Source organism: Cannabis sativa, chromosome 4, assembly GCF_029168945.1.
Source record: "Cannabis sativa cultivar Pink pepper isolate KNU-18-1 chromosome 4, ASM2916894v1, whole genome shotgun sequence".
Lineage (NCBI taxonomy): Eukaryota > Viridiplantae > Streptophyta > Magnoliopsida > Rosales > Cannabaceae > Cannabis > Cannabis sativa.
This window is the reverse complement of record NC_083604.1, coordinates 2,960,622-3,091,004: the sequence shown is the minus strand read 5'-3', so window position 1 is coordinate 3,091,004 and position 130,383 is coordinate 2,960,622. Positions and strand designations below refer to the sequence as shown.

The following is a 130,383-nucleotide window of genomic DNA, read 5'->3' as shown; positions in this document are numbered from 1 at the left end:
CTTAAAAGCATTTTGAAAAATATGGACATTTAATGAAAAAACTTAAAATCTGGAAAAATAAATAAAAAACTTAAAAAATGGAAAAAATAGAATACTTATAAAAGAATATTTCCATTTATAAAATTCACACCCAAAATATCCAAATTCACTAATTCCCTATATCATGCGATTCTTTCATTCCTCTTGCGATTCTCCTCCGATGCTTCCCTTCTTCTCTGATTTATCTCTGAAATTCTTGGTTCTCTTGTCTCTGTGCAGCTCATATGGTTGATCTCAAGTTTCTTAATGTATGAAGGTCAATGGAATTCTCATGTTCAGCATAGCAGCATTTGGATTCGTGGTTAATTTTGTTATGGTCATTTAAATTCTCCGATTTCTCTCTGATTTCTTTCCTTCTCCTCTGGTGTGATTATCATTCTTCATCTTATTGTTCATGCTCCTACTACCGATGAAGAAAATCAATAAAATCTGAAGTCAAAATAGACAAAGGTAACAAACTATTGAATTTGATTACATTCTTGACGTAGTTAACATATTATTTAGGAAAAGTGATAAGGAATTTTAATTTTAGGTTTTTATTTTAGTTCTCATAGTAATGTGTTGTGGTGTGATTGTAATTTTTAATAAAAAAAACTTTCATATTTTGAAAAAGTTCACCTTGTAGTTCAAACTTAGGGTTTTATATTGTCTTTGAATGTAACTTGGAACTTTACATTTGAATATGATTGTGTTTGTCGTGTTGTGGCTGCAATTTATAGCAAAAAAATACCATGTCTTGAAAAAAGTCACATGCTAGTTCAATCTTAGGGTTTTATATTGTCTCTGAATGTAACCTGGAACTTTAAATTTGAATATGGTTATGTTTGTTGTGTTGTGGCTGCAATTTATAGCAGAAAAATACCATGTCTTGTAAAAAGTCACCTGCTAGTTCAATCTTAGGGTTTTATATTGCCTCTGAATGTAACCTGGAACTTTAAATTTGAATATGGTTATGTTTGTTGTGTTGTGGCTGCAATTTATAGCAGAAAAATACCATGTCTTGAAAAAAGTCACCTGCTAGTTCAATCTTAGAGTTTTATATTGCCTCTGAATGTAACCTGGAACTTTAAATTTGAATATGGTTGTGTTTGTTGTGTTGTGGCTGCAATTTATAGCAGAAAAATACCATGTCTTGAAAAAAGTCACCTGCTAGTTCAATCTTAGAGTTTTATATTGCCTCTGAATGTAACCTGGAACTTTAAATTTGAATATGGTTGTCTTTGTTGTGTTGTGGCTGCAATTTATAGCAAAAAAATACCATGTCTTGAAAAAAGTCACCTGCTAGTTCAATCTTAGGGTTTTATTGCCTCTGAATGTAACCTGGAACTTTAAATTTGAATATGGTTATGTTTGTTGTGTTGTGGCTGCAATTTATAGCAAAAAAAATACCATGTCTTGAAAAAAGTCACTTGCTAGTTCAATCTTAGGGTTTTATATTGCCTCTGAATGTAACCTGGAACTTTAAATTTGAAAATGGTTATGTTTGTTGTGTTGTGGCTGCAATTTATAGCAAAAAAATACCATGTCTTGAAAAAGTCACCTGCTAGTCCAATCTTAGGATTTTATATTGTCTCTGAATGTAACCTGAAACTTTAAATTTGAATATGGTTGTGTTTGTTGTGTTGTGGCTGCAATTTATAGCAAACAAATACCATGTCTTGAAAAAAGTCACCTGCTAGTTCAATCTTAGGGTTTTATTGCCTCTGAATGTAACCTGAAACTTTAAATTTGAATATGGTTGTGTTTGTTGTGTTGTGACTGCAATTTATAGCAAAAAAATACCATGTCTTGAAAAAAGTCACCTGCTAGTTCAATCTTAGGGTTTTATTGCCTCTGAATGTAACCTGGAACTTTAAATTTGAATATGGTTGTGTTTGTTGTATTGTGGCTGCAATTTATGGCAAAAAAAATACCATGTATTGAAAAAAATCACTTGCTAGTTCAATCTTAGAATTTTATATTGCCTCTAAATGTAACCTGGAACTTTAAATTTGAATATGATTGTGTTTGTTGTGTTGTGGCTGCAATTTATAGCAAAAAAAAATAACAAGTTTGGAAAAAGGTCACCTGCTAGTTCAATTGTAAGGTTTTCTATTACTTCTGAAAGTAACTTGGTACCTTATTTTTGAATATGGCTTAGTTTGTTGTGTTGTGACTGCAATTTATAACAAAATAATACCATGTCTTGAAAAAGTCACCTGATTGTTCAATCGTAGGGTTTTCTATTGCTTCTGAAAGTAACCTGGTACCTTACTTTTGAATATATTTGAGTTTGTTGTGATGTGACTGCAATTTTTAACCAAAAAAAAAAACCATGTCTTGAAAAAAGTCACCTGCTAGTTCAATTTTAGGATTTTATATTGCTTTCGAAAGTAACTTGGTACCTTATTTTTGAATATGGCTAAGTGTGTTGTGTTGGGACTATAATTTTTTTTTTAGAAAGAAACATGTTATTTTAAATTTCTTATAAAGTAACTTGTTAAATGAATTTTATTTTTTCGTTTTGCTTCAGGAAGTGACCTGACACCTGTAATTTTCTTGGAGAATGAATTTTGTTAAAGCATTAATTCATTATGGAGAAGAGTGGAATGAAAGTAACTGCTACTCAAATTACAAAGTGATTGGTGTACGTATTCCAAATAATTGTTCATTATTTGATCTTGGGAATTCATTTGATCAAAAATAAAATAAACACTAATTGGGACAATGTTGAGATCTCATACCAAGTAGCGAAAAGTGAGCCACCAATCAAGTAACCATAATTTTAAAAGACTTGCTAATTATACTAATGAAATTGCTGACTTCTTCATTGAAGAAACTACAAGAAACAAAAGAAAAAGGAAGGAAGATAAAATAATCATTGAAACTCATAAGTTGTAAATATTAGTAGAAAGATAATTTTTCAAAGATAAAAAATGTTCAAATCTGGACTTTACTACTTTACGCAAATAATCTGCTACCTTGCAAATTGAATTTTTTTAATGTATTGAGTTACGACAAAATTTTATGAAGAAAGTAACATGTTCATTTACAAAATAAATCATGACATCTATATTAGTAATATACCTAGGTTAGTAACGTGTGAATTTAAAAAGTAACTTAGTTGTTGAATTTTAGATTTTATTTTTGCTTTAGGAAGTAACTTGGTACTTTTATTTTAATTTTGGTATAATTTGTTTTTTGCACAAATTAATGTGTTAATTTGAAAAAAAAAAAAGTAACATAGTTGTTTAATTTTAGACTTTATTTTTGCTTCAAATTGTAACCTGGCACTTTTACCTATGCTTTTTGTATAATTTGTTAATTTTGATTCCATTTTTGCATAAAGTAATTACATGTCCCAGCTCATGTATTATGTGTTAGATGCAATCAAAGATCATGGCAATACATTCTTTTTCAAAAAATAAAAATAAATTACATGTTAGTTTGTAAGTAACTGAGACATGTATCACTAAATATAGTTGAGTGTGTTGAATTGTGATTTTATTTTTTAATAAATAACTTTGTTATTTTGAAAAAGTAACCTAGTAGTTGAATTTTTAGCTTTAATTTTTTTAAAAAAGTAACATTGTATCTGTAGTATGTGTTGTGCTATGGTTGTACAAAGTAACGTGTTAATTTGAAAAAATAACCTGATTGTTAAATTTTAGATATTATTTTTTGCTTCAGAAAGTAACTTGGTACTTTTAGTTTTAATTTTATTAGTAATAATTAATTCAAATGAAGATCCTTCGTTTATAAGTATTTAGAATAAATTTTTAATTTTTTTTTTTTTATAAGATTAGTATCAAAAAGTTAATGTAGAATAAAACAATTTAACTAATAAATCAAATATTTATTTATCTCAATCTAAAAAAAACTAACATGAAACACAAATATATATATATATATTAAATTACAAATTTAATATTAATAACTAAAATAAATAATAAATTTTCCTAAAAAATAATACAAATATCTATAAAAATAAATTAACAAATAAAATATGGCTTTATTTCATAAAAACTTAAACATATGGAAATATAATTCCACACAACTAACTTAAATTAGAAAAAAGCCATAGATTAAGTAAAATCATAATTTCTCCATATTTATCAAACTTTAAGAAAAAAGTCCATATTCTACATAATTTCCTCTAAATAAAAATATATATATATTTATTAATTAAAATAAGATTGTTGTAGTAGTAGAGTAGTGGGTCTGTTGTTGTATTTATTTTCTTAATTTTTAATACTTTGTTTTTCAGTACTTGTTTCTATATACCATTATAATACTTTCCTATACTAAAAGAAAACAATTTTAAATAAATTATGAATAATAATGTAAGAGAATTATTGGTTTACTATATGTTGTGGGAGGAAATTAGATGAAACTAAAAATTGTAAGTATTCGAGCAAAGCTTAAATACTTACAAATAGATATGTGAATATTAAAACTAAAATAACTAGTAGTCATGTGTAAATAATGGATATGTAAAAAAAATAAGAAAGTTATAGTGGACTAGTGAGAGTTTAATTTGCTTAATCTACTTTTAAAATTCGAATAGGATCACTCATTTATATCGGTGAGACAAAGTTTTTATTACATTAATTACATTTAATCCAAATGCAAATATTTAAAAAATAAATAATAAAATAATTTTGACCGTTCTTATTTAATATTCAAACATGTGTGACTATTGAACTCATACATTGACCGTTCATATTTAGAGTAACACGAACTTAGGGGTTCTATGATGTTACTCTCATATGAGGGGTTTGTAAACCTCTCGGGATTCTTTACGAAACAGAATGCAGCGACTTTCCCCAATCACGTATTAGTCATTCAGACTAGACGCTTGTAAATATGTGGTCTTCTCATTGGGCGCAGGGAAAATATTTTGTGGTCGCATATAATTAGTATATGTGCAACTTATGTTAACTTCTCTTTGTCTTGCTTTTACCATATTATGCTATGCACAATGTGCGGTTAGATATTGTCCCAGATGTACCTTTTCATGAATTTCAATTATACGAGAATAGCTCTACTGGAGCTGTTATAGACATGTCATTCTTTTTTAATTGAAAAACCAAATCCGCATATCAATTATATATGAGATTGTGTTAAGTAAAAAATTCATCTTATAACACTAACAAAAAATCGTACTAAGAAAATTGTTATTACTAGAATTATACTTTCAAATTATAATTTAATATTAAATACTTTTTCTTTTTACAATTTCATATTCATTCATACTTTTAGCTTTGATATAAAAAATAATATTTTCTTTTAGAATTATACTCATTTTTTAAAAAAAAAAAAATCCTTAAAAATAATCGTTTTAGACATCTTTTTATAATTTTTTTTTGTTTTTTTTTTTCTGAAAAGATAGTTTTGATAACTTGTATTTAAATACTATATTTTAGTCACAAGTAATTTTTTATTATGACTAAAAGTCACATTTAGCCACACAAAAATTATGTTGTGACTAAAAAATTGTTACTAAATATAGCTACTTTTTTTGTATTCACCTACTTGTTCTGAACATGTAGCTCAAAAATATAATTTAAAAAAGGTGCTTCTAGAAAAAACTTATTTTGTTATTCAAAAAAAAAAAACTTATTCTAACCTTTTTCTTAAGGACTTTTTGTTACCAATTTTATGGTGATTTTGGATGAGATTAAACAAAGGACAATTTGTATGAAACTATTAATGTAACATATTCTAATTTATTTAAAAGTTATTATAAAAATCTAAAACTTGATAGTGACAATCAACAAAAAGAAGGAAAATAAAAATTCCAAAATCTTTGATTTGATTATCACTTCTCAGCAGAATGATCCATCTTCATAAATAAGTGAATGTACTTTAAAATTTATTATTTTTTTTTTCAAACTCTCTTTAATTATCATGGTTATTCATAACATATAATTCAAACATGAATGTTAGACAACTATTTAAATATATCATAAACTAAGGAAAAAATATGTCAAAAATTAAATTAACTTTTAAGATCATCATTAGTTTTTAAAGTTTTTACAAAAATATTCAATTTTAAGTAAAAGTTTACAATTTTACTGTAACACATAATTTTTTTACAAAAATAATGTTATTTTATAAAATAACAGTAAAACTACAAAACAGAACAACTAAAACAACAGTGGAACAACTAAAAAATAACCGTAGAACAACAGTAAAACATTAACACAATACACAGTATAAAACTTACACATTATTTTTGAAAAAAATACAGTATTTTTGAAGAAAAAAATTTGCCCCACGATAAAAAGAATAATAAAACAAAATATTTCAGTATATGATGTAAAAATTCCTTAATTTTTTAATATTTGATGATTTGTTATAGGAGCCATCTTCCAATCGGGAGCCATGTGAGTTGCAATACCCTTAATTTTGCTGGCAGTCCAAAGCTAACACAACTCAAAACCTCCCATGCGCCTTACAAAGATGCACAACATAAAGCAACGTTCATGTTGTGTTTTTTTAGTTTGGTTCTTTAAATATTTTAAAGCTTGTGAGTACTCTAACAATAACCTATGTACATATCAAAGGGAGTGAGAGAATCCATTTTCCCAAACAAACACTAATTTGACTTGGAGAACACATAGAGACATAAAATAAAATTGTACTACGTATAGAGAAGAAAATAAGTGTGGGAAATGTACCAATTCATTTCACCAGTCCATTAACCAATCCTATTTGATGAGAAGATCACGGGTGTGGAGTAATACTTTCTTTTATATATGTAAATATAATGGGTAAATACTATTTTAGGCTTTCCGTTTTACAAAAGTTATTAATTGAATTTTCTATTTTATTAAATGATAAAATTGATTTTGTATATTTAAAAATTGTACAAATAGGACTTTAAACTGATTTTTTATTAGAATAAAATTTAATAATAATCCGGTCTAGAGATGTTATGATAAAACTAGTTATATTTTCTGTATATGTTAGAAACTTTTTTAAAGTTTGTTGTATTAAAAAATAAAATTATTGAAAAATTGAGCTCAGGATACTAATTTTACCATTTAGAAAATATAGGGTCTATTTTATCATTTAACAAAACAGAGAGTCCAATTAGTAACTTTTGCAAAATACAGAGTCTAAAATAGTATTTATCCATATATAAATTATAATTATAAATTTTAACTAATTATGTCAAGATCCCTTTATCAAATAATAATAGAAATTTAGTTGCATGAACTAATTAGGATCTGTCAAGTAGCTAATGATGTGACACTTAGCGACGTACTTATAAAAGTTTCAAAATACAATTTAAGTATTATTATCATCAAAAACAAAATTTAAGTATTTTTTTCTACTAAAATTAAACTTAAATATTTATATCACAAATTATTCTATTTTAATAAGTGTAATTTTATTTATTTTTTTATTGAAGCATTTATACAAGACTCCCTATACACATATACTCTCTTGCTCTCTAGCCATTTGAGCTAGCATCAATTGTGTAAAGTTATATAATTGATTTGTACACATTAATCTTAAAAGAAAAAGAAAATATAAAAGAAATAGAGGACAAGATAAGAAACTGATAAAGAAAAAGCTGCAATGCAGCTTTGGTCAAGAATCAACATGGAATGTCGTATATCAAAGATATTTGTTATTTTGTATAATTGTATGGTTCTTTTTTTTCCGAAATTTGTATAAGAAGTTAAATTGCATATTAGCAATTTAGCATAGAATATTTCCACTAAAAATTCCATATAGAAACAATAGGTGGCTCAAGCAAATTTATGAGCTATGTTATTAGCAAAATAATAAATGAATACTAAATAGGTTAATTAGTAATTTTTTTCCTGAACTTTGACATGTATCAAATCGTGTTCCCTGAACTTTTTTGCCTGTTAAAAATTCCCTCGAACTATTGAGATTGTTAAATTTAAGGACTTTTGTCTAATTTCATTCAATTTTACTGTTTCAGTGATTGTTTATGTACTAAACTATGCTCCCTAAACTTTGATATCTACCAAATCATGCCCCTCAAACTTTGATATGTATTAAATCATGTCCTTTTGTAACATCCCCGCTTTAAGCCTCCATTGGGCCCTTACACCCACGAAATAATGGCTCTTATACACGAGTACGTCACTCTGGCTGCTTCATGGACTGATGACTGGCCCTACAGACCAACACGAGTGTTTCCAGCGTGCTTTGTCCTCACTCGCACGCTTCCTGAGAAAACTTCCCAGGAGGTCACCCATCCTGAAATTGCTCCCAAGTCAAGCACGCTTAACTGTGGAGTTCTTTCGTGATGGGCTACCGAAAAACAAGATGCACCTTGTTGACATAGGTAGTACCAATCAATCCATTTAAGCTCTCTTCAACTGTGTAGTCCCATACCTACACGCCTCGTAATCATCCCGCCGACCTTCCCCGGGCGGTGTGGGATTGCACAGCTTACCCGGTGTTTCCCCTTACGGATCACGGGACTACTGACTGTCACAATCACCCCCCCTTACGGGGTCCGACGTCCTCGTCGACCACACTTCCGGCTGGGTCAAGGCTCTGATACCATTTGTAACGTCCCCGCTTCAAGCCTCCATTGAGCCCTTACACCCACGGACTAATGGCTCTTATACACGAGTACGCCACGCTGGCTGCTTCCTGGAGTGATGACTGACCCTACAGACCAACACAAGTGTTTACAGCGTGCTTTGTCATTTGTAACGTCCCCGCTTCAAGCCTCCATTGGGCCCTTACACCCACGGAATAATGGCTCTTATACACGAGTACGTCACTCTGGCTGCTTCATGGACTGATGACTGGCCCTACAGACCAACACGAGTGTTTCCAGCGTGCTTTGTCCTCACTCGCACGCTTCCTGAGAAAACTTCCCAGGAGGTCACCCATCCTGAAATTGCTCCCAAGTCAGGCACGCTTAACTGTGGAGTTCTTTCGTGATGGGCTACCGAAAAACAAGATGCACCTTGTTGACATAGGTAGTACCAATCAATCCATTTAAGCTCTCTTCAACTGTGTAGTCCCATACCTACACAGTCTCAGAATCATCCCAGTTGACCTTCCCCAGGCGGTGTGGGATTGCACAGCTTACCCGGTGTTTCCCCTTACGGATCACGGGACTACTGACTGTCACACCTTTGAACTTTCATCTATGTTGGAATTTTTTTTACTAAAATTAGACAAAAGTCCTTAAATTTAACAATCTCAATAGTTCAGAAAGAATTTTTAACGGCCAAAAAAATTCAGAGGACATGATTTGGTACATGTTAAAGTTCGAGGAAAAAAATTACTAATTAGCCTACTAAATAAGGCTCGCTAGTTAATTTATATAGTTAACAATATTTATACATATGGAAGATATTTATATAATTATATTAAATATATAATTATGATAATTATATTTACTTTAGTTGTTAGATCATTATTAAACTATTGTAATTATTTTAAAAATAATTAATAAATTACTTATAACTTGATACTAACTTTATTTTATTTATTTCTTTAAAATAAAAAATATACATAAATATTATTTTTTGAGAAAAAAATTATTAATTATTTTAATTAAAAAATTAATTTATTTTAAGTATATAATTAATTTAGAAAAGTCTAAAAATAAAAATATTATCTGTCACATATTATAGTAAGTCATATATATTGTCTTTTTTATATAAAAGACCATTATCTAACGGAAAGTGATTGTTTTTTCTTTTTTGTTTGGGTTGCCTTTAAATATTTCAAAATTTAAAAACCAATTTTGAAAAAAAGAAATTGTGTTTCACTAATTAATATGTAATAAACCATAAAAAAAAAACATAATATTATACAGTGACATAAAGATTGGCATATTTCTTTTTTGTTTGGTAGAAGAGTTTAACGGCACAGTGATAGTGACACACTATATATTATAGCCACCAGCACCAGCTAATATCAATCTATTACCACTGCAACCAAAGTAAAATGGTGACAGGGAAGTGATGAAGGGTTGGTTAGTGCTTCCAAATTCCAATGACAGTGGTGGGCGGAGAGTGGTGGAGCGCGTGATGGTCGCTGTTTGAAGAAAGAATTGGAAACATAATCAATTTAATAACGTAAATTTTGTGTTTCATTCATATCTTTTATTTAATTATATTATATATTTGGTATATGTGATAATATTTCTTTATTAGTCAAACCTTTCAATAAATTAATATATGTGATAATATTTCTCGTATTAATTTTATTTTATTTAAGCCAATTAATTATGTTATTATTAGTCATCTATTATTTTATAGTTTTAAAAATATAATTAATTATCTCTCTATTTTTCTCTCGCTCTTTGTCTCTCTAACTCCGGCCAGTCGACCCATTCTAAGGCATCGCATCGGGTATGGTTTTGAGATGATTTAATAGGAAGATGATGAGATGAACAGATTAAGTGGTGTTTGTTAGGAATGCTAAAATTGATCATGGTATTTAAATAAATTAATTGTATATATATGTAAGTATGGGTTTGATTTTTGATTGAAATTATTTATCTCATGTTCTTCTGACGACAATAAAATTAACTAATGACTTTTGTATACAAAAATTGTTTTGATTTCAATTATTAATGAAAACAAAATTAAGTGATCTGATTTGTTTAGCTAAGACCAGCCAAATACATAGTTTAAGAGTTCTGATCCTCCACCAATCTATCACGGTAAATATCTCTCTCTGTTTTTCTTTTTTCTTTTTCGTATACTGAATTCATTCCATTTTATATAGCCGTATTTCGATATTATGTGAATTGTGATAGTGTTTAGTTGGTGTATATACTGTTTGATATAATGTTTGTGTGATTTTGTGTAAGAATTTGTTATATTAAGGGCCAGTGATCACGATTCTGAAGCAACTTTTATGTAGTTTAATACCTCTTGATCATATTCATTGTTTAAGTTACCTTAAGAGTTTTCTATTTTAATTTTCTTTGTCTATCGTTTGTTGCTGTAAAGGAGTTCAATGTTTTTCTTTCTTTTTTGTTTCACAACTCTTTTTTATTCTTTCTTTTTCCAATGTTTTTCTTTTTTGTTATAGGTTTGTTTTATATTGATTTTGTTCTATTTTGCGCCATTATTTATGGCTTTGGCCCCTTACAAGGCTTTAACACCTATTATATGGTTGGCCCCTAATTATTTAGGGTAGTTTGTTTAAATTTTCACGTTTTTTTCGGTATCGAATGTATAAGAAAATTTTGACAGAATAATATTTTAAAGTTAATAAGTTATGCACTATACAGATTTATTAGTCGGAATAAAAGGATTGTTTTGGTTAAAGTATGATTTAAATAATATTTTAAACTGAAATAAGGTTTTTATTTTAAACGCTAATTCCTATTAGCTATGTTTTGGTTTAACTAATGGTCTAATGAGAATATATTGGTATATATTTGGGAAATCAAATTATTATGAAAATTTGGTTTGTTCTCAATATTATGGGAATGTACTAAAATTATTATATTATTTATACTTTTAAAGAATTTCTGGATGAGTGGTATTAGTTTTTATGGAAGAAATGGAAGTACAAATTTGATGGATGATGAGCTCCTCCATTGTTTAGGGCTTTGGTGCCTTTTAAGGTTTTCGCGCATGATTTATGGCTGGCTACTAATTATTTAGGGTAATTGCTTAAAATTACAAGATATCATGAATTGTAAAAATATTATAAAATTTAATAACTAACAATTATGGTATACAATTATGAGATTATTGCCTTATTAGTTTATTATAGATAACATAATATTAATTTTGGGTATATAAATTATAAATATGAGTTTATTATAGATAACATAATATTAATTTTGGTATATAAATTATAAATATGAGTTTATTATAGAAAACATAATATTAATTTTGGTATATAAATTATAAATGTGGAATTTTGTAATAAATTGGAGGTAGGGCATTAATTGTGAATTGAGAATACTTTGTTTTATTATTTTTATTTTTTTATTTTTGGGAAGATATTGAAATAAATGGGAAGTAAATGCTAATAAAGTATTGAGATTATTGCCTTATTAGTTGTATAAGAAGATACTAATATGAATAGTTTTTATAATAATTTGAATGGTATAATAATTCGGAGGTTATCTATTTAAACAATAAATAAGGAAGCATTATGTCATAATACCGAATTGGATTAATTAATATTAGTTTAATTTTATTAATTAAATATATGATTAAGTGGTATTAGGAAAATATTACTTTTGAATGTGAAAAGTACAATCTTAAGTTTTAAGGATATTATGTAACGTCCCCGCTTCAAGCCTCCATTGGGTCCTTACACCCACGGAATAATGGCTCTTATACACGAGTACGTCACTCTTGCTGCTTCATGGACTGATGACTGACCCTACAGACCAACACGAGTGTTTCCAGCGTGCTTTGTCCTCACTCACACGCATCCTGGGAAAACTTCCCAGGAGGTCACCCATCCTTGAAATTACTCCAGGCCAAGCACGCTTAACTGTGGAATTCTTTCGAGATGGGCTACCGAAAAACAAGATGCACCTTGTTGATATAGGTAGTACCAATCAATCCATTTAAGCCCTCTTCAACTGTGTAGTCCCATACCTACACAGTCTCAGAATCATCCCACTTGACCTTTCCCAGGCGGTGTGGGATTGCACAGCTTACCCGGTATTTCCCCTTACGGATCACGGGACTACTGACTGTCACATATTAATACAATTTTAGTTTAATTTAGGCTGAATAAATATTATAGATACCATGTTTTACGCTATAAATAAAATAATAAATAATTTGACTTAATAAGGATTTTGACATGTTTTAGTCTATAAATAAGTAATATTTTTAAGAGATAAAATGAAATAATTAGTATATAATATTTTGAATATTTAAGGAATAATGGATATTAAAATGAATTTTTATTTATGTTTGATTTTAAAAGGGTAAAAGTAAGGAATAGGGATCCTATGAAGGTTATGAAGTAGAATGCTATAATTTAGTTGTTACTAGCCAAAGGGTAATCCCTTTGGCTAGTTCTAGTATTTTATAGGGAGATCTAGTTGCTTAGTCTTGGTGGTTGGTTGATTCTCTTCAGTTTCAATAGTTTTCTAATTCAAGTTTTATATTGTTTTTTGATGTTTTTTTCAGGTGGAACTTCAGTATTTTATTGAGTTAGGAGCGTTGTTTGAAGATGTTATAGCTTTATTGTCTAAACTTCCGGGGGCAGTTTTGTCCCATGGGGCTCGCTCTAAGATTTTAGCAGCCCATGGTTGGCAAAGCATGCTTTGCGGTTAGACGATGAGCTATCCTGGTTCGAGGAGGTTCCAGCGCCAGTGGCGGACATGGGCGTCGTAAATTCATGAGTGATTTTAATCACTTTGTCAAAAAAAAAAAATATAAAGCTTTACTACATGTAAACCTAATATAATATATATACAATATCACTCTTTGCTTGGGACCATTCCAAACAAAGTCTTGTCCATGCTTATGCTTTCAACAATTCTTGTAAATTTTTCTTTTTAAAAAAAAGCAAATAATATATATATATATATATGCAGCTAAATTATGCATTAAGATTTAGGTTAATTAGGATTGGGAAATTTGATTTTCTATACTTAGAAAATAAAAAAATTTAATTCCTAAACCAATAATTTAAACCCTAAAAAAACTATACCTTTTTTTTCAAAACCTCAAAAATACCCCCAAACTCTCACAGCATCTCTCTTTCTCTCTCTATCTCGGCCGGTCCACGAATCCCACACCCCAGGTCCGATGGTCGGACCATGGGGTCCGACCAATCGGACCCATCGGACCTGGTTTTTTTTTTTTGTTTTTCATTCGATGATTTGAGAGAGACAAAAAGAAAAAGAAAAAAGGCATATGGTCCGATGGTCGAACCACATGGTCCGATTGGTCGGACCCCATCAGACCATGTGGTCCGACCATCGGACCATATGCCTTTTTTTCTTTTTTTTTTGTTTCAGTTCGGTCCGAGAGAGAGACGAAGAGAGTGAGAGGGGGCGGTTCGATTTGGCGTGGATCTCCAGTGGTGTTCGGCCGGTTTTTGTGGTTCACCGTGCGTGGTGGATCGGCGTGCGTGGTGATCGGCGTGCGTGGTGAACGCCATGCGTGGGTGGTGATCGGCGTTGATGACGGTGGGTGTGGGGTTTCAGGTTGGGTCGGAGGGGTTGGGGTCGGACTGGGGTTGCTCTTTCGGGTTGGGGTTGGGGTCGGACTGGGGTCGGGTGGTGATCGGCGTTGATGACGGTAGGTGTGAGATAGAGGGAGAGAGAGATGATGCAGAGAGAGAGAGAATATTGTGAGGGGGTATTTTTGGGGTTTTGAAAAAAAATGTATAGTTTTTTTAGGTTTTAAATTTTTGGTTTAGGGAATTTTTTTTTTTATTTTCTAAGTATAGAAAATCAAATTTCCCTTAGGATTTGTGGTCCATGAATTTTGACCTGTACTGAATAATACTCCGTGAACTCTTTTAGCTGTTAAAAATTTATATTGAACTATTGAGATTGTTGGATTTAAAGAATTTTGTCTAGTTTTATTCAAGTTTACTAATTCGATGATTGTCCATACTAAATTATGCTCTCTAGACTTTTATATCTACCAAATCATACCTCTCAAACTTTGATTAATGTTAAACTTTTATTATTGAAATTTGACAAAAGTCTTTAAATCTAACCATCTTTAACGGCCTTAAAAGTTCAAGGGATATGATTTAGTACATGTTAAAATTCAGGAGACAAAATTTCTAATTAGCCTAAAATTTACACACTAAAAATATATGCTAATGTGTCAATTTTCAACCAGTTATATTTATCTAAATTATAATTTTTTTTTCTTCACAAAGTTATCTACATTTCATGAGGGGTGAGATTCCAAATTTTTATGAATAATGATTTAGACACACTTAAATTACAGTGCAATTAATTTTAACTATAAAATTAAAAATGATGTTCTTTCGAAAAAAAATATTGTGTACTGTGTTAAATTTTTAGTGTGTACAATTTGAGTGTGCATCTAGTATTATTTTATTTTTATATATAAAGTGATATTTTTTTTGGGGGGTATATTTTTGTGTGTAAAAAATTGTATTATATTTTAAGTGCATGAATCATTACTCTATTTGAATATAATTTTATTTTGCTTAATGTGTTACTTCCAAGATTTGCAAAGTGTATGTATTTATATGCTTAATGTGAAGATAATGGTTTATTTATTTAAAAGTTATTTGTTTCTTCAAGTTTAAATATTGTTCAAGCTCTAGTTACTAATAAGTATCTTTATTTTGTTTTATTAATTTATTATTTATAAAGATTGTTAAGAAAGTGAATCTCATTAAAGTTAAAAAGTTTTTAGATTCAGAATCTTAATAATTTCAAATATCATTTTCAAAACAAAGCTAGATATTGGTTGTAGAGTTGTGTTGGACCTCATCAAATTCAATATCATTATCAAAACAAAATATATTTATTATTTTAGTTAAGAGTTTTTATTGACAATTTTGAATTGTGAAAGGCATAGTTGAACTTAGAGTTTAACACATTGATACACAATATATTTAAAATATTCAGACTATATAAGAATCATATTGTATTTAATAGTAAATAATATTATGATTAAATACGATATTGTATTGTATTAATTATTACGACTATAAATTTTAATACAATGTGAGTTGTATTACTTAATACATAATGGATTCGTTTGGAACGCCGTACTAGGTCGTATTGTATTGTATTATATTGAATTGGATTATATATCATATTTTTGTATAATACTATGTTAAACTTTAATTTATACTAAAATATTATATATTTAGGTGTCCATAAAAGTTAATATCACATATAGTTTTACATAAAAATATTGCATAAAATACAATTCAATATAATACAATACAATACAATACGACCTAATACGGCGTTCCAAACGAGCCCAATAAATAACACGTATTAGTTTATTGTATTATAATGTTTATAAAAGGTCTCGGGTCAACCCTGATGCCAGCCCCAGACTTCAGATTCACACCCATACATAGACCTGGATCGCGACGTAGACCTAGACTTGAACTCCGACCTTGACCTCGATCCTGAACTCGAATTTGGACCCAGACCACGGACCCCGACCCCGACCTCGGATCTGGACCCAAACTCCAAATCCCAACCCCGACCTCGGATCTGGACCCAAACTCGAATTTTGATCCAGACCTCGAACCCATACCCAAACTCGAACTCGGCTCCAAACTTGGACCCAACCGTCCGGGTTTGAGTTTGGGTATGGGGCATGTTTCGAGTCCAGTGTCTCCCCAGGTCTAACTTGGGGTATGGGTCTAGTTTAATTATACCTTACTAATGTTATTGTCTTTTATCTATTTCAAAATTCACAAATGTCCTCATTCCATTTGATCTTATGAAATTCTTTCAAATAATAAAATACTATATATATATATAAAATGAATAAATTACTCCCAAATTTTAACACTTTTTTGGGAAATGATAAGACTTTTTTTATAGTACACCTAGTGGGATATAATAATATGATTTTTGAAGCACTTTCACTAAATAAATACTTAGAAAAAAACAAACAAACATATAAATAAATAAATGGAGATAAAATGAGTTTTTCATGTGTATTTTTTTGTAATATTAGGGATTATGTATGTAGGCCTAAGCTGAGACAAGAAATGATGGTTTACCCATTGAGTTCATCCCAAATTTTGGGTGTTTTTCACTATTTATCACTACTGTACGGACACATCAATTTAAACATATGGGACTCCAAGTCCAAACCTTGATAGGGACAAAAATGGTGGGGTTTGTTAAAAGGATAATTTAGGGGTAGGAGGGGTCCCTTTTTAGTCAATTCAATTTATAATTTTTTTTGAAAAAAATATGGGGTTTTATACAGAGACATATTAGTTGTAGTTTATGTTCTATGCATATCATACCTTTAATTACATTTGGTAGGTGTGTATGTTTAGTGATAATAGTGACTATTTTGGTATAAAATGAAGTTTGAAAAACAACATTTTTTAGAGAATAAAGATTGGGCCATTTGTTAAGAGCCCACATGTCACTTTGGGCTTGGGCTTGTTAAAGAGTTGTGCTTCTAGGTCTATCTTTCCAACTCTTACCAGGATTGATTTTTTTATGATTAAAAATGCTGAAAGGAATTGCTCGAGCCCAGATGGAAAATTGCAAACTACTCAAGTTACTGTTTAAGTACTTCTTCTTGTATTATATTTTTTTTAATATAATTCGATCTTGTAATTTTGTAGCTCATAATATGGTTAAGTGGGTTTTTACCCACAATCGGTATGACCGTTTTGATGTTAGCGATATACCTTCAAACTCATAATGCTATTAGTGCAATTAAGTATCAAATTTTATATAATTTAATATAATTTATTTTAAGAAATATCGCTAATTAATCATAAAACACTATTTTTAAAAAATACTAACCACCACTAATACCCAATAACAATATCCTAACTTAGAATATTCAAGGAATTTTTTCAATTGTTTGAGGGTGTAGAAAGACTATTGCCAACTAGCTAATATTGATCCTATTGAAGTGGGTCTCATATGCCACAGAAGTATGTTCATTTTATATAATAAACATTTATATAGATCCGGATTGGATTTATTATATCATTTATTAGATTGGATTGAAATTGGTTGAGTTAATTGATTATAATAATTTTTAAATTGACAAGTTATCTACTCCAAAATAGTGGTACCTATTTTGAAAGAGGGTGGTAATAGTATAAGCTTTTTACAAGGGAAAAAAATTACATATTAATTAAAAAATGAGTCATTACAATAACTTAAAGTTGAAGAATTTAAAGTTAGGTTTTTCCAAGAGCAAAAATCTAGGCTTTTTTGGTTCATACCCAAAAGAAAGAAAGATGTGAGTGAAGGGGACATATAGAATTTTTCATATTGTGAATATTTTTAGTAATGCTTTTTCTCTAAGCAAATTATTTGGAATTTGCCTTTTTTTTTCTTCCTATGTTGAAACATGAAATATTGAACCTTGAGTCTTTACCTATATTAGTTCTTACCATAAATAGCTAATATACAAGGCTTTTTTGACAACTTTTTTTCTTCTTCTATTTGACTATATTTTCTCTTTACTATTTATATGTCCCTTTCTACTAATCATTATTCATCAACAAAGGCATTACCAAATTTTAACAAGGAAAAATAATCCAAATAATTTTATTTTCGGATTGAATTAAAAATAAAATCTATTTTTTTATTTTTCTAAAAAATTAAAACTTGAGGATAATATAATTTTATAAAGTTTAGAATAATTTCACATATATATAAAAATATATAATTTAAAAAATAATATCGTATAAAAAATTTCTGAAAAATATTTTCCTATAAACTATTTCTTATTATTAATACTTCCCTCTTAAATTTTTCTTTTGGTAAAATCCGAAACAAAACCCCAAACTATAGATATTTTCATTAATACTTAACAATAACAAAAAGTTTACAAAAGTATGTATTTACATTTTTTTTAATATTTATAAAAATTTATCTTTTTATTTTACAAAAATACAGACAATTATTTTTAAGAAAATTATCACATATACCAGTTTTTAATTTTTTTTTTCAAATTTACGATTTGAATTGCTCCGATTGTTTCTATGTAGGTTATTATGTGATTTTGATTGCAATTTAAGTTGTTCCGTTAGTTACTATAATGATTGTTATGTTAATTTTCGTAAAAATATAAAAAAAAAAATACTGTAAAAATAAAAAATAAAAAAACCCTTATTTTTATATGAAAATAAGGTTGTTTTATGAAAAAAAAAAAAACAAATAAAAATCATGTAAAAATACAAAATCCTAAAAAGAAAATTCGTAAAAACGAAAAGAAAAAAAAAAACAAATTAGATACTTTATGTAAAAATCTCTTATATATATACATATGTTCCCTCTTTATAATCATCTTCCACTAAAATCCAGTGATAGATGATCTCTAATACTATCATAAGTAGAATTATTATTATTGGTATCTTCATTCCCATTGTCTTGATCATGAGCAAGCAAATATTCAGTCTCATATTCCAAATTACCATTAATCAATTGACCACCCTCATTAACCCAAGGATGTTTTTCCATTTTTCTTAGTCCTTCCAATTTAACTGCAACTTCTTTCATTGAAGGCCTATCTTCACCATTAACACTCAAGCACCTCTTAGCAATCATAGCCACTTCCAAAACTTGCTCTTTATAATCAATTCCAATATTACCCTCAACCTCAATTATTTCAAACAATCTATCTTTTTTCAAAGAAAGCAAGAAATGCATGGCCAAACTCCTCTCCTCTTCAACCCTATCGAAAGAGATTGCTTTTTTCGCAGTTAATAACTCAACCAGAACAACTCCAAAACTATAAACATCACTCTTTTCAGTTAACTGGTTGGTGTGCAGGTACTCTGGATCTAAGTATCCTAGAGTACCCTGAACCATAGTAGCCAATTCCAATTGGTCTTGAGGAACCAACTTGGAGGCTCCAAAATCAGACACTTTCGCAGTGAAATTGTCTAGAAGTATGTTTGAAGGCTTCACATCTCTATGAATAATCGGTGTTGAGGCCGCCGAGTGAAGATAAGCTAAAGCTTCAGCTGTTTCGGCTACTATTCCCAGACGAGTTTCCCAACTCAACTTAGTGTATTTTTCTCTATTATGTATGTGTTCAGAGAGAGTCCCATTAGGAACAAATTCATAGACAAGTAAAGGAACTTGTGTCTCTAAACAACAACCCAACAATTTGACAACATTTTTGTGGTTGATTTGGGATAAAACAACAACTTCATTGATAAATTGTTCTGTTTGGTTTTGGTCAACAATCTTTGACTTTTTTATAGCTACTATTTTATTATCTGGTAAAAACCCTTTATAGACAGTACCAAAACCACCTCTACCAATGATTGTGCTATCATCATAATTATTTGTAGCTTTGATTAACTCTTCTTCTGTGAAGATTTTAGCTGAAGATGATGATGATGAGTTATTTTCTAGTGTAGAGAGTTTCTGCTTTAGAATTAAACCACCATTTTGTTTGAAAAACTTCTCTTTGAGTTGCATTAGCTTTCTTTGTTTTAAAACTAAGTAGAGCCAAGAAGTGCTTATAAACAAGGCAATAAATCCAATTGCTACACCTATATAGATCATAAAAGTAATAAAATCATTTAGTAATTGATCTAATAATTATATGTATGTTAATTTATTTAATTATGATTAATGACATACCAATGGAAATTTTAATGAGTGTGAATTGGCTTTGGCTTCTTTCCTTGCAAATATAGCTTCCTGGTATATTCACACAGTACTGAGTTTTGGTACAATTAATTGGTCCTGAACTCAGGCATTCATTTATTTCTGCAAAATCATTTCAAACAAAATTAATATAACATAATATTGTTGAAAAGAAGAAATATTTCAAAAAGTTTTAAGTAATTCAAAATAATTTCACCTAAATACCCCTTTAGTTTTTTTTTCCTCTCTTTTTTTTTTTTGAAATAAAAGGAGTTTCATTTAACAAAAAAAACAACAGTCAATACAATCAAACAAAGATTAGCCCAAACAACTAGAGATCACTATGCAAACTTAACTCATTCACACTTCTAAAACGATGCATAGAAATAAAGTAGTAGAATCTTTCTAAACTATGGCATTTATTTTTGGTTGACATTTTCTTAAAGATACATATATTTGTATATTGTAAAATTATTATTTAACTTTTTGGCCGGCTAAAAAAACAAAAAAAAAAATAAATACTAATGAGTTAAAATTATGTAATTTGTGAGATTTATATTACACTTAAAAGAACTTGTGTGTAGTTGTCTCATATTGCTAGTATATGAGTAATTTGTGAGATTTATTTTACCACTCAAATCAGATGTTGTACAATAGATAAATTTTGCAATGTTTAAATAACCGAACTAAAAACACACTACATTAAATGCTGTTTAAATTCAATTTTTATTTTAAAGTTTTTTTAAAATTTACTATACTATTCATTGGTGTAATCATATTTTAATCGTTGTTTTATGTTTGAATAATTCTTTTTATAAGAGGATATATGAATATATTAATATTATATATTAAAATAAATAAAATATATTAAAATTTGAAAAAAAAAAATAACATTTTTGTAATGTATAAAATTGAAGTATGATATATGATATAATGTAAAAATTTTATATAAATTACGGAAAGTGAAATTCGTTAATGTACTTTAAAAATAAAGTAGAGGAGTTAATGAGAGTGCTCTAATAACTATCAAACTATATTTTTTTAAGATTTTTAGATCTTTTAATTTCGTTATTCACAATTTAGCCAAGTGAATTTTTAATTTTACGACAATTTGAAAACAACATTAAAACCCTCTACTTCTTTTAGAGAATTTTCTAATGAGCATTGCTATTAGGCACCAGTGGTGCTTAGCACATTTGCGACATGTCGCGTTGCGATTGGCTAGCGATACTCCTTAAAAACTATTATATTAAATTATATGGAACCCGATACTTAGTTGTACTAATAGCGATATTGACAGAAGGTGCTAGGCACCACTGGTGCCCTTTAGCATTTCTCTTTTCTAATTGTTCCCGAACAACTAGAAAGAGATTATTTAATCAATTCAATTCAGATGTTACTTTTTTTTTAGTATATTTACTTTTTTTTTTTCAAGAAAAAGTGTATTACTTAAATTTCCTCTAATTATTTTCGTAATATATTCATATTAACGCTTCTTCCCCCACCCAAAAAAAAAAAATGCTTATTAAATCTATAAAAAAAAAAAAACAAAGGTTCAAAAATGGTGTGTACCTTTGCAACCAGTAGGAAGATAAGGATTACCCTGGTAACCCTCTTTACACATACACCTGTACTCACTCCCATCATCACCTTCACCAAACTCAACCACACTATTCTCTCCCTCACAACCACAAAACGAACCGTTTTGACACTTAACTCTCCAATCAGCCACAACCGGCAAAACCCTCTTCGAAAAATCCTCCAAAAACTCCCCAGAAAATTCAAACCCATTCCTCTCCACAACAAAAGCATAAGTACAAGGATTAAACCCCACAACCCTTCTGTGTTCATCAAAGCTACGAGGATTTATACTCAGATTTCTCAGTCTCCGCTTAGGCAAATCCATCTCACAACACCCGATTCCCGTACAACCCCCGTCTCGATACGCCACGTCACGCCGGTCGTTGCAGATCGACATACATCCCATCGAGTAATTCGTGGTTCGATTCTCGAATCCATTGAGAAAAGCGTAGGAATCGCAACCCAGGACTACGAACTTGTTCTTGGCGCTCGAAACGGTTAGGGTCGCCGCGTTGAGAGTGGGTCGGTTTTTTCGTACCCGATGACCCGACCCGTTGTAACAGTCTCGGGCTACGAACCAGTTCACGGTTATTTCGTGGAGGTGTACGGAGATGTTGGTTACGGTTAGGTTTTTGCCGAAGATGAGAGTAGAGGAATTGCAGTTGAGGAGGAAGTTTTTGTTGAGGGAACAGTTTTGTGTCAGACCAAATGGGTAGGGAATGTCCACGTGTCCGCATCTGGTTGGGCAACCGGGTAAAGTTATTTGATGATGATCATCTGCAGCCGTTGATTTGGTGATGATGAATATTGTTAATAAAGCTAGTGATTGTAATAAGGAGGAGTGCTTAGTAATAGTAGAATCCTCCATTGTTGTTATGTTGTTCTGTGTTTTGTTTATACAAATATTTATATTGATATGACTTGAATATATTATTATGACTAGAATATATTTACATTAGAGAATTGTCAATTATTATTATTGGTATAATTAAGTATCGAATTCTATATATCACTAATTAATTAGTGTTATCTATAAAAAGTATTAAGCACTATTAATATTTAATAATAATATTTTTTTGAGAAATTATTTTATATATTATTTTTTTAATTTTTTTTTTTAAATTTATAGTTTGGATTATTTTAGTAGTTTCATGTGAATTATTACGTAGATTTTAGTTGCCATTTAAATTATTTTGTTAATTACTATAGAATTTTTATGTAGATTTTCTGAGAAAATTATTTTAAAGTATAAAAAGTAAAAAATTCATAATCTTTTCTATTCATATGACTATATTAGGTAAGAATTGGGACATGGATAAATGGTCAGTAGTCAAAGTAATTAGGCGGCCGGTTTATGATATTTATTGTATTGATTGGGTCGGGTCATAAAGTATACTTTATTATTAATAAATTCATATATAGTTTCCAACAACATAAATAAAATTATATATAGTTAATTATGTACTAGAGTGTTTGATGTAGTCAATATTGTTTTCTTGTAGAAACTATTGATTTTTTCTTAATTAACAGGGAATATACTTATATATTTATGTCTTTTTTTTAAAGAGGGAATATACTTATATTTTAGGGACAAAAATAAAAAAATACAAAAAAGAAAAAAAAATTACAAAAATACTTTGGGCCGGCCCATTAAACATTTATACAGTCTATATACAAATATTTACAAAAATACCACATGCACTAAGCCTTCAAATTTGTACGGAAGCGAACCATGAAGATGAAAATACGCGCTCGTTTCAAAACCGCAAAACAACCAAAATGAAACCAAAACGAGAAAAATACAACTATTAATTCTGGCAAAATCAACTGGAAAAGAATACCTGCAATGATCTAAACTGAAAATGACGAAAAAAAATCGAAAAAGCGTGAAGAAACCGAAATGACACATTTATTTTCCGTTTTATTCGATCAAAACAACTCCCCCTAATATCGAAATCCGCATTCATGAAATGTAGATCCAGAATAAATGAATCCGGACCTCCCACCAAATTCAAAACAATGTATGATGTGAAAATTTTTAAAAAAACTCATGAATAATACATCTACGTTATATACAGTTACATTTTGATTTATTTTTTGTTTTGGTTGCCTTATAGTTGCATTATCGTTTTATGATAGTTTATATATTATGCAAGAATTTAATTTGATGGGGACTAAGAAATAGTAGTTATACATAGTAAGTTTTGTGCAAATAGTTGCATATTAATTTTATAGTGAAATAATATATGCAAGTAGCAAAACTATAATAAAACTACAAAACAACTGTATGCAAGTGTAAATAGTTGCCTTATAGTTGCATTATCGTTTTATGATAGTTTATATATTATGCAAGAATTTAATTTGATGGGGACTAAGAAATAGTAGTTATACATAGTAAGTTTTGTGCAAATAGTTGCATATTAATTTTATAGTGAAATAACATATGCAAGTAGCAAAACTATAATAAAACTACAAAACAACTGTATGCAAGTGCAAATAGTTGCCTTGTAGTTGCATTATCGTTTTATGATAGTTTATATATTATGCTAGAATTTAATTTGATGGGGACTAAGAAATAGTAGTTATACATAGTAAGTTTTGTGCAAATAGTTGCATATTAATTTTATAGTGAAATAACATATGCAAGTAGCAAAACTATAATAAAACTACAAAACAACTGTATACAAACTAAAATAAAATTAAAAAATGGACAGGAAACAACTAGATAAAAAACATATTAAAAAAATACATACAGAAGGTGTAAAATTTCAAATAATAAAACTAACAATATTTCAAAAATATATTGCAACTTCTAGAGAGATGTAAACTACGTAGTGGTCCAGCTCGGTAAAATTCAATAAACGTGTTCTGGATGTTTAGCTTTCTCTTTTTCAAAAGTGTATATTGTGTGGTACATAATAAAAAGCAGGAGTGTTGTCAGCCCAACAAATACAATACATGTTGTACTGCGCAGATTACAATCATTGGCCTGTTAGGGAGGAACATCCACCAACCCAGAACTTGAAGTAGATAAAGCCCAATTGGCTAAGTTGTGAGCAACATAATTTAACTGCCTAGAATAGATGAACATATATCCACCAACCCAGAACCAGTATCTCCCAATAATTGCATGGACTATTATATATTTATAAGTGTTTATATATTACATATATGATATTTTATAAATTACATATTAAAAATTAAAAATTAAAAATTAAAAACTGAAATAAAATTAAAAATAAACAGAAAAGAAGAAAAAAAGATAGTGAAATGATGGATTGATTGATAGAAGTCAATCCTAGACCTAAACAACAGTATATAAGAAACTAGCTTTACAATTAAAAATTAAAAATAAAAAGAAAAGAAGAATTATTATGGAAAAAAATTAAAAATTAAAAACTAAAAATAAAATTAAAAATTAAAAATTAAAAACTGAAATAAAATTAAAAATAAAAAGAAAAGAAGAAAAAAGAGAGTGAAATGATGGATTGATTGATAGAAAATGAAAAAAGAGAGGGAAGAGAGTAGGATTTGATTGATGATGGATAGAATGATGACTAAGTGGTATTTGTGTAATAAAACAAACTTTATAAGTAAAAAAGTAGATATAGGCGTGTAGGAGTATTTAGGTAATAAATTGTGCAAAAGTGATTTTTCATGTAAAAATTTATATATTTTATTGAGGATATTTATATAAAGTATTATTTTTTGTAATTTTTTTTTATAATTTTATGTTTAATTTTTTTTATATATATTTTTACAATATTTTATAAAAATAACATTTAAATAAAAAAAAATAAAAATTCAACAAAAAAACTAATAAAAATACATCAAAATATCATAGTTTCTATAAATAAAATCATAAAATTATAAAAATATTTAAAATTATGTAAAATTATATTTTTGTAATTTTTGTTGTTGTTTTTATTAAATAAAGAAAAAGATATTCCATTAATTCTTTGCGAACATTAGAGAGGATATGAATATTGTAAATCAAGTTCCTAACTATCTATTAATTGAACAAGTGAATATAAAAAATTTCACTATTTAGGCAGTGGTGGATTTTTTTTCAATCGGGGGCTATACATAGGGGTCTTAATACTACGAATGTGACTCTCATTCCTAAGGTGCCTAACTCGAAAAAAGTATCCCAGTTCAGACCTATTTCATTTTGCAAGGCGGTCTACAAGGTAATTTCAAAAATCATTGCTAATAGAATTAGACCAATTCTTCCTCGACTGATATGTCCTCCTCAGGCAGCTTTTGTCCCAGGACGGAATATTCAAGATAATAATATTTTAGTTTAAGAGATTATCCACTCGTATAAACTCAAAAAATGGAATGAAGAGTTGTTTGCTATCAAAATTGACTCGGTTAAAGCTTATGATAAATTAAGTTGGCAATTTATTGATCATGTGCTCCGGAGCTTTAAGGCCCTTTATAAGTTTTGTAATTGGGTCTGTCAATGTGTTTCAACAACTTCCTTTAATGTATGCCTCAATGGCTGCAAGGTTAGTAGCATCATCCCTGAGTACGGCATTAGGTAGGGGATCCTCTGTCTCCTTACCTCTTCATATGGGCTGTTGATATTCTCTCGTGCATCTTTGAAAATGCCCTGGATACTGGAGCTATTAGGGGAATCAAGTTCAGTAGGAATGGTCCTACACTCTCTCACCTTTTCTTTGCAGATGATCTGATCCTTGTGGGTAGAGCGAATTTAATTGAAGCTAGGGGCTTTTGGCAATGTCTTGAGAAGTTTTGCGACTGGTCTGGACAACGGATTAATAAACTAAAAATCTCAATTTTCTTCAGTAGTAACACTAGTGCGAGTATGAGAAGAGTCATCATGCAGGAACTTGGGTTCAATAATGCGATGGGTAACATTAACTACTTGAGACTCCCGTTATTTAGGTCTCGTCAGAAGGATGCTAATTTCAACTTTATTTTAGACAATCTTGTTTCAAAACTCCATGGGTGGAAACTGAAAACTCTGTCTAAAGCTGGACGTACTACTTTGATTAAATCGGTTGGGCTCGCCTTACCAATTTACACTATGCAAACAACGAAGCTTTTTAAGAAACTTGCTTCTAAGATTGATGGTATGGCCAAAGACTTTTAGTGGGGTTGTGAGCAAGGGAACCATGGTCTTTACTTAAAGGCTTGGGATCACCTATGTCTCCCCAAATCTCGGGGTGGCCTAGGCTTTCAAAAGTCTTTGGAAATGAATCAGGCATTACTGGCTAAGTGGGGTTGGTCCTTCTTATTGAGGAACAATCGTTGTGCTGTAAAGTGTTAAGTGCCAAATACCTGAAGGGTAGGCCGTTCTTGGAGGGTTCCTTTAAGAACTTGGATTCTTGGTTTTGGAAGAATGTTGTGAGAACTTAAGATATTCTAAAACAAAAGGTGATTGCAAGTTTATATCAGATGGCAAGGAAATAAATACCTGGGATGATCTGTAGGTTATTCATGACCAGAACTTCTATCCAAAGCCTATTAATCATCCCCCTGATGGTTCGAAGAAAGTTGTAAATTTACTCCTTAACAACGGGGAGTGGGACATCTCTAAACTACACACTCTCTTCGATTAAGAAACGATCTTTAATATCATCAAGGATGGTAAGCCTTGTGGTTAAGGAAGGGATAAATGGGTCTGGACTAAAGAATCGAGCGGTTTGTTTTCTACCAACTTTGCCTACCTTATTCAAGCCTTTGACCGCGCCCCTGTGTGTGATGTCGCCACAGAGTTGTGGAACAAGTTATGAAGGTCTAAAGTCTTGGAACGTTACAAGGTTCTTTGGTTGAATATTATTTCTAATGCTCTTCCTATCTCTGCCCTCCTCGTTAGGAGAATGCATATTGAGGTGGTTATTGTCCTCTTTGTGGGGAGGGTGAGAAAACAATAGAGCATCTTTTCCTCTACTACAACTTTTCACCTTTGGCGATCTTCTCCTTGGGGAGTGATGCCAGTTTTTGATTCTGGCGCTCGAGTTTGGGATTGGGTTAAATTTTTATGTAATCTAAAATCAAAAGGGGTTGATGTTGACAAATTATTTCTCTATGCCTCGGTTGTGGTAGATACGATTTGGAGGGCTCGCAACAACAAGGTTCACTATAATTTTTTAAGTAACATTAGACATTGCATTGACTCTATCTCTATCTATATGTGTTACACATACTATGTGTCCTGTTTATTTGCTTCATCAAAAACTGTTGAGTCTCCTGTTTGGTCCCCTCTGCTTGATGATTGGGTCAAGATCAATTGTAATGTGAGAGTTGGGTGTGAATCCATGTGCGTTGTGGCTTTGGCTAGGGACCACACTGAGTCAATTTTTTGGGTGGCTACAAACATGCTTAACTTCTATGATTCTCTTATTGGAGATGCTGCAGCCTGTCTATTAGCCATGGAGACGACCGTTTCGTTTCAACACCCTTTTGTGATAGTTGATAGTGACTCTGAAACAGTTATCAAGACTCTAAAGGAAACCTGTTCCAATTAGAGAATCGATAAGTACGTGCATCATTGTAAACATTTCTCTAATTTTATGTTAGACTGTAATTTTTTTCTATTCCTTAAGTTTATAATTTCGCGACCCATAATGTAGTTAAGTGGGCTTATGCTAACAATGTTACTGATATGATTGATCTTTCTTCTATACCAGACTTTATTCTTTGTAATAACCTAATTTTTGGTTCTTTTATCTATAAATGCTGATTTTCAAAAAAAAAAAAAAAAAAGAAAATTTGGAGAGGTAACTTAAAAAAACAAATTGATAAAACCAAATTTGCCGCCAAAAAAATTTGGACATGGCGATCGACTGTCTCATCCTTGGTAAGGAAAGTTCCACCGATAACTTCTGTATCATCTACAGTTATGGAGATTTTAGTTTGGTTACGAACTCATCATAATCCTTCAACACTCTGGTTTCAGGCGCAGGACAAGAGGTGGGGAAGAGCTGTGTTGTGGTCTCCATCAATGGAAAACGAATCATGTTCGATTGTGGTATGCACATGGGCTATCTCGATCATCGCCGATACCCCGATTTCTCTCGCATCCCAAACTATGATCAAGGGCGCTCCTCCGGCTCCGCCTTCGACCACGCCATTGATTGCATCATCATCACTCATTTGTAAGATAAAAAACTTAGCTTTCTTCTTTCCCCAATTTCCAATTCCAAGTTTAGCATAAACGTATTGGGATTATGATGATTTTTTGTTGTTTTTTGGGTTTTGGTAGTCATTTGGATCACGTTGGCGCTCTTCCTTACTTCACTGAAGTTTGTGGGTATCGTGGACCTATTTACATGACGGTAAGTGTTTGATGAAATGTTTCACTCATTTTTTTTTTGGGCTAATTTGGATTTTTGCCGCTAAACTTTGACATATACCAAATTATGTCTTTTGAATTTTTCATGTCGTTAAAAATTCTCCTGAACCGAACTATTGAGATTGTTGGAATTAATTACTTTTGTCTAATTTTACTAAACAAAAGTCTGACGTAGTAAAAATTTAGGAGGCACAATTCGGTACAATGTTAAAGTTGAGGGGCATGATTTAGTAGGTATTAAAGTTCGGGGGCATGATTTAGCATATGGACAATCGCCACATTAGCAAAATTGAATGAAATTATACAGAAGTCTTTAAATCTAACAATTTCAATAATTCGGGACAATTTTTAACAGCTTGAAAAGTTCGGGAGACAAAAATCCTAATTAGCCTTTTTTTTTCGCGTATTCGTTCTTATTGGTAATATTTGACTGGAATTAAGAACTATAGTTTTATTGATTCAGTATCCAACAAAGGCATTGTCTCCACTCATGTTGGAGGATTATCGAAAAGTAATGGTTGAGAGGAGAGGTGAGGAGGAACAATTTACCTCTGATCATATAGCGGAATGTATGAAGAAAGGTACAGAATGTTCCTTGTACTTTTATTTAGTTAAATTGTCATTTTTTTAGATCAACTCAGATAAAGGCTTTTTAAGATTATATATATTTAATAAATGTGATTATCCCATTGTGGTTTCTTTTTTCCTTGCTTTATTATCTTCCCACTCTGGATTACTAACTTTGGGGATGGAGATTCACATCTTTGCTTTGTTTGGTGAACAATTACAATCATCTGTGTTTGCTGTTTAATGTGCCAACAGGCTTTGTGATCTTAGTACTACTTGGTTATTTCTTGGCTGTTTTGAAAAATGTATGTTATTAGAGTCAAGTCTCATTGAGATAGGTTTGTGATTACTCATAATTCCATCGTCTCCTTCACTTCTTTATCATATTATTTCCTCCATTAGTGTTTTTGTATCTGCTTCTGTCTCTATCTGTTGGAATTACAAGAGTAGTTGCATAACTTGCATTTATCAGACACAAATTTGAAAGGTAAAAGTTACATAGTTAGAACATTTGTTTTAGCATGATAATTGTTTAGTTACTGAATATGTGTCTTGGAAAGACATTGGATGGTAATCTCTTATTTGGGACACGAAATGCTCTGCCATATGGAGCTTTTTTTATAATCTTCTCCCTTGTTTTGCTCCTTTGCAGTTATAGCTGTTGATCTAAAGCAGACAATTCAGGTTGATAAAGATCTTCAAATACGTGCATATTACGCAGGACATGTACGCTCTCTTAACTTATGACTGCTCACAAATATTCATTGTGATACTGGGACTTTCTCACTTTTAGTAAACCCTCAACTAGAAATTTCTCATAAATTATATAAATAACTTAATGAGTTTGGTGAAAATCCTGAAAGTTTTATCTAAAAAAACATGCTTCATGCCTGAAATTGGCACCATTGCATATTTGGAAAATTTCTGTATCAAGTACAGAGATATTAAAGTAGGAAGTTCATCTCTGGCCATTCATGATTTTACTTAGACCATTCTCTTACAGTTGGTGGGTCTATCCACATAACCATATTTCATGATAAGAGGAAATTTGATTTTGTATTATTAGTTTATAACAAACTCGTAATCAGCAGTTCTGTTTATGCTCTAAAAAACAGCTATTAATTTGTTATTGTAGGGAAATTTCATAACTGAAGTTCCTTGAGTCTTAATTGTTTAATATCTGAAGGTTCTTGGAGCTGCAATGTTCTATGCAAAGGTAGGAGATAGTGCTATACTGTACACAGGAGACTATAATATGACACCAGATAGACATCTTGGAGCTGCTCAAATTGATCGACTTCATTTGGACCTTGTTATATCAGAGTATGGAATGTATACATGTGATTTTGTACGCATGCTTACTGTTTTTCAGCTAGCCTTTTAGGAAACTGTATGGCCTAAGATTTATAAATGCATTTCTGTCTGTGCATGTATATCTTGTCTACCTTTCTGTTTTGATTGACTTGTATGTTACTTGAGCTTCTTGTATTTTGTTGTGGTGATGGCAATATAAGATTTATATGCTTTTGTTCTCAATTTATTTTCTTATTAGCTTAGAGAACCAACTTATAATAATGGCTATTAAGAATAAAAAATTTCAACCGTGCATATGCTTACTCTCTTGTGGCTTGGTGATGATTTATTATGGTTTTATCCTTTGTGTCTTATGGTTTTGGCATATATCAATTTATTAATTTTTATTAACTTAATTGTTTTGGCTCAATCACTTGGATCCTAAGTGTAGACATATAAAATAACACACCTTCTTACATTATTTAAGCTGATCAAATATCCTTTTGAAATTAGTTGGCTTGAGGCCACCTTCACTTTCACTTTTTGTTATATCCTTACTTTCATAAATTAATCTAGCACAAGGACTTATGTGCTTTTATCTCAAATGCTTTTATCATGGACATAAATTAATGTGTTTGGCAATTTGGGTTTCTCTTTCTTCTACTAAAGTATCCTTTTGCAGGTCTACATATGCAACAACTATACGTGACTCAAAATACAGTCGAGAGAGGGAATTTCTTAAAGCGGTATGTAAATAACAAACACTCCATTTGATATTCTCACATATTTGCTTAATTCACACATAAATGATTGTGACCATGACCGTTAAATTATGTTTTAACCATGCAACTTCTGTACTTCATAATATGTAAGCGTTAATGTATGATTTACATAACCTGCGAGTTCTATCTTCTGCAACTGGTGGCACCACTGGCAGGAAAATGTATATAGGTGTTTAGATATATCATTTTATTATTGAGGCAGTAGCTGGTTTGTTTTAGGAGTTTCATTGTCTTCTGTTGGAATTTATTCTGTTAAACTCACATTAGAATTCTAGATTGAAGGGCATAATTGAGTACCCATCACTGTCAACTGCTTTATGTTGCATGGTCTGTGCATGTATATTTCTAAGTCGGACTATATAATCCCTCTATTTCATTGGTTCATTTTTGTTTTAGTAGATTTTTCCTATGACCCAGTGGATGTTACTTTACAGTTTTGAAAATGTTTGCTTGATCTGCCTGTGTTTGCTATTGTTTAGGGGTTTGCTAAGTCATTATTGATTTTAATATTTTCTCGAAATAAAACTTGTCTAGTGTTTTAAGCTTTTCTTTATTTTTTGAAATGTTGCTGTATTAACTACTCAGTCAAATTTATTAGGTTCACGAGTGTATCTCTGGGGGAGGAAAAGTGCTTATACCCACATTTGCTCTAGGAAGAGCTCAGGTATCCTACGCGGAGATTGTCATTTTGTTACATAAAGACTTGTTTTTTTTCTTCTTTTGAATGAAAAGAGAAAATGAAAAACTTTGAGCCTTGATCAATTGCTCAACATTGTTGAGAAGTTGTAAGGAGCTATGCAGTTTGTAGTCTGCAGTCTGCAAATTTATTGATCTGACTTTGGGAGCTCAAGTTTTGTTTGAGGTTCTTGTTCAGATTTGTTTCTTCCTAGATACTGATAGTATCCTTGATATATTTCATTTCAAATCTCTTTAAGCATCTTAGTTTTCTAATTATCAAACAGACAAACAAAGTATTTTTAATATGCATATTTGTTGGGAGATGAAAGCAAAGTTTGGACTCATTGGATATTCTATTCAGTGCCTTATTTTCTTCTGAAATTCTAGCAGATATACTTTGTGTTACATATCAGTAGATCATAAATCTTCTGACTTACTAAAGATCAAACAGCAGTTCAGTTGGAACTAACCTCAGCCCACTTCAGTTCTCAGCTCCCTAATCTATTCTAATGATTCTCTACATATATTGCTAGCATTGGTTATCTCCTCAAGGGTCTAGTGACCATTTCGTAACTGTTGCATTTGCTTGTTTTCTGTAACCATTTTGCGAAATTACATCAATTTGTTCACCATTTTCTTCGTATAAGCTCTAGGCTGCTTTAGAAAGTCTTAAATTCACTTAACCAAGCAGTGCATGCATGGCAATTTGGAATCCATGTAGCATTTTCTTTATTCTGCATTACTTGTTATTTTATTAAAATTTGAATGTCGTATTTTCTGTTACTGGAAGATCTTTGTCATGTGTTTGACAGTGCTATCATCAAGCAGGAACTTTGTATCCTGTTAGAAGATTACTGGGAGCGAATGAATCTAAAGGTTCCTATTTACTTCTCGGCAGGTGTGTTCCAGTTCTTCTGTACTACTGTTAACTGTTCGATCAATATACGTAGCGTACTTAATGTGCTTTCAAACTGATATTTCTCCAGTCCCTGATACCTTTTACCAGGTTCTAAAAAACCATATTTGGTATATACCTTCTGACCTCGCCTTTGGGCTTTTTTGTCTTTCTTTTTTTTTTTTTTGATGCATGGTGCGATTTGAACTTTGAAGTATATTGTGGCACCCTGTCGATGATCATAACTCTTTGCAAATTCAATAACTTAAAAAGTACTTATATTCTTATGCACATATTGTGAATCGCACACACACAGCTCAATTATTGAGGCAAACTCCATGAAAATATGCATATTTTGCTCATCATATACACTTAAATGCACCATTTTCCAATGATAAAAGTATAATAAGGAGGCAAAAACTTTACAAACCAAATTGCAGAATGACCACTGCTGACACAGAAACTCATTTAATTTATGCTTTGCATTTTCCTAAGGAGTACTTGTATTATAAAATCATTTTATCTTGGAAATTTTTGGAATGACTGTTTCAAATGGTTTATCAATTCCTAATTTTTTCAATGTGTATTGGTGTTTCAAATTTCTGTGGAACTAGGATTTTTACATATGCCTTTTCAGGTTTAACTATTCAAGCCAATATGTACTATAAAATGCTTATCAGTTGGACCAGCCAGAGAATCAAGGAGACATATTCAACCCACAATGCATTTGATTTCAAACATGGTTTGTCATTCCTTTTCTCTTATACTTACTGGAAATACAGTATGCTTTTGGTGATATAAATGAGTTTAATTAGTACTTTTCAGATATGGTAATGAGAGCAAAGTGACATAAAAGAGTATTTTTGCCCAATGCCTAATCTTTTGAGAACCTCATTCATCACTGATTTGTCATTTGGTTTTGATGATGCAGTTAAAGATTTTGAACGGTCAATGATAGATGCGCCTGGACCCTGTGTTCTCTTTGCCACACCAGGAATGATAAGTGGTGGTTTTTCACTCGAGGTCTTTAAACATTGGGCTCCTTCAGAAAAGAATCTAATTACACTGCCTGGGTAGCTAACTTTTTTGTCTTCTTACAATAAACCTCAAATTGTTAACCAAAAGAGTTCCAATCTATGTTACTGTAATTTTCTGCTCATGTTTTACCATATCAACTATTTTTATTATGTTGTATGCATCTACAAACAAATAAACATACTTAAATTTCGTTGCATGTTATGATTTTCCTTGCATAACTAATCCTATTGATGTGTATCTTTGTAGGTATTGTGTTGCTGGAACCATAGGACATAAATTGATGTCAGGTAAACCTTCCAAAATTGATCTGGACAAGGACACTTCTGTCGATGTGCGATGCCAGGTTTATTCCCATCTCTTTTACCTGCTACATATATTTTACTACAAGTTGTGTTTGTTTTCACTGAATGAAAGTTATGATAGAAAAATGTGAACGATTGTAACATATTTTTATGTTTGGTGAATAGGGATGAAAGAAAAACTAATTTTATGAAAAATTTATATTTATTTTGAAGTATGGTATACAAGATTTATTTAGTAAAAGACATGACACGTATGAAGAAAATATGTTTTTGTTATATATATGAAAATGTAAATGCACCTAAAAGAAAGTGATCCTCCCTCCAAACATTTTCTGTGTCTCAGTTTCAGAAAACTTGGCAACTGTCCCTATTCAATGGTTTGTTTCACTCCCTTTGTAAGGAGCCAAAGAATCATTAGCTTTCTAATATCCAAAGATATTATTTAATTGTCTTTTGTTTAATACTGTCTCAATAATTTTTCTTCTTCTTCTTCTTTATGTTGCTAGATTCATCAATTGTCTTTCAGTCCTCACACAGATGCCAAAGGTATCATGGATCTTATCAAATTTCTCTCCCCTAAGCATGTAATACTTGTTCATGGTGAGAAGCCTAAGATGGCTACTTTAAAAGGAAGAATTCAATCTGAACTAGGCATTCATTGTTATGACCCTGCAAATAACGAGACAGTATCGATTCCATCAACGCAGTATGTGAAAGCAGTAGCCTCTGATGCATTTGCTCGGAGTTGCTTGAATCCAAATTTCAAGTTTTTGAAAAGCAGCTCAGGCAATGGTTTGCAAGTAACTGACGAAAGGGTATCCGACGGGATATTGGTTTTGGAGAAAAGCCAAAAACCGAAGGTCATGCAACAAGACGAGCTTTTGCTCATGTTGGGAGAAAATGAGCACAAAGTTGAACATTCTTGTTGTTTTCCTGTCCATATCGGCAACATAGAGAGCTCAGAGCGGTCTAGCACAGGCTTTTGGCTTCGTTTGTTTTCTGCAAGACTGTCTGATGAGATTTCTGCTGGGATTATTGTCCAAGATTTTGAAGAGCATATTCAAGTAGAGTCATTTCATCTGTCCATTTGTTTGAAAGATAGTTGCTCTCACAGGATAACAGATGATTCTCAAAATAAATCCGAATCGGTATTTTGTTGCTGTACTTGGTCAGTGGAAGATGAAAAGATTGCATGGAAGATCATTTCAACCATGAAAAATTTCAACTTGAATCCGGGGCAACAAGATGCATCTAATAATTGAGGAACTCTTTGTTCTGTCTTTATGAGCAAGCTTATGAACAAAGATAAATTATTTTAATCTAGCAACTGGCAACAATCAATAGTGATCAATTTAATCCCCATATCTTTTTGCATATATGGTGTAAGTTAAATTTGTATGATTTTTGATCATTAAATTATTAAGACCATTGATTTACAACTACATACAACTACAAAGGATAAAAAAAAAAGAAAATAGATTAAAAAAATTGATCAAATTTATAGTAGAAATTCTTGTGTGATTCGGGAGGCCTAGTGCATGGAGTGATTTACTCCAATCTCTTTTCACATCTTTTCGTTTACTATGTTCTAGCACACTAAATTAATCCTTGCTCTAACATACATCTTTAATTTCTAAATTAATCATATTCATAATTGTTTATATGAAGATTGTGTGTTGAATTTGACAATTATGCAAGCTACATTATTTACAGATTAGATTTGTTAGCTTTAGATTTGTTAGCTTTACATAAAATGGAGGATGGAGAATTATAGTAATTCTCTCGTCAATAATAATATCTGCATTCAAAATATTACACTAGTAATGTGGTATACTTTTAAAATAAGAAATGGTAAGAGACATTTTAAAATATTATATTATTATTAGTCTATTTCAATAATAAGTTTTACACTTTTTGTTTTAATAAATAATTTGTTTATATATGTGTCTAATATGAATACTCTCTTTAAGATAGTGGGTGACAATTTACAGTACACAAATGTGATACATTAAAAAATAGTTACATATAATGTTTCAATTTATATTTTAAGTGCACGTATTATTATTCTTTTCCTTATATTATTACAGTATTAATAATAATTTTAACACACTTAAATTAATGAATATAATAAAATGTAACTATACAAGTAATGTAGTTTACTCTTTCTCTTATATTATTGTGTAAATAGTGTACAAATTAATAGCATGTTTGGTAACAAAAAATAGTTTTTAAAATTTTTAAAACACAAATCACTTTTAATTATTGTATTCTAAAAATAACATTGAAAAAAAAAAAAATAGAAGACAACATTTTATTATTTTCAAAATTTTTGCTTTTCATAACTTTATTTTTTAAAAAATTATTTTAAAAAAATAAGACCAAATAAACCTATTTGTTTCAATGAAACAATTTTCTGTTATTAAAAATAAAAAACAATTTTTTGTTAATCATGATCAAATTTTGAAGAGCCTACTGTAACCAAATGAATCAAATTTCCTAAAGTTGATTGGAGAGGAGAGGAAGATGATACGATCGGTAATGGTGATAAACACCCAAGGCAAGCCTCGCCTTGCTAAATTCTACGATGTTCAGGTTCTCTCTCTCTCTTCTCTGATATTCCGTTACTACCATTTCATTTGGCTTCTCAGTAACCGCATTTCCTGTTTTCTGACTTCAGCCACCGGAGAAACAGCAGGACCTCATTCGCAACATCTATGCAGGTTATCACTCTTCATTATGATCTCTCTTCTAATTCATTTTCATTTTCATATTCTGTTTTGCTTCATTTTTCTTTCTCCATTGCTACAGTACTTTCCAGTAGGGCTGAGAATGTAAGCAATTTCATGGATGCCGAGCCCTTTTTCGGTCCTGTAAGTTACTCTGATCTTTGAATTTCTGATTGTTCTTTGAATTTGAGCATTTTATTCATGTTTTTGATTATGGTGCGATCTGTTATTTCAGGATACTCGTCTTGTGTACAAACACTTTGCAACTTTGTACTTTGTGTTTGTATTTGATAGTTCTGAAAATGAGCTTGCCATGCTTGATTTGATACAAGGTTTGTCCCTAAGCTTCAAACCTAAATTCTTATGTACTCTTAGCAATGAAAGAGATTGTGTATCTTCCGCCATTGATGCAGGCCAATCCCAACTAAAATTTAGTGGTTATGAAAGAATGATCAATACCCTAAAGTTTACAACTTTTAATCAAAATTTCTGTTATAATTAATTATCAAATAACACAATAAATGTCAACAATTTTTAGAATTTTATGTCAATTAAAATAAGGTATAAAATTCTAGCAGTTAGCACATAAATAAATTTCAAGGATCAAATTCGTTTGCAGAAAGTCACATGCTATGTAAATAAATTCTATTCTCTTCTTTTAATTTCTTGCTTTGATAATTACTTACCCTTACTTTCATAACTTTCAGTATTTGTGGAAACATTGGACAAATGCTTCAGAGATGTTTGTGAGCTTGACATAGTGTTCAACCACAGCAAGGTACTTGTAACTCTCCTATTTGTCTTCTGTATTTTTTAAGGAAAATAATTTAGTTTAATCATTGTCCTTCCTTTCTAAGTGAAACTAGTATTAGCTATGACTCATTTTGTGCCTGCCTAATACCCTATGAATTATACACTCACACTACCTTATGACTCTAACTTGCTAGATTTTCCAAATAAACACCAAGTTCCACATTGTGAACATTGTTTGTTAAATTACTGATTCATACAGATTGGATAGAAACAATTTTTGAATGAGGTATTCAATTTCAGGAATGAATCGAAAAAGAAATATTTATTGGTTATTATATGTGATGTGATCTTATTAGAGAAAGGGTTTAAATTCAATGTAGTACTTCTCTAAATGTCTGTATCAATTAATGCAGAGATCTCTTTTCAACTAAAGACTGAGATAAATTGTTGTTACTTTTTCAGATGCATACCATATTAGATGAGATTGTATTTGGAGGTCTAGTGTTGGAAACAAGCTCTACAGAAGTAATGAAGGTCGTTGAAGAGATATCCAAGTACTCTCGCTCTCTCTCACTTTGTCGATACTTTTGTTCTGATTTCTTTCTGGGGTGCTGCCAAGTTTGTGAACTTTATTACTGTTTTATCTCAATTGCTACATACATAATGGCAGGTTAGAAACAGCCTCGAATTCCATTTCTCTCGTCCCGAAATCTGTTTCTAGTTGGCGGAGTTAGCGTAAGCTTTTCGATGATATGCAGCAGATATTTTCCCGGTTTTCAGTCGCAGGTGCTCCCTTAACCAATCCAATCCTCAAAGTTTTAGACTTGGTGCAAATAGTTCATATATTTGTGTACATCTATAAGTTTGTGTTGTGACTTTAATAGCTCAATGTTGCCTTTTATGTGAATAGTTTATGAGCTCAGCTGATTTATTTGGAAATTTACTAGAGAAAGGAAGGTAATTAAAAGCTTTTAATCATGGCTATTACATTTTTCTCTCTAGGAATGAGATTATCTAAGTTACAAAATAAAACTCATAGTTTTTAGATTGGATAGAAACAATTTTTGAATGAGGTATTCTATTGCACCAAATATAGTAGACGACAGCCGCCATAAACCGAAGCAGTCACAAAATTGATCAGACCAGGCTTCAAAGTTTTCATTCTAGCTTTCCACTCCACAAGATTACAAGACCAATCAATTGACCCCATCCAACTAGTGACTTCAATGATCACTTTCTTTGAAAAGATACAGTCAAAAAACAAATGGGATTGGGATTCCGGGGCTGCTTCACACACACAGGAGATCTCTTATTAACAGATGATCATTCAAAGCCATCCACAAAATGTACCTGTGTTTCTATAACAAGCTTGGTTTGTGTAAGAAACAAGCTTTAAACTCCATATTCAATAAAGTAGTTAATAGACTCATCAATAATCTTCAAAGCAAACTGAGTGTTCAAATCATTAACAACCTTTAAGATTTGGGTCTTGTTATTCCACGTAGATATTTGCATTTGCAAGGCCATTTTCAGTTTGTTAAACTAGGCACGAGAAGCTTGTTTCAAAGTTCAAACCTATAGAGTTGTGACAAACATGATTAGGATGATTAGCATCACACAAATCCACTTGGCTGCTTCATCTACACAAGTTTTTTCAAATCACTATTTACTAAAACATTGCTTACATTTTTTTTTGAATGGAGAAAATTTTATTTAACAAGAACGTTCATTCATTACAATAGATAATAAATCAGAAGGAGCATTAAGCTCACTAAAGATACAACCTGACAAAAAATAAGACTTTCTCGCAACGCAGTGCGCGCTTTTATTTGCAAATCGCTTAACAAAAGAAATTAACACATTATTCAGAGAAGAGACCATCATACGACAATCTTGTACTATCATTCCAAATTGGGATGACATTTGAACCTCTCTATTAATAGCTTGCACCACTACCAATGAATCAGTTTCAATTTCAACATCAGAAAAACTATGAGTCTTAATCCAACTTAGAGCCTCTTTGACCCCAATAACTTCAATTTCTTTACTAGTTGACACAGCTTCAACTAGATGACCGTCTAATCCCTAATGACTATTCCCACAAGAATAGAACAAGAACTAAAATGTCTTAAGTATTTTCCAAAAGGGCGAGCACGTAATAATATTGCCAATGATCAATAAATTTATAATACGGACACTACGAATAATTTAATAATGTAAAAAATATATATGATCTTTTAAATAATTGAGAAATAAGAGTTTGGTAGTGCACTACTAACCTTCTAAGTTTTCTAACTATTTAAAACAAAGGAGATCAATAATTCAATAAAATTATATAATTAAATAATATATATTTATAGAGTTACAAAAGGATTCAACAATTACAAAAACACACTTTTATTTTAATTAAATTTTATACAAATATTAAGTCCATCAACTATAAATTACTAACACTATAAACTAAAAGGATAAAAAAAATATTAATCAATTTATATTTTAATAAAATAATTAAAAGCTTAAATAAAAATATAAGATATAGTAATGTATTTATAGCCATAATTATTATAAGTACCACACTATTATTACCTTAGAACGAAACATTTGGATAAGGATCGAGTAAAGAGAAAGAAAAAGGAAATAAAATAATATATTTTAACATCTAATGTTTAAGGTTTTTTCTTAAGAAAAAGCTGGCCTCATTAAATTCTCAAACTCAGTGAAAAAAAAAACAAAAAAAATAGTACTCATTAAAAGTGGCATCAACCAAAATTAAATTCTGAAAACATAATGCTGCCACCAACCAAACAATACTTGTTAAAGTACTTAACATTTTATATGTAAAAAAAAATCTTAATAATAGTGGGAAACATATATAGAAAAATCGAGATTTAGTTGACTCATTCAAATACCATAATCACTTTATATATTTCCCAATATATTTTCTAATATGCAGCTTATTTTTTGCCACGTGGTTTACTGTGAATGGTTAATAGTTTTTAAACATAAATTATTGTTTTGTTAGTAGAATTGAGATGGGCTCAGTATTTTATTTTTAAACATTTAAAGCTTTATTATCTAGCTTTCTTAAAGTATTTCTCTCTTATATTAACTATAATATTGAGGCTATAGATGAATTAAGAACATCTCTAATCGTAACATTGGTGTTATATATTTTTACATCATCGAAAGATATAATATTTTATTTTATGTTTTTTACACATTATTTGTAGCATTTATTTCTAAAAAACATTTAGCTATGTTTGGTAGGAGGGAGGGAGAGTAGGATGGATGGAGAGGTTAGAGAGAATGAGGAGTAAGAGGAATCGAGAGGATTGTTAATCTCTTTTGTATTAGATGTGAGGTGGGAAGGATGGAGAAAAAATTGATTAGTAAAATTACAAAATTATCCTTTTAAAAATAAAATTTTATTATTTTTTTAAGGGTAACTATTGTACTTTGCAAAATATATTTTGTCTTTCTATATAATCCTTCTAAATTTGGAGGAATTAAATTTTGAAAGTTTGGAGGGAGAATGTCTCCCTCTATCTCTCCTCTCCCTCATTCTCTCCCTCTTGCCAAACAAGTGATTTAATCTAACCTTCCATCACTCTCAATCCACCCATCTCCCCCTCCTACTAAACATAGTGTTAAATAATATAATACATTTTAAAAATACTATAATTATAATTATGATCTCACATATTATTATATATATATAAATCTTTTTCTTTATTAAATTATTATGGTCCACATTTAGTTTTTTATTTTTTTAAAAAATATAACATCAATGTCATTGTATGATATCATACAAATCTTAAGAATAACATTCTTTTATTTCAAATGGTATAACATCCTTATATTTTAACACCTAAATTTTTTTTCTCATCAAATATTTTTTAGATACTATCATTGGAGATACTCTAAGTATGCTTTTAAGATAAATAATGAGTTTTATTGGATGAAATAGACGCCTCATCTTTAAGTATTTTCTTTTCTCATCAAATAAAGTGGTCCCTAAAAAAAGTGTGAGTCCTGACATTAAATTGTACCAAACTACTTTAAAGTTAAAAAAAGTAATTTATGGTATAAATACTTAAGTTTAATTGACAGTTTCAAATAAATACTTAATTTAATTTTTAATGGTAATAATCTTTGACATATGGTAATTCCATTAATATTATTGGGTGATTCTAGAATGCACCCTCTCAAAAGGGATGTACTGATACACCCTTGACTTGTTTCGGGATCGAGAAATTTTTTTTAGTCTATTTTTTTTTTTCATATTCATGTACGTTATAACTATTTAAGATAATCTACAAAATTTTGAGAAATTCCGAATAATTTACAATATAGAAAATAATGTTCAAACAGTTTATTTTACACGCGTATAAAATAAAATAGTCACACGTGCAATACACTGTTTGAACATAGTTTTCGGTGGGTTAAACTTTTCTAAATTTCTTAAAATTTTGCAGGATGTCTTAAATAACTATAACATATATGACCATGAGAAAAAATTTGACTAAAAAGTTATTTCAGGTGCTAAAAGAGATAAGAGTGCATCACTATATCCATTTTAAAGGGGTACATTATAGAACTTCCCAATATTATTATACCATTAAACTTAAATATTTAGGGTGATTTTACAATGCACTCCGTAAAACGAATATATTGATGCACCCCTACTTGTTTCGACATCTAGAAAAAAAATTTAGTTTAATTTTTTTTTTTATATTCATGTACGTTATAGCTATTTAAGATATCCTACAAAATTTTGAGAAATTCGAAATAATTTACAATATGAAAAACAATGTTCAAACAGTCTATTTTACACGACTATAAAATAAAATAGTCACACGTGCAACACACTGCTTGAACACAATTTTCAGCATGTTAAACTTTTTCGAATTTCTTAAAATTTTGCAGGATGTTTTAAACAACTAGAATTTACATGACCATGAGAAAAAATTTGTCTAAAAAATTATTTCGAATACTAAAACAAAGAGAGATGTATCGGTGTATCATTTTTAAGGAAGTGCATTATAGAATTTCCCAAATATTTATTACCAAAAAACTATTCAATTAAAAATAAAATAAATGAAAAATAAACCGGTGAGTCAAAGAAGAGAAGAACATAACAGAAAATACTAAAAAGTCCATATCCATAACTGTCACTTAAAATATTATTATGTATGTGTATGTATATATGTATCTACCATTCTTTCTTTCTATCTAAATTCTCTCTTGTACCTCACGCAATCCCAATTTTCTCTCTAAAGAAAATCACTTTCTCGCCCCCCAAACACCCCCTTCCAAACCCCAAAACCCCCTCAATCCCTACTTGACTCAAAAAGCTAAAGTCTTTATCATTTTTTTAATATATTTGTATATTTAATCTGTCATTGATGTCGACGGAACCCTCGGGTGACTCCCACGCGCCTCTGCTCCAGCCTCGGCAGTCCGCCGATGATGCGAATTCCGAGCCCATAGCTTCGGCGGCTCGGCCCGCTACGTTAGCGATGCTTCTAGGAAGGGCTACGGGTCGGCGCGGCGCGTCCATGTTGGTGAGGGAAACGGCGGCTAGGGAGCTTGAGGAGCGCCGAGCCGATTGGGGGTACTCGAAGCCGGTGGTGGCTTTGGATGTGATGTGGAACACCGCGTTTGTGGTGGTTTCTGTTGTGATGCTGTTTGTTACTGCTCCTGAAAGCCCTAACACGCCGATCCGTCTATGGATTTGTGGGTATGCTCTACAGTGTGTTGTCCATGTCGTTTTGGTTGGTGTTGAGTATCATAGGAGAAATGTTAGGAGGCGTAGGAATCAGGAATCGCCGGAAATTGGGGATAATTCTGGAAATGATTCTGATGAGGAAGACGAGTATGGTCAGAGGATTTCTGGTCGTTCCAGGTGAGATTTCTTTACGTTTTTGATTGCGAATGTATGGTTTTATTTATATAATTAACTGTAAAATTTGTTTTAGGAATTGGAATTTAGCAAAGTCCTATGCTTTTTTTTGGGGGTTAGATAAAATGATCACTTGTTTCATTTGGGTTTATCTGCCTATACATTAGATGGGATTTCCAAGATCAAGGCACCCGTGTGCCTAATACTCTCTTTTGTGTTAATATGTGGAGAAATGTTATTATGGTTGTTACTGTCAGACTTTTTCTGACAAAAACTTTTTTCTGTTTGACTCACCTATGTTGGAAAATTGGGTAAGAGCAATGAAAAGAAAGAAATGAAAACACATTAGAGACTTTCCGAGGCAGACCTGTCATTGTCTCACTAACCACTTAATGACACCTATGCACTCAGTCCCAGCAGATAGGAAGACCTGTCTTTTTCCAGCTTCTTATGAAACCTAGCATCTGGAATATTTATCATTAACTTTCAATGATAAATATTATGGTCATTAATGAGCTTTTGATTTCGTTGCTTGAGTAGGAATGTCATCTGCGTTTCAGTTTTGCCTTTGAAACTAAGGAGAGTTAGTTTGCTAGAGTTCAGTTCAGGTTTTGTTTACCTTTGCTTTTGTGAGTTCTTCACCATTATTGCTGTTAATTTTCCTGTCTCTACTTACTCTTGATTTAGGTGGGTCAGTAATGATACAAAGCCAACTTGTAATTTTCTTTTGCTCACACATAAATATCCTCACGGAAATGGACCACTTTAGTTGATTATTCTGACCTGTAGAAGATTTAGTGATGTATTTATTTGATTATATTGCTGGGAATATGCTGAATTGAAAGACCTGGTAGCTTCAGAGTTGGTGACAATTGCTTTCATCTGAACTGTAACAGTGTGGAATTAATTGTACAGAAATCTAATAGCATAATAGAAGTGTTTGCATCATAGTAAATGATGCATAGTTTGGTGGTGTGGGTGGGGGAGGAAAGTCACTGATCATTAGCTCAATCTAAACTAAACTTGTCCCAAAACCAAGAATAATAATTAACAGTTTGGTTTGCGAAGGGAAAAAACTAATGAATGATGATACAACAGATTGGAGGATGAAAAAAATCCATTCTTTCTCTTTTAATTCAATTCATTATTATTTCACAATTGCTACACAAAAATGTTGAAATTTTTTTTCACTGTTTTATATTTTCTCCATCTGGCTACATTATAAGGCTAACACTTAATTGTTAAAATGATATGGCATTAATTGCTCAATTTATAATAAGAAGCTGAGGTTAGTGAATGGGATTCCTATTGAAATTTGATAAAATCAAAATGTTAAACCATAAAAAGCCATCATTTCAGCTTCTGTTTCTCTTATTTATACAATCCCTTTAGTTTATTGTATTTTCTGCCACTTTGAACTGGTCTTATACGGCTTACAGTTTGTTACTGTTTTCTATTATGCATGGTTTAGTTTCACAAAGCGTTGTGAATCGGGGAACACAGTAGTGTCATTTCTCTGGTGGCTACTTGGCTTTTATTGGGTAGTCTCTGGCGGTGATGTTCTCCTGCAAAATGCTCCTAGATTGTACTGGTATGGAAAAATCTAATCTTTTTCTTTTCTATAGTTTGTTATTTTGTTATTTACATGCTAAATGAAAATAGTACTCAACACCCTATAAATGTACAATGTATGTGCGTGCATAAGAATCACTTTTCCTTTTTCCACAAAAAAAGCACGGTTTATGACATAGTATTTGAGTTTCCAAATCTCCCTTCCAATACAAGTGTAATTTCATATCTACCCAAGTTTTAACATGAGCTTGCGCGCACTAGCTTTTTTTTTTTTTTTTTTTTTTTTTCTAATCTTTTCTTTGGATATAAGCTAATCTCACCCTTATATTTTAAAGACTAATAACTTTATTGAAACAGATGATATCTTTCCTTCTTTTCTTTGTCAACTAATACATTATCTGCTTAAGGCATTAGAAATATTCCCTGTACTTGTGGTGTGCATGTGTATGTTTTGTTTTGCATGTTTGCACAGTGCATTGAAATTTCTTCAGAAGAGAGCTGCAGGTTTCTGAAATTTCGAATTCTAAAATTGTGCAGGTTGACAGTGGTTTTTCTGGCATTTGATGTCTTCTTTGCCATCTTTTGTGTTGTTTTGGCATGTTTAATCGGCATTGCCCTTTGTTGCTGTTTGCCATGTATTATTGCAATTCTTTATGCCGTTGCTGGGCAGGTATATAGTAAACATGAAATCATTAGTCTACATATTAATATTTTCATATGTAAGATCCTTTCTCTGTAACTTTGGTTTTTGTTCGTTGTTACAAATTAGGAGGGTGCATCAGAAGCAGACCTTAGTATTCTTCCGAAATTCAAGTATCAAGTATCAACTACCGAGGAAAAGCCTTGTGCGGGAGCTGGAAAAATGGTTCCTGTAGGAACAAGCAGCGAATACTTGGCGACTGAACGTATTCTTTTACCTGAGGATGCTGTATGTGTTTTCATTAATACTGCGTACTTTGTTTCTTATTTCTCGTTGTCAATGCTGTTTTACATTTTTTCACCTGAACTTGAAAAATCTACCTACTTTTTATCATACCTTGGAAGAATATAGTAATGAAAGATTTCTATATTGCTTCCCGATTCAATTTAACATCCCACTTCCTAACATTGGCTTTTCCGAGATGGTTTGTTTTTAGTTCAATAATTTGTTTTCTGGTTATTGAACTTGAATGTCAATAGAAGAATAGATCTTATAAATTCCGCTGTTATTTATTTCTTTTCTTAAAATTGATTACATTTGGCATTATATTTTCAGGAGTGCTGTATATGTCTCGTCCCCTATGACGACGGAGAAGATCTCCACGCTCTCCCCTGCAACCATCATTTTCATTCCACGTGTATTGTGAAATGGTTGAAGATGAACGCGACGTGTCCACTCTGCAAATACAACATTCTCAAAGGAAGTGAACAGGTTTAGAGGAATTATATAAAATATAGTGATCTGCCTATATTTGATTTCAGTCTTCCCAAGTGTTTGTTATTATGTACATAAAATGTCAAGGCAGAAAGAAGAGCAACAGCATAGTGCTATTTTTATTGAGTCAACAGATTTCTATTTTAGATGATTTGGAGATCTGTTAGTGCTTGTTTCTGTATATGCTGTTTCATGATTGTGCAAAACTCACTCAGCAATCACTTTGCAGGGCTCCAAAATCATGCTTGTCTTTTTTGTTTTTGTGTAGACAGGAGGAAATGATTGTTTGCAATATTAGCATATTGAACTACTCACTCTCTGTTCTGTAAATGTAGGTATTGATGCCACTACTCTCTCTCTCTCTCTCTCTCTCTCTCTCTCTCTCTCTCTCTCATAAATAGTACACTTTACACTGTTCTTCAATTGGGTGCAAGTGCAACCCTACAAATCCCAACTCAAATTTGTTTCAGTTAACATGATTAAACAAGAATTAGTAAAGGTCTCTTTACCCATGTTACTCTTTAAGCAGGAATAAATAATATTTCTCTTTTAAAGTTTTTTTCTTTGGGAAAAAAAAACAAAGGTGGTCTTTTCTAAATGTTCTAAGTGTTTGGATTTGCAGATATTGGATAATTAAGTACCATTATTGTATTTCTCTCTCTTGATGTTTTTTTGTCTTTGTTTGACATTTTTGAAACATCAAGCAATAATTCCCATCCAAGAAATAATATGAAAGATTAAAGTGATTAAATTACAAATTGTATTTTATTATGTTTATAAATATCTTATATTTTTAATTTTGTATTATATATCAAATGTTCTTTTTTGACGGATTAGCTCTCTTATTTTGTTAAATTTTATTTACAATATAAATACTTAATATTTTCGAGTTCATATATACTATATTTTTTTTCCTTGATGGATTTAACACTTTGTATTTCTGTTACTATATTAGTCTATTAAAACTATTAATGTCAATATGTTAGTGATTTGCTTGTATATTCAATATAAATACTTATTAAATATTTAAAATTAAAAAAAGAAGTAAATAACATTTATTTCTTTAATAACACTAATAAAAAAACAAAATACAATTTACAGATATACCTCTCTTCTAAGTCTTCTTAAACTAGTTTAACTAATACAAACACTATCGAGGTAAAAAAACAACAAACTAATTTTCGGCGAGAGATATATCTATACAAATAGTAGGACATGGTTCATAGTTTTTTTCCCTTTTCCTTTTTTACTTGAAGAAACAAATTAGTACATTTGTAAGCTTTTTTTTTATTATTATTATTTTTTAAAAAAGAACAAATCAATATAAATAATTATTTGAGTTATCAATGTAAACAAAGGGAATGGGGGCCAAGCCTTAGTAGGTCAAGGTGGGGTTTGCCAGTCTCATGTCTATTTCAAGAAACGAAGAGCCAAATTAGAGGGAAAATATACATAGAGACATTTTAATCTTCATAGCAATAGCTACAAAACAATGAAGATATCAATTGTGATTTATGATTATTTTGATGAAGATAAGATAGGATTTGCCCAACTCATCTTAAATGTTTCATGCAATCACTATCTAAGATTTTATGCATGAGGAATTTAGCTAAAAATTCAAATGATTATAATCAAAATAAATTGTATAGGGAAAGCACTACAAAAAAAAAGTTAAAAATATCATTACAAACCAATTTTCTATTGGGTAAATTACCAACCTATGTTACATTAAACTTCAAAGAAATCAATAAGCAAAGCATCCCACAATTACATTAAACTTAAATACTTGTTCTCTACACTATATTCCAAATTCTAGTTCTTCTATTGTCAAATCATTCTTCTAAGTTCATGTTTATACACACCTACCCAAAGTGTTAAAAATGGAGCTAAGAAAATGTGTGAAAACCCTTTCAGATGCTAACTAACTGAAAGAACTCGCGCCAAATCGGTATGCAGTCCATGGCCACCCTAAACCAAAAAAAGAAGAAGAAGAAGAAGAATCAGTGTTAATAACAATACATACTTACTCAACCAACTTTATATCTTTTTGGTTTTGAGTTAAATGAAAGGTGGAATTGTTCTTTAGGTGTTTCTTAAAACATTCTTCACACCATTATCTGAAAACCAAGTTAGCTAACTTGTTGAATCGTTTACAAGATAATGGAACAAACTTAGAAGAAAGTAAATTATGTAAGATTATCCGCAAAGGTTTTTTCCACCTTTCATTCTTTATGTTCACCATTATTATAACAGTGAACATAATTCGAATAAAAACCACTTGGGTAGAATTCGCTTCCAAAAACTAGCTTGAGGGGAGGAGGCTATTATTAATCAACCAATCCCATAATTGATCAATGTTGGCTCTTAACAGTACATTTTCCTTTGGAGCCGACATCAATGATGGCCCATGATTTTTTTCACTCCCAAAAGCCGACATCCATGACAACTCACTCTACGATAGCTTACTCTACAGTAGCTTATTCTGGGCCTAATCCACAGGTCGCCCTTACGCGATTCGGTCTCACTTGAGAGTGCATGGCTCTGATACCATTCGATACAACCACTTGGGTAGAACTCACTCCCGAAAGCTAGTTTAAGAAAGGAGAGTGCCCAAATGGTTATATACCACTAACCAATCTCATCCTTAGTTAATGTCCATTTGAGAGTAATAATTTTGATACCATAAGATACAACCACTACCACTTAGGTAGAATTTACTCCCAAAAGCTAGCTTGAGGAAGATGGGTTACTAAGTAGTTATTTACTACTAACTAATCCTATACTTAGTCAATATGGGATACTAATAGCTCCCATAAAAAACACAACACACAAATCCATTTAACACATGGTTGGTGATTCTTAAACAAACTTATAAACCTTGACAGTCAAACATAAAACAAAAGATGGAACACGCACCTTGCAAACCACTATGTGCGCCACGGGAATCCCTTGATTCCCAAATCTTGCTAAAAGAGAAAGATCGCCGATAAGGTCCAAGACCTTATGGCGACAAGGTTCATCGTGGAAACGAAGTGGAGGGTTCAACCAACCTTTACTAGCACTGTAAAATGTAAGAAAGAAAAAATAAGTTTAACAGAAAATCAGTTGTTGACCAAACTAAGAATTAGGCCTGCATGGATGTCTAAGAACTTTCATTCCACCAAATTAAAAATTTAACATCAGTCAGTCCCAGCTCAATACAAAATAGATAATATCTGTTTTAGTTCAAACCAAGCTAAAGCCTAAGAGTTTCATCATCAAAATCATATTTAGTAAGGAAATAAGACTCTTTGGTTATGCTTTTGAAAAATGTTTTAAATCAAGAAATAGATATCTTCTTATTGCTTTCTAAGAGCTAATTAAGAAAACATTTATCCAAGAAGTAGAACTGAAGTAAGATAGCTAGTTTCTAGTCCAGCATTGACATTAAAATCTTAAAAAGAGAAAAAAACAATGAAGCTTCTGACCTACAAACAATTGCATTTTCTAGTCCACCACCTTTGATGAGTCCTAATTCGTACATTTTCTCCACCTGTAGCAAATTCCCATCATAATTTAGCATTAGCAGACACCACCAATCTTGAAAGGAAATCCCAATTTATTGTAAAATTTGTATAGGCAGGCATAGATATGTGGTCTTGCTAATAAGCAACATTAATAAGAGTGAGACTAGTTTTAATGAACAATGGACAAAACATGCAAAGTGCATAGATCATGATTTGATTTGATTTTATTATGTTAGACAAAGCATACTTGAGTTGGTTCCTAAACAAGTACCAAACTCATAAAACAAACAAATAGATAATCATAAGAAGAGTAATCTAATGATGGGAGATATGTTAGAAGTGACCTCTTCATAAATACAAAAAGTTCTTGATGAAGCTATTTGGTTGGAGTAATAAGAGTTATCGAAAGGAACCGACGACAAGCACTGGGATCCAATAGCAGGGGCCTGCAAGGTGTTGTTGAAGCTTCATTAAATGAAGCTAAGTAATTCTTTCAATTCAACTCAATTTTATCAAGTATTACTAAATTTTCAACCAATTCTCAAAATAATGCAATTCCAAATGAAGTGATTTCAGTCCAACTCAACTGAAAAGGTTTGGGAAATAAGATTCTGTTCAATATGTCAATTCAAATAACATTAGTTTAAGGAGATTTAGAAGCTAATAATCAAAGTTTTAAATCCAATAATCACATGTAATACCTGGGGAAAGTCAATCCCACAAGTGATGGAAACTTTTGGAGATGGAAATGCAGCCACAAAAGAACCTTTCTTCCGAATTCGAATCGGTTTATTTACATGTGCTGCCATCTTTTCATAACTATTCCCACACTCATCTGTTGCCATCTTCAAACCAACCTCTTCTATTGCTTCCACCCACTCACTTGCTGATCCATCAAAAATTGGAACCTGCAATACAATGACTCACTCACTTGTGGCTAATTTTACTGACCATAAATTGTCTTGCTTACCCAAAAACCTTATTCAAGCTCCTTGTTCATGAAGCTAGACATCTCTGGGTTTTACATTCAATAAAACAAAGCAAAAATCTGTGCTTTATCCAATGATTTAATGAAGGGGTGGCAAGAAAAATTATGCAAATATAAATTTGAAAAGTTCATGTGACAATGACACTAAAAACATTTTTTTAACACGAGAACTTCCCAGGTCACTTATCCTAGTATTACTCTCGCCCAAACACGTTTAACTCCAGAGTTCTGATGGAATCCGGTGCATTAGTGCTGGTATGATCGCACCCACAATGACACTAAAAACATTAATTTACCTTATAACACGCTAATACAATATGAACACGATACGAGATTTTGTAAGTTTGACACTGAATCAGAATTTTATGCAAACTGTGTTGGTGTTCATGTTTTATAAATTTTTCGTGTCAAGATTCATGTTTGTGTTGAAAAATTTTCAACTCGACACGCCAACACGAATTGCGAAAAAATAATTTGGTTAGGAAAAGCCAAAAATGTTTGATTACTGAGCTGTCTCTCTTTTTTTTTTTTTTTGTTAGACAAATTTTTGAAGGTTCGAACCTCAACGTGGTGATCATCTCCTACAGGTTCCGAATTCGCTATCTCAATTCGACAATTATCGACTCCCATGGCTTCCAAAGCCGAAAGCAAGTGTTCGATGGTTGAAATTCTATAACCATCTTTGCATAGCGTGGTGCACAGAGGCGATTCTGTGGCGTAATCGATCGTAGCAGGAATTACATTTGATCGGAAATCGAAATATCTCCCTTCTCCGGCGAACCCCGGCCATATTTTCACTGTCGAAACTTTACCGGAGTGTAGAGCTTTCCCCGTTCTTTCTATATAACCTGCCAGAGTTTGCTGAAATCTACCGGTCTGTACTCAAATCAATCACAAAATTAAACCACTTACATGTATACACACGCATATATATATATATATATAGAGAGTGAGAGAGAGAGAGAGAGAGAGTACCGATTTCCATGAAATGAATTTGGAGGACTTGAGAACATTGAAAGCACTGGAAAGAGTCATATCAATGAGAAATGGCGGCGGCTAGTTTTCACTCAGTCGGTGGTTTCTTACATAAACAGGTTAAGACCCAAAACGACGTCGTTTTAGCATTGTTTTACACTATCCAACAGTCCAAGACCGAACCTTTTTCGCTTCAATGTACAGTTTCCTTGTCCGTACTATCAAGTAATAACGAAGAAGAACCAACCTCGAATCTTCCTTTTTAGGGTTTATGCGAATTATTTATGCCTTGGTTACCACCTCAGTCCAGACCATTCTTCTCCGAACTCGTTGAGTTGATTCAAAAGCGAAACTTGCCTAAAGGTAAGGCCTTTCACGGTAGACTCATTAGAAACGGTCAAGCTTCTTCTTGCTTATATATAGCGAATTGTATCGTCAATCTTTATGCTAAATGCGGGGACTTGGTCAAAGCTAGAATCGTTTTCGATCGAATTCCATGCAGAGACGTAGTTTCATGGAATTGCCTCATCAATGGCTGTTCTCAACTGGGTTCTTCTTCTTCATTGGGTGTGGTGATGGAGCTTTTGAAGGGTATGATGGTGGAGAATGTATTGCCTAATGCACACACTTTCGCCGGAGTTTTCTCCGGCGGTTTGGATGTTACAGGTGGCCGGCAAGCTCAAGCGGTTGCGTTTAAGATTGGGTGTTTTGGGGATGTGTTTGTTGGTAGTTCGCTTTTGAATTTGTACTGCAAATCGAGTATTGTTTCGGATGCCCGAAAGGTGTTTGATGAAATGTCTGAGAGAAATTTAGTGTCTTTTGCTGCTATGATTTCTGGGTATGCTTCTCAAAGAATGGCGAAAGAGGCTTTGGAGCTTTTCGGGTTGGTGCGGATTGAGGAAGATGAGAGTGGGAATGAGTTTATTTTCACTAGTGTTCTTAGTGGTTTGACAGTTCCTGAACTATTGGATACTGGTAAGAAAATTCATTGTCTTGCTTTGAAATATGGGTTGTTGTGTTTTTCTGCTGTGGGAAATGCTATTGTTACAATGTATTCGAAATGTGGTAGTTCAGATAATGCACTTCAAATGTTTACACTTTTTGATGATAAGAACTCCATTACATGGTCAGCAATGGTGACTGGTCTTGCTCAAAGTGGTGACTTTGAAAAGGCTTTGAAGCTTTTTTCAAGTATGCATTTTGCTGGGATTAGTCCTAGTGAGTTTACCTTTGTTGGGGTGATTAATGCTTGTAGTGATCTTAGTGCAATTGAAGAAGGGAAACAAATCCATGGCTATTCACTTAAGCTGGGATTTGAGTCTCAAATGTATGTGATGACAGCTTTGGTAGATATGTATGCTAAATGTTCTAGCATTAGTGATGCTCGAAAGGGATTTGATTATTTACTAGAACCTGATATTGTTCTTTGGACTTCTATGATTGGAGGGTATGTTACTAATGGTGATAATGAAGCTGCTTTGAATTTGTATTGTAGAATGCAGATGGAGGGTATTATGCCTAATGAGCTAACTATGGCTAGTGTTTTGAAAGCTTGTTCAAGCTTAGCTGCTTTGGAACAAGGAAAGCAAATCCATGGCCGGACGATTAAGTACGGACTTGGTCTCGAAATACCAGTAGGAAGTGCTCTTTCTACCATGTATGCAAAGTGTGGTAGTTTGGAAGATGGTAACAAGGTGTTTAGGAGGATGGTTACAAAAGATATCATATCTTGGAATGCTATGATATCTGGGCTTTCTCACAATGGCCATGGTAATGAAGCTCTTCAACTCTTTGAAGAGATGTTATATGAAGGCACAAAACCAGACTATATCACATTTGTGAATGTGTTATCAGCTTGCAGCCACATGGGGTTGGTGGATAGGGGCTGGTCTTACTTCAACATGATGTTCGACAAGTTTGGCTTAGTACCGAAAGTTGAGCACTATGCTTGTATGGTTGACATCCTGAGCCGCGCTGGAAAACTTAAAGAAGCTAAAGAGTTTATAGAGTCAGCCACAATTGATCATGGCATGTGTTTATGGCGAATTTTGCTAAGCGCTTGTAGAAATTATCGAGATTTTGAGCTGGGAGCCTATGCTGGAGAGAAGCTAATGGAGTTAGGATCACAAGAATCATCAGCTTATGTTCTTTTGTCAAGTGTATATGCTTCTTTGGGTAGAAAAGAAGACGTTGAACGGGTTCGAAGATTGATGAAATTACGAGGTGTTAGTAAAGAGCCTGGTTGCAGCTGGATTGAGTTGAAGAGTAGAGTTCATGTGTTTGTTGTTGGTGATGAGTTGCATCCACAGATTGGAGATATACGTGCCGAGATACGAAGGCTATGGAAGCACATTATGGATGAAGAAGACTGTCTCCCTACATTTGAACTAGCTTCTGCATATTCTTTTGCTGTTTAAGTGATCAAAGCTCATTTTGTGGGAAGTATATACATTGATCTATTCTAACAATTTTGATTCAATGAAATATGAGAAAAGAAAACAAAAATAATGATTGAATGCAGATATAATCACCTGCAATTCTTGTTAAGTGAGATATCATGTTTTTTTTTATTACTAAGTGAGATATCATGTTGTTGATGATATGTCTAGCAAAATACACCTCCAAAGAACACAAGGACATGTGGTGTGTTAAGCTGAAGTTTAGTAAGTGCAAGCTTGGGTTTGAGTGTGAGTGGAGTGCCCATATCAATATTTTTTTTTATAACTACTAGTAGGATAAGTAGTGATGAAAATTTGACCTGTTGGGACGGGTAATAGGGCGGAGATTACTCGCCTTAATGGGTAATGGAGTGGGGTGCAATTTTATATACTTGACGTGAGTTTGAGATAGAGTTAGAGTGATACTGAGATAGAGTTAGAGTGATACTACCTACATAAAATTTGACTCAAATATATACCACTTCAAATCTGCAAGGCTCTAACACTTACATCAAACATAACTACATTAGATTATCTTTAACTATTAGTGTCATGATTTGAAATGTATTTTCATATATTTATAACATTAATAAAAAAGTACAAAAGCAAGAAGTCAAAGTGAATACAATATTAAGTTCACAATTACTATTTGGGAGTAATGAAAACAAATGAGTGGTAATAGAAATTTTTTTGATATGCATTATAAAAATTAATAAAATTATTATCATTTATTTACTTTTTAAAAAACTTAATTTTCCTATTATTTTATAACACTAGTATAAAGCTATTGTTAAAGGTGCTTCCTTTGGTCATTGTTTATGGTTGGGTTGAAACAAAAAAAGGCACTAGAATACTTAGCACTATTATGAAATATTATAAATAATCACTAACGGTTTATATACTCCACCTTATAGTGGTGTTGGACTCTGTTAATTACTAGTGTGCTTAATAAAAATATATCTATTCTATATAAAGTGTATCTATATAACTGAAATTCTTGGTTTATGAGAAATTCAGGGTGACTTTTTATTTTTATTTAATAAAATAATAAAATATTATTTATATATAATAAAATAATAATAAAACAAATCCAAATAATAACAAACAAATCTAAAACAACCTCCTTTTTTTGCGATTGAGGAAGGGGAAAAAATTCTTACAATTGAAAATTTCATCAATTATAAACGCGATTGAGGGAGGAAGATAAAAAATTTCTACGACCGAAATGTTGAGGGAGGAAGATAAAAAATTTCTACGACTGAAATGTTGAGAATTTCAGCAATTGAATGCGATTGAGGGAGGAAGATAAAATATTTCTACTATTTGGAGAAAAGGAGAGTACTTTTATAATACATAAATATTATGCGGTGGGTTTGACTTTGATTTTTGTTTCTTCTTTTGGCATATGTCATATGATATTTCTCTTCATAATTTTATTTTTGTGATTGATTTATTAATTTTTTTAATAGTTTTAAGTCTTCTGCAAAAGTTTTAGTCTTTTTCCATATTCAAATTGTGGTTTTGAAAGAAATTTAAGAATAGTCACGGAAATTCGAAGAAAAACATTTATTTCTTTCACTAATTTTTTTAGGTTGTGAAAAGTGTAAGCATGGCTTAAGAAACCCATTTGAGAATAGTAATATACTACTTTTAATAAGAGATATTTTTGGTGGGTTTCTCTTAAATTTTGATAGTCAATCTTTTCACCCAACATGTTATTGCTTAAATTCTACTGTATTTAAATTAAAGTTGGAAGAGAAACAAAAAAAAATACGATTTTTTCCATTTATTTTTAGTTGCGCACTATTTTCATAAATATATGTGTATATATATAATTATGTATGTACCTATATGTGTTTGTATGAATATCTATGGTGTTACTTGATAAACTATAAAACTATCAATTTGAATGTGCAGGCAGGCAAAAGATGTTGTAAAAGATCTCAAAAGAAGGTTACAACATAAGAACTCAAAAGTTCATACTCTCTTTGACGGTAAACCTAGCTTGAATTTCCAAATCCCTTCGTTTCATTATGTTATTGAATAATCTGTTGGTTTTTATGTGTATTCTACCAGAAACCAGAATCAAAAATCTTTTTCTTTTTCCGATATTTTCTAACCATGGTTTATTGGATTAATTTGGGTTCTTACGTCCACTTCCAAATTGCTGAGAGCAATATATTAGCACTAACAGTGCTCAATTTATGTTGTGGGATTCCCTTAATATCGAATTTTATTATGTGGCAATGGGTGATGAACTCTCTCACATAGTGTTGCTCTATCGCCATTAAGGTGAGTTATACAATGACCTTTATTTATTAAGACACTATTTTTATTTTTATTTAAGGAAATATTCAACTAGGTTTACATTGCATAATTATTTTTTTTAAAGGTGCCTTTATTTAAAGTGCAATACTATGAAATGGATCTTATGGAGACTTTTTGGTGTTCCTTTTGGCCTCTCTGAGTTTGGTTGCTCAAGAAAATTGGTAATTAATTGAAGTATATAGGCTCTCAAGTTACATTTATGGATATGCTTTGTTTATGTATGTAATGAAGTACTAGCAGCACTCTACTCTCACCCTATTTTATGTGCCCCTTGCTCGATGTATGAAATATTATTATTATTAGAATATTAACTCTTAAGTCTTTATTACTCGTGTCAAGTAATGAGAGGACTGTAAATTGTAAAAGATAGTCAGAAAGAGAGCATTATTCTCATTTCTCTATGATCATGTTGAATCCTTTTGCGAAAAATCATAATCTAATATATATTAAAGTACTAACCTTTTTTACCTCCATGCTAAGTTATGGGAGAGAAGGAGAGTACTTTTATAATACATAAATATATATATATGTGTGTATATAAGTACACATGCTTAATTATCATACTGGCTTTGTATAGTTCGTCAACGATTCTCCGTCATTAGATATTTCAGTTGGCCAAATTAAGGATAATACTGGCTTGTTAAATGATTTTGCTCCTAACCCTTTTTTGCTCTTGAAAACACAATTAAACATGATCGAATAAATGAACTGTTATCTCATTAATTTTCATTCATACTTGAATTCTTACTCATTCTTTTGAATCATTGAATTTTTTCTATGGAGAAGGTTGGGAAGTATACATAACCTTTTAACTTTGTAAGCCATGAAATATTGATCAAATGAATCATGATGTACATGTATATTTTTTTCTTCGAGGAAGTTGTCTTATATATGTTAGCATTTATTATTAGAATATTTTATTTATGGAAATTATTTTCTAATTAAGGAAATGATTTTCTATTTAAGGAAATAAATAAATAATTGATTTTCTGTTAAATGAATATTTTATATTCATTGAATCTGGACAAAATCAATTATGTAATATTCTATATATGGTCAGATTTCTATATTCATTACCTGATTTGATTTCCTGAATTAATTGTCAAAATATTCTCGACAATTAATGTATGCTAGACATCGATGGAGTATCTCACCTATAACATAGGTCTCTTGGCCCCCGAGCTCTCACTCATTCTGCTCATAACAAAGAAATCCATCTAAAGAGAGTCGAGAGAAGCGAGGAAGCCCGATTACCCACATCAACCAGCTTCTCGTTGCATCAAAGCTTACGTGGGCTCAAGCCCAAGAATCAATGGCTTCGAGGTATTTCGATCCTTAAATTATACATATATATGATTTATTAATTCCGCACTTTATTCATAATCATGTATGTTTTAGTCTATATAAATGTCTAACAAACTTGGTATCGTAGCGTTTTATCTCTCTCGTTTTGATCAGATTTCGAGTTTCATATATATATATACACACGTATATACACTCGATATTCATATATATTTATATATTTATGTATGATTATATATATTTCATATTGGATTGATAATTTTATGTGATATATATTATATATACATAAAGTTTTAAGTTTCGTTCTTCGTTAAGAAAAAAAAAAAATATATATATATATACATTTATATATATATATTTTGGGTGTATATTTTAAATCTTTATTGTAATATCACATTAATATAAAATTATAGAGTGATTTCGTGCATGAAAAAGATTTGAATAAACATCAAAATCTGGAAATTTTTTTTTGAAGAACACCTTTGACCCAACTCATCTTCATCGAATTAAAAATCGACTTTTACGTGTTTATGCATAAAATCCACATGATCTCTTTATTTTTTCATTTGGATCATTTCTGGATTAAAACACGTAATTTGGTCGCAAAATTTTCTTCACTGACGGTTTGTCGGTCCGTCATTTTGACCCACGTAAAAACGGTCAAAATGACCCTAAGGTCGTCAAGACGACCAAACGACGAAACAAGCCGAAACGACATGTCGCTTTTAAGTTTTTTTGGTCATTGCCGTTTACTAAAACGACATGTCGTTGTTCCCTTGTGAAAAACGACGTGTCGTTTTTTCAAGTATCGTCATTGCCGTTGCTGCTTAAACGACATGTCGTTTTTCGCCTTTCAAGCAGCCAGATTCATAAAATGACATGTCGTTTTCCTTCATGGAAAACGACGTGTCGCTTTTTCGTGTGAGCAACTTTTCATTTTAGTAAAAACGACGTGTCGTTTTTCATATAGCTGAAAACGACGTGTCGTTTTTCAGGGCAGATTTTTCAAAAAAAAAAAAAAAAAAAAAGGAAAATTAAGAAAAATTTAAGAAAATTCAAATTTTATTATTTTGATTTATTTTGGAATTTTATTTTATTTCCTTATTTTTATTGATTTAGTCAATTAAATTACATTTGTTTAAACTTTCCATTCTTATTTAACATATATCTTCATATATTATATGTTATTTAGTAATAAGTTATTATGGAAAGTTTTTAACTTGGTAAATTAATTACATGCTTTATTTTTACATGTAATTACAATAATTGTGATATTTTAAGAATGTCAATAATTAATTATTCTACAATTAAGTGCGCAATTATTATATTTATTTACCAATTAAGTAATTTATTGATTAAATTAATTGATAATCTGCCATTAAGTATATTTTGTAATGTTACATTTAATTCATTTCATATAATTAATTGTACTTAATTTGTATATTTACCTTATTTATACAAATTAATTATTAGTGCAAATATTTAAGATATTATATGGTCATAAATGCATAATTAATTATATATTATGGAATTAAGCATTTAATTTATTATCATACAATAATTGTATTAATTTGTATTTATTTGGCAAACTTTTTTTTAATACAATTAATTTTGATTTGTATGATTTAAATGCTATACATAAATTCCTTTTATAAGCAGTATATATTTAAACATTCAAACATTAAGATAGGTTGAATATTTTATATAAGACATTAAGTTTCATAAAACTTCATAAAATTATTCATAAAATATTCATAAAACTTCCTAAAATGAATAAAATATGAATAAAATGTAAGTAATTTTGTGGTTGACATAAGAAAACATGAATTTGGGACAAATGCTCATATCTAGAATCTGCTTTTAATGATCTTTCTGGACGACCTACACTAGTGAGCATTAATCTCAAATGATTGTCTACTATGTTAATAACGAAATTACTTTTTGTGCAGAGCCCAATACCTAATGTCATATGGAACCATATAATTTTATATAATTGTGAGTAGCCACAAGATCCTTATTTGTATAAAATTATACATTAATTAAAATTCACCTTAATGGACATAACTTGTAATTAATTATATAAAGATAATAATTTTATTCTACGTGGATTTTATTATATTTGTATAATTAATTAGGATAATATGTTAAATTAAATTTTCTTAATTTACTCTACAGGAGTTATGGGATTTAATTTTAATAAGGTTATCACAAATTTAATTAAAGATAGATAATAAACCTTCATTTTCCAAAACTAATTGTTTAATTAAATCTATCATAAAGTTCATCTAATTTTATTAAATTTAAAATTTAGCCCACAGTGCTATTTTGGATTTAGTAAAATTTTAATCTTCATTTATACTTTGGTGTCTAAGGAACTACATAATTTTAAATAATTAAAGGAGGAAACAAGATCCTTAATTATATAAAATTATATACATTAAGTGGATCAAGATCACATAATGGACATGAATTATGTGAACATAATAATCTTACCCTACGTGGCTTTTATTATATTTACATAATTAATATGTTAAATTAAATTCTCTTAATTTATCCCACAGAAATTATGTAGATTTAATTTAATAATTTTATCATAAAGTATAATATTTTGAAACATTTATAAATAATTAAGTGTTTCATACCTTTCATCGAGATAGAAATATTAAACTTTGTGTTTTTCATAAATCGTGTAAATCTATCATAATCTACATCTAAATCTAATCTTATTAAATTAAAAATTTAGCCCACAGTAATTTTTGTTTAATAAGATTTCATATGTAAGCATGTTTATTCATTGGTAAAAACATGATTCATTTAAACCTCAAAACTATCTATGTAATTTTATTACATCACTATTCATAAATTTCTTCCATACTTTCAAGAGAAATTTCCAAAAATTTATTCTGATAACTTAATCTAAAATGTACAGTTTTTACTGTATAATTAAGAAAAATAAATCACACTTTATTATCACCAATAAATTTTAATTTATTGTGTATGAATTCATTCTAATATAGTTAATGTGATTATTAACACATAAAGTGATTATTTTAGATTGTTATTCCACATTCATAATTTCTTGCAAGGTTTACAAATAAACTCTAAGAAAGTCAAGAATCGTGAGCAAATCTTATCCACAGACAAGATAAGTTGTCACATTTAAGTTTAAGAACAAGCAATATAAGTTAGGGCTTTGCTTTAAAATTGGCAAAGACTCTTTATGTTCCAAGATTCTATTGGAAACTTGATTTAGACATAATACTTAGCAGGTCTTTACTACAAATGATGTCACTCATAAAGATATGCAAGTTCAATCTCGACAATAAGAAATGTGTTATTAATAAGAATTCTTCTACATTATACACTAAAGATTATGGAACATATCTCCATAAATAGAATAAATGTTAGTAAATGGGGATATTCATTACACTTGATTTTACTAACTTTATTTAGAACTGTGTGAATTTCATTAAGAATATGTATTCCAATAAGTCAAAATTCCAGGCATACTAGAATTCTATCATATTAAAAATCATACAAGTCAATTAATTTTTAAGACATGGACTCAAATTTTGCATCTCCTTTTTAACGATTACTCACATAAATAATTTTTTCTACAAAAAAAGCATAGATTTATATGTTTCAAAGACATTTAAATCTTAAGTAGAGAAATGGTGCATTTGCATATTAAGATAGTGAGATCAAATATAAAATGGAGAATACTACATTAAAATTCGTGAGTATGGATAAACTCCCAGTCTATTTGTAAAGTTTCTTTAAAAGCATGGATTCATTGCCCGATACATATGCTGTACACCGAAATTATACAGGTACGTATTTAAGAAACTAAGTTTTTTTTGGACATGGGGTGGAGCCTACATAGCAACCTCCAATCTTTCTTAAATCTTTGTCTATTGATACTCAACAATGGGGTGTACATATCGAATCGTGTTCTAACCAAAGTTGTTTCTCAAATATATTTTTCAGTTGATAAGGTTGAAAACCGACTTGATGACATGTACACATTTTATAAATACCCATATATAGTTAGAGTACAATTGTCAAAGAAAAGATCTGGGCCCTAAACAATAAATGAACATATTTCATTTGAAAAGCTATAAGGTTTAAGGGTTACATATTTTATTATCCATCTCACAACACTAGAATTGTGGAATTAAGAATTGACTTGATCAAATGAGTGATCAATCTAGGAACCTAGTTTCCGAGAAAGATCATTCATATTTTCTCAAACTTCCACTCAAGTATTAGATTAATTATGATTTAGTACAACAACCCTTAAGGTTAATGGTTATTGATAATTCATAACTAATCATTAATAGTCTACAAGTCATTGATAAAATTTAATAAGTTATGTTATTTAGTAATTGCTTATAATTTCTAAATAACATGCATATTGAACCATTTGCTCTTTTAAGAGTTTGTTGGTCCATCCTTAAGATGACTTATTAGAACAATAAGATCAATGTTTTCTAAAGTTGATTACATTTTGTACAATAAGAGTTCAACTACAATGTTAAGTTGAGACACAAATTAAATTATAGGATGATAAAGAATTGAAGTTGTAGTACAATATGCCATGAATGAAGATATAAATATCTTAATTAGCAATAAAGTTTATCTTTAGTAAAGTTGCCAATGGGGTGGAGAACATTAATTAAGCATAAATTTTTTTCACCAATAATATTCATTAGGCAACATTGAGAAACATAAAGATATAAAAGAATATTCGTTGCTAAAAAATTCATTTTGAACTAAGAATCAATAACATAGGAGATTTACATTCTCGCTTGTTTTTATAAAAGATTCTATTACAGACCTTGGCATTTGTTGTTCGTTTTAATTCATTAATCAATTCCAAACAAGAACTGTATGAGAAGGTATATAGCCGCCATAAAGATTTTCCTCCAATAAGTGGTGAACATATGCAAGCTTAAAGTGTTCACTTATAGATTAAAACAAACATCTCACAAATTGGTATTATATCATCTTTTCCTTTATGTTTGAAAAGAGAATTATGGAAATAATTATATACCAAGGTTACAGCGGGAGTAATATTTGTTTTATACGTAGACAATATGTTACTTGCAAATGATGATAAAAGTTTTCTATATAAGTTGAAATAATTCATATCTCAAATTATTATTTTGAGATAAGAAATATAAATAATATATATAATTTTAATTAATTGTAGAGAGTAGCTACAACATCTTCGATTAAATAAAATTATGTATTATTCATCCGATATAACTTTTATCTTTAAGCAGATAAATTCACCTCGAACCAAAGATTCAAAAATGGTCTCGGAATGAGAATAAATTAAGAACATTCATTTGTTCTATTTTAGAAGCCTAATGTATGCCTAAGAGTCCGAATAAGACTTTGCATTACATTTGTTTCAGTGATCGTTAAGTAATCGTATCAACTAAAGTTAAGACCACTTTATTCTTCATACAAAGTGATGAGGTGTCTTTAAGATACTAAAAATTATAATCATACATATTTGTTAAGATGAATTGACCATCTGGAAATATAGTTAACCAATTAGATTCTAACATACTTCACTGGTTGTATTTATTCACGTAAGTCAATATTTTATTACAACCTTAAGATTACCAGTAAGTTATATTGTGGAGAATCTTGATTGTTATTTCCACTATAGAAGTCACATTCATTTATTTGTTTCGAGGATACATCTCGTATGATGTATTATAGAGTTTCATAGTAGGCCTCAGAGTCTGCATCATGCTTTCATTAGGCCATTAAGAAAATTTTGCGATAAATTCAGCCACAATATTTATGGCTAATAACTCTAAGAGTACCGGTCGAAGCTAGCATATCGACATTAAGTATTTAGCCATAAAAGGCGTGATAAGTGGTCATTAATCACGCAAACTGAATTGGGTGATCGCATAGATCCTTGACTAAAGGCATGTCGCAACACAAATTCAAGGATCATAAAGTAAATATGGGATTCAGTTAACCCATATGCAGTTTTTTTATTTGTACAACTAAAAATTATTTTATGAAACTCTAATTTCGATATTTTCTCATATTTATGTGCACCTTAATTTCATCCGAGAAAATTATCGTAAGAGGACTCCGAATAAACATAAGTTGTGGTTTATTCGCTTAAGTACATTGCCACATAAAGTACATTGTTATATAGTAAATGTATTGTAATACATGGAAGATAATACTCGATTCATAATGAGGACATGTCGCTATGATTCGTATGTTTATTATATAACGAGGAACGTCAGTTTGAATATTTTAGTTTAAATGCTGACCAAGTGGGAGAATATTAGAATATTTTATTTATGGAAATTATTTTCTAATTAAGGAAATGATTTTCTATTTAAGGAAATAAATAAATAATTGATTTTCTGTTAAATGAATATTTTATATTCATTGAATCTGGACAAAATCAATTATGTAATATTCTATATATGGTCAGATTTCTATATTCATTACCTGATTTGATTTCCTGAATTAATTGTCAAAATATTCCGACAATTAATGTGGCGCTGACACCGATGGAGTATCTCACCTATAAATATAGGGTCTCGGCTCCCGAGCCTCACTCATTCGTTCATAATAAAGAAAATCCATCTAAAGAGAGTCGAGAGCGAGGAAGCCCGATTACCCACATCAACCAGCTTCGCCCCTGCATCAAAGCTTATGGGCTCGAAGCTCAAGAATCAATGGCTGGAGGTATTTCGATCCTTAAATTATAGTGCATATATGATTTATTAATTCCGCACTTTATTCATAATCATGTATGTTTTAGTCTATATAAATGTCTAACATTTATTATATACTAATAAGTTTTGTGTGATTATGTGATTAGGTTTTTTTATGAGATATAAAGTAGTTTGGTTTTTGATTGTATGCGTTTAGAGCCCGAATTCGTTGATTCTGAAAATTCTAATCTCCATATCCTTTGTGTTTTATGTTGCAAGATTATGATAAATGTGTATATAGAATTCTAATAGATTGTATTTTAGGAACGATATGGTAAGTATTAAGGAGTTGTTAAATTTATGCAGCCCAATAATTAGGTTCGTTGTAGTACTGTTGTTTCTACTGTCCAACACATATGGTATTGGACACTTTATTCTGTTATTATTAGAACATATATATTACTCTCCCTTGATTATCAATTTACTATTTCATCACTGAAATGTTGTTCTTTTTTAATAGGAATATACTCTTTCTTTCAGAAATGGGCTATTTCTACTTTTAATTGTAAGTACAACACAATGCACAAACAATTAGTACATATGCAATGATTAATCGTATTCTAAATAATTTCTTCCTTGTTTAAAACCCAACTTATGGTATAATGTAAATTCATTCATGATGATCAATATGGTAATTTTACAAATTGCAGATAATATTAATAGTGGGAACTAAACTTCAAGTATTCATTACAAATATAAAATTAAGCACAACTAATGGATACTATGGTTCTCTGAGGATGACTACTATGAGCTTGAAGGCACACAATCTCCCAACAATGGACCAGCTGCACCAAAACACAAAGAAATAACTATGAAGTTGAGAAGGATATAAGTGAGGAAGTGGTTCAGGAGCCAATCTCCTCCTCACAACAAAATGTGGTCAAGATTTTTTTATCTCACTTATCATTTAGGAAGTGAAATAGATAACGCTACTATTTTACTCTTATAATAGTTTTTTTCCTTTCTTGTTTTCTTTTCTTTTGGTCATGTACATTTTGTTGAAGATGATAATATGTATAAGGTTGAAGTACTTGACAAAAATTTCTTAATACATATTGGTGAAAATATATCCAATACCAATATATGTATTGATAGATTATAGTTTTTTATATTCTTTAGGTATGATGTACTCATAAGCAGCTTAGTTTTATATTTTATAGTCAGTTTTGTTAATGGATGATTACTAATTTGGTTCAAATGCTAAAAAATAAGAAGACTCTCATGAATATGAATGATATATTATTATATTAATACAATATAAACAAAATGACTTTTTCTAATAGTTATAAACTGTCATTTAAAGTAACTTTTACCGTCGGTTACAATCCGATGGAAGTCTTTCCCAACAGTTATAAACAGTCACTTATAATGATTTTTTCCAATAGTTATAAACCGTTATTTAAAGTTCTGCATTTTTATGATACATAGCCAACGGTTTTAAGAATCGATGAGAAATAATATAAAAGACAGTTATAAACCAATGAGAAAAAACTAATCTCGTAGTAGTCTCTATTTATAGATCGAGTAATAATATGTGTTTTATAATAATAATTAATCACTCTATATTAAAAAAATTAATTAGACCATAATAATAAATTAAAATATATATGATTATTTCTTGTATCGTTCCTAATTAAATTATATAACACCTAACATAAAACTAAATATACGTGTCTTGCACGTAGCTTTCTCCTAGTATATATATATAAATTTTTTTAAAAGATTGAAAAATAATTACACAATTACGTTTAAAAGTGACTATGTAATTACATATGAGCGTAGTTGTACTTTATTTTAAAATACAATGTGTATTTGAATAATAATTAAGTAAATTCTTATTTTTATGTTTGTCCAATGAGTATACTAACATTAATTATGTAAAAATATTAATATTATGTAATTACATCTAGAGTCGTAAGAATTGAAAAATGTAATATATGTATAGCTAGAAGTAATTGAGGAGTTCCAATTATATTCACTAATTCTTAAGACCCCATCAAAATTAAGTGTAATAATTAAAAATTTATTTTAAATATTAACTATTAAAAATCATTTTTTGTTTTTAAATATTAAGTACCGAAATTTTTTATTTTAATTATCAATTACAATATATAATTATTATTTTTTTTAGAGTGCGTTTGAAAATAACTGTGTTATTATTAAGCAACTTACAATACATTGTATTTAAATGTTAAGTAATAATTGTATATCAATTCTAAATTTGATGTTTGGTAAATAAGTTAATAATTACATAATTTAATAAACTAAATACATTGCTTAATTATTTTTAAAAAATAATATATTATAATTACCTCTAATTAATAATTAAGGTGTAATTACTCAATTCCAATTACAGTAGAACCTCTATTCAAGAATACACTTGGGACCAAGAAAATAATATTCTAATTGAGAGGTTATAACTAAATAGAGTTACACTTGAAAAAAAAAATCAAAATATCAAAAAATATTAGTGTAACAAAAATACCAATAAACAATTCTTAATACTATATTATATTAAAATTATTTTCGAGTACATATAATATTTATACATGTACTATAATTTGAAATAAAATTATTAATTTTACATAAGTAAATTTATAAAATATATGTATATATTTATTTAAGATCTAATTATTCTTATATAGAGGTATATTTTATTAATACGGGACTTAAAAAATGTATAACTAATTACAATATAGAGGTTATTCTTATTTATAACTGGCCCAAATTGAGACTTCAATTTTTTATAACAAATTAGAGGTTATTCTTGAATAGAGTATTCTTGAATAGAGGTTCTAGTGTACTAATAATTTTGCCTAAAACCAATTGTTATTATCTTTATTGACATATTTTCTTGTTTGAATCAGGATTCGAAACCCACCACATAAGCTTAGTCCTTGTTGTAGGTAGTGTTATATGTGTGATGAAATTTTTTGAGGTAATTATCGATAACCCAATTAAAGTAGACTGAAATATAAACTCCTATAACTAACACGTGGTTCTCGAGATTATCAGAACAAAAAAAAAAAAAAAAAAAGTGGGAAAGGAATTTGCATCACCTAATTTTTTTTTTTCTTTTAATATATATATTTTGCCTAAAACATTAAAAATTCATATACAAGTTACCACACCTTAATTGGGGAGGAGAGGAGGGTTTCATTTTTAGGCATTTGGATTGTTATTGCTCTCCCAAATTCCCAATTACACTACACGACTCTATTCATTATCCCCACTCTCCTCGGCGCCGGCCTCGCCCTCTCTTCTCCGGCCTCAACTTACGGTGCTACCATTGTTGAGGTAACAAAATATCTCCACTATTCTGAAATCAAATACTCCTTTTTCATTACTAATTACCCAATCAAATTCTACTGCTTTTTATTATTTTGAAATTCCATTCAGATTTATCATTTTTTTTTAATTCTCAGAATTTGGAGTTTGTGAAAAGAGCTTGCTTTATCAGTGGTCAAATGAAATATTCTTTAACAGATTGATGAGATAGTCTTGTTTTTAATTACTGCAATTAGCCAATCAAATTGAACTGATTATTATTATTATTATTATCATTTTTCATTGCAACACCCCATCTCAGTATTTAGAGTCTTTAGAAGTAGGAGAAAGTAATAAGCTTGTGAAAATAACTGGCATTATCAATGGCCAAACCAAATATTCTTAATAAGACATTGATGAGATACACTTCCTTTTAATTACTCTATAATTAACCAATCAAATTGAACTGATTATTATTATCTTTTTTCATTACAACACCATTATTCTCAGAAGTTGTAGTTTTTACAAGTAGAGAGAAAGTAATAAGCTGGTGAAAAGAACTTGCATTATCAATGGCCAAACCAAATATTCTTAATAAGACATTGATGAGCTACTCTTCTTTTTAATTAGCCAATCAAATTGAACTGCTTATTATTATCTTTTTTCATTCCAGCACCATAATTCTGAGAAGTTGGGGCAGAGTCTGTTGTAGCCTGTCTCTTCCGGCCCGACTACCTCCACACTTTGCAAAATTCCACTCACAAGTTTTGACGGAAATTGAACCCCAACAAGTCATCTTGAAGCGGATTCGATCCATCCATATCAATCTCTTGTGGACATTTTCTGATAAGGATTATTAATACAGAGGTTTTACTTGTACATTGGGAATTTATGGTCTTTTTCTTCTCCAATTTACAATTTCACAAGTTGAATTCATACCATTTGTAGAGTTATAACTGTTCACCTATTGAACCTTGTGTAGCTATGTTTGTGTTCTTGTTCATATTCGCTCATTTTGTAATAAGCCTATAAATAAAATATTTCAGCAATCATGAATGGTGCTTGTAAAAAACTCTCAATGTTGATTCAGAGGCAATTCCAGTTGCGCAATGTATCTCATAGTCTTCATCTTCTTCATCATCATCAACCTCGCAATGGGCCAACTGAAAGTTTAAAGCAGAAAGTTGCAGAAAGGGAGAAGAAGAGGAAGAAGATCAAGAAGAATGATGCGTTTGTGGTGTTGGTTCCTGAGGGTCTGAAGTACCTTGACACGCCGACTCTGCCCATGACCTTAACTTTCATTGGGATCGCCATTGCTGCAAAGCTCCTTTATATGGTATTATTCCATTTCTCTAAAAATTAAATCTTTATAGTCTTTTGACTGTATACCTTTGTAATGTTTGATAAGTTGTTTCAACAAAGCTGTTACTTATGCTTTGTTTGGAATGATGGATGGAAAACGGCAAGGATGGATTGGTATAAGGTGTGGAAAAGGGAAAGTAGTGGATGGAATTGGTGTGTCCTTAGAAGTTGTTTGGTAAATTGAGAGGAAGGAAAGGTGTGGCAATCCCTCTAAATGAGAGAAGACTAAATTTGGTGGGCCCTTGTGGATTTGGAATCCACACCTCTATCCTTCCCTTAATTCTTTCCTTCTTACCAAACAAACATAGACTATGAGACTATGGATGGATAAGCCCAATCCATTATCTTCAATCCTTCCCTCCTTAAATACCTCCTACCAAACATACTGTTAGTGATAGACCTTGTTTGAGAATAGAAATTAAATGGTACTTTGAATTTTTTCCTCTCTAATATACAATGATCAATTAAGGATATTACTAATGGCTTTGGGATAGTCTTTTGTTACCAAAAATTTCTTAATGGATGAAGACAAATGAGTAAATTTTCCAAAAGGATTCAGATCATTGATGCAAATATTTTCTGTGCTACATTTGTTTCAGTTCTCCATGAGTGGCAATTTTTTGTTGATAAGATAGCTAGCCTCAAGTGGTGATCAATGAGTTTCGTATAAGAAGACTATACTTTATTCACATTAGTAATGATTTTGAGTTAGAATTCTTTTTAATCAAGCTATTGCTGAGAAATTTTAAGGAGTATTCACTGTTACACTAAATAATTCAGATCATTGATGTGAAAATTTCATGTGCTGCACTGTTTTGATCATTTATCTTTATCTTTTTAATTTTGTTTACATGGTATGCTTAGCAGCACGAAAAGTGGAAAAACGTGTGATTTTCTTGATGACTGGAAAATAGTACTTTGGCTATACAGGTTAAGATAAGTTGTATGACTACTAGGGAATAACTAGTAACAACCAAAATATGGCTCAAGTTTTGCATTATCTTGACATAGGTTTTCGGTTATGAATGATTAATGTGCTTGATTTTTGTTGGTAGTATGAATATAGTGATACAAAAGTACAAGAGAGGATTGAGAAGCAAATAGAGGATGCTCCTGAGGGTCAAGGCACAGTCAGGATGCTAACTCGTGAAGAGTGGGAAGCAATTCAGGAAGTGAGGCCCAGGACTCCATTTGAATCCAAACTTGCCCGTCCAAATGCACGAATAAGAACGGGTGAACCATTACGCAAGGTATGCAACATATATAGTATCTGGCAACCAACTCCAGCGCTTTTTTTTAAGATCGTTAGCTATTGTTGTCTAACACAACCTCAATATTTTCTTCTTAGTTAGCATAACAAGGCTAGAAAATGCTAGTGTCTGTTAAAAATTCGGTACTTATAGATGTTGCTTATTTTTCATTTGTCTCAGATGTTTAACCAATCTCCTGAGTTTGTACTTGCAGTTAACTTAATGTTGCTTACTTTCATATTAGCATGTTACTGGTCTTAAAACTAGTGCCCACTGTTTTCTAACCCCGCATTCAACTCATTGATTTCCGAAATTCTACTTTTTTTCTCTTTTTGACAATTCTATCATCTTTCATTTCTTTAGACCATGTTTACAGATTATTTACACTTTTTTTTATCATTTAATTATGGATTATCTAAGTGTGCCTTAGCAATTTTGTGTCTAATAAAGAAAAAATGGAATTATACACTGATGGGCAAATGCCATTATTCTTACACTTCATGTTTATATGTTTTACACAGGAAGATGTGAAAGACTGGACTATTGATGTGCTCACGGACGCTCTTACCCGAGTCGAAGAAAGTGTGAAAAACAACTGATAGGTACTTGTTCAACATGTTAAGTTACAGTTACAAGTTAAGAATTGAAATTATGATACTGTTGTTTAATACAACATAGGTATACATAACCATGGATGGATCATTTCATATGATTGCCTAGACCATTTGTGGAGTCTTTGCTGCATCATAACTAGTCAAAAAAGAAATTGGATAAGTTCAAAAAGAGAAATTCTGGTAGTTATTGGCTTTTTTTTTTCTTGGTCTCTGTGAATAGAGATGATTATAATGTAGTAGGATTTGCTAGCAATATGATACAACATTTGCCATAAATATAAATGCAAATTTATTGCCTATTATAAACAGAACCACTTCAAATCTGCAAGGCTCAAAATGTAATGTTTTCTCTACTTTTTACATTAATTGAAAAGATAAATTATTTACTTAAGCAATTGGACTGAGAGTATATAGTGGATACTTGCATCAAACATAATAATTACATTTAGATTATCTTTAACTATAGTGTTTATAAAAAGATAGCATATGCATGATTTGAAATGTATTTTCATATATATAACATGAATAAAAAGTAGAAAAGCAAGAAGTCAAAGTGAATGAATACAATATTAAGTTCACAATTACTACTTGGGAGTAATGAAAACAAATGAGTGGGAATGGAAAATTTTTAATATGCAATTATGAAAATTAATAAAATTATTATTATTATTTATTTACTTTTTTAAAAAACTTAATCTTGTATTAGAATTTAGAATGATCTTTCTTATTTATTTACTTAATCATTCTAATTCCATACTATATTTTTCTAGTGGTTTACTTGCTTGTTTGTTGAAGACTCATCAGGCCACACTCCATTACCAAAACATTTATGATTGTTTGTAGACTTCATTCCTTGAAAGTATTTTACTCAATAATTTGTATTTCTTTTACTTTTTCCAATTTAATTGGAAAAAACTAAATATTTTTTAGTGGAACCAATCAAATTACCTTATAATTGATATTTTTTTTACACATTATAATTGGTAGGCTCTAATCATTTACATTGTATGAATATTACATAAGAAAATGTAATTCAATAAATAAAATAAAGCATGCTTAAAAATGTCTTAGTGAGAAATTGTATTGAGGATTGAAAATTTGTACGATCCAAGTACTAGTATGATTTTGACAGAGTATATGGTATGCTTCAGTTCTATTTACAGTTCGTCGAGCAAATTAATACTCGCGTCAACTCTGAGATTGGGTGAATTTTATGTATATTTTTTTTTAAAAAAAAATTGTTTTGACATTTGGATTGGGTGGGCCTTAAATGCAGGCCTAGCCTAGAGTCGAGCCTGGTATAAAACTTACACCACTTGTAGAGGTTAATATAATAATTAACTACTTTTTATGTAAAAAAAATTCCATTTTACCGATTGAGTAATTTGGGTCACTCCCTTGAATGTCGTGCAGTGAAAAGTGAATCCTAGAGATGTAACAACTCTTTGGACAATTTAAGTTTTCTATTTTATTGGTCGATCAGATAAATGAACTAATATTATACTACTGATCGGTGATTTCATATGTATCTTTTTTAAGTCGCGAATAAAGGTTTCTTTCTTTCCTAATACTAACAAGGCTTTCGGGTCATGAGGTATATACGTGGTTAAAACTTCTAATCTTAAACATTTCATATTCTTACGAGACTGTGGATTTACTTTTAACATGTATCTTCAAGTCCTAAGATATAAAACCTTGTGACTCCAATCTAAGGTGTGCTACTTGTTAGCTCGAGATTTTTTTTAGAGGTAACTGATAGAATTTATTAATTTTAAATTGTTAAATATAATAGAAGTTTAGTAATTTGATAATTCACAATATTTAACATTTAATTATGTATAATTTTTATATCTAAATTTGATAATTATTAAACCAGAATCATTAAAAGGTTACACAAAAATATACTGAAATTTTGATTATTTTAACATTAATTAATAATTTAGGAATTATGATCAAAATGTATGTTATATTGGTAGATTTGCATGTCTTACATTTTTTTTTATAATTTTTTGTGTGAAAATATATATTTTGTTTTAAAAAATATTATTTTACGAGAAAATTAAAAAAAAAAAAAGTTAAAATGTATGGGAAAATCAATTAAGAGTAAACAAAGAGGAAGCAATTATCATAAACGATAATTATGTACGTTTTTTTTTATATATTTTTTAACTTTATTTCTAAATTTTCTCATGAAATAATTTTTTTAAGAAAAAATCACATTTCAACAAACTTATATATATATATATATATATATATATTTTTTTTTGACGTGGTGAACAGAGTCACACAAGATTAACAATGCAGCAAACTAGAGTTCGTGTTGGAACCTCCTCGAACCAGAATAGCTCATTTTCTAACCGAAAGACATATTTTACAAACCATAAAATTAAAAATTCCTTTTTTTTAATATTGCTCTACAATTTTTACTTATTATTATTATCCCCCAATCCCACTTTTGTATTCTACAATATATATCATTTTAATATAATTATACTATAAAAATTAACATTAATCCAATTTTAACTCTGTCCAAAAGATTTCAAAATATTGTCCAATTATTTTCAACGGTCCATTTCAAAAAAAAAAAAAATTATTTTCAACGGTACATTCCTAAAAATTAATAAATACAGATTTTTTATTGTCAGAAATAAATAAATAAATAAATAAATAAAGATTTTGATTTGGGATTTGGGGAATTGAATCTGTGACTCGGCCCGCCATTAACATCAACGCAAACCCTCTCCAAAACCCTATTTTTTCACTCTTCTTCTGTTTGGTCCCCGAGAAAGCGAGGGAAAATCACTCCACTCCAGATTCCCTTCACTCTCTTTTCTCTTTCGTTTCAAAAATCAAACCTTTATCACTTCCTTCCCGCTCCCTAAAACTTTAGGGTCCGGGACTAAATGTCGAGGGAGGATGAGCTCGTTTTGCGGGATGTAACCAGTGCCGGTATCGTCGTCGGCGATCGAATTGGCCGAGAAATTGCTTCTCATCTTGATCTTGAAGAAGCCCTAGAAGCTTCCCGTTACTCGAGCCATCCTTATTCAACTCATCCCAAAGAGGTAATAATAATAATATTTTCTTCTTTCTTCATACCATTTATTTATTTACTTCCAAAGGTTTGAACTTTATCTATTTTTTTTTTCTTTCTATTACGTTGTAATTATGTCTTGAACCATTTGCAGTGGCCTCCTTTAGTTGAGGTGGTAGATACTTGGGAGTTACCTCCGGTACTTGTTGAAAGGTATAATGCAGCCGGTGGGGAAGGAACTGCTTTATGTGGCATTTTCCCTGAAATTCGTAGGGCATGGGCATCTGTTGATAATTCACTTTTTCTATGGCGTTTTGACAAGTGGTGAGTATTTTGACTCTGCTGCTTTGTATAATACATATATATTTATATAGTTTGTAAAGTAGATGTAAGATGAATTTCAATGCTGACAAGCTGGTATAATGAGCTGTTACAAAATTGTTGTAAGAGGGTATGAACACAATAATCATCATCATGGTGCATTTTAATTAGTTCTAAAGCTATGAAGTTTCTATAGTAGATTATAATGGAACTAGGCTGCTAGTTTTCTCACCAGGGCTGACAATTGAGTTCAAGAAACTACTATTGGATGATTGGATCCTTTAGGCAAGTTTCTACCTTGCTCTTCCCTAAAAAAATCTAATAGAAACTTCATATGCTAAGATGTTTTTTTTTTTCAAAAGAGACAAGGTTACATATCCACGAGTGACCTCATCCCAAATGTATTGAGAGCCCACATTCTAAGATTAGTAATTTATGTTTTTGCAAGCTGTATCATGCTATAGGAAGTATAAAAACATCTTTTAGCTGATCATGTTTATAAGAGCCAATTTTGTTTGGACCGTTCCTTTTACAATCAGAGTAAATATGGTCAGATAGTCAATTATATATTGATTACGAAGGAGTAGTCAAGCAAGTCAATGATGCTATTCGTTTTTTTTTTTGTGGGTTCTATAACTATTTGCAAATTTTATGTTTGAAAGAAAAATATTTTATAATATGGTCACCATGTTGATTTCTATTATTTATCTGAAGAAAATTTATTATATTAGTTGTTGCTGTTATATTTATAGGAAATTAGGATTCGGGTTATTGTTATTATTATTCTTTCTATAGCCTATAGGTCCATGATTTGCCCCCATAAGATTTAAAATTTGATTCCTACTGGGATGTTCATGGAGACATGCCAAAATTTCATACCTTCAAAAAAATTGTAGGTTCAACGGGAGCATTTGGTAGCATGGACATGATTTCTGTAAAGTTCAGCTTGTGCCCTTGTTTCTATCCAAGTATACATTTTATGCATATTTATTGTCATGATTTCATGATCATGTTTGTGTCGCTTGATTTGTGCAAAACATTATATAATATATACGATGCTCGATGTAGGAGACAATGCAGCATACGAAGACTATGCAAATGATTATTCTGCTCTTTTGTAAATGAATACTATTATTTGTAATTAATGTATCCTCATTGATGGCAATATTTTTCTACCTTCTACATTAATTTAATGTTTGTTCTGTCTTTTTTTTTTTTTACATTAGGGATGGTCAGTGTCCAGAATACAGTGGGGAGGAGCAAGCTATTTGTGCTGTTGGTCTTGCAAAATCAAAACCTGGTGTCTTTATTGAAGCTATTCAATATTTGTTAGTTTTAGCAACACCCGTTGAGGTGATCATTCTTACTCGGTCTTCTTGTTTTCTTCCTGCAATGTATTATTTTCCTTTATTCGCTTATTTTTCTTATTAGTGTGTGCTTGTTAACAGCTAATTCTGGTAGGAGTATGCTGCTCTGGAGGAGGTGATTGTACAGATCCATATGCAGAGGTCTCACTACAGCCCTTGCCAGAATATACAGTTCCATCTGATGGAGTCACTATGACTTGTATCACATGTACTAAGGCAGGTCGTATTTTCCTGGCTGGCCGTGATGGCCACATCTATGAACTGCATTATTCAACTGGTTCAAGCTGGCAAAAGCGTTGCCGAAAAGTTTGCTTAACTGCTGGTTTGGGAAGTGTCATATCAAGGTATTTATGATATAAAATTAAGATGTTTTGAGGTCATTAAGCTTTTGTAAATTTGGACATTTGGGATTTGAAGGTCTGACCTAGATGGAAGCTGAGTGCATTGTAAGAGTCAGATTAACTTACTGTTTTCTAATTTGATAAGATGGACTTTGCTATTCCCATTGCCGTTCATCAGCTTTAAACCATGAAGTTTGTTTTTTTCTTTAAATTATTATTATTATAATTCTTCTTCTTCTTATTATTATTATTATTATATGTTACCCTGTACTGATACAGCCACACTTTTTCAGGTGGGTAGTGCCAAATGTATTTAAGTTTGGAGCTGTTGACCCTATTGTTGAAATGGTTGTTGATAATGAAAGAAGCATGTTATATGCACGAACAGAAGAAATGAAACTTCAGGTTTTTATTCTGGGCTCTAATGGCGATGGTGCATTGAAGAAAGTAGCAGAAGAAAGGAATGTGATCAGTCAAAGAGACACTCATTATGGGGGTAGACAATCATCAGGACAAAGAGCTCCAAATCGATCAGCAAAACCATCCATAGTTTCAATATCACCTTTAACTACTGTGGAATCCAAAGGGCTACACCTTGTTGCTGTTTTATCAGATGGCAGAAGGATTTATCTTACAACCTCTCTATCTAGTGGAAATTTAGGTGGCTTCAACATGAATCATCATAAACCTACCTGTCTGAAAGTTGTCACGACTAGACCCTCGCCGCCCTTAGGTGTCAGCAGTGGTCTTGCCTTTGGAGCTTTGTCTCTTTCTAGCAGACCTCAGAATGAAGATCTTTCATTGAAGGTTGAGACATCATATTATTCTGCAGGAACTCTTGTACTTTCTGATTCCTCCCCACCAACTATGTCTTCTCTTCTTGTTGTAAGTAGGGATTCAAGTGCACAAACATCTGTGTCGACTACATTAGGAACCAGCTCAAGAAGTAATCGGGCATTAAGGGAATATGTTTCTTCTTTATCAGTTGAAGGGCGAATGCTATTTGTGGCAGATGTTTTACCAATGCCTGATGCTGCAAAAACAGTTCACTCTCTATATTCTGAAATTGAATATAGTGGATTTGAAACTTTGTGTGAGTCCTCTGAAAAGGCATGTGCAAAACTTTGGGCAAGAGGGGATCTTTCAACTCAACATATACTTCCAAGGAGAAGACTTGTCATTTTCAGTACCATGGGCATGATGGAAATTGTGTTCAACAGGCCTGTGGATATTCTCAGGAGATTGTTTGAGTCGAACTCCCCAAGATCTATCTTAGAAGATTTCTTTAATCGTTTTGGAGCTGGTGAGGCAGCTGCAATGTGTTTGATTTTAGCAGCAAGGATAGTTTATTCTGAAAATCTTATAAGCAATACTGTTGCTGAAAAGGCTGCTGAAGCCTTTGAGGATCCAAGAGTGGTTGGAATGCCACAACTTGAAGGTAGTAGTGCCCTGTCAAGCACTAGGACAGCTGCTGGGGGATTCAGCATGGGTCAGGTGGTTCAGGAGGCCGAGCCTGTGTTTTCAGGTGCTTATGAAGGGCTTTGCCTGTGCTCTTCCAGGCTACTTTTTCCTGTATGGGAACTTCCTGTGATGGTTATAAAAGGGGGTTCTGTAGATGCTTCTCCCGAGAATGGTTTAGTCATGTGTAGACTATCTATTGGGGCTATGCAAGTACTGGAAAACAAGCTTCGTTCCTTAGAGAAGTTTTTACGGTCTAGGCGAAACCAGAGGAGGGGACTTTATGGTTGTGTTGCTGGTTTAGGGGACTTGACTGGTTCAATTCTTTATGGAGCTGGTTCAGAATTGGGGGCTGGTGACCGAGGTATGGTGAGGAACTTATTTGGTGCCTATTCACGCAGTACTGAGGCTAATGGTGGTGGTGCGTCCAATAAGAGACAGAGGTTACCATATAGTCCTGCCGAACTTGCTGCCATGGAGGTAGGCTGGAATAGTTTATATTCTATAGTGGACTAAGGTTTCTAGACATCCTTTTTCAATTTTTGTTTTGGTTATGCAGGTGAGAGCAATGGAATGTATAAGGCAGTTGCTTCTCAGATCCAGTGAAGCCCTGTTTTTGCTTCAACTTCTTTCTCAGCATCATGTAACTCGCTTAGTTCAGGGGTTCAACACTAATCTGCGACAATCGTTGGCTCAGTTGACATTTCATCAGCTAGTTTGTACTGATGAGGGTGACCAGATTGCTACAAGACTTATATCTGCTTTAATGGAGGTAATTCAAGATTGGAAAAATGAAAACAATTGAGCTTGGTATTCTTCATTCTGAACTTTTTTCTTTTTTCTTTTTCAGTGTTACACTGGTCCTGAGGGCAGGGGGACTGTTGATGATATAAGTGGAAGATTACGAGAGGGCTGTCCTAGCTATTTCAAGGAGTCTGATCACAAGTTCTTTCTAGCTGTAGAGTGTCTTGAAAGAGCTGCAGTTACTCCTGATCCCGAAGAGAAGAAGAATCTTGCTAGGGAGGCCTTCAATCTCTTAAGTAAAGTTCCAGAGTCTGCTGATTTACAAACTGTCTGCAAACGGTTTGAGGATTTAAGGTCAGTTGAATAGATTTAGGGAAGTGTTGAGCTATTCCTTGTGTAACTTGGTTACATTATATCTTCAACAATTTAAAAATGCGTTGGTTACAGGTTCTATGAAGCTGTGGTTCACTTACCTCTGCAAAAGGCACAGGCTCTTGATCCAGCCGGTGATGCTTTTAATGACCAAATTGATGCACCTGCTCGAGAACATGCACTTGCCCAGCGTGAAATGTGTTATGAGATAGTTGTCAGCGCATTACGGTCTTTGAAAGGTGGGGCTTCACGTGGGGAATTTGGATCTCCGGTTAGACCTGCAGCTCCAAAATCTGCCCTTGATCAGGCATCTCGGAACAAATACATATGCCAGATTGTGCAGCTTGGTGTTAAATCTCCTGATAGATTGTTTCATGAGTACTTGTACCGAGCAATGATTGACGTAGGCCTTGAAAATGAACTACTGGAGTATGGTGGTCCCGATTTGGTGCCTTTCCTACAAAGTGGTGGCCATGAACCAATACAAGAGGTTTCTTCTTGAATATTGATTTTAATTTTGATCTTTTCCAGCATTAAGATCGTATTTTCAGAAATGAACTAAACATTTGTTGGCTAGCACTTCTTGCTACCTATTTTTTCTTAAAAAATATTATAATTTGAAGTTCTTTGTTCTTTTTAAGTTTGTGCACTGTATGCTCTCATTCTTATGTTTTCGATCCTCGTGTTTCTGTCATACTTGTAGATTCGAGCTGCTTCTGCAGTGAATTCACCGATGGGTCAATTTGGATCACCTATCCTGCCCAATCAAGCAAAATACTTTGATCTCTTGGCACGATATTATGTCTTAAAACAGCAGCACCTGCTTGCAGCCCATATATTGCTAAGACTGGCTGAAAGACGCTCAACTGATGCGGGGGATGCACCTACTATAGAGCAAAGGTTAAAAGATCTTCCTTATTATTATATATCTTTTGTGTTTTCTTTTTCCTGGCTGGCAGCATGGATATTCTTAGGTTACTATCCTTTTTTACTATCCTTAGAAACAATTACAGAGCCAACAAACCTTGGTGCTAGCCCATTGTCTTCTAATGCTTCTTTTACTTGTAAATTTCAGGTGTCAGTACTTAAGTAATGCAGTTTTACAAGCTAAGAATGCTACTACCAGTAATGGCCTGGTGAGTTCTACAAAGGGTGCTGCTGACAATGGTCTACTAGATTTACTGGAAGGGAAACTTGCTGTTCTTCGGTTTCAGATTAAGATCAAAGAAGAACTGGAAGCTATAGCTTCCAGGCTAGAAGCTTCATCAAATAATGAGTCTGTCCAAAATGGAGCTGGCATGGAAAGCACATCAACTGAGGATGCTAATCTTGCAAATAATGCACGACAAAAGGCCAAAGAGCTATCATTAGATATGAAGAGTATTACTCAGCTATATAATGACTATGCTGTTCCATTTGAGCTTTGGGAGGTAATACTTAATATTCTTATCAAATGAGTTATTAACTGAATACAATTAGTGGCATTATTTTAATATATATATAGCTATAATATCAGTGTATTACTCTAATTGTTAACGCTTCCGTAGCTTGAGCTTGCTACAAGCTTCCAAGTTAACTTACATTTCATGGTCCTGGTTTTCCTTTGCTGCAATCAGATTTGCCTCGAAATGTTATACTTTGCAAGCTATTCTGGCGATGCTGACAGTAGTATTATAAGAGAAACATGTGGTAGACTTATTGATCAAGCTCTTTCAAGGGGTGGCATTGCCGAAGCCTGTGCAGTACTCAAGCGGGTTGGTTCCCACATTTATCCTGGAGATGGAGCTGGTTTACCTTTAGACTCTTTGTGTCTTCATCTGGAAAAGGCTGCACTGGTACTTTTTGCACACATGAGCAATTTTATGTGATTAAAGCTTTTTTAGGGAATGATTTATCTGTAGATGATTAATTTATTGCCTGATTTTGTTGGTGCTATACTTTTTCATAGGAGAGATTGGAGTCAGGGGTTGAATCAGTTGGGGACGAAGATGTTTCAAGGGCTCTTCTCGCGGCTTGCAAAGGTGCAACTGAGCCTGTTTTGAACACTTACGATCAATTGCTATCAAGTGGAGCTATTTTGCCATCATCCAAGCTAAGATTGCGTCTTCTCAGATCAGTACTAGCACTACTTAGAGAGTGGGCAATGTCTGTATTTGCACAGAGAATGGGAACAAGCGCAACTGGAGCCTCGTTAATTTTAGGTGGAACATTCTCAATGGATCAAACGGCAGTTATGAATCAAGGGATTCGTGATAAGATTACTAGTGCAGCAAACAGGTCAGTTGATTTCTACTTTATGCTATATGTTTCTAAATAGGTGGGGTTGCTTATTTATCTCTAATCTAGTCTTTCGACATAAAATTTATACATCAGTGACCGAAGAATATTGAAATTCCTTCAATTTTCGTGTTTAGTGTTTACTATAGGCAAAGTGTTAGGTTAGGTACTCCTAAATAGTAGCAATTTTTAGTTGTCTTTCCCTAATTTCAATTCTTATAATTTAGTGTGTCCTTAACCCGGTCCTTGGTCTGAGCTTTCACCGGTTGAATGTGGCAGGTACATGACTGAGGTGCGGAGATTGCCCCTTCCACAAAGTCAGACTGAGGCTGTTTACAGAGGTTTCCGTGAACTCGAAGAGTCGCTAATTAGTCCATATCCTACTGACCGATACTGAGTTATTCAATATCTAATGTATCATCATGTATTGATTTTTTTTTTCCTTTTCTAATGTAAATTTTTCTAATAAAATTTTCCATAATTTTATCATTGAGCATGAGTTTTTTTCCTTTCAATCCCATGATTTGTTTTGGAATGTAAAAGCTAAAGAATGATACATAATATTTTGAACTGTCAGCTCATCCATTCAACTACTAGAGATAAGTTTAGTCTAATGTCTTAGGTCTCCATTAAATGAATTTCATTGGCCTTTTGAGGGTTCAAAATGAGTAAAATGTTTAGTCACTTGTCTTTTACTTCTGATCTCTTAAGAGAGAGAGAGAGGGTTTTTGTTGTAATTGAATTGGGTTTTTGGGGTTTGTGTTTTACTTTTGTTTTACTGAGGTTCAAAATGGTAGTTTTTGTTGTTGTAATTTTCATGTAGTTTGTATCTTATGATTCTTATAAATTTTGCTGTAAACAAAAATTCAGAGGACATGTGTATTCAGTTTTTTTCTGTTGCATATTAGTAATTCAAGGATCTTGATTTCTTCTTAGAATAATGTGTTTCATGTACAAAGAAATGATTACAATATTAGGGGTAATTAGGAATTTCGTAACTTTTAAATGTATAAAATTGTGTTCCTGAATTATTGAGATAGTTAGATTTAAAGGCTTTTGTTAAATTTAATTTTACTAACGGGCATATAATGTGGACAAAAGTTTGAGTGGTACGATTTGTTATATTTAAAGTTTGGGGGCACGATTTGATATATGATAAAGAATTTGACACATGTTTAAATTTGGAGCTATTTATTGTTACATGAATTAGATTATGCATTTATTAATAAAATTGGATGAAATTAAATTGAAATTGTTGTCTAACACACTTTCTTAATAATATCGAAACCTAAACCAATAATATCAGCAGTGTAGGCATCGATTGACGAACCAATAATATTTTCATCAGATTCGATCTATAATTTATTTTTTGTGGTAGTGTGACAGATAAATTTAAATTGGTTAAAAGATTAGGGGTAAATTTTTAATTTGGGTCAATATTTATGGAGTAGATATACTTTGAAAAAGTTGTGTGTTAAAAGCCACAAAGTAATTAAAATTGAGTGTAATATTTCATAGTGGAATTGAGTGTTTGTTAAACTAGTTAATTACACATATGCTATTATATAATTTGAAATTTTGAAGGAAGAAAATTGTTAAAAGGTATTAGTAGTGTCTAACATCTTTTTTAGTGTAATATCGCTATTAATGTAATTTAATATTAAATCTCATATAATTTTAAAAAATAACTTTTAAGAATATTACTAACCAATTATAAAACGTCACCTATAAAAAGTACTAAACATTATTAATACTCTAATTGAGAGTTTTAAATTATGTTTTCCCATTCTCATGAGGTCATAAGATACCATATGAGAATTGAATGTAATGGTGAATTATTACTGTTCTTAGATAATTAACTACAATTACAAACTTGTGTAAAATAAATTACTTCATATAATTACTATTAAATATCTAAACAGTATTTTAAAATAAATAATAATTACATATTCCCAAATATTTACACAATCACTTCCGATCACATTTCAAAACAGATTTGATATAACTATTTATTTAATTTTTGAAAGAAACATGTCCTATAATTAGATAGAAAAAAATAAAAAATAAATAAATAAAAAAGCTTATGTATTAAATTGTGAAAGTGCTAATCTAAAGATGTAATGCCCACAAAGCACCGTCCATTTTGTCAAAATCAGCACTAAAATCCATATTTTCATTTGGGCTCATAATTCCTAATCTCTAGCTACACTAAATTCTATATGGAGAGAAGTGTTAAAAAATATTATTGGTATTAATATTTTTTTTTACTATTGGTGATTAGTATAATTTAAAAAAAAAATATTATTATTCGTCACCAATAGCACCAAACACATTCTATATAAGTAACGCATTATGATTAGTTAATGATATTTTTTAAAATTATTTTCTTAAGTCATATGAGATCCAATACTTAATTACACTAATAACAATATGACAATCAGTAGAGTATTAGACACCAATAGTGTCTTTTAGCAATTTTTTTTAAAAAAAATAATTTTTAGAGAATTTCCGATTAATAGAAAAAAAAAATAAGACTAATAAAAAAAATATTATCCAATTGGTTTAAGGTATCCGATTGGTTAATAAAACGCTACCTAACAATGCTTAAATATATTATCCGATTAATAAAAAAAATAAGAATATTATTAATCATTCTCTTGGTTCGAAACTAAGCTTTTTTAAAAAAAAAAAAAAATAAATAAAGCCAGTTCTTTTTTTTTTTTTTGAAATGTGTAAAGCTTGTTCTTTTAAAGAGAGAATATCATTTACAATTTTACAATATTAATAATTAATATTTTCTTCAAATAAAAAATATATATTTATATATTTTTTTATTAGGGGAGCCCAAAAAAAAGAGGCCAGATATTTATTTATTTATTTATTTGACTAAATATATATTTTCTTGAAAAGTCTTAATTTAAAAAAAAAATCACGAAAGGTTAAGTCTGTTAATTTATTACTAATCATTTAATAAAAAATCTTCAATTTACGTACACTATTATCTTTATTTTTCAGATATTATAAATTATCATCTTTTAAATTCAAATATACAATATATAATATCATATCTTTTATATATACTAATCCAATTAAGATTAGGAGTGAAATATTATGTATATATATGTGTATCAAACTAAATATTAATTTTACAAAACAAATATATATTATTTTCTTTGAGGATCGATCGATCATCATATAATATAATATTAATATCAAACACATCAACAAATAATTAATTTGCAACGTTCAATAAATATGGCAATAATAGATAATAATGTTTCATGGAAATTTGAATGGAATTTTGTGAGCATAACAGCCATAGTTTTAGTAATATTCATGGTTATGTCCATGGTGGTACCAACCTTTTGGTTTTGTTGGTTGTATTACCGCGACCACGACAATGAGGGTGATGATGCTCGTGACGGTGACAATGAGGGTCCCGATGCTTATCACGGGGACAATGACGATGATAATCGTCGTCGTCATCATCAACATGAACTTATTTCGATAGTAGTTATTGATAATGTGAATCAAAATGTGATCAAAGAGGAACGTAAAGAAGATAAATGCGTAATTTGTCTCGAAAGTTTATTCAAAATCGATGATGATTCAACAATAGGTCAAGTGGTTGTTGAGTCGAAACAATGCAATCATGTATTCCACCAAACTTGTATTACTAATTGGACTCGAGTCCACAAAACATGTCCCATTTGTCGTCTCCCATTGCATTATTTGCACACCGTGTCCTCTGAAGTCACTGCAAAACCTGTCGATCGTGCTGTAGAGAATATAGTTTAATTCTACAAAATCATATTTTTTTAATCTTGTTTTTAAGCTAATCTCGCGGTAGATTACTATTTTCAAAATATTTTTTTTAAATCAATGTAATTCTCAATAATTAAAAGTATTGTACCTTTGAATACAAATTTGATCAAAATACAAATTTTGCGGCAGTATTCAATATGTAGTGGTAGAAAATCTCATTTTAATCAATTGTCAACTTCTACTTTTTTTTAATTTTTTATTAATAATATTAAAACTGTGCCTATAAAATACTTTCAACAACTTCAAAAAGTTTTACTACCAAAATTATTACTTTAATGATAATCAAACTATGTATAAGTGCAAGAAGAGTAAATACTCACCAAGAACATTCTCTGTATTAAATACACTCATAAATATACAGACTCGTGGACTAAGGCTCATTAACGCTTCAACTACGTAAAAATCCTTCTCTTAATTTCTTACAGCTCTTTAATCTTTTTTTATTTTATTGGTTGCCGAAAACCTCGGTCAACATCGTTATTAATGTAATTAAATATTAAGTCTCATATAATTTTAAAAGATAACTTTTAAGAATATTACTAACCAAGTATAAAACGCTACCTATAAAAAGTACTAGACACTATTAGAATTGAGAGTTTTAAATTATGTTTTCTCATTCTCATGAGCTCATAAGATACCATATGAGAATTGAATGTAATGGTGAATTATTACTGTTCTTAGATAATTAACTACAATTACAAACTTGTGTAAAATAAATTACTTCATATAATTACTATTAAATATCTAAACAGTATTTTAAAATAAATAATAATTACATATTCCCAAATATTTACACAACCACTTCCGATCACATTTCAAAACAGATTTGATATAACTATTTATTTAATTTTTGAAAGAAACATGTCCTATAATTAGATAGAAAAAAAATTAAAAAAAATAAATAAAAAAGCTTATGTATTAAATTGTGAAAGTGCTAATCTAAAGATGTAATGCCCACAAAGCACCGTCCATTTTGTCAAAATCAGCACTAAAATCCATATTTTCATTTCGGCTCAGAATTCCTAATCTCTAGCTACACTTTATTCTACTAGGTAATTGTTACGTGCCAAGCCATGTAGTGTTAATTTTATTTAATATTTTAGTTTTTTATTTGAATTAATAATTAAAATAGTATAATTATTTGAACGATTTGTTTTATAAAAATAAAATATGTGTCAGTATATTTAGTAAGTAAAATATAGTTGTGTTATAATAATGTATGTTATTAATAGTAAAATGTACATTAATCTTCTAATTGAAAAAAGTTCTATTATCTCATTTCATATCTAATAATAGCTACACAACTATATATTTATAGACTTTCACATTCTTTGCAAATTACTAATAAGCACCAATAATATTTTCATATTCTAATATTTTTCAACCTTCTCCTCTTGGTGGTAAAATTAAAAATAAAACTAAAAATAAGCACAAACATATAAGGTAAATACTAATTACAGCCCATTTTATCTTTTTTTTTTATTATTTTTTTAAGCCCAAGCCCAAAAATCTCTAAGCCAACACAATCAATCTTCTTTTATATTATCTTTTCTAAATATTTTATCTATATTTTTCTTTTTTAAAAATAAATAAAAAAATTATTAATATTCTCCCAAGATAGGTTTGTTAGAGAGATATGTGGCTAAGATGATTTTTTTAATTTAAAAAAAGATTATTAATATTTAAAAGATTGTTTATTTAAAAGATTGTTTAATTTTTTGGGTTTAATTATTGGGTTTATTTTTTAACGGGAGATCAAACCTAATCGTTAAATTTAACATAATATTCTTTTATTTTTAAGGATATTCTGTTAAACCAAGAATGTTAAACCAAGAAATGCCGTTAGATAGGCACTTTTAATATATAAAGATATGGAGAGAAGTGTTAAAAAATATTATTGGTATTAATATTTTTTTTTACTATTGGTGATTAGTATAATTTTTAAAAAAATATTATTATTGGTCACCAATAGCACCAAACACATTCTATAAGCAGGGCATTATGATTAGTTAATGATATTTTCTAAAAATTATTTTCTTAAGTCATATGAGATTCAATACTTAATTATACTAATAACAATATGACAATCAGTAGAGTACTAGACACCAATAGTGTCTTTTAGCAATTTTTCTTAAAAAAAAAATAATTTTTAGAGAATTTCCGATTAATAGAAAAAAAAAATAAGACTAATAAAAAAAATAAAAAAAATATTATCCAATTGGTTAATAAAACGCTACAACAATGCTTAAATATATTATCCGATTAATAAAAAAAAAATAAGAATATTATTAATCATTCTCTTGGTTCGAAACTAAGCTTTTTTAAAAAAAAAAAAATAATAAAGCCAGTTTTTTTTTTTTTTGAAATGTATAAAGCTTGTTCTTTTAAAGAGAGAATATCATTTACAATTTTACAATATTAATAATTAATATTTTCTTCAAATAAAAAATATATATTTATATATTTTTTTATTACGGGAGCCCCAAAAAAAAAGGCCAGATATTTATTTATTTATTTGACTAAATATATATTTTCTTGAAAAGTCTTAATTTAAAAAAAAAAATCACGAAAGGTTAAGTCTGTTAATTTATTACTCATCATTTAATAAAAAATCTTCAATTTACGTACACTATTATCTTTATTTTTCAGATATTATAAATTATATATCATCTTTTAAATTCAAATATACAATATATAATATCATATCTTTTATATATACTAATCCAATTAAGATTAGGAGTGAAATATTATGTATATATATGTGTATCAAACTAAATATTAATTTTACAAAACAATTATATATTATTTTCTTTGAGGATCGATCGATCATCATATAATATAATATTAATATCAAACACATCAACAAATAATTAATTTGCAACGTTCAATAAATATGGCAATAATAGATAATAATGTTACATGGAAATTTGAATGGAATTTTGTGAGCATAACAGCCATAGTTTTAGTAATATTCATGGTTATGTCCATGGTGGTATCAACCTTTTGGTTTTGTTGGTTGTATTACCGCGACCACAACAATGAGGGCGATGATGCTCGTGACGGTGACAATGAGGGTCCCGATGCTTATCACGGGGACAATGACGATGATAATCGTCGTCATCATCATCAACATGAACTTATTTCGATAGTAGTTATTGATAATGAGAATCAAAATGTGATCAAAGAGGAACGTAAAGAAGATAAATGCGTAATTTGTCTCGAAAGTTTATTCAAAATCGATGATGATTCAACAATAGGTCAAGTGGTTGTTGAGTCGAAACAATGCAATCATGTATTTCACCAAACTTGTATTACTAATTGGACTCGAGTCCACAAAACATGTCCCATTTGTCGTCTCCCATTGCATTATTTGCACACCGTGTCCTCTGAAGTTACTGCAAAACCTATCGATCGTGATGCGGTAGAGAATATAGTTTAATTCTACAAAATCATATTTTTTAAATCTTGTTTTTAAGCTAATTGCGCTGTAGAATACTATTCTCAAAATATTTTTTTTAAATCAATGTAATTCTCAATAATTAAAAGTATTGTACCTTTGAATACAAATTTTGACAGTATTCAATGTAGTGGTAGAAAATCTCATTTTAATCAATTGTCAACTTCAACTTTTTTTTTTTTGTAATTTTTTATTAATAATATTAAAACTGCCCCTATAAAACACTTTCAATAGCTTTAAAAAGTTTTACTATCAAAATTATATTACTTTAATGATAATTAAACTATTTATACAAGAACTCCAAAATTTACATACTTTAGCACTAACCTTCAGTAACTACTAAGTGTAATATTATATAAACACAAATAAATTAGTATTAACATAGTAGTAATGTGGTTAATTTATTTCGTCTTTAATTATTATTATATATATATAATATTGAAACAATTTATATTTATTATATATATATATGTAGATTTATATAGTTTGATTTGGATAAATTATTGTGTAAGTGGTTATCTTAAAGATTTGGATACCCCACGATGCACCGTCCGTTATGTCAAAATCGGCACTAAAAGACGTGAAATCCATTTTCTCTTCTCTATTTTATATTATAAGAAAATGGGTCCCATTTTTGTAATCATCTCATAATAATTCCTAGGTTGTTATTATTATCCATATGAATGTTTTAATGGTTGAATCAACATTTGGATTAGCTAGCTATTAATTATTATTATTATTTTGTTCATAATATGTATATAGGGGATGATATGAAGGGTGTGAAGTCAAAGTTGGTGTATGTCTTAATCAAAATATAGATATAAGCTATACATATGGTTGTTAGTTATTATTTAATGTTTGATATGATGATCATATCTTTTAATGGCTTCTAGTTAGGGTTGGTTTAACCATCTCCTCCAAATATCAAATCTCTATTCTTTATAGCATGTCATCTCCATGCAAGTTTTTTTCTTACTTTTTTTCAAAAACTCTAGATATTGTTTACTTCGATCGTTATTATAATTAGTGTGGTTTAAGTGATTGACGACGATTTTAAATAATGAAACATGATTTAGTATTTTATATTTTAGTTTCTTTTTCTAAATTGTAAAGATAATTTGGAAAAAGTATATTGATCGATTTGACACTATTTAAGCCCCAAATTAATTAAACTAAAAAACAAAGACTTTGATCTAACATGTATGCCTTCTTCGCCAATCGCCAAGATCAGATTGGGCTCCTCTACTAAATGTTTAGTAAAAATAATTTTTTATTTTTTTTTTCTTGTTTTAAAAATAAAATTTGTACCTTGAACTATGTCGACATTTATAGACTTTTGCCTCAGTTTTTTTTTTTTGGGTAAGAATTTCCCTCAAACTTTATAAATATCAATATATTTGCCCATTTGGTTACAGTTCGTTCATTTACGCAAACAATTTCATAACGTAAAACTAATTCATAGCTAATCTACAATATAATTTGAGTTCTAAGCAAAAATATAATTACATGAATAATCTAAAGATAAAATATAGGATTGTATTCCGTAATTTTAGAGTTAACTTATGAATGTTTAAGATCATTATACTTGATTTCAGCTAACTTAAGTTATTTAAACAGGCCCCGTACTATAATTATACGCGTGAATCATTACCACAATAATAAATTATCTCAAAATATAAGCAAAATGCAACCTAAGGGAGAAAATATGAAATTATTCCCATAGTTGGAAGGGAATTTTTTACAAAAAATAATAATTTATAGAACCCCTATATACAAATGTCATAATTTGGAGGGTAAAATTCTTAGTTATATGTTATTTCTTAACAATGTTAGTTTTTTTTTATTGTTTTTGTCATAATAATTACAAGGAATATAACACATTTACAAAAATATATTTAGTAATATTAGATCATCTTGTAAGGTGTTACAAATTTAACTAATATTTTGTTAGTTAGTTGATTTGTTTCAGTTTTAAAGATATAAGGAGAAAGACTTAGTTGGTTTGCACTATCAAATTTCTATAATTACTATTCAATGTTATTTAATTATACTTAATTCTAAATTGTATTACTAATAATCTAGTATAATAATTTTATTTTATAATAAAATTCTATCAACAAATACTTATATTAAGAGCACCCTATACCTTATATATATATATATATATATATCTTTATATATTAAAAGTGTCTATCTAACGACATTTCTTAGTTTAACAGAATATACCTTAAAAATAAAAGAATATGCTGTTAAATTTAACGATGGTAATAGGTTTGATCTTTCGTTAACAAATAAACCCAATAATTAAACCCAAAAAAATTAAACAATCTTTTTTTAAATTAAAAAAAATCAAAAAATTAAATAATCTTTTTTTTAAATTAAAAAAAAATCATCTTAGCCACATATCTCTCTAACAAACCATATAAAATAATACTTTTTTTTTTCTAGAAACATAAAGTTACAGACTAAATTCATTAACAATCATCAATATAAAATTTAAACTCTATATTAAAAAATATCTTTTTTTTTTTCTAAGAACATAAAGCTACAAACTAATTTCATTAATATAAATATTCAAGTATGAATACATCAAAACAATTCAAAATCAGAACCAATAAATATTCAAGTATTTCAATAAATTCATAAACAAATAAATCAGAACAATTCAAAATCTCAAATCAAGAAAATTAAAAGTTTAGATTTATAATCTTTACAAATATGAAAAACTTAAATAGGTCTATCTACCATTGTTGTTGCCGTTGCTCAGTTAATGAATTCTTGAACAAAAACCACTAAAATTTATATAAAACTAATATTTACGTGGCTCGCCACGTAACTCTAAAAAATATATGTAATATTAGACTTTTAGCTAAGGATTTAGTCATATAGCAATATATAAGGTGTCATTATTATTTAAAAATTATAGCCAAATGTGCTATGTACGTAGTTGTCCTCCTCTACTTCAAAACTTTTTGAAGAAAAATATATAAAATCCAAAATAGAAAAAGATATTCAACTAACATATTATTTGTAAAATAATTGAGAAATTATCAAAATCTTGAATTTGGAATATGTTAAAAACATTGTACCTATGGGTTTAACACATTTAATGCAACACATTTAATGAACTTTTATTTTTGGTTTTGAAAAAACTCAATTTTTTTTTTCTTTCAAAAGAAAATGAAAATTAATAGGTAAATTGGACAAAATTCATTAAATGAAGATATAACTCATAGAGCAAAATTAACAATAATAGGCATATCAAGTCGTTTACAAAAAATTAATATTTATTTGTGTGGTGAATCCACAATTCACCTCATTCAAGAACACACAACAAAGAACAAATTAACATAAACCAGAAACTGAAAATGCAGTCCAAAACCAGCAATAAAATTCGAACCAGTATGAACATAAAACAATCAGCAATTAAAGAACTATGAACATATAAATGGCACCTTTCTTTTACGAGGTTCGAACATAGATCAATGCAATCTATGCCTACATCCTCGGGAAACAATCAGCATACTTCTTCATTGATTAATCAGAGATGAATACAAGTGTTGATCACAACAGAAAGATCAATTACAAAGGAGTCTAGCTCCTAATCCTCCCAGCCACTCAATCTCAATTCTCTCTCTCTCTGATCTAGTGTTTCTCTCGAATTGGTCTTACCAAATTGTCTCAGGTTTAGTGTTTATATAGGTGCAGTACATAAGAGAATTTTCCCTCCTAAACCAACTAACAAAACTAACAATTGAACTTGTCCAATCCGAGAGTGCCACATGTCTCGAGTATTAGACTTATGTCTAAAAACACTACAATTATCCACCTTTTTAGTCATAAGTCTGAAAAATATGTATGCTTAAAGTCTCCTGGTACCTCCGAGGAGGTCTGTCACTGCAATGTTGTGATGTTGAGCAAGTTTAGACAATGTCTAAACTTAGCTAATGTCACACACTTGGTCATCACATCTGCAGGGTTGTCATCTGTTTTCACTTTCTTCACTTGCATTTCACCACTTGCAATAATTTCTCTGATGTAGTGGAGTCTAATGTCAATATGTTTACTTCTTTCATGGAACATTGGATTCTTCATCAAATGAAGAGCACTCTGATTATCACAGTAGACAGTGATATCAGTGGCATTGATCTTCATTTCTTGGGCAAATCCTTTCAACCAAATTGCTTCCTTTATTGCTTCTGTGGCTGCCATATACTCGGCTTCAGTTGTAGATAGTGCAACCACCTTTTGTAGATTGGATTTCCAACAAACACATCCACCTAGAACTGTAAAGCAATAACCAGTGAGGCTTCTTCTGGTGTCTATGCTTCCTGCATAGTCTGAATCGACATAGCCAGTGACATCACAGGGAGAAATGTTGTCCTTGTGAAATTTTAAGCCAATGTCCAAGGTTCCCTTGACATATCTGAGAGTCTATTTGACTGCTGCCCAGTGTTCAGTGCCAGGATTGGCAATGAACCTACTTACAACACTCATTGCATAGGCCAAATCTGGTCTTGTGCACACCATAGAGTACATAAGACTCCCAACACATGATGCATATGGTATGTTATCCATGAATCTTTTGTCTACTTCAGTTTTAGGTGACTGAGTTTGTGTAAGTTTGAAATGAGGAGCAATAGGAGATGTTACCTGTTTAGCCTTGTCCATGCTGAACTTATCTAGGACCTTTTGAAGATAATTCTTCTGAGATAGCATGATATATTCTAGTCTCTTTCTGATAATGTCAATTCCCAGTATCTTGTTTGCTCTCCCTAGATCTTTCATGTCGAATTCACTACTCAGTTTCATCTTGATTTTGTCAACTTCACTCCTTAGTTTACCTATGATCAAAATATCATCTACATAGAGAAGTAGATAAACTTGATCATTGTAGTAAACACAAGGATCGTACTTGCTTTTACTAAAGCCAATTCGAATCATGAACTCATCAAATCTTAAGTTCCATTGCCTTGGAGCTTGCTTGAGGCCGTATAAGGATTTCTTGAGTAGACACACTTTGTCTTCTGAGTTTTCAACTTCTAACCCTTCTGGAATGGCCATGTAAATTTCTTCATCTAGCATACCATGCAAAAATGCAGTTTTGACATCCATTTGATCCACCTCATAATCGAATTTAGCAGCCAGAGCCATCATGATTCTTATTGATGTTTGTTTGACAACAGGGGAGAAGATATCATTGTAATTTATACCTTCTTTTTGACTAAATCCCTTTGCTACAAGTCTTGCCTTGTACCTGACCTTGCCAGTTCCATTGTCACTTTCTTTTTCCCTGAATATCCACTTGCATCCTATGATTCTCTGCCCTTTAGGTCTTTTAACCACTATCCATGTCTTGTTCTTGATCAGAGAGTTCATTTCTTCATTTATAGCCATTAACCATTTTTCTCTAGCCTTACCTTGAACTGCTTTAGTATAACTGAGAGGTTCAGAGTTTTCAATCTCTTCTGCAGCAGCAAAAGCAAAAGCAGTACATTCTGAAGCAGAGTAATCTGCATAACCAAATCTATCTGGGGCTTTTGCTTGCCTTCTTTCTCTGTCCCTTGCAAGTTGGTAATCAGTTAGATTTTCTTGATTGACAATGTCATCATCAGACTCAATTCGAGCTTCCCCAATTTCTGGCAATGAAGCTTCTGGTGTATCACAGTTGTGACTTGGTTCATCTTGATCCACCTGAACGTGTACCCTTCTATTCAAAATTGAATTCTGATCAGGTTTCATAGCCATTTCATTCTCTTTGAACACTACATCTCTACTAATAATGCATTTCTTATAACCTTCTTCCAAACACCAAAGCTTATATCCTTTCACACCATCTGGATAACCTAGGAATAAGCATTTCAAGGCCCTAGGTTCAAGTTTGTCTTGTCTAACATGAGCATAGGCAAGACAACCAAAAACCTTTAGGTGATCATAGTTTGGTTTGTTTCCAGTCCACATCTCTTGAGGTGTTTTGAAATTTAATGCAACAGAGGGACACATGTTGATTAAATAGCATGCAGTCTTCACTGCCTCACCCCAAAAATGTTTCTGCAATCCTGCACCCTCCAGCATACATCTGACTCTCTCTAGAATGGTTCTGTTCATTCTCTCAGCCAAGCCATTCTGTTGAGGTGTCTTGATCACTGATTTGTGTCTCTTGATTCCAGTCTTGGCACAATAATCCTTGAATTCATCTGAGTAGTATTCCAATCCATTGTCTGTCCTCAAAACCTTTAGTTTTCTACTTGTTTGGTTTCCATGAGCTTTCTCCAATTGCTGAAAGTTTCCAAAGCTTGACTCTTGTTTCTCAACATGAAAACCCAAACCTTCCTACTGAAATCATCAATGATGCTCATGAAGTAATTGGCACCTCCAAGAGTTTGTGTCCTTGATGGCCCCCACAGATCTGAATGCACATAGTTGAGTGGTTCCTTGGTGATGTGCATGCCAGTAGGGAACTTTACCCTACAACTCTTTCCTAATACACACTCTTCACAAAATTCCAATTTTCCATTCAACTTATCCCTTAACAGACCTTGCTTGTCTAGTTCAATTAGACCTCTTTCACTCACATGCCCTAATCTCAAGTGCCACATTCTAGTTTTGTCCCCAGTACTGTCATTTACAGCAGCATTTGCTGTTCCCAAAACTGCCTTTCCATTAAGAACATAGATACCATTTCTGATATCACCTTTCATGACCACAAGTGAGCCTTTTATTACTCTGAGAGACTCATCAATCTTAATAGAACATCCACTAGCAGCTAATTCTCCAATAGACAGTAAGTTTCTCTTAAGTTCAGGGACATACCTGACATTCTTGATTGTCCTTTTGATGCCATCATGCATGGTGAACAACACAGATCCAATTCCTTTGATCTGACAGGCTTTGTTGTTTCCTAAGAGTACATTTCCACCTTGTATATCCCTGAATTCACAGAACAGATTTCTGTGAGGTGTCATGTGAAATGAGCACCCAGAATCTAATATCCACTCTTTGCCTGATTCCTTGCTAGAAACCACCAATACATCTGCTGATTCGTATCCATCTTCTGCAACATTAGTTTCACCTCTCTCTTTACTTTTACCTCTAGCATTCTTTGCCTTTAATGCCCTACATTCATCTCGAAAGTGTCCTTCTTTCTTGCAATAGTAACAGAATTTCCCACTCTTGAATTTTGATTTGTTCTTGGATTGACTACTGCTTCTGAACTTATTCTTGAATTCTCTCTTGTCAGATCTTCCTCTTCCAATGTAAAGGCTATCACCATTCGAATCTCCCCTGTCACCAGTTTTCTTTTGAATTTCCTTTGAGTTGAGTGCAGCTTTTACCTCTGACATTGTCAATGTGTCTTTTCCATAGAGAATAGTGTCTACAAAATGCTCATAGGTTTTAGGTAGAGAACTCAGCAAAATAATTGCTTGATCCTCTTCCTCGATCTTAACACCTATGTTGTTCAAATCAAGAACTATTCTATTGAATTCATCAAGGTGACATCTTAATTCTTTGCTTTCATCCATTCTCATTGCATAGAGCTTTTTCTTCAGGTACAATTTGTTGGCTAGGGATTTCTTCAAGTAGATGGAAGCAAGTTTAATCTACAAACCAGAGGCAGTAGTTTCATTTGATACTTCTCTCAGGACTTCATCTCCAAGACTTAGTAAAATGGCACTGTGAGCTTTTGATTCTGTGTCTCTTTTGATCTTTACATCTGTTAGTTCTGCAAGTTGAGTAGGTTCGATAGCTTCTGAAATTCCCTGATGAACAAGCAAAGCTTTCATATTGATTCTCCATAAGCTGAAGTCGTTTGTCCCTGTGAACTTGTCAACTTCGAATCTTGCTGATGACATTTTCAGGTTGAGTTCTTTGAGTCTTGAACCGGTTCTTGAATGTCAATTCTTTCCTTCACCAAGCTCTGATACCATTTGTGGTGAATCCACAATTCACCTCATTCAAGAACACACAACAAAGAACAAATTAACATAAACCAGAAACTGAAAATGCAGTCCAAAACCAGTAATAAAATTCGAACCAATATGAACATAAAACAATCAGCAATTAAAGAACTATGAACAGATAAATGGCACCTTTCTTTTACGAGGTTCGAACATAGATCAATGCAATCTATGCCTACATCCTCGGGAAACAATCAACATACTTCTTCATTGATTAATCAGAGATGAATACAAGTGTTGATCACAACAGAAAGATCAATTACAAAGGAGTCTAGCTCCTGATCCTCCCAGCCACTCAATCTCAATTCTCTCTCTCTCTGATCTAGTGTTTCTCTCGAATTGGTCTTACCAAATTGTCTCAGGTTTAGTGTTTATATAGGTGCAGTACATAAGAGAATTTTCCCTCCTAAACCAACTAACAAAACTAACAATTGAACTTGTCCAATCCAAGAGTGCCACATGTCTCGAGTATTAGACTTATGTCTAAAAACACTACAATTTGATTTTAAAAAAGCTTTTCTCTGCCTTTCAAAGCTTTTCTCTTTTTTCTCGGAAAAAATAGCCATGGCTAAGTTTCTGGACTTCATGATCTTGGCTTTCATCGCCATTTTCATAATTCAAACAACTGTTATGGCTTTTAATGGCAATGGAAGACATCACAACAACAAGAAAGGATATGGACCAGGGAGTCTCAAGAGTTACCATCTCTGATCTCAGATCGCGTCGCTCTCTTTCTCTACGATCCAGATCTCACCCCTTTCTTGATTTCTGGGTTGATGATCGAAACGAAACGAATAATCACAGGGCCCTGTTGATCGAAAGAGTGGCTGAGCCTGGGTTGACGGGTTGTTGCTGAAATGGGTTGTTGCTCGGTCGTTCCTCTCTATCGATTCCATAAGCTGGGCCATTCTTATCCTTCTTCATCCAATCCCAATCGCGAAACAATTCAGAGATTCACCAAACTGGAAACTGGTTCCCAATTTTAATTTTTCTCATCCAATAATTGAATAGAAAAAGATATTGAACTAACATATTAATTGTAAAATAATTGAGAAATTATCAAAATCTTGAATTTGGAATATGCTAAAAACATTGTACATATGGGTTTAACACATTTAATGCAACACATTTAATGAACCTTTATTTTTGGTTTTGAAAAAACTCAATTTTTTTCTCTCAAAAGAAAATGAAAATTAATAGGTAAATTGGACAAAATTCATTAAATGAAGATATGACTCATAGAGCAAAATTAACAGTAATAGGCATGTGTGTTATGTCCTACATTACTTATTTGTGTGTATTTTGTGAGTGATTTCAGGAATTCATATTACACTTATAGGTACCAAGCCATAATCTCAAGATAGAGTTTTGGTAATTAAATAAATATTATGTGTGTAACTAAAATCTACCAAAGACATTTTTTTTGTCAATATGATTTTCTTGTCTTAATTTTGTATTAATGGCTCTCATTTTATTCATTTAGGTTAGTTTTCATAAAATAGAAGGAATTTTGTTTATGGAAAATTTGCTTAATTGATTTATTTTTGCTATGAATATAGCTTTGAAAACATGTTTGTGGCTATCTCTAAAATATCTTTGTTCTGCAAATAGGACTTATAAGAATAATTAAACGTTCTCAACTCTTTTAATTTCATTTTTTTTATCTTTGTATTAAGATAGTTTCTCGTGTGAAAACCTAAAGTATTATGTTAGGTTTTAGTCTTTATATTATTGTTCTTTCACAATTCTTAGAATATAGTAAAGAGTTTTGTTGAACAAGTCAAAGACTTCTCCAAAACTTATTTCAAAATGAAGTAAGCACATACTCATCAAAAGTTGAAGGGATTTCATCGTTAGTGGTGTTCAAATTTTATATTGGCAAAGTGCATTACAAAGGATTGCGACAAACATGAGAAAATTTAAATTTATTTAAGTCAATTGTTTTTGTAATATTTGATACTTTATTTAGGGGTGTGTAGAAAGTCATCCGATCCAATCCCAACCGATCTAATAGAATCGGATATCCAATCATAATTGGATCGGATCGGATGCAAATTTAAAAAATCCAATTGGATCGGATCGGATGTTGGATGAGACATCCGATCCAATGGATAACCGAACCGATCCAATCCAATATCATCCAATGTCCATCCAATCATATTTAATATTTATAATTTACATATTTAATTATTTTGTTTTAAAAAAATATATTAATTATTAATATATTTTACTGTGCACCTGCACACATATTAAGACTTTTGCTTATTAAGTTAGATTTGTGTTATATTTTTATTATGGCATCATGAAAATTAGGTTGGATTTGGATTAAACTATTGTTTATTATCTATGTTGGATTATTAGGTTTTAAATTATGTTTTTTCATATATTTTTTTTAATGAAATCAGCCTAAATAGTGGCTAAAATGGATTGGATTCATCAATTGATCCATTGGATGGATCTATTCCAATCCAATAAAAACCAGTTAAAGCATCCAATGGATGGAACCGATCCAATCCAATACATCCATTGGATCGGATTGGATCGGATGACTCAATTCAATTGGATTGGATTGGATCGGATAAGTCCAAATCCATAAGATGTGATCCAATGAACACCCCTAACTTTATTAATTTATTTCATTCTCTATAGTGAATTAGTAATGCTTGAAAGAATAATGATACCACATATAATTCTCTTGTGTCAAGTTTTAAATTTGCACAATTTATTTCTATTTTTTCTTTGTTACTGCACAGTTATTAAAAAATAAATTGGTATATACAAAAACACATGTTCCCAATAATGAATCTCTTGAAAAAAATATATTTTCTTAAAAGAAAAAAATCCAACAACAACAATAATGAAACTTTGTATTAAGAAGTTAGAACATGCCATGTAACTAGTCTTGTTCCTAATTTTCAACCATATCCAAAGATTCCAAGCATACATATATAAACAAATGAGATGAATACAAGAAAATAATAAAAACCATAAGTAAGGAATCCTATATTGATATTATAACTATTACTTTGTTTTATTTTTATTTATTAATTTTTGTAACAAGTATAATAAACAGTAGTCTATTAATTGCGCACATAATAAAATAAAATAAGAAAAATTTAATTTTCTATACTTACATATACCTAATATTTTATTTCTAAACTAATACATATCACTATTGAAAATATATGACTACTTTATCTAAAACCCAAAAATACCTCTCTCAAATTTCCCATACTTTTTTTTAGTGCAAAAACATTTAAAAAAAAAATGGTAGTCCGATGGGGTCCGATGGGGTCCGATGGTGGCCCGATGGTGGTCCGATGGTCACCTGATGCTACTTTTGTATGTACAAAAACATAAAAAAAAAATTGGTAGCAGATCTGGTCCAATGGGTCTGATGGTGGTCCAATGGGTGGTCCGATGGGTGGTCCGATGGGTGGCCTGATGGGTGGTCCGATGGTGTAAATGGGGGTATTTTAGGGATATCATAAAAGTTGTCATATCCAACAAATATTAGTTATTATTTGTTTAGAAAAAAAAAATTTAAACAAATGTAAGCATAAAAAATCAAATTTTCCTAAAATAATGAGCCATAATTAAATTCTTATTTTATTTATTTCTAAAAAGAGATCCTTCAAATTTTAAAGAAGTAACAAGTAAATTTCTCTTCTTCGTGAAATCCAATTACACATATTTAAATTTAACATTAGTTTCAGCTAAAATAATCATTTTTGTTGTTTCATTCTCTATGTAAAACCAAAACAATGTGTTATTTTTATTTTTATTTTGGGTTTTTGGGAATGACAAATGTAATACTAAATTTATATTTGGTATAATTTAAGTGGAAGATATATGATTAGTTGGTTCCCACTTTTAAATTTATTTGTGGACAAATTTTTTAAATAATTGAATTTGTGATTCCTCTAATTTCGTATTCACTCAAATAAAATCCATCAAGTTAAACTTTGATATCAAACACGAACAATGTTTATTAAACTGTCCACATTGTACAAATTGCTCGCACTTTACAACTTTACGTACTACATACAAAATGTGATTTGAAATGTTTTAATGGTGTAATTGTGGATTGCATTTTTTTTTGCCAAACTGTACATTACGTTGCAATTTAAAGTTTTTAAATTTAATAATTACAGTTTAAACCGTATCACATACTTTTTTTTTTTTCTCATTTTTATTATTGTTCTAAAAGATTTATGTATATTTCATAATGTCACCCTCTTTGTGTTTTTGAAATTATAGTTTTAATCTTAATTTTTTTTACATGAGAATGTATATCATAGTCATTTAAGATATTTTGTTAGTACCAAGCTCTTCTAGCTAAGTAAGTTTGGCGGTGCATACGGTTTCCGGATTCTTTATGTAGCCGAGTGTTGAAAGCAAGCTATTACCCAAATGGTGGGGTGGTGGAGGCAAAAAGTGGGAATCATGCGTCATTTGTTTGGCGAAGTTTGGTTTGGGGGAAGAAGGTTATTCAAAAAGGGTATCGATAGAGGATTGGTAATGGCAATTCTGTTAGAGTAATTGAAGATCCTTGGCTGTTACGCCCTGTAACTTTTAAGATATATGATAAACCGCCTCTACCGGATCAGTTATATGTCATTGATTTGAAGAAAGGTAACGGGGAATGGGATGAGGAGTTTATTCGAGCTGTCTTCAATCCAACAGATGCTGAATTAATTTTGGGAATGGCTACTACTGAATGGGATATTGAACATAAAATACTATGGCATTATAGTAAGGATGGGGTGTATTCCGTTTGCAGTGTATATCGTATGGCGGCTGCCTTACAAGTGAGAGATGTACAGTCCGATACGCAAGCTGTTGAGAAGTGGTGGAGCAAGCTTTGGAAGCTGAAACTTCCGCCGAAGGTGAAACACTTTGTTTGGAAGATAGCTCATTCATGGATTCCTACTAATTCAGCTCTTGCTCATCGGCATATGCAGGTATAACCTTATTGTAAGCGGTGTTCTACAGGTGCGTATGAGAATGTTTTTCATGCACTATGGGGTTGTAGAGTTAACCGAGAGGTTTGGAATGGAGCTGGGTTTTATGGGAAAATACAGCGACAAGGCCGAGAGGATGTGCTTGCATTCCTCATGCGAATTTCAAGTTCTTTCGCTAAGGATGAATTTGAATTTTTTCTGGTTCTATCTTGGAACCTTTGGTATATTCGCAACTCGGTTAATCATGGGGGACACAAGCCTCAAGCTAGTGCAATATTAGAATGGTGCAACAAGTTCCTTCATGAATTTAGAGAGAGTAATGTGTCGAATCAAGCTGGACAGCCGAGAGAAGAGGCAAGATGGACTCCACCTAGGCGAGGCTCTTTTAAAATCAATGTGGATGCAGGGGTCAAGGTTGGGGAAGGCATAGCTGGGCTTAGTTCAGTCGTTCGGGATCATGAAGGTCAGGTTGTTGTGGCTGCTAATAGTTTTGTGCAGAAGAAACTCACGCCATTGCAGGGGGAATTGCAAGCGATTCTGATGGGTCTTCAGGCCGGTATACAGCGCAACTTGTCCTCCTTCTCTATTGAATCCGATTGCCTTCAAGCAGTTAACTTAGTGATGAAAGAGGAGGAAGGATGTCGAGATGTCGATGGGCTCATTGCGCAGATTAAATGGCTGCTGCAAAATGAAAGAGTGGCAGGGATTTCTTTTGTATTTAGAGAAGCAAATCAAGTTGCACATGTTTTAGCCAATGATGCTTTGATTAACAAAGCTAGTGCCATGTGGGTAGGGGTTGTTCCCCTTTGTGCGAGTCAAGCTATTCGGCGAGATTCGCCATATCCATTGTAATGTTTTTGATTAAATGAATTCTGTTTAAAAAAAAAAAAAGATATTTTGTTAGTTTTTGAGAAATTAAAAATAATTTAACGTTCAAATAGTGCTTCTTTTATCTTATAAGCGTATGAAATAGACAATTTGAATTTTAAACCTTACTTTACGTATGTAAATTATTTTAAAATTATTAATATTTTGTAAGATGTCTTAAAAATTATGATATGCCCTGTCACATATATATACAAAAAGATTAAAATGATTTAGATATCATTTATTTTTAGGGTGCATTATAAAAGAACTTTATAATAATTGATATTTTCTTCGGGTTTAAAACTTTCAACATTAATTTTTAGTTTTTTATTTATTAGGCATGTTGTTAAAATTTTAATAAAATATTGAATTGATGAAACTTTATTATATTGTTTGGCTTTTGAGATAAAATAAATTACTCGTACTATATCGCACAATATTATATTATTAAAAATTTAAAATCTTGCAATTTAATTTGAGAAAATAGTTAAAACACAAACACTACTAAATTTTTCACTATTATATTTGCTGTTTAAAAAAATACATTGCATATTTTAATTATTGAATATGATATTTACCCTTTTAAACTCTTTTCTTTTCTTTTTTTCACTTAATTAGTTTATTATCTTAATGAACCACTAAAAGAGCTAAAAAAGCAAAAAAAAAAAAAAAAAAAAAAATTTAATACACAAAATATTAATCAATTCTGATTTTTTGGTTGACTATTGGTTAATCTAAACATAAATTTCTAAATAAATTAGAGTATATAAAGATTTTTTTTAAGGAAAATTTACATCTCAGTACATTTATTTCATTTATTTTACAAAAATGTGATTGGTTCAATTTTATACTAAAGTGTACCGTTTTGAATACCGTTTTAAATTTAATTATTGAAAGGTTGACTGAGATGTGTGTGGCGTGTGCTGACGTCATCATCACATCCATCACGTCTTTTTTTTTGCAGGCTTCAACTGTTCACACGCGCCCATTTTTGCAGCTCTTATTCAAATTACTATCAGTTATTAAGTATTAGAAAAGGTTTATATTCCATATTTTCTTTTATTTTTATATATTAACTATTAATTTTATATGGTTTTGAACAAGCTGAAGAGAAGGATGACGTCAGCGACAGTTGGATGGGACGTGCGTCAGGAGGTGCAGAGCACATGATCACGATTTTCTAAATTTTCCATAATTTTTTAAATACCTCATTCTGTAAACCTCCTTCTGTAAACCTCCTTTGTAAACATATTTTGCAAAGCTGCCTCTTATAAATTTTAATATTTTTTGTTGCTTTCATATCAAGTTAGATGTTCACAATTAATATTTTTTTAAAACTGATATGTTTACAATTATTAATGGTGTTTATAATTTTCTTTTTATTTTCAAACTAAATATTGAATATATTCATGATATTGGTTTACAAAACTGATATACAAAAGAGACATAGATCATATACAAAGTAATTCATATAGAAAACATACTATTAGTTATGCTAATAAATCTATTAGTTTATTTTTGCATATTAAAACAAATTTTATTTTTCTTTTGTATATTGGAACAACAATTTATTTCATTTCATATAGCCTACATTATGTTAATAAACCTACTAGTTATTATTTGTTGGAGGAATAATATTTTATTTTTTTCAATACAGAGTAAACTATAATCAAACATAATGATATACGTCAAGAAACACATTAGTCTAATTTTCGTGTATATTAGAACAACAATTCATTTTTTGTTTTAAACACAATGTGTGAATATAAAATAACAAACTAATTAGTCTATTTTTTTTTAAGTTGAGACATCAAATCTGGTTGTATACAAAGTACATTAATGTAACATGTCTTATATAGTAAACCTGAATAACAATATATGCACTTGTCAAAGATTTGAATATGATGAAATTCCTTGCTCATAAGTTTATTTGGCATATATGCGTATACTCATACATGCCTAATAAACTTATTAGTTTATTTTGACATATTGAAATATATTTTCATTCTTTGTTTACATAGTAGCATTTTCATATAGCCTATCATCAGATATGCTAATAAATCTATTAGTTTATTTTAACATATTGAAACAAATTTTTATTTTTCTTTTCGTATATTGGAATCCTAATTCAGTTCATTTCTTATAGTCTACCATTATATATGTCAATAAACTTAGTAGATTCTATTTGTTGGAACAACAATTTTTTTTTTTTCAATACATAGTAAACTATAATCAAACATACCTCAATAAACTTATTAGTTTATTTTGATGTCGAAGTTGATGTACTTCTTCTTCCTCGAAGCAACGATCTCTGGTTTTTTTTTTTGTTTTTTTTTTGTTGTTGTGAAGAACTGATAGGTTTATTAGACGATTGAATTGTAGATCGATTTAGAGAGATGATGATTTGCTTGTTGTATACAACAACGTATTTGAGAGATATGATGATCGATTCTCCAATTTTCAGATCTGTCGAGGTCACCGTCAATGGTGTTTTTTCGTTCAAGTTTGGTTTGGTTTCTTTCCGTTTTAATCAGGTTAACCACGCGCAGGGATGGTCGAGAAAAGTGGAGTTGTGGGCGCGTCTCCTTCATCGCCGGTGGTTCCAAAATAATCCCGACTAATAACGGTATGGTGATGACGTGTCACGGTATATGGATGGATTGTTTTTATATAACGTTGTTTTTGTAATATTAATGTATATAATGTATATATATAAAAATTTCCCTTTTTTTAATGTGTTAGATATTAATTAATTTTTTTTTTTGATGAAAAATTAAAAAAAAAAAATTAAAATACCGAATTTAGACATACCCAAAACACAACAAAATCATAGATTAGGACAGGGGTATTTTCGTAATTTCAGAACAGTTCTACTTTGACTCTCTGTTAGCACCTTCCGAGATCACTCGTGCACCCAGATAGACAGACTGGACGACTTAACAGACCAAAAAGAACCCATTAAATTAATTAAATTTAATTAAAAAATAAAATAAAATAAAATAAAATAAAGACGAACGAAGAAGAAGAAGAAGAAGAAGAAGGAGATTCAAGAGAAGAAAAAGGAAAGTTTAGGGTTTACACAGTTCGTAATAATTCGATTTTTTTTTTGGAAACGAATCCAGATCTATAATGGAAAATTAAGACTGAGATTGATTTCTAATTTTGGAAAAAAAAATTAAAAAAAATAGTAGTGTTTTCCAAAATTCTAAAACCCTAGATAGATAGATAGAGATGTTTCGACTCGAGCAAGAAAAGATCCGAAAACGGCTTTGATTTTCACGGAGTCGTTCTCATACTCAATCTCAGTTTTTTTTTTTCTCTCTCTTTCGGTCATCTTTGGAGTTGGAGAAAAAATTCAGTTCTGAATCAGTTAGGGTTTTCACATGGCTGATGCTTTATCTGTGGTTCCCGCCTTTGTTCTTCGTAATCTTGCGGATAAGCTTTATGAGAAACGCAAGAATGCTGCTCTTGAGGTTTGATTTCTGTTTACTAGGGTTTTTGAGTTGTGTTTTTTTTTTTTTTGTAATGGATCTTCTGATTGGATTTTGTACTGTTTTGTGTATGTTAGGTTGAGAATGTTGTGAAGAGTTTAGCTTCGAATGCGGATCACGATAAGATTGCAGCAATTATCAATCTTTTGACTCATGAATTTACTTATTCGCCTCAAGCGAATCACAGGAAGGTATGTGAATGAGAGGTGATTTGGAATTGGGCATTTGGATCTTCTTGTGGTCTCACATGGCTGTTAAGAGTGTGCTGTTTGAGTATTAAGTGATTCTTTTTTTTTTTTTACAAATTTGTGAAGGGAGGATTGATAGGGTTGGCTGCTGCGACAGTTGGGTTGAGTACTGATGCGGCACAACATCTAGAGGTAAGGATTGAATTTAATTTTGTTTTTCTTTCCATCTTTTCTTTGTTAGTAGTCTGATCTTAATCTGTTGTTTTCGGATGTTGGCTTAAAATGATTTTGAGTTCACTATAACAATCAAGTTAGGCTGAAAGGTAATTTATATTATTGTGTATTTTCAACATCATCAGTATAATGAAAGTAGGATTCATTCACATCAAATTCAAGTTTGTATGGCGATTGGTTTTATGTTTTCCAACTGTTAGATTTCTTTTAGTAGTGATTAATTTGAAGGGACATAGTGTGTAGATGTATAAGAAGCCTGTAGGAGTAAGAGCTGTTATCTGGTCCAATTGTTTGCACCTGGTTGGGTTGTTAGGGAATTGGAAAATGCCAAGTTGTTATGATTGTGCTTTTGCTATTTCAAAATTGATTTGGATATATGGTCTTTTAGGTGCTGTTTCGTTGAAATTCAGTTCTTAGCATTTGGTAAATATAACTAACTATAGATTTCACATCCATTTGAGGTTTTTATTTAGTGAAGTTTGGACCCTATTGGAATCGATTTTCTTTTATTTTTTTCTTGAGTTTATTGATTAAGAAACATGGATTGGTTTCTAACCATCAAGTATTTTATCATTATATATATGCTATTTTGAACTGAATTTATTTCACTACAAGCTTTTTATTTATTTTCCAGCAAATTGTGCCTCCTGTGCTTAATTCGTTCTCTGACCAAGACAGCAGAGTTCGATATTATGCTTGTGAAGCTCTATACAATATTGCGAAGGTGAGTGGTTAGCTGACTTAAGTATGATAGGCTTATCATGTTTAATTCCCCATATTGATACTGGGTGTGATATGTATTCTTGCTTTTTGAACAGGTTGTAAGAGGGGATTTTATCATATTCTTTAATCAGATTTTTGATGCTTTATGTAAGCTTTCAGCCGACTCAGATGCTAATGTACAGAGTGCTGCTCATCTTCTAGATCGGCTTGTGAAGGTGGATTGTCATCTGAATCCTTCTGATTGATTGCATTTTTAATTTCAATTTTTAGCTTGTTTGCTCTAGTTGTCTTCCTGCTTGGTATTTCATTCTTATTTCAATCCTTTGTTGTGGCACAGGATATTGTTACTGAAAGTGATCAATTCAGGTGTGTTATCTTCTCTGTCATACTTTTCCAATTTTCTCATCAAGAGTTGAGGATTATTTCCTTATTATTTGTAATTAAGTTTCCTTATGTGGTGTTGTTCTTCTTCAGTATTGAAGAATTTATACCATTGCTGAGGGAGCGCATGAATGTCCTTAATCCTTATGTTCGTCAGTTTTTGGTAGGATGGATCACTGTATTAGACAGTGTCCCAGACATTGATATGCTGGGCTTTCTACCTGATTTCCTAGATGGTAATGCATATAAGTAGTAATTTTATTTTAATTCGTTTCCTTCTATGTGCATTTGGGTTCATAGTTTTCCATTATTTTCAGGTTTGTTCAATATGTTAAGTGATTCTAGCCATGAAATACGGCAACAAGCTGATTCTGCTCTTTCAGAGTTTCTTCAAGAGATCAAGAGCTCCCCAGTAAGAACTAATTTTATATTGAGCTATTTGGCTATATTGATTCTGCTGTCGCCCTTCTATTTTTCCTAAAACTTGTTGCTGGCTGGCAATATGCTCCCTCCCATCCGCACATGGCCTTCTAGAAAATTTTCTGCTTGATTTTAAGTATATAGCTGTGATGATGACTTTGTTAACTTCTCCCTTCACTTTTCTAAAACTTTATGCCTTGTTTGTTCTCTTTCTATTTATGTTTATGCTTTTGCTTAGTGATCATATCTTTCTTTCTTAATATTGATCAAATCTATGTCTGTGCTTTTGATTAGTGACAAGGTTTATTGCCTTCTTAATATTTAATCAAATCCATCTTATGCCAACAAGATAAATAAGTGTGCATGTTGTCGAGTACTTTTTACTGGAAACAAATTATCTTTTTCATTTGTGATTTCTGACTCAAGCAGTGCTCTACTCTTGAAGTCTGTAGATTATGGTCGCATGGCTGAGATTTTGGTGCAGAGGGCTGCTTCTCCAGATGAATTTACTCGGTTAACAGCCGTCACATGGGTAGGTTCCTTTATGTTGTATTCCCAATTTATTAATTACAGGTCCAATTAAATCATTGCTTATAAGATGATCAAATATATATGCTGTTTGACTTTGCAGATAAATGAATTTGTAAAACTTGGTGGAGAACAGCTTGTTCCTTATTATGCTGATATTCTGGGTGCAATATTGCCTTGCATATCTGATAAAGAAGAGAAAATTAGAGTGGTAAGTTTGTCAATAGTTTTTCCTTATTTTATTTAGACTAGTGAGTTTTAGAAGATTGTTCGTTGTTTTATCATTTTTTATTATTAAAAAGGAAAAAAGGAAAAGAAAACTCATTATTAACTTATTTATTTGTGAAGATTGCTCGTGAAACCAATGAAGAACTTCGTGCAATAAGAGCTCATCCATCTGACGATTTTAATGTGGGATCCATACTCTCTATTGCAAAGAGGTGCAATTTTTTTAATGTGAAATAAAACTTTGAATTGTTATTAGAAGTTTCACTTTTATGGGAATATAGTACTTGCTCTCATTTAAGAGCTTCGGGAAATGTTGATGTTACCCTTATTTACTTTTAAGCTGCCAAGCTTCCTTCTTAAAGTTAGTTTAAGTGAGTGGTGGTAACTTATCTCAAAACAATTGCTGCGCTACCATAGGTGGTAATTCATGGATATTTTGACTGCAGGCAATTATCTAGTGAATGGGAGGCTACTAAAATTGAAGCATTGCACTGGATTTCGACACTTTTAAATAGATATCGTGCTGAGGTAAGCAGGAACTTGCATTCTCTATGAATTCTTTCTTGGCCTATAAAAAACAGAAGTGTCAGTACTTGTTTGAAATTTGTGATATATCTATTACCATGCATTTTTAACTCACTAGAGTTTTCAAGTGAACTATCTCAAATTTTGCTTATGGTCTGTTTGAAATAACAGAGGGCTTGTTTCAACTCAAGTAATATCAGCTTTTAATATCTATGCTATCATGCTTGTCTTTTTCTTTGAACTTCCTTTTCACAAAAAATCTTCTGATACATTTGGTCAATTTTTATTGAATGGTTGTAGTTCTTACAAGAAAATCAGGGGGATTTTTCTTGCAGACAAACTGTCTAATTTACCTGGAGATGTTGTTTTATTGACAGATGAATGTTTAGTTTTATAATATAAGTATGAAAATAGAAAAGGCTGGTTTGTGCTTTTATTATTACAGTTCTGTGGGTACTATTGTGAAATGATTCAAAAGAAATATGAAAAGCTCTGATTACATGATGTATGGTAATAGAAGTTTACAGTTCCTTATGTGCATTTATTTTCCAATGGACTGGTCCTTATTTTGGCTCAAAAATTTAAATGGATTTTTTTTTAATTGAACAGGTCTTGACTTCTTTGAGAGACATATTTGAGACACTTTTGAATCCACTTTCAGATCCTTCTGATGAGGTAACCTTATCTTAAATATCTACATTTTTTCTTGCCAACTCCACCTTATGCTTCATAAAAAAACATTTACGCTCAGGTTTTATCACTCATTAGTGTGTATAACATGTTTGGATGTTGTATGGAGTGTGAGGTTAATAGACTTTACTGCAGAAGTAGCCAACATATGCGTGCTATTATATTCAACAATGTTGATCTCTTGTGAGGATGTGATTGTACTCCACTATTGGAATTCATCTTGGGGATGTATAATGGTTTCTGATTTTTATAAAGATGTGGTAAAATGTAAAATGGGTTAAAGTTTGTCCAGCCACCAACTTAATACACCAAATCTTTTAATAATATGTTGCAAGTTTTCAAATTACATGGACAATAATGATTTCTTTGTGTGGCTACAAAATGAAACAACTCTTCAGTGTAAAAATATTTGAGGCAGTATTCCGTGTCTTCACTGTTATTTGTTTATAGTATGGTAAGGTGGTGAGACCATCATCAATATAATTTCAAACTGAAATTTTGCTTTTAATTATTGAATTATGTGCCTATAAAAATAAAGGAACGATTTTAATCCTTCCTATCAATTTTAAATGTGGAGATACAATAGTGTTGTTGCATATTAACCACAATAATGTTCTAGTTCTTAACCTGTTAGAACCTTGACCTTGACCTTGTCTTAAGATATTATGAATTTTCTTTCCAGGTTGTACTTCTGGTTCTTGAGGTTCATGCATGCATTGCAAAAGATCCCCAACACTTTCGTCAGCTTGTTGTTTTCCTAGTGCATCATTTTAGGAATGACAATTCTCTTTTGGAGAAGTGAGATTTATAACTTTGCTCTCTCTTACTCACAGTTTGACTGTCATCACTAGTGGTTGATATGTGTTGTTTCTTATCATCTCAGGCGTGGTGCTTTGATAATCCGTAGACTTTGTGTACATTTAGATGCTGAAAGGGTCTATCGGGAATTCTCAACAATATTAGAAGGAGAATCTGATCTGAACTTTGCATCTGTTATGGTTCAGGTTGTCATTCTTCTGAGAGCTTAAACCAGTAAATACTTGAGTAATCTAATGATTGATGATGAGGTTGGGTTGGGATTTTGTATTTCTTGAAATGAAGCAAGCCCATATCTGCTCATAACAAGAGATTATGATGTAACTGGTTGATGTGGATTTTTTTTTCCAAGTTATATGTTCTGATCATTATCTTTTTATTTATTATCATCTTTGATTATTTTTATTAATTTCATGGTTTTCCTTGTATGTTTTCAGGCTTTGAATTTGATTTTACTTACATCCTCAGAATTATCTGAACTTCGAGATCTTTTAAAAAAATCACTGGTTAACCCTGCCGGGAAGGATTTATTTGTTTCATTGTATGCTTCATGGTGCCACTCGCCCATGGCGATCATAAGTCTGTGCTTGTTAGCTCAGGCAAGTTTACATAATTTCTTGGCCACTTCCTCATCTTTTGTTGTTCATTTTTTTTACAGCTTTGGGCTATTGTCTTATCATTTTTTATGTAATGGTACAGACATATCAACATGCAAGTGCTGTAATCCAGTCTCTGGGGGAGGAGGATATTAATGTAAAATTTTTGGTCCAGCTGGATAAATTGATTCGCTTGCTGGAGACTCCAATTTTTGCATATCTTAGATTACAGGTCAGTGTCATAACCTCTTATAGTGTCATAACCTCCAATTTTTGCAGATGCTTGTTTACTTGGTAGTAAAAGTACACCATTATTGATAATTGGCCTTTGCCAGATTTTACTTGATCATGTATTTACTTATTAATGATCTCTTAGTCTTTGTGCTGGAGAGAAAATGCATCTTCTTTTGATTTTCATGATTTATAAGGTTGTGAACTTGAGCTTGTAGGCAAATATTGATTGAGGTGGTTAATATTGCAGATGCATTTGATGGATTATTAAATAATAGATGTGTTTTGTGGCTTCTTTGTTTATGTTTTATTCATTAATTTTTCAGAGATGCTTTATCATATGATATTCTATTAACTTAATAGCATCATTTGTTTCTTGCAGCTTCTCGAACCTGGAAGATACATGTGGTTGTTAAAAACCTTGTATGGTCTGTTGATGTTGCTTCCTCAGGTACATCTTTTTACTCTTTTCATGTAAGCACTTGTATTCATTATTTCTTATTTGAAAATTTTCTTTTTGGGGTTTGGGAGAGTGAAAAGAGAATGCATAGCTTGCCTTCCATTTATGTGAAACAAACTGTTGTGACATGGACCAAAATATATGTTTTTTTAACTGCCTGATTGACCAGTCAAAATTAAATATCATATGCTCTTGATTATGACTTGCAAATGAGCTCCGAAAGTAGTCTTTTCAAGAAATGAGATCAATCAAGGAAGTATAACCAATAATGAATTGATCAGAAATTTTGAGTAAGATAATTAAACCTGAAAAAGTTCACCAAGACGATGTAAAGATTTTAAAAGCCCGGGCTCAATAAAAGCATGTAGAACCAGTCGAAGGGAGACTACAGTGGCTATATTTGTTTCTTAACGTCATTAGTATTACTAGCTAATTATAATACCATTTTTCGATCATTTGTCACTCGTTTGGCCTATAGACTTGAGCTCTTGTTATTATTACTTAAAAATTTTGGTTATTTTTGCTGCTCCTTGCCTATGCTCTGATATTTGATTCTTACTGTTATTCTTGTTTGCAGCAAAGTGCAGCCTTCAAGATACTACGAACTCGTCTAAAAACTGTACCCTCCTATTCTTTTAGCAGTGATCACCTCAAGCGAACGCCTTCCGGGAACCCCTATCAGATTTTTCAGCAAATTTCAGGGGGGTCACATATAACTGATGATGGAGATGCAAATGAGAATGAGAAGAATTTGCATAATGGAATTAAATTTAATTTAAGACTACAACAATTTGAGCAAATGCAGCATCAACATCGTTTGCATGCTAAAGCGCAGTCACAAATTCGAAGCAGTGTTGCACCTCCTTCCTCTTCCTCCTCCTCCTCATCATCAAAGGTTTGTGAAGCTCGTCCGTTTTCCTGTCGTCAATGGAAATTGTTTAGATATATATATACATATTGAATCTAAAGCTAGTAACGGTATTGTTAGTGGCAGTACATTGTTACTGAGGCGTGAATATTCACCTACAAGTGATACTGTTTATGTGGGCGCCTTTTAAGTTGCGTCTTCAAGATCATTAAGTAGTTGCCTCAAATACTCAAAAGGGGTAGTTGCTAAAATGGTCCGAAATGTGGTTTTTTCTCTCAAGGTCTGAGGTTCGAGTCTCTCTTGGCTACTCATATAGTAGTTGGTATAGTTTCCCGGTCCCCAAATATTATAGGGTTAGGCGGGGATTCTAGTTTTGAAAAATTTAATAATTAGTTGCCTCAAATGATAATGTTGTGTCCATTCAGTCTGTTACGTGTAGTTGATTTAGGCTTATTTGCATTGTAGATCACTAGATTCTAAGATGTTCATATACATGCAGGAGGTGCGAAGACTGGAAGAAGCCACAAGCAATCCTCCACCCGAAATTAATCGGCCACCTTCAAGAACGTCAAGGAGAGGTCCGGGACAGTTGCAACTATGACAATAATACGCTCTGCTTCTGGAGTTTCTTGTTAAAATTATAATGATGGATGATCCCAACATAGGAAGAAGCCATGGAATTGGGATGTCTAGTATAATCTGTAAAATTGTATATCATAGTAGTTTGTTCTATGGAGAGAACTTGTGGAGGTTGGGATGTTGAAAATTGGGTTGTTGTTTTTGGAAATTGAGATGGAAGTTCAGTTTAGGCTGAGCTTATATTCTTTTGACTTTGTAAACGACATACAAAAACCCCCACGTGGTTCTGTTATTTTTTATTGAAAAACCATGTGGGTTAGAGGGATATATATATATTTATATATTTATATATAATATATCATATTCAATTTAGATGATACAGTTTGTTCTTTTTATGTCTTGTTTATAAACTATTATAATAAACAAATCAGAGTTAAATTTACGTTCACATTGTCTTGGGAAGAAGAAAACAAAATTTGTTTGTTTGTTAATTCAATTTGTGTTGTTTAATTAAACCATATGGAGATTATTAATTAATTTTGACGGGTTTCTTAAAAGGTTTGAATGTCACCCACCAAGATTGTTTTTTTCTTTTATTTAATTATGATGACCAAAAAGTTCAATTATAGCAATACTTACAAGAATTATATAGTAGGACTTTACTAATATGATCATGCTTAAGCAAATTGACTTGTAATTTGGCTGTTCCAAGTTCCAACTCTCTAAAAGAGCTTCAATTTTGGGATTTCATCAACTTTTAACCATCTATTATTGAGGCTGAAAATGATTAGGTATTTATTGAGAACCAAAAGTTTACCAAGTGAGATGAGTATCGAGTTTTATATAATTTAACATAATTATTTTTATAGAATATTGCTAACCATTCTTAAAACAACGCCACTTATGCACTAATTGCTGCTTAATATTAATGATATAATATCGTTATTAGTAAAATTAGATATGGAGTGTTTCTTTGTTCTAATCTAAGTAAAATAAATGCTAGTAGTTATATTATTGCATTGAATATACATGAATCTACATAACCCTTTCTTTTATCTTTTGTAAGTTACACAACCAAAATCCGATTACTTTTTCACTTGGGTATAATCTCAACATTTTGATGGCAACACCTACATCTGAACTCTAGTTTCCATTTTACTATTTTACAGATCACCATTCAATAAGAATATGAATGAAAAACATCTAGTAAAGTTCACAAAGCATAGATTTTCTCAAGGTCAGAATTATAGTCCTCAGGATCTGATATATTTGCAGAGTAAGCTGACCACGAGAAGGACTTGCTTCCACTTGCTCTTCTGATGCGCCTTTGAGAGTCGCGGTGGAAGCCACAATGTTGCCTGAAAACAAAGTAACACATGAATGCAAGTGTACCAATAAGAATCGGTGTTCCCACAACGGTTATGACAATCGCCATCCATGAATCTCCTTTCCCGACCACCTCGTAAGCTATGGAAAGAAAAGCCCCACAAGTGCAAGCACAGGCCGCCCACATCATTTTGTTTACAACCGATACAACCTGCTTCTGTGCCCTTGTATCCCAAGCCACTAAAGTTATCTGAACCACAACAACCGATAGAGAAATGAAGAGAGATATGGCATTCAAAAGGTAGAATACATGGAAACCAACATGATCAGCAATGTTAGCCTTTCCAACATCCTTTCCTTCCATTAGATATTGACCAGGCAAGTTGAATATCGCCAAGAAGGCTATGGATGCAAAAAGAACAGCAACAACAGTCACAGAATTCGTAGTGTTTTGAACAGCTTCTCGGTGTAGCTTTTTTAGTTCTTTTGCAATACCAGAAACTCGTCGTTGTGTTCTTTCGTTATGTTTGAGTTGTGATTGAACCTCATGCTTAATGTCACTTACAGTTCTCTTGAGTTCCATAGCTTCATCCATTTGGCCAACAAATCGGGCATTCTTGGCACCAGCTTCGGCTAGAGCTTCCTTAATTTCGTGTGAAGATTCTCCATATGGTAAGTTATCAGCCAAATCCAATGCAGTCTCTTGATTATTATTTATGGCATTGACATCAACAGATGGATAGGTGAGCAAAACGTTGACTATCTGAACCTGAGGAGAACAAAGAAGATATCAGCTTAAAGCATAAGGTATGTAAACAATCAAAAAGAGATTCCAAGTGTATCCATTCAATAACAAGAAGGGAAAGTTGGCTAGCTCCCATCTAAACCAAATCCCAATCAAGTAGTGTGAAAAAGATGAAGAATAGGCATGACAGTTATATATATAGGAAAATTCTGTGTTAGAAACATCACTTTTATCCCTATTGGTAAGAACGTTTTTGTTTTCGTTATATAGAGAATTATAATCCAAATTGTTTCATATGATGATGTACATTATAGTTATACTATAATCAGTTGCACGAGCGTAAATAAAGTTAAAAACTAACACACATGTAACTGATTGTTTGAATCTTATTTTCAACGTTTTTTAAAAATTGATGGAACGCATGCTAGAATTATATTATAACAAAAACATCCATACTGATAGGAACAAAAGTGATTTCCCTACTATAATTTTGTCATACATATATTTAGTGAGATGATCTCATTCAAAATGTCTTTTTCCAATGTTAGTACCTAAGTTTTCAGTTTTAAAGTCAGATATTTTGAATTCATAATGCATATCATACTGATACAATCAAAACAAAGCTTTACAAGCACAACGAATTAGATAGACTAATTAAGTGAGAATTTTGAACTCACATATGCATGTATGATTCTTCATCTTGTGCATAATTTAAATGGAAATATACCTGCGAACGACACTTCCTTGTAGCTAAATGCAGAGCGGTGTTACCCTTCTTGTCACGATCGTTAAGTATAGAGTGATCAGCAAGCAGTAACTCCTCCACAACCAAAGGACAATCACCTTTCACTGCCATATGAAGAGCAGTTTGACCCTTCTTATCTTTGATACGAACTATTTCTGGATCGCGGTCTATAAGCGCCTTTACAATACGAAGTTGGCCATATCTAGCTGTGTTATGCAATGCTGTTTTGCCATTTTTTCTCACTATCATCATTGAGCTAACATCAGCATCAAGGATTGCATTGACTATTTCTAAATGGTCTTGAGAGGCAGCTGAATAAAGGGGGCTTGTGTTTCTTGCATCACAACATTTACAAAGCTCTGGCCAAATTCCTACAAGCATCTTCACTATACCTAAAAGATATATGTAATAACACAGTCAATACAACATACCACATAAAGATTTAAGCTTTTATAAGATAACTTAAGAATTAGACTGTTAATAAAAACAATCAATGCTCTTTTATACCATAAATATCACCTATGAAACCATTATGAATTGTAGATAAAAAACATTCAGGGCGTGTTTGGAAAGACATGATAGAATTGGATTTGGGTGTAATTAAAGGTAATTACATAATTTGACACGTTTGTTCGACCATGTAATTTTTCTTGTGTAACTAGTAAACATTAGGAATTCATATCTAATTACCGACTTTCAAACACACACTCAAATCAATGCTAAGTAATCAGTTCTTTTCACTCATCTTAAATGATTATTAATAACATGAATATATGATCCAACAGTTTATCATGTTCAACAACTCATCTCTAAGAATAAAATGAGAAAAGTTGTAACATAAATTTGTGTTGAAAAGCCAAGTTTTCATTAAGTAAACTAAAGCTAATATCATCACCAACAAAGAAAAAAACCATTAAAAACCCAATTCTCAAACATGATCAAAAACCCCATTTCAGAAATCAGAAAGCTTGAGCAGAATTCAAATTTAGAAAAGAAGAACAAAAACAAAAACAAGAGCAGGGTGTAAAGAGATTAATTAAGAGGCATAATACCTAAGTGGCCACGCTTAGCAGCAACATGAAAGGCATTCATATCAGACTTAGACCTGATTTTCACAGTCTGAACATCACAGTGCCTAAGCAAGAACCCAAACAAATCCTCCATATTCTTATCTGCAGCAACATATAGGGCAGTCTCACCTGAATCATTCTGAATAGCCATCAGATCAGATACAGATGACTGATCAGAAGATTCCTCATGAGTAAGCTTATCAACTAACTCTTTAAGAGTTTCAATATCACCTGATTGAACGGCTGAGAAGAACAGTTGATGGTTTATGAAACGCAAAGACTTATTATTATTATTATTACTATTATTAGACTCCATCATCTCTGGAACTCCAAATTCAATCAAAATCTTTAATTTCTCTGTGTTTTCACCTCCATTAATGCTAATAAACAAAACCCTTTTCTCAAATCATCTCCTTCCTCCAAATCCCAGATGGGATTGAATCGAAAGCGCGTAAAGAGTAAGGGGGTGTTAGATTCTTTGGTGACTGTAATAATATGTATGAATGAAAAATAAAAAAGTGATCTTTTCTGTTGGCAAAAGCCAAATGGTCGATTATTAATAATTATTTCGTTAAAGAAAACTAAAACCCAAAAGAATAGAAAAGAAGAAAATTGAAGTGTATTTGTTTGGATTGTTGTTTCAATGGAGGATGATGAGAGAGAAAGTGGGGTCCTTGTGAATGGAGACCATGTGAAGATGATGAAGGAGTTGACCCTTTTCTCCAAAAAAATTTTCCTTCATTAATTACTTAATTTAATTAAATCTAAAAGACAAAGCTTTAAGTCAGATTATATGAATTTAATGAATTATGTTCTGTTTTTTTGATACTCAAATTATTGTTCCTTTCTTTCATTTGTTGAAAATTTTCAGTTGGATATACAGTGTGGCTGTTTTACAAAAAAACTCAAAAATGGATAAAAATAAAATAAATTAGATTTTCATTAGTTACTCTAAACCTATTTTTCTTTTTTGTAATTATCAAAACTAAAAGATAAATAATTATTATTGCTAATAATGATCAATAAATAAAGGGTAAATACTATTTTGGACCCTCTGTTTTACAAAAGTTATCAATTGGACCCTGTGTTTTGTTAAATGACAAAATGGACCCTGTATTTTTTAAAATAGTACAAATAGGACCCTGAATTGATTTTTTGTCAAAATAAAGTTTAATTATAATCCGATCTAAAAGTGCTGTGACGAAACTGTTTACATTTTTTGTATCTGTTCGTATTAAGCATTGTCTTCAAGTTGGTTGTATTAAAAAAAAAATTGTCAAAAATTAAGCTCAGGGTCCTATTTTTACTATTTTAAAAAATACAAGGTCCATTTTGTCATTTAACAAAATACAGGGTCCAATCTGTAACTTTTACAAAACATAGGGTCCAAAATGATATTTACCCATAAATAAATATATTATTCTTCTCTGTGCTCTTTTTTCTCTTTCCTCCATTTTCCTTCTTCTTTGACTTTCACTCTCCTATAACTTATTGGTGGCAAATTTGATTAACCATGCACACATAATTTATATCTCCAATATAAAATGTAAATATTGTAATAAATTTGGCATAAAAAATAAAAAAAAAATTATTTTTATAGCACAATATTTGTTATATTGCTCCAATACACAATAATATTTTAAGAGGTAAATTAGTCTAAAAAATAAAATATCATTAATATTAATGATAAACAATAAATTAAATATTTAAAAAATTACTAATGGTAATATTGTAAATGAAATGTATGTAATAAAGTATTTCATTAATGATTAATAGCAAAAGTATAATTAAAAAAAATGGCATTTAATGTATACCGAATTCGGCAGAATACTATCTCTTATGCTAAATTTGGCTAAATTTTTAGCATGTGCTAAATTTAGCACAACTTATAGCATACCAATAGAGAAATTTTTTATTAAAAAGTGTTAAAAAATAATAATACACCACTTATTTAGCACTCCATTAAAAATCTTCCAAACAAAAATTATACATTTAAGGAAAAATAAAATTTTTATTTACACACTATAAAGTTATAAATATATCTTAATATTAAAAAATAATAACTTAAATTAATTTTTAAAAATCACTTCTAATACATATTTTTTTTTTAAAAAATTATTCATTTAACATCAATAGTTAGTTTAATTCTCTCTACGGACTTTTTATAATTTTGTTCTAGCTACCGCCGTAAGTTTTTCTCCTCTCCTTCTCTCGCTAGGAGTCACCGACCCTTTTTTGGGATTGGCATAAGGCCATGGTTGGGAGGGGAGAGGGTTCGTTCTCACCTTGAGTGCGGGTACAATGGCTTTTCCACATGTTCTTCTTCATTTCTGTGTTGTACTCGCTGAATTTTGATAATTACACCAATAGCGATATGACACCGAAGAGAGTGCTAGGTATCAGTGGTACTTTTTAGTAAATCTTTTTTCAATTATATGTGACCTGATATTTAATTATACTAATAACAATATAATAATAATAAAAAATATTAAGCACTATTAATATCTTTTAATATTTCTCATAAATTATGTGGTATAGTACCACCATTACTTTTTCCCCACATAAGAAGAAGGCATCATCGAATTCAAAGTCTTTGCTAGTTGGAGAGGATTATTATTATTATTATTATTATTCATTTTTTTCCTATTTCTGAATATTTTCGTATTATATTTGAATGGACTATAAAAGAGACCTCATTCTTTCATTTCCTACATCACTCACTTAATGCCAAATGAGAATTTTACTTCTCTTCATCACTCTAATCCTCACAATCCATTTTTGAAAGCACTTTGAGATATTACACAAAAGGACATGCAAATAATATGAGAATGGTCAAATTTTCCAAGAAAAAAAAATCGTTATAATTAGCTAACATATACTATTTCTCTCCTATAATTAAGAGAAATGCTAAAAAGGGATTTGTTAAGACGTTAGATACCATTTATTTTTCTATTAGTATAATATTGTTTGCTTTAGGCCTAAGTCCTCACAAGTTTGTTTTTAAGCACCTTTCCAAAAGGTCTCATTCCAATAGAGATAGTATTCATTCTTAAATACTCAAGATTCTTCCTGTTTTTAGTCAATGTGAAATTTTGATTATACACCCAACAATCCTCTCCTCAAATAAATGACCACCTTGCCTCCCTTAAAATAATTACAGATCTAAATTTAAGATCATATTTCTAATCCCCTTGCAAAATTACAAATCGAATACCTCGATTCCAACACTCAAGATCTCCTTGAGTAAGCTAGATGAATCTCTTCACCAGCTAGATTCGAACTCTCTTCGAATCAGATCTGAACCTGAGACGCTTCTAGTAGCAAGCTTCACCTCCTTTATTTGGCAATCCGAGGATTCATTCACATGGTTAATTTTGAGATTTGGCTATGATACCACTTGTTAAGAATGTCGAACACCATTTATTTCTCTATTGGTATGATATTGTCCGCTTTGAGCCTAAGTCCTCTCGAGTTTATTTTTGGGTACCTTCCCAAAAGGTCTCATCTAAAGGAAATATTTTTCATCCTTAAATACTCAAGATCCTTTCCATTTCTAGCTAATGTGGAACTTTAATTGTACGCCCAACAACACTATTGGTGTCTAGCACCCTAAACCCAAAACTAAGCAGCACCAAAAGAAACGATTTGCCAATTAACTATTACGTTTATGACATGTATTAAGTTGAGAAGATCTTTGGAGTTACTTCATTCTTTGAGAAGGATGGTTCCCCTATATATGCATACCAATCCTCCTTAGGGCATATATATTGGGGCGTTTACAACTATCCAAATTGCACCACACCTGATGAGCCAGAAAAGGCACCCAAAAGAAAAGTGCTGCAAAGAAGATAAAAAAAATGGGAAAATAGCCAAAAGGATATTGGCCTACTTGGCGAACCCTTAGGAAAATTTGCCTACTTAGTCAAATATTCTTACAAAATACTAGTTCACGAGGACATTTAGATGACGGAATGGGAATATGAAGATGATAAGCATAAGCCATTACTCCCATGTTACAAACCAAAGAAGTTTAAACCAAATGCCTCACATCTCTTCATGCTAAGAGGTAGTTGTTAACTTGAAATATTTCCTTGGTGATGTGGATATCATTGTTTAACACGTGGCATGACATCATAGAGTTGAGTAGACTCGAGTCATAGGAGTCGATTTGGGAAGGGGCTGTATCCTTACGCCCAGGTTGACTTCAGGATTTCCGGGATGGAAGTTTAGACTTCAATAACTTGAATCTGACTCACTATCTTTCAGTATTTTATACCATAAAGACATGGACCAAGCAAGCTCGGGGAGAAAACCACAAACCTGACCCTTGGAAACGGGGCCCAGCACCCACGTTGGCCTGGTGCTGGGCTCAATGCCCCAGGTTGACAATCAACTTGGGATGCTACCTTCAATTGCTCAAATGCCAAATGCCAAATTTGACGCGACCATTGAATCTTGAATGGTCAAAAATAGGGTAGGATACCTCGTCCTCAAGTTCAGAAGCCTTAGAAGTATCAAAAACGAGATCCTGGGAGCTCGGGAGTAAGTACCCAGTGCCCAAGTTGACAAAAGGCCTGGTGCGTTGGGTTCTGCTTATCTGATTCTAATGTTCTTTCGATCGTCCATTTAGTTTTTCACCATAACAAAGATCCATGAAGTTAGAGAAGTCAAATTTACAACTTTGCATTTCTCATGAACAATATCTCTGAGAATTGGTGGCCAGCTTCGCCAAAACACAAAAACTGACTAAGTGATGTCAAAATATCATTTAGTCACCTTAAAGTACATCCTTTGATGTTTTTACACTTACCAGCATCCAGGTTGATGTCATATGTTGACGTCATATGTCAACCTAGGCGCTGAGATTTCAACCTGGGCGCTGGATATTAACCTGGGCGCTGAGTCATGAACTGCCTTCAGTAAAACAACCATTACTCAATCAATTTTTATTTGATTAATGCGATTTGCGTTTCGAAGCTAATTCAATGCTCTATCAAGTTATGTCTCACAATCCAGACATAACTCTGAAGCTATCGTCGTCAAATTTCACCCCAAGAAAGTTACAAATATAAGTTCTGCGTTACCCGCAGTGGGACTCGTCGGGCTCCAAAAATTAGCCATCACCACCAAGAGATAATCTTCACTGTAAGATCATCATCAATGGTCAAAAACATCTTCTTCGTATTTTTCTCTTATTTTTGTGGGCCTCATTCACCTATAAAAGGAGAGCTCCATAAGCTTATTTTTCTAGTTCAAAAAACTACTCATAAGGTCAGAGCATCTCTGTCTAGTTTCTCTCTCTAGAAATTGGAGTTTCTGACACTTAGTCTTTTTCTATAATAACCATCTTGTGAGAAATAAAAACTTGAAGTAGACGTATTACTGTCACGATACAGAGAGTGAACTATTATAAATTTGTTGTCTCTCTTATAATTACTTAAATACTTATTTATTCTCGCCAATATAGCAAGCAGGTGTGACTTAGAAGTCTAGTCTAGATTTCTGAGTCAACAGTAGCAATGATAGATTTCCACTTCCGTCAAGCTTTACAGATGAACAGGAAAAATCACTCACTAGCCAAAAGTCCTCAATCCAAATATTCGAGAAGCTGAACATTAAAGAAAATCATTCTAGTTGAGGTCGTCCTCAAATGGCAAACAGAGAACTTGTTAGCCCAAAACAAGACCCTCCAACAAATAGACAAGAAACTTTCTACAGTCCCACAAAGTTACAAAGAAGCTTAGGGGAATCTTCTAGCGAAGAGGAGCTTCACAAGATGATTAAGGAGGTTGATGCTAATGGCGATGGATTCATTGATTTAAGTAAGTTTATTGAGCCGAACACCAAAGGTGTGGATTCTGACGAGGTTTTGGAGAATCTGAAGTCGTGTTCTTTCTATGGTATTTGGGGGTGTGATTAGCTTAAACCTATTCGTGAGATGATTATTCATAACCTCCAGGTACTTATTTTTCAATGTTAGAATGTTTATGATGTATGAATTTTATGCCTATTGTCATGTTGAAAAACTCATAGTTCATTTTTAGAGAATATGGTATATAAGAAATAAATGGGTCAATCAGAAAGTTGATTTGAATGACACTCTCTTGTTTGATTGGAGTAAAGATTATTTGAATCGGTTCCATTCTACTAAAAAATGAAAGAATTCCATTGATATAGAGAGTGTTTAGAAACCCCATGATGTAAAGTGGTGCAAATCGTCATCAGGTATGGTTAAAATTAATTGTGATGCTAGCCTTAGCATTTGGACTTTGAGCATTGGTCATTGCTTTTGGAACTTGGACTTGACTTGGCTATTGCTAAAGCTTTGAGCATTTGTTCTGGTATGCAGTTACAGTTCGTCTTAGGTATGATATTATGGTTACGAAATTTAATTGTAATAGTGTTATCACTTCCTTCTTAATCATACGGTTGATGATCTCTTTCATGTATTGTCCTAAGATTATCAACAGTATTGTTGGCTCGTTGGCAAAGTTAGCTCTTTTCTTGATGGATCATTATGTTTGGTGGTTTGATTATCCTGATTATATTTCTGCTGCGCAACCAGACTATTATTGATTAATGAAATTCTTCTGTCACTCTTTTTTCTCTTGAGATTTTTCATATTGGATTTACTCTTGAAGTTTTACTGAAGCAATTTTTCAAAAAAAACCAAAACAAAAACAAAACTTAGTATCATCAAATACTTAAGTGCAATTATTATTTACAACAAATTCATATTATTGCCACCAACATCTTTAGAGTTTGAAAATTGGTACTCTTTTCTGTCTTTTTTAAACAAGGATTAGAAGCTCTAAAGAAACATAAAAAACTCCCCACTCTCATCTCAAAAGTGTGAGAACAAGTCAGCTTAGACAAAATATTTATTTGGGTCAAACTTGAAGAAGTGATGGGTTCAAAAGAATGATTTCATTACATTCTACTTTGTTTCATTTCATATTTAACAGCTCATGAAGTTGGAAAAACTAAGTTACCAACTGTGGTTGCTGTGGTGGTGGTGGGGCATTTGAGTTGATATTACGACTTATCAATCCCTCAAATATAGCATAAAGGTCCTTGTTGTCTGGACCAAAAATCTCATCAACCTTTTGTAGAGCCTCCTGAAATAGTTTTTTGGTAAATAAAAGTAAATAATCTGAATAAGAAAAGGGTAATAAAATGAACACTGAAAAAGGAAGAGAGAAACAAAAACAAGAATTACCTCTTTTGTTTGCTTGTGAGAATTTAGTTCCTTCACATTTGAAAGGAATGCACCAAACTGTTCATAAGACAATCGGCTCCTGATGGCAACAAAGTGAAAATTTAATTAGCATAGAAACGAAGTGAAAATTTGTGAAGTGAATTCAATTAGTGGTTTTTTACCAACCTGACTTGGCGAAAAAATTCCTTCCCATCAACCCGGGTTCTTGCTGAAACAGTTTAAGTTCGATAAAAGTTTTAAGGAATGCTTATGCTGATTTACTATTGCTTATAAGTTGTGTAAAGTAGGTTTTGAAACTAACCGGTATGTGAAGCTGGATCGGCTCCATAATGACCTGAGGTTGCAGAACCAAACCTATCTTCAAACATGCCTCTTGAAGTTGAGAATGAGATTGCATGACGCCTTGGGGACACGGGCTTAGATGTTTTTGTTGGGGAGACCGATGCAGAGACACTTGGAGGCGATCCAGGAGGTGTTAGACGAGGCGTACTAGTCTGGGATGCTAAGAGGAGACCAGGTGATACGCGAGGCCTTGAGGTTGCCATTGTAACTAGGAGAAGCAGGTATAGCAAGTTTAGTTTTAAGTTCACAATCAGCTCAAGAGTTTTGCATCATCTAGTAAAGTAATAACTGAGACACAAAATTTGTATTTAACTAGTACCATGTTCATGTCAAAATGGGAGTAAATTAAGTGTTTCTAGCCTCACTATTATCATCATTTTTCTTTTCTTTTTCACAGCTTGAGAGTGTAGTTTTACACTATGATCCATAACATGAAGTTCTGAACATATTAAGGGTTCATACCTTCTGTGTCACGATCTTCAGAAACTGAATTTCCTACTTCAGAGAATTGACTCCGCATTGAAGATGTTCTAGATATACCTGAGGCATCATCTTCTGCAACAAATTGGACAAGAAAAGTTAATATGAATTACTTTGTGTGCCTATTCAAATGTCTAAAAGATGGATTTTGGGGTCAACTTGTGATTTGATAAGAATCGTAAAGAATGGATTAGGCAAAAGATCTCTAATCACCAATTTGAGCAAAATTTCAATTCCTTCAAGATAAAACATCTCTTTTATTTCCTCTTTACATTGCATTGTCATACCAAACAAGATAAAAAGGTTTCTATCCTTTCTTTCATATCTACAATTTACCATCATTTAGGTGACATTTGATTTCAAGGAAACATAAAAATATGAATAAAAATCGAAATAGAAATAAGAATAAGAATGGAATAAAATTTAAAATACGTAAAAAAAAAATTATTAAATTATCTTTTCTTTCATTTCAAAATGAAATAATCATTCTATTAAAATGGTAGAAATACTTTTTCATTAAAATTTCATTCCAATACTTAAATATACACTAAAAAAAATTAGAACGAAGGTGTTTTATTTCCATTTCATTACCTCCAACCAAACTTAACTATGAAAGTGTATGCATTAGAAGCAAATTAACAAAGATTATGCAATTCATTTTCTTTTTCTTATTATTAATTGAAAAAAAGTGAAACAGAGGAAGCCCAATTAAGAAAGTAGCATAAATAACCTCCAATTTGTGAGGAAGAAGATAAACTGGGATGGTTTTTTATCTTAGCCACAATATCAGGAGCTCCACCCTGTGAATAGAATTACAGAACCTAAATTATCATACCCAAAAATCAATCCAATTCGTAAATTAAATCTATAGAAACTTACAGAACTATCATCATCTTCTTGGAGTGATCGCATAAGCGTCTTTCTAAACACCTCCAACTATCATAATCAATCATATAACACAAAAATCAATTATATATATATACATAAGAATAATATTAACACTACAAAATTCTCTATAAAACATTTCACCTTCGATACATCTTTGTTGAGCTTCTTAACTAGGTTGCTCAAAATCGCATTCTCTTTTACTAAATTCTCCTACAATAAACAATATTCAAATTATTTATTGAAAAAATATATATATATAGCAAAATTTGAGTTGAGTTGGGTCGGGTCGGACCTTTTCATGTTCGGCTACGGCGAGTTTGTCGGTGGTTTGGGAAAGAGAAGCGTCGAGAGATTGAATCTGGGACTGAAGGTCGGCGATGACGTCATCCTTATCGGCGAGTTTGGCGCGTAAATCAGAGGACTCAGATTCGAGAGATGAGACACGTGTCGAGAGAGCAATGGAGGTGATTTTTCGGGCCACGTCGAGCTGTTCAAAAGGATCGGACGGCAGTAGTTGCAACACTTCCTCGGGAAGGTCGAATCCAACCGTTGATTCCTTAGCTAACATCTCTCTCTCTTTCTCTCTTTCTCTATACTCTATTCTATTCTCAATTTCACTTCTTCCACTTTTTCATGTATTTTTATTTATATGTTTTGTCTTTTTTTTTTAATGTGAAAAAACATATTTGGTAACGTATAATTATTGTGTGTGTAAAATATAATTTATATGTGGGTATTTTATTTATATAGAATGGATTTTTGTGATTTTATTTTGGGTGGAGTGGATAGAAATTTGGCATGGAAGTGAGTGAGTGAGTGGTGTTGATGTTTTAGGGAAGAACTTGTGGTTGATAAAGGAGTAAGAGAATGTTGAAAGGATAGGACATTTAGTTTACTTGAGTTTCATATTTTATCGAATGTAATTTGTGGTATAAATATTTAAATTTAAATTTTAATTGAAAATAAATATTTAAGTTTTATTTTTCATGATAATAATACTTAATTTATAATTCTTGAACTTATGTAAATACTTAAATTTTAAGTGATAAGTAAATTGTTAAGTGACAATTACTGATTGGTTCAAGTCATTAATTTTTTTTAAAAAAAAAATTAGTTTAAATATACTAATAAAAATAATAATACGTGACGTTTTACGGTCAGATACTTACGGAAGTTCTAAAAATATAACTTAAGTATTATTACCGTTAAAATTAAACTTAAGTATTTATTTACAAATGGAAGTTAAATTTAAGTATTTATGCCGCAAATTACTCTATTTATTTTATTGTTTATCTATTTAATAGGTTGTGTATTTAATAGGCTATTTAGGCTCGATGAGAGTTATGGTTGATCTTTGAAGTTTAGTTAGGCCGCGTATTATTAAATGTAGAAATTACATAAAGTATAAGAAAATTCAAGGGTCCGTTTGGTACGCCGTATTACACCGTATTGTATTGTATAATATTATATTAAATTGTATTTTATGTTATATTTTTATGTAAAACTATATGTGGTATTAACTTTTATGAACACCTAAATATATAATATTTTAATATAAATTAAAGTTTAACATGGTATTATATAAAAATATGATATATAATCAAATTTAATATAATCCAATACGACTTAATATTACGTTGCAAACGAGCCATAAATATTTTATTTTTGTATGGCATATATTTTTTATTGGTAAATGAAAATTCTATTATTAATAAGTAAATTAGATATAGTCTATCGAGCAAAATTAATAAAAATTTAGGTTAAACGAGTTGTTTACATTAAAATCAAAAAAAATTCTAACAACACCTCCAACTAAATAACTCATAAACTACCAACAATAAAAGATCAAAATATTGAAACGGAAACTAATTCAATATCTATTTTATATAAAGTGTGCCTATATAATTGAAATTTTTAGTTTATGAGAAATTTATGGGTGACTTTTTATTTTTATTTAATAAAATAATAAAATATTATTCATATATAATAAAATAATAATAATACAAATCCTATTAATATTTAAATTGATATTTGAACGGTGAGATTTGATACGGAGAGAAGATTTGAGCAAACAATCTGATATTCCAACTATTTGCAAATCGAAGCCATAAATTCCCAATAACAAAAACTAAGAATAAATCGGAACGAAAGAAATTAATTATGTGGTTCATTTACCTCTTTCGATTGGAACAAAGCCGAGCCCAAACAAATCAGATTTTCAAGTATCAATACAACTTGTACAACCCATTTGTTTGTTTTTTTTTTTTTGTTAAGGTACACTTGTTTTATTTGAGATATCACCCTATATATGTTTATTAATTTAATGGAATATCTATAAACTCTATGTGTATATATAATTTATTGCTACATGTTTAGTGCGGATTATCTTCGTTTCTATTGATATTGCATTAAAGGGGGTTGCAAGCTCAAGTAGATCGATATCGAGTTCTAAGATACCAAAACATGAGAAACAAGCTTCAATGTTCCTTGATAATCATCCAAATTATAATTAGATGGTTGAATTACATTGAACAAATTCATTTGAAATAGTTAAAAAAAATAGACAAATCATTTAAAATAGTTTTTTTTTTGCTTTATTTTTCATTCATTCATTATTTTATCATATTTCTAATTTATTTTTTGATTTTGAAATTCATTCAGTGATTTGGATTGGAGTTGATGTTTGCCATCTCAATCTTCAATTCATAAAACATTTTGTATTTCCACATGGAGGAGGTGGTCCTATTGGTGTGAAGAAACACTTAGGCACCATATTTTCCTTCTCATCCAGTGGTAATTATAACATTTTTTCATTGAGAATATTTTGTTTTTTCCTGGTCACATTTTTAACGAGCTTAGTTTTTATAATAAAGGTACCTACCTGTGGCATTCCATTTAAAATATTCAGTTTTACCTCTCAGAACCATTTTTGTTACACCTTGGGGTTATGACTTTAGGAGTTGTATATTTATTTATACTTTTAATATTCATTTTGCAAATTCAGAACACTGCTAGAATCGAGCCTGAAGATGTTGACAAGCATCCAATGGACTACAGATTCCACGCACTATATCTAAATTATAAAGTATATTATTTAGATACACGTAATAATAATCTCACCTAATAACTAATAATATTTTTTCTTTAATTTTTAATTGTATCACTTTTAAATAATATAGAAAAAAAAACTAACATAAAATTTAATATACGTGTCTCGCACGTACTTTTTGCTAGTATATATATATTGAAACGAAAACTAGACTTTCATCCTAAATGAACATGAACGTGTGTCAAAATCACACCTATCAATGATAATCAGATAAAGATCTTTCAATAAAAATTAGATAGAAACACCCCATTTATTATTAAAAATATTTACAATAATATTATGTTATTATTTATTTTTTTTATGAATAAGAGAGATGTTGTATTACTAAACTTTATGAATTTGTAAAACTATGTAGCACCAATAGAAACGGTCGGCCAATTAACTAATTAGATTTACCTTAAAGTTTATTAAACAATGAAAAAAGCATAACTCAATAGAACATAAAAAATAAATCTGTCTCAAAGTTTAAAAAAAAATTAAAAATAAAAAAGATAACTCAAATGTAATATTATAGTCTCATAACTTTTAAGTCTGCGAACATATTAGAAAGTAAATAAAGATGAAACTAAGAATCAAAAATAAAATATCTTCACACTTATAATCTACAAGGA

At 31.2% G+C, this 130,383-nt stretch overlaps 13 protein-coding genes and 1 pseudogene across 17 annotated transcripts; 9 read left to right on the top strand and 5 right to left on the bottom strand.

Annotated features, from left to right (window-relative positions):
* Positions 1-18,903: 18,903 nt before the first annotated feature.
* On the bottom strand, positions 18,904-22,848 carry LOC115714837 (putative wall-associated receptor kinase-like 16). Its single transcript, XM_030643598.2, has 3 exons — positions 21,863-22,848; positions 20,285-20,413; positions 18,904-20,193 (listed from the first exon to the last, which is right to left on the bottom strand). Exons 1-3 carry the CDS (start codon positions 22,737-22,739, stop codon positions 18,974-18,976), a joined length of 2,226 nt encoding a protein of 741 aa, XP_030499458.2. The 5' UTR covers positions 22,740-22,848; the 3' UTR covers positions 18,904-18,973.
* A 5,699-nt stretch (positions 22,849-28,547) lies between these two features.
* LOC115711922 (cleavage and polyadenylation specificity factor subunit 3-II) lies at positions 28,548-36,186 on the top strand. The gene is made up of 13 exons (XM_030640117.2): positions 28,548-28,700; positions 28,800-28,998; positions 29,106-29,178; positions 29,659-29,776; positions 30,415-30,488; positions 30,949-31,085; positions 31,738-31,801; positions 32,436-32,501; positions 33,344-33,413; positions 34,048-34,152; positions 34,342-34,483; positions 34,695-34,791; positions 35,257-36,186. The coding sequence occupies exons 1-13, from the start codon at positions 28,676-28,678 to the stop codon at positions 36,010-36,012; spliced, it is 1,926 nt and encodes a 641-aa protein (XP_030495977.2). The 5' UTR covers positions 28,548-28,675; the 3' UTR covers positions 36,013-36,186.
* A 961-nt stretch (positions 36,187-37,147) lies between these two features.
* Positions 37,148-42,399, top strand: LOC115711924 (AP-3 complex subunit sigma). Of its 2 annotated transcripts, XR_009687201.1 has the most exons (8): positions 37,171-37,342; positions 37,428-37,470; positions 37,559-37,620; positions 37,712-37,808; positions 38,184-38,254; positions 38,692-38,783; positions 38,900-39,015; positions 42,130-42,399. XR_009687201.1 is itself a non-coding variant. In XM_030640119.2 (7 exons), exons 1-7 carry the CDS (start codon positions 37,274-37,276, stop codon positions 38,961-38,963), a joined length of 498 nt encoding a protein of 165 aa, XP_030495979.1. In that variant the 5' UTR covers positions 37,148-37,273; the 3' UTR covers positions 38,964-39,204. The 2 variants fall into 2 exon arrangements, 1 of the variants encoding a protein (XP_030495979.1); XM_030640119.2 differs by lacking the exon at positions 42,130-42,399 and having other exon boundaries at positions 37,148-37,342; positions 38,900-39,204.
* A 999-nt stretch (positions 42,400-43,398) lies between these two features.
* On the top strand, positions 43,399-47,427 carry LOC115711923 (E3 ubiquitin protein ligase RIE1). Its single transcript, XM_030640118.2, has 5 exons — positions 43,399-44,134; positions 45,603-45,722; positions 46,241-46,373; positions 46,473-46,631; positions 46,959-47,427. Exons 1-5 carry the CDS (start codon positions 43,635-43,637, stop codon positions 47,118-47,120), a joined length of 1,074 nt encoding a protein of 357 aa, XP_030495978.2. The 5' UTR covers positions 43,399-43,634; the 3' UTR covers positions 47,121-47,427.
* A 1,294-nt stretch (positions 47,428-48,721) lies between these two features.
* LOC115714336 (probable UDP-3-O-acyl-N-acetylglucosamine deacetylase 1, mitochondrial) lies at positions 48,722-52,727 on the bottom strand. 2 transcript variants are annotated; one of them, XM_030643002.2, is made up of 7 exons: positions 52,587-52,727; positions 52,173-52,487; positions 51,325-51,531; positions 50,968-51,069; positions 50,585-50,649; positions 50,034-50,178; positions 48,722-49,085 (listed from the first exon to the last, which is right to left on the bottom strand). In XM_030643002.2, the coding sequence occupies exons 1-7, from the start codon at positions 52,644-52,646 to the stop codon at positions 49,035-49,037; spliced, it is 945 nt and encodes a 314-aa protein (XP_030498862.2). In that variant the 5' UTR covers positions 52,647-52,727; the 3' UTR covers positions 48,722-49,034. The 2 variants fall into 2 exon arrangements, with proteins under 2 accessions (XP_030498862.2, XP_030498863.2); XM_030643003.2 differs by lacking the exon at positions 50,034-50,178.
* LOC133037514 (5S ribosomal RNA) lies at positions 51,765-51,874 on the bottom strand (annotated as a pseudogene).
* A 143-nt stretch (positions 52,728-52,870) lies between the features above and the next one.
* On the top strand, positions 52,871-55,113 carry LOC115714335 (pentatricopeptide repeat-containing protein At2g33680-like). Its single transcript, XM_030643001.2, has one exon. The coding sequence runs from the start codon at positions 52,871-52,873 to the stop codon at positions 55,001-55,003; it is 2,133 nt and encodes a 710-aa protein (XP_030498861.2). The 3' UTR covers positions 55,004-55,113.
* Positions 55,114-68,528: 13,415 nt separating this feature from the next.
* LOC115715107 (uncharacterized) lies at positions 68,529-72,214 on the top strand. 2 transcript variants are annotated; one of them, XM_030643916.2, is made up of 5 exons: positions 68,529-68,712; positions 69,356-69,549; positions 69,729-70,018; positions 71,100-71,294; positions 71,816-72,214. In XM_030643916.2, the coding sequence occupies exons 3-5, from the start codon at positions 69,734-69,736 to the stop codon at positions 71,891-71,893; spliced, it is 558 nt and encodes a 185-aa protein (XP_030499776.2). In that variant the 5' UTR covers positions 68,529-68,712; positions 69,356-69,549; positions 69,729-69,733; the 3' UTR covers positions 71,894-72,214. The 2 variants fall into 2 exon arrangements, with proteins under 2 accessions (XP_030499776.2, XP_060969152.1); XM_061113169.1 differs by having other exon boundaries at positions 69,356-70,018.
* Positions 72,215-74,562: 2,348 nt separating this feature from the next.
* On the top strand, positions 74,563-82,693 carry LOC115712749 (nuclear pore complex protein NUP155). Its single transcript, XM_030641100.2, has 13 exons — positions 74,563-74,970; positions 75,094-75,263; positions 76,487-76,613; positions 76,709-76,971; positions 77,262-78,906; positions 78,986-79,198; positions 79,277-79,524; positions 79,618-80,032; positions 80,246-80,442; positions 80,618-80,972; positions 81,159-81,377; positions 81,491-81,819; positions 82,099-82,693. Exons 1-13 carry the CDS (start codon positions 74,812-74,814, stop codon positions 82,214-82,216), a joined length of 4,458 nt encoding a protein of 1,485 aa, XP_030496960.2. The 5' UTR covers positions 74,563-74,811; the 3' UTR covers positions 82,217-82,693.
* A 2,381-nt stretch (positions 82,694-85,074) lies between these two features.
* LOC133036586 (uncharacterized) lies at positions 85,075-85,617 on the top strand. The gene has a single exon (XM_061113098.1). The coding sequence runs from the start codon at positions 85,075-85,077 to the stop codon at positions 85,615-85,617; it is 543 nt and encodes a 180-aa protein (XP_060969081.1).
* Positions 85,618-88,537: 2,920 nt separating this feature from the next.
* On the top strand, positions 88,538-89,083 carry LOC115712613 (uncharacterized). The gene has a single exon (XM_030640918.2). The coding sequence runs from the start codon at positions 88,538-88,540 to the stop codon at positions 89,081-89,083; it is 546 nt and encodes a 181-aa protein (XP_030496778.2).
* A 16,709-nt stretch (positions 89,084-105,792) lies between these two features.
* LOC115712809 (protein VAC14 homolog) lies at positions 105,793-114,225 on the top strand. The gene is made up of 20 exons (XM_030641187.2): positions 105,793-106,363; positions 106,459-106,572; positions 106,696-106,761; positions 107,438-107,527; positions 107,622-107,741; positions 107,864-107,892; positions 108,001-108,143; positions 108,225-108,319; positions 108,773-108,859; positions 108,959-109,066; positions 109,204-109,295; positions 109,530-109,611; positions 110,218-110,283; positions 110,981-111,096; positions 111,182-111,302; positions 111,552-111,713; positions 111,814-111,942; positions 112,324-112,392; positions 112,979-113,296; positions 113,769-114,225. Exons 1-20 carry the CDS (start codon positions 106,274-106,276, stop codon positions 113,868-113,870), a joined length of 2,199 nt encoding a protein of 732 aa, XP_030497047.2. The 5' UTR covers positions 105,793-106,273; the 3' UTR covers positions 113,871-114,225.
* Positions 114,226-114,836: 611 nt separating this feature from the next.
* On the bottom strand, positions 114,837-118,472 carry LOC115714040 (ankyrin repeat-containing protein At2g01680). Its single transcript, XM_030642556.2, has 3 exons — positions 117,717-118,472; positions 116,647-117,056; positions 114,837-115,943 (listed from the first exon to the last, which is right to left on the bottom strand). Exons 1-3 carry the CDS (start codon positions 118,051-118,053, stop codon positions 115,062-115,064), a joined length of 1,629 nt encoding a protein of 542 aa, XP_030498416.1. The 5' UTR covers positions 118,054-118,472; the 3' UTR covers positions 114,837-115,061.
* A 5,982-nt stretch (positions 118,473-124,454) lies between these two features.
* LOC115714523 (uncharacterized protein At4g15545) lies at positions 124,455-127,552 on the bottom strand. 2 transcript variants are annotated; one of them, XM_030643252.2, is made up of 9 exons: positions 126,956-127,552; positions 126,805-126,873; positions 126,655-126,711; positions 126,506-126,575; positions 125,758-125,850; positions 125,255-125,503; positions 125,119-125,161; positions 124,954-125,032; positions 124,455-124,852 (listed from the first exon to the last, which is right to left on the bottom strand). In XM_030643252.2, the coding sequence occupies exons 1-9, from the start codon at positions 127,229-127,231 to the stop codon at positions 124,718-124,720; spliced, it is 1,071 nt and encodes a 356-aa protein (XP_030499112.2). In that variant the 5' UTR covers positions 127,232-127,552; the 3' UTR covers positions 124,455-124,717. The 2 variants fall into 2 exon arrangements, with proteins under 2 accessions (XP_030499112.2, XP_030499113.2); XM_030643253.2 differs by having other exon boundaries at positions 125,758-125,847; positions 126,956-127,519.
* Between the last annotated feature and the right edge of the window lie 2,831 nt (positions 127,553-130,383).

Bases quoted from the DNA above. Each gene is read 5' to 3' on its own strand.
- LOC115712613 (XM_030640918.2), top strand. From the start codon at position 88,538: ATGGCAATAATAGATAATAATGTTACATGGAAATTTGAATGGAATTTT.
- LOC115714336 (XM_030643002.2), bottom strand. From the start codon at position 52,646: ATGACTCTTTCCAGTGCTTTCAATGTTCTCAAGTCCTCCAAATTCATT. The intron at 50,650-50,967 runs GTCACTTCTAAC...AATTTGCTACAG, and splicing joins CTTTTTGTATTTATGAAGAG to GTGGAGAAAATGTACGAATT. The intron at 50,179-50,584 runs GTCAGAAGCTTC...TACATTTTACAG, and splicing joins GAAAATGCAATTGTTTGTAG to TGCTAGTAAAGGTTGGTTGA.
- LOC115714837 (XM_030643598.2), bottom strand. From the start codon at position 22,739: ATGGAGGATTCTACTATTACTAAGCACTCCTCCTTATTACAATCACTA. The intron at 20,414-21,862 runs GTACACACCATT...ATGATTTTGCAG, and splicing joins TCTTCCTACTGGTTGCAAAG to AAATAAATGAATGCCTGAGT. The intron at 20,194-20,284 runs GTATGTCATTAA...TGATCTATATAG, and splicing joins ACTCATTAAAATTTCCATTG to GTGTAGCAATTGGATTTATT.
- LOC133036586 (XM_061113098.1), top strand. From the start codon at position 85,075: ATGGCAATAATAGATAATAATGTTTCATGGAAATTTGAATGGAATTTT.
- LOC115714040 (XM_030642556.2), bottom strand. From the start codon at position 118,053: ATGATGGAGTCTAATAATAGTAATAATAATAATAATAAGTCTTTGCGT. The intron at 117,057-117,716 runs GTATTATGCCTC...TATATCTTTTAG, and splicing joins TGCTAAGCGTGGCCACTTAG to GTATAGTGAAGATGCTTGTA. The intron at 115,944-116,646 runs GTATATTTCCAT...TGTTCTCCTCAG, and splicing joins CAAGGAAGTGTCGTTCGCAG to GTTCAGATAGTCAACGTTTT.
- LOC115714335 (XM_030643001.2), top strand. From the start codon at position 52,871: ATGCCTTGGTTACCACCTCAGTCCAGACCATTCTTCTCCGAACTCGTT.
- LOC115711922 (XM_030640117.2), top strand. From the start codon at position 28,676: ATGGCGATCGACTGTCTCATCCTTG. The intron at 31,086-31,737 runs GTATGGAATGTA...ATCCTTTTGCAG, and splicing joins TTGGACCTTGTTATATCAGA to GTCTACATATGCAACAACTA. The intron at 34,484-34,694 runs GTAGCTAACTTT...GTATCTTTGTAG, and splicing joins AATCTAATTACACTGCCTGG to GTATTGTGTTGCTGGAACCA.
- LOC115714523 (XM_030643252.2), bottom strand. From the start codon at position 127,231: ATGTTAGCTAAGGAATCAACGGTTGGATTCGACCTTCCCGAGGAAGTG. The intron at 125,851-126,505 runs GTTATTTATGCT...AATTTGTTGCAG, and splicing joins TTCTTCCTCACAAATTGGAG to AAGATGATGCCTCAGGTATA. The intron at 125,162-125,254 runs GTTAGTTTCAAA...AAACTGTTTCAG, and splicing joins CGATCCAGCTTCACATACCG to CAAGAACCCGGGTTGATGGG.
- LOC115712809 (XM_030641187.2), top strand. From the start codon at position 106,274: ATGGCTGATGCTTTATCTGTGGTTCCCGCCTTTGTTCTTCGTAATCTT. The intron at 106,762-107,437 runs GTAAGGATTGAA...TTTATTTTCCAG, and splicing joins ATGCGGCACAACATCTAGAG to CAAATTGTGCCTCCTGTGCT. The intron at 108,860-108,958 runs GTAGGTTCCTTT...TTGACTTTGCAG, and splicing joins GGTTAACAGCCGTCACATGG to ATAAATGAATTTGTAAAACT.
- LOC115715107 (XM_030643916.2), top strand. From the start codon at position 69,734: ATGAATGGTGCTTGTAAAAAACTCTCAATGTTGATTCAGAGGCAATTC. The intron at 70,019-71,099 runs GTATTATTCCAT...TTTTGTTGGTAG, and splicing joins CTGCAAAGCTCCTTTATATG to TATGAATATAGTGATACAAA. The intron at 71,295-71,815 runs GTATGCAACATA...TGTTTTACACAG, and splicing joins CGGGTGAACCATTACGCAAG to GAAGATGTGAAAGACTGGAC.
- LOC115711924 (XM_030640119.2), top strand. From the start codon at position 37,274: ATGATACGATCGGTAATGGTGATAAACACCCAAGGCAAGCCTCGCCTT. The intron at 38,255-38,691 runs GTACTTGTAACT...TTACTTTTTCAG, and splicing joins TAGTGTTCAACCACAGCAAG to ATGCATACCATATTAGATGA. The intron at 38,784-38,899 runs GTACTCTCGCTC...ACATAATGGCAG, and splicing joins GTCGTTGAAGAGATATCCAA to GTTAGAAACAGCCTCGAATT.
- LOC115712749 (XM_030641100.2), top strand. From the start codon at position 74,812: ATGTCGAGGGAGGATGAGCTCGTTTTGCGGGATGTAACCAGTGCCGGT. The intron at 79,199-79,276 runs GTAATTCAAGAT...TTTCTTTTTCAG, and splicing joins TTATATCTGCTTTAATGGAG to TGTTACACTGGTCCTGAGGG. The intron at 79,525-79,617 runs GTCAGTTGAATA...CGTTGGTTACAG, and splicing joins AAACGGTTTGAGGATTTAAG to GTTCTATGAAGCTGTGGTTC.
- LOC115711923 (XM_030640118.2), top strand. From the start codon at position 43,635: ATGTCGACGGAACCCTCGGGTGACTCCCACGCGCCTCTGCTCCAGCCT. The intron at 45,723-46,240 runs GTATGGAAAAAT...AAAATTGTGCAG, and splicing joins AATGCTCCTAGATTGTACTG to GTTGACAGTGGTTTTTCTGG. The intron at 46,374-46,472 runs GTATATAGTAAA...GTTACAAATTAG, and splicing joins TTTATGCCGTTGCTGGGCAG to GAGGGTGCATCAGAAGCAGA.